The 144179-nt window shown below is 38.4% G+C and overlaps 1 protein-coding gene across 2 annotated transcripts; it reads right to left on the reverse strand.

Annotated features, from left to right (window-relative positions):
• Positions 1-12876: 12876 nt before the first annotated feature.
• HAPLN1 (hyaluronan and proteoglycan link protein 1) lies at positions 12877-86766 on the reverse strand. 2 transcript variants are annotated; one of them, XM_036310907.1, is made up of 5 exons: positions 86532-86766; positions 42329-42454; positions 25328-25699; positions 18470-18772; positions 12877-16475 (listed from the first exon to the last, which is right to left on the reverse strand). In XM_036310907.1, the coding sequence occupies exons 2-5, from the start codon at positions 42426-42428 to the stop codon at positions 16186-16188; spliced, it is 1065 nt and encodes a 354-aa protein (XP_036166800.1). In that variant the 5' UTR covers positions 42429-42454; positions 86532-86766; the 3' UTR covers positions 12877-16185. The 2 variants fall into 2 exon arrangements, with proteins under 2 accessions (XP_036166800.1, XP_036166801.1); XM_036310908.1 differs by lacking the exon at positions 86532-86766 and adding an exon at positions 53444-53615.
• Between the last annotated feature and the right edge of the window lie 57413 nt (positions 86767-144179).

Below are 144179 nucleotides of genomic sequence, written 5' to 3' on the forward strand. Positions count from 1 at the left end.
ACTATATTGGAATTAAATTTAGTGGGAAAAGTAACTACGGGAAGATTTTTGCTCTGAAAATGGCTTTTATTTCAACTCTTCTCCATGATACAAATATAAAATTTATAGGCTGGTGTTTCGTTTGCCTTGTTTTTGTTTTTCCCCACCCGGTGGTATCTTCTAGCAATCTCTCTGGAGCATTGCTACCCTCGATGGTTGTCTTTGAGCGTGTTGCTGATATTTATTTCTGTTTAAGTCAAGGAACTCCAGGGTCTTGCAGGTGGGAGGACAATAGTAATGCTTCACAGGCTATAGTCACAGGGCTTCTTAGAAGGGAGCGGAGGTTCTGAAGAAGCACTCACCTATAAGTTGCCCTCCTCTTACCAGTGCCTGCAGCCGTCTGTGGGCTGTGACTAGCGGGGCCTCAGAGAGAAACGCCCCTGCCAGAGCCCTCCTGGCCGTTCCCACAGGGAGCATTTGCAGGTGGGAATTAGCAGACCAGACCGGAACCTCGCAGGGTCTGGCCCTGTAGGGCTCCAGACATACTGAATACAGACTTCCCCCCCAAAAAACACCAAGCTGCATTAATAATGGCTGAAAGGTATTTCTCCACAGGTGGTATATGATGCCCAACCCAAAGATGTGACACATTCGGTGCTGGCCCATTTGGGACACCGAAGAGGAGAACCCGAGAATAGAGATCATGAGGTCAGGCCAGAAGCAGCCTTGAGCAGACCCCTCCTCCGAGCCTGTCTACTTGAGGATCAGGAAAATCTTCGATGCCCAGAGATCTGGACCTCAGTTAGGCAGATCTGTCTGCGGGCTGTAGATTTTTGCTTGGGGAGTGGATTGAAGGAGTGATCGTAACCACTGGCAGTAGGAATTTCTGCTAAAAAGAAAAGTGTTCTTATTAGGGAAGTCATTTGTGTAATAGATTGGGGTGGAATAGGAGAGCTTGGGTGCAGTAAAAATAAAGAGATGGTGCCGTGGTGGTGCACTCGGAAGAAACAGGGATTTGAGGGAAGGAGCCAAAAGACGAAGAGACAGAGGCATGGCTGAACACTATCGATGCCGAAAGATATTTAAGAGCAGGCTTTCCTAACGCTCGCTTTTAAGTTTCGTGTGGCACACTACACATATCCTTCTTGTTCACAAAGACAGTTACTGCAGTCGGCTGGGGTCCCCAAGGCTTTGCTCAACTCCAAGACAGCCCTTTCTCTGCCCACCAGAGCTGTATGCATATGTAAGAATAAAAATGTGTGTCTGACATCTGTTCTTAACCCCTGTAGGTATAGATTGAAGACAAGTCTGGGGCCTTTAGAGAACTAAAGAATATTTAGAAGTGGTTTATGATAGTGCTTTCCTAGTTTTTATTTTCATTTTTTAGTTATCCACTTGAAATCCTGTCTGAAATATTTTACATGGCGGTTTAAAGTATCTTTATGTTACTTTTTATATAGCAAGTTATGATCATTATTTCAAAAGCAGTTTTAGTTCAACCATTAACGTTGGATGCTGGCACTCAACCTTGATTTCTAAAATATTTTGGAAAATATCCTCTGCATATACATTGTTCCTTGAAAACACTTTGTCCAGAAGCTTCGCCAGTCAGCAAAGGAATTCTTTCCAAAGTTTTCTCTCATTTAAGTAAGAAATCCCAACTTACTTTTATCTAGGGACTACTTATCTAGAAACACAGTTATTTTAAATTGTGGAAAAACCTAGTCACATAAAATTATAGGATATGATATACTCCAAAACAGTACCACCTTCTCCTAACCAAACTTAGTGTCAGCAATGCCAGTGCCCTGTAACTGTACAGAAAAGCTTTTCTCTAAAGACAGAGCCGCTGTCAGTGCTGGTTCTAAAGGACCAGTTATGCAGTTGCTGTGTGGCGTTCAATGCCTAAATCCTTTTCTTATAAAGATGGTGGGAATCTAATAAATAAAAATTATCCATGTAGGCCTGTCTCTAAATGCAATGAAATCACTATATCTTGGTACATCAATTTTTTTCTTTAATTCTCTTTTCTTTCTTAAGCTAATCTTGAGTTACTTGAACATTTTTGGGGTTTTTTCATATCACTGACTGCCTGCTCATCTTTTTTATAATCTTTTTAAAAATATATTTTATTGATTTTTACAAAGAGGAAGGGAGAGGGATAGAGAGTTAGAAACATCGACGAGAGAGAAACATCCATCAGCTGCCTCCTGCACACTCCCTACTGGGTATGTGCCCGCAACCAAGGTACATGCCCTTGACTAGAATCGAACCTGGGACCCTTGAGTACGTGGGCTGATGCTCTATCCCAGGGGTGGGCAAACTTTTTGACTCGAGGGCCACAATGGGTTCTTAAACTGGACCGGAGGGCCGGAACAAAAGCATGGATGGAGTGTTTGTGTGAACTAATATAAATTCAAAGTAAACATCATTACATAAAAGGGTACGGTCTTTTTCCCCCAATAGTTTTATTCATTTCAAATGGGCCAGATCTGGCCCGCGGGCCGTAGTTTGCCCACGGTTGCAGTCTATCCACTGAGCCAAACCGGTTAGGGCACTACCTGCTCATCTTAATCCCATTCCTCCAGCATTCTGCTTAGCAGCAGTCCTCTATTATGCGGTTATTGCCAATACTTAAAGTTTAGGATTTACCTTGAAATGGCTGGAAGTTTCTCTGCTCTCAATACCTAAAAAATGCATATATGTGAAAAAAATTAATGCTTATAGGGAAATTGTTTACTTAAAATAATTATATCTTTAAGGTAATTATTGTTCTATGAAGCTCTTTGTAGATTTTTGTTTGAACAGAATGTGTGAAAAAGCTGTCAGAGCTTAGTATTTTATTGGCATGCTAATGTACATCAGAATCTTGAAAACCAGCCATTTGACCTAGAAGGTGAATTAAATAAACTCTGTGGAAGTTGCAAACATTGTCTTTTGGACATTGCATTCTGGTGAACGGTGATGGTGCAGACATGCTACTTTGATGTTAATGCAGTATTGGTCCAGCGTTCCTCCTAGCAGGAATGTTGACACCGGCTGGCTGCTTCTGAGTGCTCTGCAGGGCTGCAGCAAAACACACTTATAAAGTAGAATTTTTAAATTTTGGGCTCAAGGCATGGTCAGGATTATCTAAAAATAATTTTTATCTTTTATACCACAGGGCTGTCATGGCTAAAACAAGACCTCGGAGTTGCTGATGATTAGATGAGTTGAATGTATAGCATCAGGGGATCTATTTTGTGGTTGGGAGGGAGGAAGAGCATGAGGATTTGGAAAGGGAGCCGTTGTAACAGTTTGGATGATGCTCAGTATCCCAGTCCCCATAGGGCTTCGGTTTTTGTAGATGAAGCTGGTCCTGCCTTGCCTGGAAACCTGAAGCAACCTCACCTGAGATAGTTGTGCTGCAAAGGTGACTCTCTTCAGGACCCGCCCTTTCTATCTCATTTCTCAACCTATAACGACAGTTAGCTCCCAGCATGATGCACGGAGACAAGTACAAAGTGTGACTGGAGTGGAGAGAGCTGACAAAAAAGGTTTGCAAGACTTTGATAACTTATTTAATAAAATATCAAGGAATAAGCATGGGAATCAATGCTAAAGGCCCTCGGTCAGGGAAGAAAGAACCTGATTTTAGGAGGTACTTGTTCTCCCAGCTGCCAGGCATGTTGGCTGCTGAATACTCACATCTGAGTCCCTCAGTAAAAGTTGATCTCTGCTGAAGGGACTTCTTGGAGCAGCCCACATCCAAGGACTGGTCAGTCCAGGGACACAAAGACCTTGCCTCTTCCCTCAAGTCAGGATAATCTTAAACATCCATCCTTGTTCTGCATGCCTGAAGCCTCTGTTGCAATAGCTTTGCCATTCAGCTTCTCCTCTGCTCAGTTGTACCTCTCTTGCTCCCTCACAAGTGTTCCTCCTGAGCACACCAAGACTTCCTTCATCCAGTCTGCATCTCAGAGTAGATCTGTCAGCAAAAGGAGACCTAAGACAGTCGCTGCCAGGATGATCCACAGAAGCCAACTCTAAAGTGGGATATTGGAGCTGGAGCCTGCGCTGTGGCTGGCAGCGAGGACCGCATTCCAGCTCACAGAGAGTGTGGAGAGCTCCTGGCTACCAGGAGGTGTCCTTGAAGCAGCACCCCTTACCTTCTGAAGCTGTAAGGCAGAAAAAGCTAAGGCTTGGTGGCCTCACAGGGCATCAGTTCAGCACTGACTCACGCCCACACAACTCCTTTGTGTCAACAGGGGCAACGTGTAGAGACTTTCTGGTTCTCTTCACTTGCTCTTCTGTCCACATGGCAATCCCCCATTGTCTCCTGCTAGCCTACTGGGAAGCAGTAACCCTTCTCTGCAATGCATGCATCTGACTCAGTTTCCAGTTAGGCCAGTGCTGTTGAGGAGCTGAGTATCTTAGATTTCTTTCTTGGGCTCTGCAGAGGCGACTTGTGTCCAACAGGAGCACCTGGGGGGAGGAAGCCCTCAGGGTGTGACTGAACACATCTCGTATTTGGGAGGAAAGATGCAAACTGATACTTCAAAATACTATTGTGCCGCATCATGAGCCTCCATGTGTTTGTTGTGTGTGAGATGGCAGCAAATACTTTGAGAGTTGCTGAAATACACAGCATTGTCTGACTAGGTCAACCAGGAAACATTTCAGTCAAATCTGGAAGTTGGTTGCTTTTAAAATTCGTGGGCTCTCACAAGTTCCATTAGGACAAGTCACATGCATTCCCCCTCATTTATTTAGCAAGCTGAGGAGCGCCAGTGGATTAAGAAATTCATCTTATAACCCAATTTCTTCTCGTATTTACCAAGACTGCCTGTATTAAATCACCTGAAACACTTGAACAGCATCCATAGCACTTTCCTGTTGCATAGTTTGCTTTTTATTAAAGGCTGCAGGAAGAGGAGGAACTCAATTATTTTAAGATAAAATGTTAGATTAGGTGGAACTCTGCATATTTGCCACCATCTGGTTCACAAACTCCCTAGGGATCCTGAACATATTGCAACTAAAAAGAATTTGAACTTGAATGACTTTTAAATTGGGACACAAAATGTGGCAACCCAGACAATGCACAGATACTTAACAAGGACTGATGAATAGATCTATTTTGAACCATTTGCTCCATGAACTAAAAAGAACGCAAACACTCGTTAGTAATTGAATTAAAAACTCTTTCCCTAAAATTAAACCAAACCTGTAAAGTATGTTTTAAATTAATCCAAAAAGTCTTCTGCCCTGAGTGACCTTTCTCCTTTGCCAGCTGGCAGGGAAACACATTATCAGTAGTTGAGTTCTTATATAAAGGAAACTGCTATAAAGGAAAGTCAAGGTGTTTTATAGATAAGTCTGCAGACTAAAAAAGTAATAAGCGTCAGTTTTATCTTAGAATTATTTCCGTTTTTCACATCAGACTCACCTCTTCAGCTATCCCCCCTCCATCAAGCTGCACCTTTACTGAGACCCACAGTGAGCAGCCTCTGAGAGAGCATGCTGCTAGGACTATGCAGGAAGTGGAGAACTAGAAACAGACAGTATTGGATCTCAAGAAACTTTCAGTGTTCTATATCAGAGATGCCACAGATCAGAATACAGATGACCAATTCTTAGGTCATAACACAGCTGACTTTCAGTTTATAGTAATTTTTCTGGCAAACTCTAATTTTATGTTTTTTGAAAATGATTAATAAGAACCCCATCCCTAAGATCTGCTTCCCCACTAACTACCCAAACTGCATTTAGCTCACTCCATCAAGGGTCTGCAGTCTTTAGCAACACAGGCCCAGTCAACAGGTGTCCCAGGATTATTATTATTTTGTTGTTGTTAATCCTCATCGGAGAATATTTTCTCCATTGATTACTAGAGAGAGTGGAAGGGAGGGAGGGAGGGAGGGAGGGAGGGAGGGAGAGAGAGAGAGAGAGAAAAATTGGTGTGAGAGAGCCACATAGATTGGTTGCTTCCTGCACGCACCCCGAACAGGGCCCACTGCAACCACGGTATGAGCCCTTGACCAGAATTGAACTTGGTGCCTTTCACTCCACAATCCAACACTCTATCCATTTAGCCAAACTGGCTAGGGCCCAGGATTATTATTTAAAGACATATCAAACCTTCCATGGATGTGTAGAATTTTGAGACATTTGTCTCTAATTTTGAACCCTAGAAAGAAGATCTTCAATTAATGGAAAAAAGCTTCACTTGCCACAGAAAGATTTGCTAAGCCAGGAAAAAATTTCTCCAGTTCTAATGTCACCAGTCTTATATTTTAAGAAACTTTAACTGTTCAGCCCATGCAGAAAATTTCCAAAGGAACATGTATGACAAATTTTACATTGTGTTTGGTTTTACAACTCAATGAATGTTTTTTAAAAACATATATTGTGAATAATTTTGGTAATTTAAAAAAAAATACATGACCAAGGACTGAATCATTGTGTCTATTAGAAATATGGGTACAACTTTGATTGCTGAGCAAGAACTCTTTGCCTTAATTCATTTAATCAACAAATAATCTTAACCGATGGGATAAGTGCTGTGATGAGTTTCTCTCCCAATCTCAGGCACTCATAAAGGGCCTGCAGCAGATATTAGCATTGGGTAAAATTCCTGAAGAAGGTCAACCTTGACTGAACCCCAGACAGGTGCCTGTTTTAGGGAGGAGCACTTCCACCTAGCTCTGAGGGACATTATGGAAGGAGCTTGATTGTGGCCACCTTATAGAAGATGTAACAAAGCCCCAATGGGGAGCATTACCGTTTCTTTCCTTTCCCTTCGACTCGGAACATCCACCATGTAATACAAAAGGCAGGCATTTCTCACTAAAGTCACTATTGGAAGCCTGTGTAGTGTGTTTTGAGTGGTTACAACCATTAGAAGGGACTAATCATTGACAGCAAGTGGCCAGAAGAGTGAGGAATGTTAAGTGCTTGAAAGGTGAGTTGATCCAGTACAGTAAAAAATCGTTTTATTCAAAAAGCCCATGGCACTTCTTGAGAAAAACTAGAAGTGATTCAGATCCTCACCAAGAGTTTATAAGGCGGCTTTGCAGTGGCAGAACTGGAACAGAGTATGATGCAGTGGGGAGGAATTTATAGAATCAAATCTGAAATAGTTTTTCCATTTTGGGGGGAAATTTTTAGCCTCCAAGGAGAATCCTATATAATAAAAGGCGAATATGCAAATTGACCAAAGGGCAGAACAACCAGTCAGCTCAATGTAGGAGCTGCTCCCTGGTGGTCAGTGTGCTCCCACAGAGGGACCACGGCTCAGCCAGAAGCCAGGCTCACTGTTGCAAACAGGTGGTAAGGAGTGAGGGGTCCCGGACTGCGAGAGCCCTGGACTGCGAGAGGGATGTCTGACTGCCGGCTTAGGACAATCCCCTGGGGCAGGCCAAGCTGAGGAACTCCCCACCCCAATGCACAAATCTCATGCACCAAGCCTTTAGTGTATTAATATTGTGGCACATTAATTTGTTAAGTAATTTTTGTATAATATATCTTTGCTGTGGAAACTTTAGAAATAGAAAGAAAAAGGATAACCCCTATGAACATGTTAGTACATTGCCTTTCAGGATATAATAGGCATATTGATTGCTCACAGATATTTGAGAGCATAAAGGCAATACACATTATTGCTGGCATTTTTTATTATTTGCATAGAAGGAAGTGACTTTCATGGCCTCAGATCAATACTGTATGTTTGTAAATTTAATTTTTTAAAGGCTTCTATATGTGAAAAGTCACTTAATATTTATATTTCAAATGGGAGTAAACTTTAATTATGTTTTCAGTGTTTCACTTATCCTTGAATTATTTCCAACACTATTGGAAAGACTTTATTTATATTACATGTCAAAATGGACTTGTGAAGCAAGGCTTAGCGAATAAGATGAGACGTTCTACAGCCCAACTGCCACAGAGATAGGTTTCCTCCATGGGCTCTCTTGTATTAGGCACAGTGTCTAGACACCATTATGCTGTACTGGTTGTGTTTCTAAGTTTCCGAGGTTCATCCTGAGCAGTGTCTCCCACCAACCCTCCATACCTTGATGCTGAAATTCCCACCTCTGACCTTTAGTATGGAGCAAGTTCCCAATGAATTTGTCATATATCAACAGTTTTCTGTATCTTTTTGGTGTCAACTAACTGCTATATTGTTAGCACACCTTTCTAACTAATGTTTATTCTTTTTAATCCAGTTAGGTAATTAGTTAACTTTTTGCCTTTCCCTTTGGAATTTAGAATTTTTCTTCCCAGTGGAGGGAATACAAAATAGAATGTTATCCTCTTTTTTTTGGCAAAGAAGTACTCTGCTAGGAGGCCTCCATATCTTTAGCTGCTAGTCTTTCCTTTGTGTCGTCTAAAGCTAGGAAACGAAGGGGCAGGTCCTGTTCCCTCTGCCAATGCCAGGCCATTGGCCTCTGTGCCCCCTGCAGGAGACTCGGAACTAAAGAAGCTGGAGGACAGTAAAGAACATTTCTAGCTAATGTATTGTTGAATTGTATCGTTGGTGTTTTTCACTTGCATCAGGGTGAGTTGCCGCAGATTCAAATTGCTACACCAGACCTATAAGCCAATTAGGAAATTATTTATACTTTTATTATGACATAGTTTATACATTTTACATTTTTTAGAGTTGATTAATCAATTAATTAATTTAGCAAATATTTAAATAAAATCTATATTATTGATCTAATTTTTATTAAAAACTATGACTTATTCACATACTTCATGGAAAATACAATACTATTAAACAAAATAAACCTTTATTTTTCCCCTTGATATTTGGATTATAAATGATTTTCATTTTATCTCTACCTGTATTTTCCAGTATTTTTACTATAAATATGTGTTAATATATGATAAAAAAATATTATTAATTTTTAAACTACATCCATAACGCTATGCTAGCCTTTGAAGTGAGAGTGGAGAATTATTAAATTAATATTAGTAGTCTGTGCTTTTGTAAACTTATAATTTAGCTTAATAACCAAAAGTGTATGCAAATGAAAATTTTAATTATATATTAAAGAAATACACAGTCACAAAATGAACAATAATGATATTTCAAGGTAGTATTTAATGATGAGTTATAATGAACTTCAAATAATCTCATTTAATTATGAGCAAAAAAAGGTATAATGTTGGTACTCTGATCCCTGTTTTCAGATGAGGAAACTGAGCCTTCTTTGTTTATTTAACTTGTGAATCTATGTATAAACTATAATTTAATAAGAACTAATGTTTACAGAGTGTTTACTCTGTACCAAGAGCTGTTCCATCATTTCCCATGAGGTTAAATGTGGTGCACTGGTTAACATGGTGACTTCTTCAACCATCTCTTGATTTGCTACTTACAAGAAGCTATGTGACCTTGAGCAAATCATTTAAACTCTCTGGGCCTTTGTTTCCTCATTTAGAAAATATAGATGATAATATCTATATTACAGGGTTAAGGGAATTAAATAAATTATATATGTAAAATATTTAGCACAGTGTGGTACATTGTGTTAACTATTACCAAAATACATTAATTCATTCAAATTTTATAACCCTATGAGGCAGGCATTAATCAGATATCACTATCTCTATAGTTAGATGGGGAAACCAAGGTCAAGAAATATATGATTTCTCCAAAGACAGTACTTGGCAGAGCTGGATTTGAACCTCAGCACTCTGACTCTGTGCTCTTAACCACTGTATTGAATGCTGTCTTCAGATCATAAAACAACCCAATGTCTTTTATGTGATGAGTGAATTAGTGATAAGTAATAGGGAATGCTTGTTTCCATATGCATATGCCATAAAATAAATATGCTTTTGAAAAGCAGATGCATTTATGTATTTTAATGTGTATTCTTAGAGTTTTAAAAAGTTGTCTCTGGCACCTGGTAAATTGATTTCATCAAAACATATATCTTTACTCAGGACAAAGGTAGATTCTTTCTCCCTCCTCCCTTTCCTAAGTCTCTTCTGCTCTGTCTCCTGCACCCCCAATCCGCTTTTCTATTTCACCAGCATTGTGTTGGCTTTTTTCTGAAAGCCCCATGTTTGTAAGGTAGAGCTCACAGTGGGAATAGTTCTCTTATCTCGGAGATATAATTGAAAACTCAGAAGACATTGACTTTAATGTGGAATTTGATTCTTCTCCCCAAAATATTTTACACATTTACAGTTATAGCCCTCGGATATTAGTACTTTAGATGAGAAAGAGTTTGATCAGGAATGTGTATAAATGGTTTAAAGTCATCTTTGCAAAAGTGACAATAATAGGGCAGGCAGGCAGATAAGTAGGTTCTTAGGTACACATTTACTAATGGGAACTATAACCAGAAGAAAATAGTACATCAAATGGATGGAATATTTGTTTAAAGACTATTCTAAGTTCAATCAAATTTAAACCAATTATACTATTTTAAGTATGTTTAATTGTGAACTATTAATAACAATATAATTCTAACTATTAATAATAATATAATTCTATATTGTTATTAATTGAATAGCTTTAATTTTTTAAAGCTATTCAATTAATATATATCAATTGAATAGCTTTAATTTTTTCCTCCTAAACCTATTAAGATCAGTGATTCTCAATCTTGGCTGCATATTAGAATTAACTGAGGTTGAGGAGAGATTTAAAAATTCTTTATGTCTTGGTTGCACTCTTTTTATTATTTTTTAAAGGTTGTTTTTGTTTTTTATATATTTTTATTTATTTCAGAGTGGAAGGGAGAGAGAGAAAGAGAAACATCAATGACGAGAGAGAATCATTGATCAGCTGCCTCCTGCACATCCTGAACTGGGGATCAAGCCTGCAAACAGGGCAGGCTTGACTGGAATCAAACCTGAGACCCCTCAGGTTTGGCTATAAAGCAAGTAGTATTCCTGGGCTGAAGAAACTTCAAGGAGGCTAGTCACTAAGGAGAGGAAGCCAGGCATCATGATGTGACATCATTACGCAGACGGACACTTAGCATATTAGCCTTTTATATATATAGACTAGAGGCCCAATGCATGAAATTCATACAAGGGGCTCAGCCTTTGCAGCCCCGGCTGCCTCTGTTGGCCCTCACAGGCCCTCTCAGCCCCTCACAGCCCCAACTGGCCCTCGCAGCCCTGGCTTCTTCCGGAAGGACGTCCAGTCTAATTAGCATATTATACTTTTATTATTATAGATGAGTTTTGGAAGGCAGAGTTTACATTGATGAAAATCAATGGGAGAAACATATAAACAAAACAAAATGTATTTCAAACAGGATGGAGACTGGCGATTGAGACCTTCCTTAGAAAGAAAAATATGGGAATAAAATATTCTTAGAATTCTATCACCATCTTATATTTGTTGACAAAGCCAATAGTTTCATTGTTAGGTAATGGAGAATCTGTGCTTTCTCTCCATCTGGGGAGGGCTCCCCTAATAAACAGAGCTCAAGCTGCGGTCAGGTACCAACTGAATGAAAGAGCCACCTCTTAATAGCTGAGGCAGGTGATGCTGAACAGCCCCAATGGTCAGAGATAAGCTAAGAAGGAAATTGGTTGATTTCAAGAAAGGCCTGGAATCACTCTCTGGGCTGACCCAAGTTGTTTCAAATGATGAGTGGCTATGAAGGTGACAAGATTTTATTGGCCTGAAAGAAATACAGAGAAAATAAATAAGTTTTGTTTGCTTCTCTAAGGACAAAGAAAATGTGTGTAGTGAATTTCCTCCCTAAGAGTGGGGATGTAGTCTGCTGTCAATGTCCTGATATATCCTATCACCAGCTGAGAAGCAAAGACTACAGAGGCATTTTAAGTTGTGCCTCTAAATACTCCTAAGTGGACAGCCCAAGAAATCAAGACAGGAAAGGGAATATGCTTTTCTTACACTTTCAGTGTTAGTTTATCGTTAGTTCATCCACGTCTCCCTCATATGCTCCAATAATCTTTTGCTTTTATTATTTTCCTGGCATATCTGACTCTCCTGGACAGGGTCCTTTTTACTCAAGAATAATCTTAGGATTAAGCTTTGTCACTTGGTTGGAAACTAAGGACATTACATCTGAACAGTTTAACTTGTTTTTATTTAAGCATGATGAAACTCCATAGGACTCTTCAGTACTAGTACCCAGTGGGTTTTGTATATGATCAGGTTATAGCAATACATGAAATTTGCATGCAAAGTAAAAATTATATACTTCATCTGCGTTAGAATTTAAACACTAAAAGAAGTTTAATTTCATCTTCTTGAAATTTCTTCTCCAAGGTTTTTCAATGTATTCCAAATTAGAATGGGAAAAAATTTAAGTGCACTTTTTGTTTTAATATCAATGACTCAAACTGTTTTGGATGTGTTTGTGTTCAAGTCATTGTATCACCAATAGACTCTTGCACCCAATAATCTATTTCTACATACTAAGAAAATCCAAAAACAACTTTCCACACTGAAAATTCAGGAAAGGAATGGAAATATTAAAAAAAATATGCCCCTTGTTATTGGAGTGGAAGAATTTTATTATATAAACAGAGATCTTTTAACTCAGAACTAATAATTGAAGTCATAAAGTATCTCAAGTATTTTAATCTAATCACCAACACAACAGATTTATGGAATTGCTAACCAATGAGCAAAATAAATTATACTTCGCATCATATAAAAAGAGAGAAAAAAAAAAGCCATTAGATTCTGGGATAGTACTACTGTTGATTTAGCAACACCATAAATATACTCCTTTTTTTCCTTAACATTGCAAAATTCCCAGGAAATGGAAATTGCTATGTGTTTACAATTTGAACTCAAATGTATTACAAAAAAATGGGTAGATGTCTTCTTTAAAATAATGTATTTATAGTGTTTGACACAAAGAATAATAGCTAAGGTTATACAATTCAGAAGAATCAAAAGATACTGCATTAACACAAAATTGTCTTTTAATGTTTGTTTACCAGTTCATTGTATCTTACAGAAAATGAAAACATTATTTTTATAATACAGATTGGTTCCTTTCCTCCGATTTGTACTCAGGAGGTATTAAATGCCTTTAAATACTGATTTTCTTTAATCAGGTGCCTTACTGACTTTCTGTATTTTTTATTTCTCTTGTTGTACATCATTGCTGCTCTGGCAGTAGTGAGCTGTGATACAGTTAACTTCTCAAGAAAACTGTCAGTTATCCACTGATCATTCTTGATGCATTCTATGCTGAGAACTGATTGTAATTCCCTTTTAATCCTCCCCTCCTAGTGGTCAGCTACTCCATAAGACCACCATATTCTTTGGAGCACTGAATCCAGAAACCCAGTATGGCTGCCAGCAACCAAATTGGAATCTCCTTTGAGTCTACTTTTAATTGCCAAAATAATAAGCAACTACATTATTGCATAAAATAAAACTTTACCAGGTACCGGCCCCCTTCCTATGCAAAAAAGTTTAAACTTACAAATACCATATTTGACTAAAAATTACTGTGCTAAATCTGGCAGCAGTCATTAAGAGATGGCTTCCAGTGTTAACATGATTAACTTGCTTCCATTCCTATTGTCTTTTTATATGAATCCTTATTGTTTGGTTTTCAAATGTAGGTCTCCAGGTGAAACTTGCAGATAAACTTTGTTGCTTATATGGGCTACAAGTGTGAATCATGCACAAAATGATCCAAGCAAGATTTTCTAACCCTGAGTCCCATCTTATTTCTCTGATAGTCTTGGAACCGAAGTCTGAGGAGCAATTTCTGAATTAGTCAATGTTGTACTGATTTTCAGTTCAGAAAGGTATTAGGATAACCTTTCTTTTTTTCAATATTCTCAGTGATACATTGGGGAATGAAGTAGGAAAATAGACATTTGGTGGAAAAATGGAAAATGATAACATTAAAAAAACAAACCAAGAACTATTCAAGTAGAAGTCCAAAAGGGTAAGGAGATCCTCATCCTTTAGGGGAAATCAGAAGATAAAAATTCTGCCCGGCAGTATTTATTTTCTTTACAAGCTTAGAAAAATGGTGTGCTATCAGTTTCGATTTTAATCAGCTAAAAGTCAGTCCAGAGTTTTTGATCAGCACCAGTTCCTATACTAGTTAGTATTCAAAAGTTAAGAAATGGTAGCTACTATGCTTAACATTATAAAGATAGAGCTTTGCAGCAATTAACTGAACATTATATATCTTCTTCAATATAAACTTGTTCCTACTTGCATTTCCAATAAAAATCTTATAACATGGGTAATAATCATTCAAGTATGGGCTTCCTCCAGTGAGCTCACCCCCATAGTTGAGGTGTTAGAGTCACTCTTTTGGAGTTAGTCCCATCTTTAAATAACATATTCATCTTATTATAGACCATTCAGATATTTTTAATTTAAAAGTTCAAGTTCTATTTATATCAGCAATGTTTGAGTTAAACCTCACAATCTCTTTGGATTTATATTTGTAATTTTTGCACAATTTGCATATCCAACCTAATGTAAAAATGTGCATGCATACACTGTCATCTTTTAATATTAAAGCATCTGAAAATTTCCAGCTATGCTTTTGATAAAAGAAGTGATTTACTTTTATTTACAACATTTTATCTAGATAATGTAAGTATAGTTATGGTTTTATTGACTTCCAATTGTTCTGTATCTTCCACACATGTAACTCTACATTTAGAGAGTACATTTATTAGAATTATTACAGAGCTTTAAATGCAACCACAATCAATTCAGGAAACAGATTTATTAACTCATGTTCACGGGAAGAAAATCTACATAAAAACATTCATGAAAGCACACCAGCTATGTCATACTTGGGTTATGATACTAAATCCCATTTATTAGAACTCATTGTGAAACAATGGGAAACCATAAAATGTAATTTGAATACAAATATTGGTCCCTGTGGGGTCTCAACAGTCATAAAAATATAGGAAAACAGAGCTTTATTTAAGATTGGAGCTGCTAATGCAAAAGTTGTTTTTCTGAAGCTGGCCTTACCTTTCCCTTACAGCCTGATGAATTTAGTGTAAACTCTATGATGACAGGTTCAGTGTTTCATTTACACCTAATGATGACCAGCAGGGAAAGTGATATCATGGACCACATTTTCTTATGGAGGAAGGTTTAGAACTACTTGGTTGACATTTTCCCCCCAACCACAGGCACCAGTTGGGCTTTCTAATGTACATACAAATAATAATAAAAAAAGAATTTTGAAAGTTGGGTCCTTACTTCTTGGTTAGGAAAGTGTGCAGTTATTCATTCCTTTTATGATTTAAATGTTTTAATGTAATGTAAATAAGAAGGAAATATTAAATACTTTAAAGTTATTTTTATAGGACAATAACATTTCATAGCCTAACATAAAATCAAGCTGCTAAATTTTACAATTTTTCTGTCCAGCAGTTTATCTATATAACTGCCCTGAGTAGATGCTAAATGCTGCTTAGCCAACGACCCTTAGAATTTAAATGTAACTCAGTAAAGCTACTCAAAAGATAACACAATTCTTCTTAGGCGTGTGTAATTTTAATTAGAAGAAGGTAGAGTCTCTCATGGGTTAAATATTATCTGCTTATTTAAATTTCATACTTCATATAAACGGGGTTATTAAGGAATTTTAACTGTTCTTTTTACTATGCTTTGGAGTCCATATGAATTCTTCTTCTTCTTTTTTTTTTGGTCAAAAGGCAGGATGTTTGAAGAGTAAAATATTCTACTGGAGACTTGCAATAGGAACTTTTAGAAAAGTGTAGATTATTCCCCTGTGAGACTGAGTTTTGTGCCACCTCTCAGAATCTCAGTTTATGTAAAGAAGCCTTATGTCAAATCTGCTGCTCTAACTTGTTTCTTGTGCATTTCAAAATCGTACAAATGTGTAAAATTTGTGCTTGTGGAAGCTGCTGCTCCGGGTAACTTTCCTTCCCTTAACCCTAGCAATCCTCAAATTATTGCATGCCCCGCCCATGAAAGGATGCTTCCTTGGGATGATATAGCCTAAAGGGTTTGGCTCAAAAGCCTCCTTATGTAGGACTTTCCTTAAAATTATATTAATTTATAATATATATTGAATGATAGCTTTACAAAAACAAATTAATGAATTGGTCTTTATGAAAATGACTCTTTACAGTAAGTAAAAAAAGGGTTATCACAGTTTTGGTAACTTGCATGAGTTCATACGGAAAACAAAACAAAACACCTTTCACATGTTCTGAATGACTTTAAACCCGACGTGCTCCGGGGCACGCTCAGTTGTATGCTCTGAAGCAGTAGACACCGTACAGCTTATGCTTTTTATCTGGGAAGCCGGCGAAGCGCACCGCGGCCTCGGTAGGACTGCAGCGCCTTCGTGGCCGAGAGATAGGGTAGCGGACACTGCCGTCCTCCAACCAGCCCGCATCGCAGCGGTCGTATCCCAGAAGCTTCCAGGCAGCGAATATCTGGCCCACTTTCGCAATCCGAGCACCATCGTTGAGACAAGCTTGCACCGCTTCGTCGTAGGTCAGCTTGGTGGGGTGGATCAGGTAGTAGAAGCGGCCTGCGGAGAGGAGGAGAGGGGTCAACGGGCCTGTGTGCCACTGAGCCACGCAGGGAGGGAAGGAGCCCAACAGACGTGGGTTCCAGTGAAGTGGGGTATGGAGCAATGTCTGTAGAGGTTTTGGAACCTGGGATCTCAGTCAAATGTAGTGCCCCTGAGTCGCTCTCCATTAAATCAGTTGATTTTTCTTTGCCGCTTAATCCATGTTCAGACATGCCCTTTTATAGCTTTGAAAAGGAAAAGGGAAATGGCAGATGCAGTTTCTGTTCGCTAATTAGTGACTAAAAGGCCCTTCTGTGGCGCTAGGGAAGACAGAAGTCCATGCTCAAAGCAAGGGCTATTGAAATTCTGGCTGTGGCGGGACTGAACCCCAGCACAAGTTTCTGGAGAGGCAAAATTTGAATGTGAAAGGATCAAAAAACATTCTTGACATAAAAGTCTATTTAAAAAAAATCAAAGCCCTCAAGTCCTTTTCATTACAGGTATCAATAAGACATTCTTCTTCTTCAAAGACTACAGTATGAAAATGCAAAAAAAAAAAAAATACAGGAAGTCACTTGCCATAAATAATACTGGCTCAGACTGTGGACCTAGTCTGTTCACTCCCTAGCAGAGGATGCATTTATTTATCTTTTCCAACTTTATTCTGTGGGAGCCTGATACCTAAGTGTTTTTTGGTTTTTGTTTTTTAATTTCACAAGAAAGAGCAAGCTAGTCTCACCCACTTATTGAATAGTGTTAATTACTGAGATTCCTTCAATATGTATAAAATACATAAAATATGACATCAACTGACTGAAGTGACACATGCCAATTGAAGATTTTCTCAGACTTCATTTCAGGTAGAATATAATCTCTCTCTTATCTGATATACATTGGAATGTAGTATCTCCTTACCCCGCATTAAACATAGGTTATTGAAGTGTAAATCAATGCTTGCCAATTCTTTCTAGACTAAGATGCTGTGGTTCTGAGAAAGAGTGGAGGCCGCTGGAACATTAGCTACTAGCGTTAGTTCTATCATCTACACCAGAGGTCAGCAAGCTACAACAGGAGTCAAATGAGGTTTCATTTGAACATAACCACACCCCTCCATTTAATACTGCCTATGGCTGCTTTTGTGTTACTATACACAAAGCTACATTGATTGAGTAGTTGAAAAGGAGGCCATATGGCCCACAAAACAAAAAATATTTACTATCTGGCCCCATACAGAAAGTTTGTTGATCCCTGATTCCTTGCAATTTTTTCCAAAACATGTCACAGGGAACTTATATACCAATGAAGGGGGTCAGAATTTACTTCATGGGTGTGTGGCCTGTGCAGTGGCACATGGCCTCATGATTAGCTTACTGCCTTGCTGTCACCATCTTAAAATTCTCAATGATTTTTGATCAAGGAACCAACATTTTCACCCCCACATTATGTGGCTGGGTCTAGATGGAGCAAGGTAGGGCGGGGAGTGATGTTGAAGGCAAAGAATCAGTCATCAACATGGAAGCAACCTGGATCTCTTTTCTTCTGCTTTCACTGGCAATGTTATTTCTATTTATTCTTTTTGCAAACTTCTCTTCATCCTGAGCTTTGTTGATCATTTATGAATATACTGACATTGTAAGTTAGTGAAGGAGAACATGACACAGAAGCCACCCTTACTTCAACCTGGAGAGCTATATCCTAGGGAGGGCACATCGTAGCAGCAGCATCCTTGCAATAAGAAACAGACTCCAGACAACATCATAGCTTAAACTATTTTATAGTAACAATCAGATGCAATAAAACCCAAGAATAGTGAAAGTCTACACTTTTGCTTGACTTCTGTGGATTTAAAAAAAAATTTAGGACATCAAAGAACTTTTTTATATCTTTTCAAACTAGAGCAATACTTCAAAGCTTTTATCTTTTTAAGTAGATAAGATTGAAAGTCAAGTGTAGCATCATAGTACCTATTAGTCTATGGTATAGGGAAGAAGGCAGTTCAGTTAATATCTTACCATTGAAGTTGGATGTAAAGCAGAACACATCATATCTGCTTTTATCTTTATCCCAAAACCCATAGTTCCTGACACCAGGCACGGTGTTCTGGCCTCCGCAGGGCTCCCTGGGCTTGGTGATGGGGTATTGCACTGAGCCATCGCTGAGCCAGCCAGCGTTGCACCAGTCCAGCCCACCCCGCCAGGCATCATACAGCTGGTCGAAGGAGGCAATCACAGCATCCTGGTCCAGACAAGCCTGCTGTGCCTCATGAAAATTGAGATTATAGCGCCCCAGTCGTGGAAAGTAAGGGAATACCACACCTGTCCAAAGGAGAAAGCATGAGGTTATTAGTGGCACCAGAGTAACAGGTATAGGCAAATCACACTTTACTGGCAAAACAAAAACAAAAACAGAAACAAAAACAAAAGAAAACATAATAGAATCTCCATCAGATGAAGTAGCAGTTTTTGGACAACTTACAATGGTTTCTCATGGTCCCTCTCCCCTTCAAACAGCCTCTCAGCTCTAAGCATGTCCCAGTGTGCTATTTTATTTGATAACTTCAATGATTTATCTCTTTTGCTAAGAGTTCAACTCAAGCCTTGAAATTCTCCTTTCTGATATGATTCACCTGCAGATTATATTTTCCAAATAGCTCTCCTTGAGAATTTAACATCTGCTACTGGTTACTAAGCCTAAAAGTGTATTCCTGAGCTCCCTTTGTCTGGGAAAAAAAATCAATATTGAATACTAAGCATGGTAGGGGATGTAGAAATAGTGCTGAAAGAGAAGGTATATGTCAAAATTCACAATGTTTTTTTCTTAGTAATTATTCTTATATAATTACTAATTCATTTAATATTGTATTTTAAATGCAAAAACAAAGATCAATTATTCAAATGTAGATACTAATATATAATTTGTTTTACACATGCTCCTAAAAACTTGCAGATAAGTAACTTTCACTTAGAAGGCTTCTGATTTGGAGAAACCCGAAAGTGAAATCCTTTGCATATCTAACAAAAATCTAATTAAACGGTCTTATTTCATCTTAATAAAGCAGTTCTTTACTAGGAAAAACACCTCCATAAAAAACATCATAGCTCTCTTATTTGTTTCAATTTTTACTATAGCCCTTCATCTCCTCCCCCCACCCTCCTCCGCCCCCGTCCTATACAAGGTAGGTACAGAAGAGACATCTGTTGATTCAGTTAATGCCAAAGAATTAAATATTTTAAAGGGCAAAACCTTTAGCAAATGTAAATGGTGTGATTGGCACTTGGCTTTGCCTGGGAAGATACAATGGCTTTCCAAAAGCATGCTTTTCAGTCAAATAATCAAGAGATGATTGAGTTGTCTTACAGCCTGCTGCACAATTACTTCAAAAGACACGGATTACATAAGAAAGCTAAGTTATACCATTTGCTGGACTTTAAGGAGGACCACTGCATCAAAATGTCTCCCCCATAGTTGCGAAAAGATAATTCAGTGCGATTGTTCAAGTCCTTGCCTTGGCTTTTTAGAATGTAATTAGAAATAATTAATATTTTACCATGTGGAATATAAAACATTGTCCCACTGACAGTAATTTGGTGAATTATATCACATGAGCTATTTTTTATGAGACCGCAGACCCTATTGAAGATGAATGTACAATTCACTAAGAGTGTAACCAGTACAGAGGAAATGTTTTCTTTTATAAGTTGTCCTGGAAGACTCTACAGAGATTTCAATAGCCTGGATCAAGTCGCGTCAGCCGAAGGGTTCTGCAGGGCACGTTTGTCCCTCTGGGGCAGTCCCAGCTGGCACTGTCCACTGCAGGCAAAGATCCAGGAAGGCTTCCCGATCTCATCCTGCCTTCTCAGGTTCTTGGCTGAGGGATCTGTAAGCTGAGCCAGAGCCAAAATGAAGGAGGAAAAGGCTCTCCGGGTTGCCACTGCCCCCTGCAGTGATGATGGAAGGGAAGGCTGGAGGTGGCTCTACCTAAGAAGAGCCATGCTCAGGCATCTGGCTAAGAACCTAATTAGCGCCCTAAAGGAACGGCCACTGTGCTCCCTGTCCCCTGTGCCTTACCTCTTCTTTCCTCAGCAGCCCCAGGAATGCTGCTATAAAAATACCTAATTTATCCAGTAGAGATTTCTTTAGCAGCTGAACATCAAATGAGAGAAAATCTCAGTCTCTCAATGTGGAGAGAGGAAGAAATTATATGGTTTGAATTCCATTTCTCATATGGCTCAAGATGGTAACAGTGGAGAATGTAGAGTATTTTAATTTAAAATAATTTAAAAAAAAAAACCATGACAATATTTTGGGTTTAAATTTATTGTAGTATATTTAGGGACTTTCATGGGTGTTAGGAAAAAAATTTTCTTTAGTAATTAGTCCTTGATTAATCACTGAATGTTACTGATAAAATATTGATTCAGTTCTAAATCCAGTGTCACATATTTTTGAGTTTCTTTCAAATTTAACATAATTTCAAGCAAGCATTTCTTAAAGTAAAAATGAAACTCTATCTTAAAATTTTACTATTTTTCAATTATAAGAATAAATGATCAACTTACTGTTTTATTAACTTAAAAGATATACATACATTATAGTTAATGTCTGATGACGCTGGAGAGAACACATTTCTAGTACATCAAAGTTACTGTCTGTGTTTTACTCGGCCAAGGCTTTAAAAGCTTCAGTGTATTGTACACACTTACTGCATATGTTTAAACACTCAGATATTTCTTACAAGCAGGGGCATTTCTGAATACATGTTTGTTAGCATTTGTTTATTTACCTATTTTACTTCCAGCTTGTTAAGATTTCAGCATCTTAGACTATGATTACAAAAACCTTCCTGACTCTGGGAAAATGTGCAATTCCTACAGCTGACTTATGGAGCACACGGTGATTGTTTTTATCCAGCACTTATAAAAAGTTGAACTTTCATGGGTATGAAGAAGGGTGTGTACCTATTTTCCAAGTATAATGATTTGATACTTATATGTCAAGATATAATGAGAAGCTCTTTACTTTTCCATAGAGGTCTGGTATGCATCACTACGAAAGGGATTAATAAGAATGATACATCACATGGAAATGAATACTATCAAATGATGTGAGTAGTTTCATCAGTCCAAATATGTTTTGAAAACACATTCTTTAAGATTTACAATTGCACAGTTCAATTCATCCTAGCTGTTGGCAAATATCAATTCGTTAGACATATGAAAGTTTTCATACCATGGTACATGTAGAAACTAAAGTAAATTGCAATAACTCCATAAAGTAAATATATTTAGTAACAAAAAGGCAGAGGCCATGCCGCATAGTTTCACCTTCCTCGGTGCCTCTCATAGTGCCTGGCAGTGCTGTGTACATATGTAAAATTATTTTTCTATTTCTGGAAGTCCTCAGATTACATTTTTGTGTATTTGGGCTCAATTTCACCAATGTTCATGGATATTAATTTGAATTAATAAAAGCTGAAAGCACAAGGTGGCTTTTGATCAGGAGCCAAGAACTACAACTAAGAGAGACGAGAAGATCATAAAAATGCACTTTACTCCATTGTGTAATTTATTAGATAAGTAAAGCTAATAGTTCTCCATACATGTGATGGGGTCCTGAGGGCTTCAGAGGTTAGATTTTCCATGATGTGCTAGTGGACCAAACACATACTTTCCCAAAGGCACAGATCCATCCTAGGCTGTGAAAGGAGCTCCTAACAAGCACACACTTACAGTTTATGTGCACAGAAAGAGGTTATTCTATCAGTGCAGCCGAAATGTATCCTCCAGGGCAAAGAAACTTGAATTCATGAATATAAGAAGTTCTGAGATACGTGAGAAACCACACAGAAGAGTTTCCCTACTGGTGGGGCATTTAGAGTGTGTGTGGGCTTTGGGCAGAGGGGACACAGGAGGACAAAGACACTTTTTATTATTTAGCTTTATATACATTTTTGTTTTTGAATCTACTGAATGCAATATATATATATATATATATATATATATATATATATATACAAAATTTTACCTTATTATTAAATTAAGTTTTCACAGTTACTTTACAGAATGCAATTGCATGTACTTCAGTTAGTAGATGTCCTTCACAAAACTTGTCATTATTTTGAAACTAAGATAATTTTAGAAGTATAATAAAAAAATATCAAATCTGAGAAACTAAGATGGCGGCATAGGTAAACACCGGGAAATTGCTGCCTCCCACAACAACTTCAAAAATACAATGAAAAGACAAAACGGACATCATCCAGAACTACAGGAAGGCTAGCTGAGTGGAAATTCTACAACTGGAAGGAAAGAAAAGCACACTGAGAGCCAGAGGAGCTGCGGAAGTAAAGTGCAAAGGTACAGAGGCTAGAGCGCCCTCGCAGAAAGGGGCAGGCACCTGAGGACGCGGCTGTCTTTTTGAATCGGGAGGGAGTCACAAGCTCCCAACTGCTCTGAACTCCGGTTCTAGGAAGTCTCTGGGGACCCAGGATTCATACGGGGAGAAACTGGACTGTCTGGCAGCAGGCAGAACTCTGAACTTGAGGGCAGCTTTCCCTCAGAGGTGCTTGCAGCAATTATCGGGACACTGAGACTCTCAGACCCTTAGGGCAGGGCTGAGGATCCGCCATAGCTGCTTGCTCCGCCCTTTGATTCCCTGAGACCCCGCCCCACCCAGGCTGCGGCAGAGGCTTTTGCATATGAATGCCCCGGCCCTTTGCAACCTGAAAATTACCTAGCAAAGTGCAGCTGGGCCAGACAGACCCAGAACTTCCAAGAGAAGGCCCAAGAGAAGGCTCAAGGTCCCACAGCAGCTTGCATTGCTTCACAGCTGGGCCTCATCAGGGCACCGCCAAACTCCAAAAAAGGAAGGGGAATCTGCAGTTCTCTTCGTAGCTCCTGCCGGGTAACCTCAGGCAGAGGCTAAATTAGCACCTCCTTAGATCCAAGAGCCAGTGTACCCAGTTGTCAGAGGGGGACCATCTGGATTACAACTCCTCAGATCCATAAGGGACACACTCAGGGGGCAGACTCAGTGAGCACCAAAGCCCCACTGAAGCAAGTCTTGCCCCAGAAGGGTGTCTTCAGCACAGAAGTTCTCCCACTGCAGACACAGCTGATTCTCACTGCCAATTGGCCTGGAGGTCAATTCCTCCCAGTGATCCTACAACAATCAAGGCATAACTACAACAAGACTGTGCACAAAGCCCACAAGGGGGTGCACCAAGAGTGTCCACCTCAGGTAACTGGGGAGGCTGAGCCACTGGGCCCTACAGGACACCTAGCACATAAAACCACTCTACCAACACAGAAGCATAAAAAATGTGGAGACAAAGAAACAGGTCACAAATGACAGAAATGGAGGGGAGCAAATGACTGGATATAGAGTTCAAGGCCACGTTTATAAGGTTTTTCAAGAATTTTATGGAAACCACCGATAAATTTAGTGAGACCCTGGAGGATATGAAAAAAGACCAACTAGAAATTAAGCATACACTGACTGAAATAAAGAATAATATACAGAGATCCAACAGCAGACAAGAGGATCCCAAGAATCAAGTCAAAGATTTGAAGTACAAAGAAACAAAAAATACCCAACCGAAAAAGAAAAAAGAAAAAAGATTCCAAAAATATGAAGATAGTGTAAGGAGCCTCCAGGACAACTTCAAGCTTACCAACATCAGAATTATAGGGGTACCAGAAGAAGAGAGAGGGCAAGATATTGAAAACCTATTTGAAGAAATAATGACAGAAAACTTCCCCTACCTGGTGAAAGAAATAGACTTACAAGTCCAGGAAGCGCAGAGAACCCCAAACAAAAGGAACCCAAAGAGGACCACACCAAGACACATCATAATTAAAATGCCAAGAGCAAAAGACAAAGAGAGAATCTTAAAAGCAGCAAGAGAAAGACAGTCAGTTACCTACAAGGGAGTACCCATACGACTGTCAGCTGATTTCTCAACAGAAACCATGCAGGCCAGAAGAGAGTGGCAAGAAATATTCAAAGTGACGAATAGCAAGAACCTACAACCAAGATTACTTTATCCAGCAAAGCTATCATTCAGAATAGAAGCTCAGATAAAGAGCTTCACAGATAAGAAAAAGCTAAAGGACTTCATCACCACCAAACCAGCATTATATGAAATGCTGAAAGGTATTCTTTAAGAAGAGGAAGAAGAAAAAGGAACTCTTACCATTTGCCACAGCATGGATGGAACTGGAGAGTGGATAAATACCACATGATCTCACTCATTTGTGGAATATAATGAACAACATAAACTGATGAACAAGGACTGATCCAGAGATGGAGAGGCATTGATTGGACTGTTGGGCCTTGGAGGGAAGGTAGGGGAGGGTGGGGGTAAGGGGGAAAGATCTACCAAAGGACTTATATGCAAGCATATAGGCCTAACCAATGGACACGGACAACGGGGGGGGTGAGGGCATGAGCGGGGGGGGTGGGGTAGGGGGTAACGTGGGGATAAGGACACATATGTAATATCTTAATCAATAAAAAATATATTTAAAAAAAGTTGGAAAAAAATATCAAATCTGAATTTCTTAATAATTATGTAATGAGATTTAAATTTTGAATAGCATAAAGCAGTTTCTGAATATTATTAATTCAGTTACACTGCACATTTCTCCTATGTGCAAATGTCTTCAATTTTGCACATAACCACTGTGTGTACCCTTCAAATATGAAATTTGGAATCATAGAGAGACTACAAAATGCAAAAGAATTAAAAAATATGCTATGAATGGACTTTCGGTTTCTCACATCATCATTATGGTAGCCACTGGTCATGAAAAACAAAGAGTAATGATTAATTATAGTTTCTAAGTTTGACATGATTTATAGATACTTACCTTGTAAATCTAATGATACCACGGCAGTATCATCTTCTAATCCTTCAATCACCTCACACTTATATTTCCCATAATCCTCCAGGGTGAGGTCTGTGATCACCAGGGAAGCATCATTATCACTGCCTCCTTTCAGAAACACTCTCCCCTGGTAGCCTCCATAGGCTTTCTTGTGGTATCCCATGGAAACAAAAACGTCCACTTCCTTGAGGTAATCTGAAGTTAGCTTGGTCCACTTAATTCGGATTTTGTGGGTTCCTGAGCCAAATGCCGTAGGGTCTCGAAAAAATTTACATGGCAGTGTAACATTGCCACCTCTGTGTGAGAACACCTTGGCTTGTTCTGCTTCCACAAGTAGATGGGGGCCATTTTCTGCTGTAATTTAAAAAAGAAAGAAAAGAACAATTAAGATGCATTTAGACATTTTTATTAAATGAAATATGCTACCAATCCAGGGTATCCGATGAACAGCAACATTGGGTGATAAGCTTCTTTGCATTGTTGAGCAGTAGTCTCTTTGAGCCACCTAGAAAGGTACCTCTGATACTTAGAGGGCATAAAGTAGCTATGTCTTTTACTAGTAAACCATTGAAAAAAGGAAAAATGTGCACTGTAATCACTAAGAAATATTGGGTATAAAGCTCCATAGTCATCTGAAGTTTGGTGATTTCATAATAAATTTTATTTTTTACATTTAAATATAAAAATGTAGAAACAAGATGAAGAGAAATGACAAAGTACCATGGCTATTTCATTAATATAGACCAAAAATTTTGTAGGCAAACTTTTCTCTTCCTAGGTGAGCTTTCTAATACAATAAATCTGTATTGTACTTATGAAAAAAAGTATAAAACAACATGATTAACTTTTATTATACTTCTGGCCAAATAACTTAGAATAACCTCACACATGGCCTCTATTAAAATATATACCCGTGATTAAAATGTCATTCTGGAGTATTTTAAGCAGCATGTACATATTTTATTTTCACAAAAGGTATTTTTAGCAAAGGCTTTATAAAACCTGCAGATTTTGAAATATATTCCTCAAAACTTGAATGTTAAAAGTGTATCCAAAGTTATACTTATTTTCTGATTAACCAAATAATTACTTCTTTATTCCCTTAGAGCTCCTTCTACTCCCTCTCTCTTTGTTTCCTGCTATTTCTTATTTAACAGTTATCTTATCACATCCACCTTTCATTTCCTTGCCCTTTTGCTTTCCTCGTCCCTCCTCCAAGGACTTTATTGCCTTCCAGAGAGTACTGCAGTGCTCTAAGCTTGCCAAGTCAGCAGGGCTGCGGTTCGCTAGAGAACCTGCTGTTATTTTCAGATCTTGGCTTTCTCTGGGGTTTCCCCTGGTTAGCTCATTGTGCTTCTGACCTTGACAAGGTCTCTTGAGGATGTGCAAGATTTGAAAATGAGAAAGTGATATAAGAACTCCTGGAAACACAAAGCTTCTCATCTATGCACAGCCTTCAAAGGCTGCCAAGACTGCCTTTCATGTAGCCCTTCCTGCCTTAGGCAGGTAGGTACTGAGTAACTTTTGACCATGAATCATTTAAGATACACAAGATACCGTGAAGAGTGGCCACTCATCTCCAGGCAGATCTCAAAACGTATTCAATGGCATGCCTAGGATTCAGATTTTAAAATATAAAAGTGTACAAAAATGGATAGAATGGTTTTATTTTTATCATATAGCAAACAGAATTATGTAATATTGAAAAACAAACATAATTTCATGTATAAGTCAGCCCCAATCCTCAGAAACTGAAAAGTTTAACAAAGCCATTAATAATCCCACTTTGAATAGATTAAAAAAAAAGAGGAGAGAGGACAATTGCTTAATTAAAACGAATCCAGATCATTAAGCATTTCCTTTAGATTCTATTTTTTATCTTCTTATTTTAGGACCACGGAATTAGAGGAGATGAAAAGTAAATATCTCCCACTCTATCCTACATGTAATTTTCCCCTACAATATTCCCAATGACTGCATCCAAGTTCTACCTAAATCTCTCTAATGTCTTCTTTCTGGGAGGAGGAAAAAAGCTGTTGCCTAAGTTTGCTTAGTTATGTCTGAGGGCTACAAAGAACATCTCACCAGCCCCGTGGGAGGACACCTGGGGGTTGGGCCTTCTCCTGCAGGGACTTGAGTTTAGACGTGACACACAGCTACCAGAGGTTTCCGCCCTGGTGGGTGTGGCTCAGTTGATGGAACATCCTTCTGTGCACTGAGAGGTCACTGGTTCAATTCTGGACCAGAGCACATGCCTGGGTTGTGGGCTCCATGCCCAGGAGGGGGCATGCAGGAGAAAGCAGATCGATGTTTCTCTCATGGATGTTTTCTCTCTCTCCCTCTCCCTTCCTCAATAAAAATATATTTTTAAAAAGAGGTTGCAGTTTCATGATTCTTCTAAGCTTTGTAAAGTCAAAACTAATGCCCAAATGCACTGGAATAGGGGTATTACAGTAGTTAGGCACAGGGCTTTAATGTGATGAAGACTTTGGTGTAGCTTCATCTCCTTAATTTACTGGGTGTGTAGCCTTGAGCACGTTCTGCAACATCTAAATCCCAATTTTATTGTATGTGAATTAGGGTAGTAATATCTACTAGAGTAGACACATAAACCACTTAAAATAATGGCTCACCCAAAGTAAGTGTCTACTCACTGCTAACTGTTCCTACTGCATATACTTCCCACAATATTTCTCAAATATGACACTGCCTGATATTGAGAATAATTTTGGCATATATTAACCTATATTGTCATTTACTTATACATTTTTGATCCATATGGAGTAAAAAATATACAAAATACCACCTCCATTATGCAGGAAACTTGGAAATTATTGTGTGGTTTAGCATAATGATAAGGTGTTCCAGAATGAATACAAGATCTGAGTGTTTTATAAATTAAAGAGTTAAAGCAAAGATCAAAACTCTCGTGCAAAGGACTGAGACTTCTAATTTTTTTCTGTGGTTAACTGTAAATCATCTTGTAGTATTTTAGAAGTATAAGCTTCTGATTTTTTTTAGGCACTGTTTATTTTACTCCAGCATTGTGAGTAGATGGTGACTTTGTGCTATAATATTGAGAACTGAGCAGACACCAATAATCCACTGGCTTCCCACAAAACAATGTTTCTAATCAGCCAGAGTGTACAAATTTCTACCATTTTTATTTCTATCTTTTGGGGGGCTAGGTGCCAAAAGTAATAGATGCCAGAAATCTCTGACTGAAATTCAAAGAACCCTAAGAAAGATGTGTAAACTGTAACACATTGAGTGACTGAGAGCCATGTTCATTAACCTAAAGTCCTGACTTGACCTGTTGAGAATATCTTATTTTATTAGTTTGCTTGTTCTTAGAAGATCCACAGTGAAAATTATAGAGCATTGAAGGTGGAGGGGAAGTGGCCTGTTGCAGAACAGGTGAGATGTAGGCATGAGCACTGGCCAGTGAGTCAGGAGCTCCGGGTTCCACTGCAGGCTCCATCAGAATTTAGCTATTTGAGTGACAGATCTGTCATGAGGACATTGAGTTTAAGATTCTTTCAGACTTGCTATGGTAAGCTGTGGTGATAGTGATCAGCCAGGAAACACATTAAACTGGAGAGGAAGAGGGAAGGCACAAAAAGCAGGAAGGGGACTGAGTGCTGATGACAAACTGCGCTGTCTTGCCTAGAGGAAGTCTTGAATCTGATCATTGGATGCAAAAACCTGGACCCTTAAATTTATGTTTAAATCAAAACTGCTTGATCAACATGCAGTTGCAAAGCAAATATAATGTAAAAGATAAAAATAAACCTTGAGAACCAGAATGAATATTGCTTGTTTTCCTTTATATATATACAAACAAACAAGGAACTTATATGTGCTTATTTGGGGGGTTTCAACTTTTCTTAAGTTCAATTTGTAAATTACATAAGTTTCCTATTTCTATTAGTGAGTTTCAATGACACTGACTTGAAATTTTGATGCCCTTCAAAGACCACAGTTGTCTCCAGGGGAAACAGCAGGGCCTCGTTATTATTTTACAAATTTTGTGAAATGCAGGACACTGTTCAGTTTCACCAAATTATAAAAGCAGTGGCATGACCAAAGGACTGATCTTTGTATTGCTCTATAATTTAGGTGAAGTCTTTCAAACAGTAGAAAAAGTAAGTAGTTGCAGAAAAACAATTTAGAAATATGGTATTGGGCTATTTATTGTTCTTAGTTTTATTCAAGATATAATCTTTTTTTTTTTTGCCATTCCTTGCCAAAAAAATGCAAAGGTAACAGAAAGAGGAGAAGGTGCTACATATCAAAGTTTTCTTTTCAAAATACATTATGGATTTTCAAATAACCCATCTTGGTTGGTTACTTTCTCACTGGTGTATAGATGAAGTAGTCTACAGACTTTTGGACTTCCTAGACCAATAAAATGTAAAAAGGAAAAACAAAAAATTGGGGACTATAATATGGCTGAATAAGGTACTAAACTAGGACATTAAAAATACCCCCCTCTACCACCATCATCTGAATTTTTTTTTATTGTGGAAAAATATACATAGCATTTGCCATTCTAAGCATTCTAAAGAGTATATTTCAATGGCATTAATTACTTTTGCCATGTTGTGCAACTACCCCCACTACCTATTTCCAAAACGTTTCATCACCCCAAACGGAAAGCTAATTCCTCCCTGATATTCCAAACTGGGAGGCAGAGACTCAACTGTCAGCTCCATGATGAGTCATTTGAAAAAAACTGCACAGGTTTTAAAAATAGTTCCTTATTTTTGTGACATCTGTTCTCACTGTAGTGGGTTTGGATGTGTAAGACTAACACTTTGGAAGCTGTTACTTTCATTAGGGTAGCCAAAGCTGCCCGAGGATGAGCAGCCAGAACGGATTTGTATTCTAACTGGTGGGCCTGCCACAGTCTCCTGAAAACAATCCCTCTGCCTCCTCTCCACGCCTTGTTCAGATTGTTCCTTTCACAGCAACATAAGGCCTGGCACGCGCTGGTGTCCGTGACTGACATCGACCAGTGTGCCTAGAGCCTGTGCTTAGCTGTAGCAGTAGACGTGGGCACCTACTATTGCTTTATGCAATTAGATAGCTCTCAAAAATTAAATATACGTGTTAAAGACAATATTTAAGCAGAATGACTGATTTAGACATTGGTCTCTCATTGTACCTTACATAAGAAGAAAATGTGGAGTATCTTACTCATGAAACTTAAACTGTTTATAATTATGTTGTTTCCCTCAGATTGGAATGCATCTAATTTTTCCTAAAGTTGCTCACCTGGAGTGAGAAGCTCCCATCATTTCGCTGTAATTCCGATGTGCCTGCTCAGCTTTGCATTGGAAACTCTTTCTGGTCCTAGCTCTGCCCAACCCCTACCTCCATCCAGCCTTTACTGTCCTTTTGTATGTGTGTCTTTTTGTTTATGCTTTTCTAAAAAAAAATATATTTTTATTGATTTCAATGAGGAGGGGAGAGGGAGAGAGAGAGATAGAAACATCAGTAATGGGAGAGGCCACCTCCTACATGCCTCCAAATGGGGATCGAGCCCCCAAACTGGGCATGCGCCCTGGTTCATAGGTGGAGACTCAACCGCTGAGCAACATGGCTGGGCTTTACTGTCCTTTTGGGAGCTGATTACTTTTAATTTGTCAGAGACAGAGCTTTAGTTTCCTCCCCAGCTATTCCTGAATGCAAAGGACTCTGAGGCTCTCTAGGACTCAGTGCTTCAGGGAGGGCTGACCTGAAGGGGGCAGGAGAGGAGCTTTAATGAGGATCCAATTTGTCCTTTGCCCTCAACTACTTGACTTGAGTTTGAGACCTTCGTGGACTTGTCCTTCGCCTGTCTTTGTTTTCATCAGAAGTTCAAACTCTGCTCTAAGAATATGTGGTGCTCCCACCATTTGTATAAATAATAAAAAAAGGTATATCTGCATAAACTCTATCTGAAAGGATTTACCAGAAACTAATAACCTCAGTAGCCTATAGAAAAGTGAGGTAAATGTCTCCTTCGAGCAAGCATGTCAAACTCAAAGGCTAACATGGGCAAAATAAATGAGGCATGCACCCGTGGGCCAAGAATTTGACGTGCTTGCCTAAGAGGAATCTTGGGAGAGTTTCACAGTGTATACTTGCACATTTTTGAAATTTCGAACCATGTGAATGTATCACCTATGCACAAACTAAATGAAAATGGTATGAAAAGAAATTAAATAGTTGAGGGAATTTAACAAACAAACAAACCTTATCTGAGTATCTCTAGAAAAGATACTTAAGAAGCTGGTAACAAAATTGCTATATACAGTGGGGCCTTGACTTACGAGTGTCCCGACTAAGTCAAGAGATATGAGCCGTCTCTCGGCCGATTTTTTGCTTTGAGTTGCGAGCTAAAATTTGGGTTACGAGCCAGCTTCAGATACTCCACCGCTAGTTGGCACAGCGAACGTCACAATGAACGCCACAACATCAGCCCAGCATCACGTGTCTCACTCGTTCACTTTAAGATTTGACATACGAGTAATTTGAGTTACAAGCTCCATCACGGAACGAATTAAAGTCGTAAGTCAAGGCCCCACTGTATTGTCATTATTGAAGGAGTATATATTTGCAGAAGACCTATTGATCTGTTAATACAATGCTATCTTTAAATATGTCTTTAAAACATGAAAAATTTATCTCATATTCCATATTCCTTAAAGATGCTATTGCCAAAGGTCCTTGCTGTTGTCTAGTTTTGAACTATAAAGGAAAAGCCCAATGCTGAAAATGGGATAAGTGAAGGCTGCTCTTTGCTGGAAAGTGCTCACTGCTGTTTGTCACCATCTGTGATCTTGCCTTTGGTCTCACAGGCAATACGAATTTACTTCTCTCCTCCATCCCAACCCCTACCCCTACCTTCTCTCTAACCATGGTAGAGTCTTTGTGCCCTGCTGTTTCCCTTCAATCTACAGCTGAACCAAATTGTGTTTTTACAATGTCTTTAAGTGGCATATGTCCTTTCGGTCAAGACCTTCATCAGATGACCTGATGTGCCATAAAGCATCCTCTTAGGTATTGACCATATCTGTCTTCCTTCCTTGCCTTAAGCTAAATTGTTTCTCTAATGGGAAATTACCCAACACCTAGATATAGTATTGCCACCATGTTATTATTATATCCAAGTTTCAGAGTAAAAAATAAGGATAAATGCTATCACTATTTTAGAGCCTAGAGGTTGATCTATGGCAATATTTAAAAAATTTAGAAACAGTGAAACTTTTTCTCCCCAAAGGGTATTTTAGACAAACCTTTGTAATATAAATGCGACAAAAGGTGAGCTTCTCTGCTTGAAATGTGCATCAAGAGTTCCCCTCCCCCCAATAGCTCTAGGGGGTCAATTGAACACAGTTTAATAAAAACCACTGTGCTGAGATACAAACTTGAAACTCCATTAATATCCTGAAAAAACTGTTGTTTTTTTTTCCTTAATTCTCTTTTTGTACCAGAAGTAGGATAAGTGACTTAGGCTCTGTTCTGCTGATTAAGTTCTATGTGAGTTTTTATCTTTTCACATTCATTATTACTTCATCTGTTTTTTTTAACAGAGAGTGTTTATTGGTTAAGTAAATACTCCATGCCCCTTACATGTGACCCTTAACCTCTCTGTGCCTCAGTTTCCTCATCAGTAAAATAGAGTTAAGCCACCTTCTTCCCAGGATCCCGGTGAGCGTTAAATGAGGTCATGTGCTGAGAACTTCCTCCTGCCTGGCATACTGTGAGTGCCCAGAAAAGCTGGCTCTAACTAACCAAGAGTCACTGAGTGTCCGAAGTGTGGCAGGTATGCAGCAGCTTCCACCTTCCACACGGCTTCTTCACCTGTGCTCTTTCAGAGACAGTTCCTAGAGGCTACTGTTTCTGAGAAAGTCACATCTTACCAACTCTTGATGACTCTCTAAATACATTGGTTCTCACCGGGTCAAGAGTGCATTTCAGGACCACCAACTAGGAAGCCTTTAAACAGCGGTTCTCAACCTGTGAGTCGCGACCCCTTTGGCAGTCGAACGACCCTTTCACAGGGGTCGCCTAAGACCATCCTGCATATCAGATATTTACCTTACGATTCATAACAGTAGCAACGTTACAGTTATGAAGTAGCAACGAAAATAATTTTATGGTTGGGTCACAATATGAGGAACTGTATTTAAAAGGCCAGAAGGTTGAGAACCACTGCTTTAAAAGAAATCTATCTGAATCTATATAATCCAACTTCTTTCTGCCGCCTCTTGAGTTTCCTTGGGGGGTTCCAGACAGTCATCATTGGGGGGTGGGGGTGGAATGTGTTTACACAGCTGCCACCCCACCCCTGCCTCATTCCTCTAACTCAGTGGTTCTCACCTTGGCTGCACATTAGAATCACCTGGGAATCTTTTTAAAATCCTGATTTCTGGGCCTCATCCTCTGGAAATTCTGTTTCTTTGTTACTAATGTTGTGGCCCCACCCCATAACAAAGAAACAGAATTTCCGGAGGATGAGGCCCAGAAATCAGGATTTTAAAAAGATTCCCAGGTGATTCTAATGTGCAGCCACGGTTGAGAACCGCTGCTCTAATTCCTCTGAAGAATCACCACGGTGACCTGTAGGAAAAGTTTCTCCCAGGTCCAAGACCAAGATCTTTTTTTAATAGTGATTTGATTTCTTTTGGAACATAATTATATTAATTGAATGGAATAAAACGGTGGCCGATTTACCCACTGCTTCACTTAAAAGGTTCTAAGTAAAGGTATATGGAGGCTGTGTGGCTCCTGTATGAGAGGAGCACAAGAGCTGGCCTGCCTGAGCTTGAATCTCAGCTTCACTGCATAATAACCTTACGACCCGGAGGCAAGTGACTGAACCTGTCTCAACTTCAGTGAAGATAACCACCTTTCTCCAGTGTTGCGGGGAGGGCTGAATGAGATGACTCAGGTAATGTACTTTCCATTGTGCATTACACTGTAATGTAAGTATGTTAGTATTATTGCCACGGCTATGTCCAGCACAACTTGTCCCAGAAACTAGAGACAATCTTAGTGTTTTGTCAACCCAGAGTTGTCTGTTTTGGTTAATAATTTTCAGAATTTACATTGATCCATGTTATCAAAGGTTTGTGGATAAAGAAATAGATTTAATTCTTATATTTTAGACTTAGAATAAGCAAATTGGGCTATCATAGCTATAAAGAGATTAAGGAATGCATTACAGGAAAATAAATTGGAAAATAAAATTTGAACATTTCACTAACATGGTGAATGACATTCTTAATATAAACATACTTTGCAGGATTTTAACTATAATGGAGGCTTGTTTCCAGAGGTATGGGGAAACCAAAACATTAGCATGAGTCATTCTTCTTCATTAAGTTGTAATTAACCACACAGTCCTTAATTATTGGAAATGTCTTCATGTGGTCGAAGGGTAGATCTCAAATCTACTTGTCTCCACTCAGACCACTTCCACTTTGTGGTGAAGTATAAGGTCAAGCTATCTGTAATTTTCAGAAAGGACACTAAGTGAATGTCTTCACTTAGTATAAAATATACCAAATAATAGTGTCACGGAGTCAATCCTGGAGGCAAAAGGGATCCTGTGATTCTTTATTTAATAAGCAATCATGAAATGATGGCATTCAATGTGCCGAGTATTAAATTTAGTGCTCAAATAAAATGAAAGGTAAGTCAAACACAAATGCCCAGGTGGGCAAGGCTGAGGGAGCACCACTGTCCCAAGGACAGCAGGGAGTGGGAAGGACATACCCATTCTAATGCATGAACTGGCTCCCACTGATGTTGTCCAATGGGAATGCAGGCTGAAAGATGGCACATCTTTGAATTTTTCAACAGACAAAAGGTTTTAATGTTAAAAAAATCCCCCATCTTAAAATGTATGCAACTAAATTAAACTTTGGGAAAAAATTATATGAGAGAAAGTGGCCACATAGCAGTGAAAGGATTCAGACTTGGAGAACATTTGCATCTGGGAACTTACACATCCCCCTTGTGCCCACCTGTTGGTGCTGTGGGTCTCCAGATCTCAGACCAGGGTCATCTCCTTGCCTCTATCTGCATTTCCTTCTTTTCCAGGTGATCTCATCTAGTCTCATGGCTACAAATACCACTTATGTGCTAACAATTGCAAACTTTCTAGTAGTACATTTTTCCTGAATATCAAACTTAGTAAACCAACTACCTGCTGGTCATAAATTGCATGTCCAATAGATAACTTGAGTCCCCCCTCCTTTGTCCAAATCTGTTCTCCCAATCTTCCTCAGTGTAGTTTATGCCCAGCAGCAACTTACCGAAATTGTATATCAATCTATAATCATTTCATTCCTTGATTTTACTACTTATAATCATTGTGTATGTGTATATAGGTATAATTATATGTGTACATATCTAGTGTAGCAGCTATATAGTTGAAGAAAGATATTACCACATTTGACTTATATCCATAATTTAAAGATACTGCTTTTTTGAATGCTTCTGTTTAAGGTAATAATATGTAATGTTATCTTCTCTCTATAGAATTCCATAATTTTCCTTATAGCAGTTATCATAATCAATAGTTTTAAATCCACAGAAATGTCTGTCTCTCACTAGACTATAAGCTCAAAGAAGACAAAGCCATGTGTACTGTTTATCATTCCATCCCCACTGGCTATGTATAATAGGTGCTTGTTCTACACTGAATGTTTATTCCCCTCTCCCCAACACTAGCAAACTCATTTGTTGAAACCTGATCCCCTATTTGAAGACATTTGAAGGTAGGGCCTTTGGGAGATGGTTAGTTCATGAGGGTGAAACCCTTAGAAATGGGATTAGTACCCTATAGAAGAGACCTGGGAGAGATCCCTTGTCCCCCTCAGTGATTTGAGGACACAGAGAAAAAAATGACAATTTATGAACTAGAGAGGCAGCTTTCACCAGACACTGAATCTGTCAGCACCATATTTTTGGAGTTCCCAGCCTCCAAAACTGTGAAAAATAAATCTCTGTTGTTTATTAGCCACCCAGTATATGATACTTTGCTGTAACAGCATGAATAGGTGTGTAAATGTATGTGTGCAGTATGTGAGTATTTTTACATCCGGTATAATAAAAAGCTAATATGCAAATCGACCGAACGGCAGAATGACCGGTTGCAACGATGTACACTGACCACCAGGGGGCAGACACTCAATGCAGGAGCTGTCCCCTGGTGGTCACTATGCTCCCACAGGGGGAGCACTGCTTGGCTCACAGCTGGAGAGCCCAGCAGTGGTGGCGGGAGCCTCTCCCACCTCCGCGGCAGCACTAAGGATGTCCAACTGATGGCTTAGGCCTGTGGGGAGCAGGCATACACCATCAGTTGGACATCCCTCGAGGGATCCCGGACTGCGAGGGGACCCAGGCCTGGCCCAGGGACATACACACATACACACACACCATGCACGAATTTCGTGCGCTGGGCCACTAGTATGTACATATTTGCCTATATATATATATTTTCCTTCTGGATGCCTTTATTATATTTGTATGGTGATATTCTTAGTTTGACCAAATGATAAGCCTGTATTCAAGGTAGTAGGTTCTTCCGACATTTTTGGTTTCATGTCTTATAGTCAAAGAGATTTTAGAATTAGTTATCTAATACTCATGATATTGCTAATTCTTATGATTTCATGATGAAATTCTGATACTTTATAGCTAATATTTATTAGATAGAATTATTAACACTGTATATGTTTATTTAAATGCCATTTGGAAAATATACTTGATATTTGTGAATTTTTCATTTGTGGCTGTAAATAGCATACTCTGTCTTAAAAAGACAAAATGAATTAATTTAACTTTTCATAGTAGACTCATAGAATTCAAATGAATTTTCAGTGGAAGAGAGAAAATTAAGCTGGAAGAGCACTTATCTACTTTTCCCATTAAACTTTGGCTCAGTGGATGGCTTGTGATCATACATTTTTAAATTCACTCCACTTCTTTTGATCCACTCTGCACCACCAGATCCCGACTCTGCAGATATTACATAAGGAACAAGGTAGCATTGCAGTGACCAAATGTAAAATGACTGCTCTTCACAGCTGCATGCACACATTAGGAAGATTGCTGCGTCCTGCCTCTGATGGACCCTCATGGAGAGTAAGATGCTGTGTGCAGTGTGGGAGCCATGCATACGACCAATTACCCAATCTCATAATCCTCTTCTTCATCTGCTGCCTCTCTTCCTACGAACTGAAACTATTTCCCTGACATTTGGAAAGACTGACTAGAACTTGATTAGGAATAATACCGGGATCTTGGTCCTGGATTTATTCAATAAACATGTATTGACCACCTAATATGTGCCAGGTACTGATTTAGGTGACTTGGATACATCAGATGTCTCTGTCCTTGTGAAACGGACCTTGAGATGGACACAAATTATTATGCAAAATAGGTAAAGTCATTAGCCAGTGCTACAGAGAAAAGGAAAAGATATGAGAGAGATTGGGGTCCATAGGAGCAGAAGACTGCAATAGTCAGGGAAAATTCATTGAGAAGGTGAGACATGAGCCCATACTTGAAGAGGGGAAGGGATTAGCCAAGAGACACTGTTCCTCATTAGCCATGCTACCAGGGACAAGAAATATAAAATCTCTGGGTCTTGATTTCGTTATTTGTACAATGAGATATTAATCTAGATATCATATATTGAAGTCATCTTAAGTCCTTAAATTCTATAAACTATGGTTTAGCTTTTATCATCATTATAATGAAAGCAGTCATCTAGTTAATGTTCATTAAGCCTACACACTATGTCATTGCATTGCTAAATGCCCTGGATGCCACAGGATTTAAGAAATGCTCATTATGATAATGGTAATTTGGATGTATTCCATTATATTCATCCATTTATTCAACAAACATATACATATTAAGCGCATACTGTGTGCCAAGCAAAACTATACAGTTGTGGTGTTAAAAATCTGACCATCTGATGGGGAAATGGAGCTATTTTAACAAAAAAGTAACCCATGCTAAGCGGGGACAGAGGAGTTATTTGAGCCACACAGGATAAAGGAGCCAAACCCCTGGATGGGGGATGTCCACTTCTGCCAAGGATTCTAGATTTACATTATTTTTCTACCCAGAGAGATAAACTTCTGACAATTCTTCCCTTAACAACTATTACTGTTTTATCTTTTGAGAAAGTGACAGTACATTTTACTTATTAAATAGAGGGCAACAATTTTATTCTTGTTATTTTAAAACTATTTTTAAAATTATAAAAGAACAACATTTAGCTTATCTGCATTCACCTAATAAGTCTATTAAAGGAAAATTACTTAAGTTTGAAAAGCTTCTGTGTTTACAAGGAAAGTAAAAGGACTGGATAATATCTAATACTATTGGGGGAAATTTTCATTTGTGAAACTAAAGAGGACAAAGAAGGCAACTTATAGAATGTTTACTTCATTAGAACTAAGATTCTGTTACAAATAAGTTTGAAAAGCATGAGCTTTTCCACCAGTCTTTGTACCTCCTTTTCCATGTCAGTGAGGAAGTAACAAACATGATGATGATAATAACCGTCATCTATTGAGAGCTTATTGTGTGCCAGGCTCAGTAGTAAGCACTTATCCAAATATTATCCAAATATTACCTAACTTAATTCCTACAAAGCTCTAAGGAATAAATGGTGATTATGCCCGATTTTATAGGTGAGGGGAAGGAAACTTGAAGAAATTAAATGTCCAATATCTAAAGTCAGTAGTGGCATTGGGGGGAAAGTCTCGAACTTGTCGGAAGACTGCATTTGACCACCAGAGGAAGGACGCCATTGGCTCTCGGACCTGAATATGGTCAAGCAGTTTTGCATTCACTATTTTGCTTTTTACGTTGTTTAATGGGCAAATGGTCATATGACTTCTCTGGTGTCTATGTAAATGTCTCCTTAAAAACAGTTTTAAAAAAGTGTATTCCTTACCTTTAGTTGTCTACTGGTAATTAAAAATGTACAGAAAGAGTTTTTGGACCTCATCCACATATTTATTTAAAAGAGACTTTTGTGTGACTTGGTATTCCATATAAAACTCTTCCTAATGGTCTCAAGTTTCAAAGGAGTTAGAAGTTGTTTGACTAGGCATATCAGGAAACGAGGGATGTCATGTATTAGTGGAAAGTGTTGTAGAGACAGTATTAATAGCAGCTACCTCTTCCTGTAGCTATATTTTAAGAAATTACTGTCTTTTACATTGGGAGCTACATTAGCAGACTCCATGGACAAGTAAAGCTTGCTTTCAAACAGCTTCAATAAAAACGTTAAAAGGCATGAATGAGTATACGTGCATTTTTTATCAAAGGCTGTGTCTTTCTTCATGGGAAACTGGGAGAGTTTCCTTTTTCATAACCAGACACATGCTTTTCACCAGAAACACTGCACAGGCTTCTATACTTGCATTTTCTTTCCTGGTAATTCCACTTTTTTTTAAAAGAAAAAGCCAGATTAAATGTTTTTGTTCCCATGTATCTATAGACGCTCCCATAACAAATTTGGGAGGAAGTCTTCAAAAAATAATTAGGTAACTCTTATGCCTGAGACTCAAGAACATACTACCTAAGTGTTGAACATCTTCATCAAAGCAGCGTAGGGGAATTTGGGAATAATGCGCATATTGCCCTGGTGTCATTTGGGCCTGGGAATACAAACATGGAAATTTAATAAACGTGGGGAGATAGAAAAGGTGTGTTTGCAGTAATGCGAATTCTGAACAATTTTCTATCACTGAGAGGAGCCCATTGTGCTTATCAGTACAACTCAGGAATTTGAAAGCCAGATTTACTAACTTAGTCATCTGACTACAAAATTCTTATAAAATTTTATGAGGGTTTAAGCTCCTTTAAATTCCTTTTGGGCCATGTTTGACAAATAAAAGTTTAAATATAAGAAACTAATGTAGTTTGACAAATAAGAGTTTAAATATGAGAAACTAATAAGTTTGACAAATAAGAGTTTAAATATGAGAAACTAGTATTTCAAGTGAGGAATGCAGATTATCTGCTATAATGATTCTCTCGTGTGCTATACATGTTATTTTTTGCATTGTAAATGACAACCGAAATTATGTCAGGACACTTGGAGGTGTTTCTCTGGAGGACTGAAGATATGAATGTTCAACCTAAATGCTATCATAAAGGAAAAAGAAAACTTTTTATTAGATGAAAAACAACAAGAACAGGTATTTGGAGCAATTTTAAAATAAATTAAGATGTATGGACATAGCATCATAATCCTGATTCAAATTACATTTCAGTATAGGCTTCTACAAGCAAAAGGTAGGCTGTCTAGTTTTATTATTTGAAAGCTGTGAGTAACTTTCTAAGAATATGAATTTACAATTAAAAATGAACTATCAAGTTATTTTTTTTTAATTTGATAGTGTATGCAATACTGTGGATAATTCTGATACCTCGTGCCAGAAATTCCTTTGCACTAAATTCCAGCAGAGTATATGGGATGGAAAGGCTGGGGCCACAGAAGTTTTCCTTGCTGATGAAACTCAAGTCTAATTTAAAGGCTCCCCAGTAGTAACTTTTAAAATGTTAATACACTCCCAAAATAATATTTGCATACTCTGAGTGCACTTTAAACTAAATGGTTTGTACATAGTTCATAATATAACAGATATCTGTCTAGTAATAACTTGAAACCACAGCTAACGTTAATTTTACATCAGTTTTAAACCTGCTATTGTTAATCATGACTCAGTATTAACCTTTTGGCTGAACTATATTCTGTGACTAGATGTTAAAAAGATGTTGTTCCTCATCAGAAATCTCTCTGTGTAAATATAGTGTCTGGGAACAGCTTTGATTCCTCTACTGTATACATTAAAAAACAGCTGAGTCAGCAGCTTGCATAGTACGATTTATGATTATATAATTCCTTTTCACAGTCCAGCAAAAAACATAAAGCTGTTGGAAGCCAAAAGAAGTGAAAGAGATAGGTCTAAAACAGCAAGCTATTGTCAAATTCAGAACCCTATTTGTATAGTCACAATATGTACAGGAAAATACTTCTAGCCAGACTTACACTATCATTTGACCTTCACAACTCATACTTTGCAACAGTGGATGCAATTTTCTGGGACTACACTTTTGACCTTGAGGATATAACTTGATGTTTTATGTCTCTTAGCGAACTTATAATGCTTCTGGTCCCCAAACTGAGTTCATCTAAAATTAATGTCATCATATGTTTAAACTGTTAAATCCTGTCATTCTTCTTTTAATTATTCAGCACACCAGGGCAAAGAGAGAAGCGGCAGCTCCTTTAGAACGATCTTTTCCTTATTGCATAAGTCTCTTAGCTTTCTGAGTGCAGGATGCCCCTCGTCTGAAGCTGGGACTGAGGAAATAGCTGCATTGCACTGCAGCCCCAAACCTCGTTACAGCTCTAAGGCTGAGGGTTCAGCTGAGCTGAACAGAAACATGCAGAGGCAACATACTGGTCAATCGGAGCTAAATATTCACCAAAGGAGATTATAATGCGGTGAGTTACTTTCTCCTGAAGCTCAGCTTGTCTGACTTTCATTTTCACATAGTTTTTCCTAATGCTTACTCTAGCTAGCAGCATGACCTTACATCGTAAGTTTTACTTCCTATTTCTCCCCACCCCCTTTGCCTTGCACTGAAATAAACTTTATGTCCTCTGTTCTACTTACAAGAAAGGTAGCAACTGTGCTAAAAAGCCTGGAACAATTACATCAATTCCCTGCAGTCGGACATTCATAAGCCATTCCACTTTAATTGTCCCCAATTCCTAACTCTACTGTCATGCTATCGCATTCAAAAGCCAGGGAGCATGTTCACCAATTAGCAGAAAGGGAAGGGAAAAGTCAGTGCAGCAGAACTAATGAAGAAACACAAACCCAGCATCTCAACTCTAAGGAACTTGAAATTCCTTTGACGTTCATAAGAGAACCTGTGTTTTCTTACCTTGGATGTGAATAACTCTGCCATGATCTAGAGTGTAGTTGTCTGAAGGATGATCAGCCCAGCAGATGGAGATCAGCACCAGAAGAAGTAGGCTCTTCATCTTTATAGCCCCAAGAATCTTCTTCACTGTGAGAGCATCACATACAAAGAGGCGTGTGAGATTTGGAGCCCTTCGGAGTGTTGCACTGCACAACTTATTGCCGCCTTATCATCACAGAATGGGTCTGTAAAAATGTTTAACCCAATCTGTTCAGAAAGTTTCTGTAGCTGTCTTTGGGAGCCGAAGACTGCAGCTTTGAACAATTTCACTTTCCCTCATGTAGCCAGAGTCCAAATAGTGTTTAACTCTATCTTTGCAGAATTGTAAAATTTAAGACAGTGTAATTTTGATAACAGAGTGCTATAGCAAGTTACAAAGATATGTGGCAAGGATATAACAGACCTTTTTTTTTTTTTTTTGTTAAAAAAAAAAAAAGCTGTTTGAACCTCTGAATTTGAATGTAAGTTAATAAAACAATTTTATACATATCTTGAAATTTATCACTGAATGTTAAACCAGGGCAAATAGAGAATATTTGCATGAAACTAGACAATATCATTCATTTTCCATGTGGCTCCCTAAGCAGGTTAGATTTGCTTGTTCTAAATGGAAAAGAGGACAAAAAAAAAAGCCTGATTAAGCAGAAGCAGCACTTTTGTTACAGATTCAGTTACCATCTTAAACACTGCTTGGGTCTATGGTGACTAGGTGAAAGTTATGGACAAACTAGGTTAGAGTTGTGCGGGCTACCACTGCAGTCATCCTGATTGATTTTTCATTCATTTCTACCTAAAATGCTGACGCACCAACTTCGAGTGCCAGGTAGGGTCTCTGCAATCAGCTGAGCTACAGCTTCAGGGAAGGTCGCTGCCAGGCTCCCAGGGCAATTAGGCAAATGAAGAGCTGAAACAGACATCAAGGAGCAGCTCTGGTCCTGAAAGAGGCAGAGCCATCACCTGGCTGTCCTCTATGGCAAGACTGATGGATACAAAAGGACACAATCCACCCCCCAAACTTTGTCATGGGAAGGACCAAAAAGTCATTCCAAGTGATACAAATCTTCTGACCTTTGCAGTTTCGGCAGGGCAAAAATGTCAGTGTAGCTGCTCTGTTTTAGTGTGGAAGCAGAGGCAAATATTAACAAGGGCTTTCTTTTTCTCTCACGCACACAATGCCTGGCTATTTTTAAAACTGCAATTGCACAGTACCGGCTTCTCCCACTAATTTGTTTTTTCCAGGAAAGCCTGACTCCCTGGAATACTTATTAAAGAGCCCTGAGCCTGTTCCTGGAGGTCCTCGCAGGACAGCCTCTGCTCCGGAGCCCAAGGCACTGTCTGCAAAGTTCCCCGAGTCTCTCTTGGGACCACAACCCCTCTGCTGTCTCCCCTCTAAAAACTGGCATTGTTGTGATGCTTAGGGCTTCAGTTTTTCATGTTTGCTTTAACCCTTTTCTTCTTCCTCATTGTGCTGCAGAAAGAAGATTGTGGGCGAGCAAACTCAGAAAGTTACTTTTCCAGGAAACAAAGTGTCACCTTCAAAATTCTACCTGATTTACTCATATTGTCAGAAGTTCACTATACTGGCTTGTGCTTCTGAGGATTTTTTGCAGAAATGATTATTTTTTGATGCTACTGACTTTTGTCCATGGAATACCATTATTAAATACTAGAGGCCCGGTGCACAAAAATTTGTGCACTGGGCGGGGGGGAGGGGGGGCCCTGAGCCCAGCCTGTGCCCTCTCGCAGTCTGGGATTCCTTGGGGGATGTCCATCTGCTGTCTTAGGCCCGCTCCCTGGGAGATTGGGCCTAAGCTGGCAGTCAGACATCCCTCTGGCAGCCCAGGAGCCCTCGGGGGATGTCCACTTGCCAGTGGGGACCAGGCCTGAGCTGCAGTCAGACATCCTTAGCGCAGCTGAGGAGGCGGGAGAGGCTCCCGCCATCATTGCTGTGCTGGCAGCCATCAGCCTGGCTTGTGGCTGAACAGAGCTCCCCCGTGTGGGAGCGTACTGACCACCAGGGGGCAGCTCCTGCATTGAGCGTCTGCCACTGGTGGTCAGTGTGTGTCATAGTGACCAGTCATTATCAGTCATTCTGCTGTTAGGGTCAATTTACATATTACCCTTTTATTATATAGGATAGAGGCCTGGTGCATGGGTGGGCGCTGGCTGGTTTGCCCTGAAGGGTGTCTCGGATCAGGGTGGGGGTCCCACTGGGGTGCCTGGCCAGCCTGGGTGAGGGGCTGAGGGCTCTTTGCAGGCTGGCCACAGCCCCTTCAGGGTGGGGGTCCCCTGGGTGCCTGGCCAGCCTGGGTGAGGGGCTGATGGCTGTTGGCAGTCTGGCCACAGCCCCTTCGGGGTGGGGGTCCCCTGGGGTGCCTGGCCAGACTGGGTGAGGGGCTGATGGCTGTTTGCAGGCTGGCCATGGCCCCCAGCCACCCAAGTTCCCAGTGGAGGCTGGCTGGAAGCAGGTATCTGGGATTTGTTTATCTTCTATAATTGAAACTTTGTTGCCTTTAACGGAGGCCACAGCTGGCTCAGGGTTGGCAGGAAGCTTGGCTTCCTCCATCACCTGGGCAGCCAAGTCTCCTGCTTGCTCCAGCTCTGTGGCTGCCGGCCGCCATCTTGGTTGGGTTAATTGGCATATAGTCACACTGATTAGCTGGTGGGCGGGGCTTAGGGGGCAGTGAAGGTATGGTCAATTAGCATCTTTGTCTTTTATTAGTGCAGATTATCTGCTTTCAGCCCAGAACATGCTTTGAGTGAACAAATATAATAAAAGTGACTCTTTGGGAATTTGGAATATAATTGGGACAATTATACATACAAACAAAAAATAATGAGCAAACCAGCACAAATTTATATATCCCCTTTAATTCCATACCGAAGTATTAAAAAGTATGCCACTAAGTGCTCATTTCATTGAGTTAAGGTATTAACTGTCCAAGAGTCTAATTAAATATGCAAGCATGGGGGGTATAAATAATAATAGTAACTACTTTTAACTGAATATCTACTATTTGCCAAGTGCAATCTATGCTAAGCGTTGTGCATACAATGGCTCATGCAATCTTTGTAATAATACCATGAGACAGATATTTCCATTTTCCCTGACACACTTTCTTGCTGGAGGTCATACATTTAGTAAGCAGCAGCGTTTATATTTGCTTTCAAGCAAAAGCAATACCCACATTGAGTTGTACTTATTTTCCAAAAAAATAAATAAATAAATAAATAAATAAATAAATAAATAAATAAATAAAAACTTATTTGTTTTGTTGCCTTTTTAAATTTAGGCTCTTTAACTTGAACCTACTATGATCTTAAAACTTTAACTTGTGTTACAGTGAATATAAGCTTTTTTTTTAGACTTACATGTAAGAAGTCAGATGGCACTTTGCTTAGCATGCTTGTGCCCTGCCTTGCTTATGATACCACCTTGGTGCCATGAGCACTTCCTTGGTGGCTCATTGTGTGCACACACATGTGCATTCACACACACACACCAGCCTCGATTTTAAAAAGCTGAGGATATTGCACATCTTCAGTGTTCTGTGATTAGAATAGAGGCATATATCAGTGAGCACTACCAAGTACCTCACTGCCATTAATACACGCCAGGTAGGAGAGAGTGTAAATTATCTTTGCCATCCTGGCCACATAACAACCGTCTCACCAAAAGATATGACACTAGAAAACTGAACTTTAAGAACACCATCTTCAGCCCTGGATGGTGTGGCTTCAGTTGGTTGGACACCATCCTGTGCACCATAAAGGTTGCCAGTCTGATTCCAGGTCAGGGCACATGCCTGGGTTGCAGGTTAAATCAATGTTTTGCTCTCACAACAATGTTTCCCTCTCTCTCTCCCTCTCCCTTCCTCTCTCTCTAAAAATCAATAAAAATATATTTTTTTAATTTTCCAAAGAGAATTTAAAATGGGTTATTTAAAGGGCTAGAAATTTTGAAATCTGATATATATATATATATATATATATATATATATATATACACACACACACACACACACATATATATATATATATATATATATATATATATATATATAATGTTTTCAAGTTATTTTATTCTACATTGCTTATGTGGTATGTGCTAAGATGTCACACAGAACAAAAAATAAGGTTACTAGTTTACTTTTAAAAGAGGTTATACAAACAACGGGTGGCCAAATATGAGGCTTTGCATCTATTATTTAACATAATTGTGTTAGATAGTGGATAAATTAGCCTAAGTGGGAGGCATGCATACTTTTTTCTGTGACTGGAGAGCTAATGTCGCATATTTCCTTACATGCTAGGCACTGTCTCACACATTCAACTGTTACTTCTTAGAACAACTCAGTTGAAGTAAGTGTATTAGCACACACCTTTCACAGTTCTGGAAACCTCAGAGCAGTAAAGTCCCCAGCATGTAAAGCGAGGAGCTTGGAGTCTGGGCAGTGTTCCCCAGAGCCTGCACTCCGCACCCCCTTTGTCTTGTGTACCCTGAGGAATGTCACCAGTTTTCATGGCCAGCTCTCATGTGTTTTTCAAAACTTCACTCACACAAGCTCGAATGCCCCCTCATCCCTCTTTACCAGCTGTGGGTGTGTAGCACTGATCACAACCCTGTTTGCACAAGACACCAGTGAGTTTAAGTCCCACTGCTTTCCTCACTGCACGCCCCGCACCCAGCACTGTCCTGTGGGCTGAGAAGAAGGATGAATGGGAGAACCAGTTACTAGGACTGAAGGAGCCAAAACTGAGGGAGATTTTGCTCCATTTAAAGATTTTATGTCTTATTATGTGGAGGACTGAGAAGAGCTACTTTTTCTTCCATCAAGGGTATGATGACATGAACCTGTTTCAATTTAGTGCTTGAAATTTAGTTTTAAAATTATGAGAATCAATGTAAGGTTTTCTAGAAATCGAAGGAACAAAGAAACCACAAAATATTAAACAGAAGAATCTTATTACAGAATTATTTTAAAGTAGATGAAATCTCCTCCTTGATACCTTTTAATAAAGTCTGATCTACTTACGGGCAGAAGAGGGTTGGCCAGTTTTTCCTAAAAGCTGGTCAGTGGTGCAGGGAAATGAACAAAACAACAACAAAAAACTGCAAAATGTACTTTTCCATTGGGTTAAATTAACTCAATTTAAACAAGTGTTCTTTTTTCCTGAAGTTACTTTTCTTGCTGTTGTGCTGTTATAAAGACTTTCATAGAACTATAAATTTTACACTGTTCAAATTATAGATTATTTTATCCTTAATTTTTTCTTTAATGACAACCTTATGCTGGGCCATTGATTGTTTTGTTGCTGTTGGTTGGTTTGTTTTCTGTTTTAACTCTACAGGTATGTACAATCCAGAAGTCAGGCTGCTGACCCAAATGATAGCTAAAGACCTCAGACTAATGATGCATTTGAATTGCTCAGCGTGTGCAGGACAACTGGATCTTTACTTAAGCCCCAGGATTTGCTCACACAATGGCGAAGAATGCAGAACTGCTTGGACTATAACCAATGCTCGAGAGAGAAGCCATGATTGGAAAAAATCTTTGTCCAACTATACAACAATAGCTCCGCTCAGGGAGTTAGTCTATATAACTCCAAGCGAAGGGAGCCCTCTCCCAGTCACCTTGCCTTGTTCTAACGAAGTGCAAACTGCTGAAGCAACTAAAGAGCATTTATGAGGCCCTGAATAGGATGTCCAGCCATAGTCCTCATGGTGACCTCCTAATCTGGCCCGGTCAGTCTACTGCTTCCTTGCCCTTGGCATGATCCTCTGGCTACCTGAGAAGCTGGGAAAATGTCCTAGATCAGGAAGAAGAAAACACAGGTTCTACTCCGGGTCTCATATCCATTACATCAGGTCTCAATGTCGTCACCTACGAAATAGTAATAGTAATAATAATAAATTCTCCCCAGGGTGAAAAGTATTTTTGAAAAAGTATAAAAACTGAATAAACTATTGTTTTCGAGATGGCATGACCCACCTCAAACCTGACTAATTTTTATGGATAAACATAAGAAAAATAACAACCTAAAGATAACTTCATCTTAGAGGCAGGTGAGTTCTAAAAGTTCACTATTTGGAGTGAGTGTAGGTGTCAAAGCAAAGTATGGGTCTGGGAGCAGAAGAAATGCCAGGAAACTTGCTGAAAAAGCAAATTATTGGGCCATACCCAGGATCTCTTGAATCAGAAAGTAGGGGTGGGGCCTATTGATCAGTATTTCACAAGCCCCACCCTCGCTTAGGGGAGTCTGACAGGCTCAAATTTGAGAACCACTGGTCAAACCCTTTAAGAATGGTGGTAGGGCCCTAGCCAGTTTGGCTCAGTGGATAGAGCGTGGGCCTGCAGACCAAAGGGTCCCGGTTTCAATTCTGGTCAAGGGCAAGTACCTTGGTTGCAGGCTCCTCTGTCTTTCCCGCTCTCTTCTATTCTCTCTAAAAATCAATGGGAAATGTCCTTGGGTCAGGATTAAAAAAAAAAAAAAAAGAATGGTGGCAGAGACTTGACGTGGGGTAGTGAACACCCGATACAGTATACAGATGCTGTGCTGTAGAATTGTGCACCTGAAACGGGTATAATTTTGTTGACCAGTGTCATCCAAAAAAAATTTAATAAAATGAAAAAAGTTTTACCAGGTGTTTTTCATCTGAAATGGAGCTTCAGAGAGTCCATAAGTCCCTGGAAATAATGTTGGCCTATGTTCATTTTTCTTCCCTAATTTTCCTTATTTTTTTTCCTACAGTGCACATGTGTTTATTTTTTAAACTGTTACATTAAAACACTGGAAAGAAATGCACACAACGTGCTAATTATTTTCTTAAAATATCAGACAGATGGATACTGTCCTCTTATTTTATAAACTTTTCATAATGTTGCTATGTTTATAAAATTAAAAATGCAGAAAACTAGGCGATTCAATTTGGAACAATTTCCATCCAAAAATGGCTAATGATTTGAAAAATATATTTGGCATTACAAAAGGTTATTTGCCATGATTTATATTCTCTAAGTTTGGCATGACTGTCACGTTACTGAAACAGTCTTAGACACTTTCTGAGTCTCTCTGGACTTCTGACAATTCAGTACATCTGATGTTGAGGTTCCCTCAAGTGCTTCAGTTCTGGGCCCATTGCTGCTCTCTAAAAACAATGTGGTGGAAAGTGGATAGGAATGGAGTGAAAAGAGAAGGATTTATAGAGGAGATATTAAGAGAGTAAATAAAGGGGAAGAAAAGGCCACTCAAAAATAAGAAGAAGGGCAATAAAAAAAGTAGCAAAGGAATAATAAAGGGAATATCTGGCACAATGTCTCTGAGTTTGAGGAAATAAAAATGCCACAAGAAAATGAGTACCGTATTATAATTCCCAGAACCAAGAATGTCCTAAGATGGCTTCTCTAAGAAAGATTACAATCTCTAAGATTTGTAATATAGCCTACAATCACCGCTGAAGTACACGTTAGCCACCTGTATAGAAACTGCTTAGGTCATTTCAAAATGACCACTTTTTTAGTATCACTTTATTGTAGATATTTCTACTATTTATATGGTTTCTTTCCTACTTGAAAGTCTCAGAAGTCTCAACAAGTCATATTTGTGCCATTGAGGTAAAACTTGAGAGGTTGAATCTAGGACCCTCATGATTCTCAGAATAAAGTGCATTTTAAAATGTATGAGTCATTTCTTTCTCTCTTCCTCCTCTGCATTTTGTAATTAGCCCATTTTCCTTTCATCTCCCTCCTCAAATTTTCCATACTTTTATTTTTTCTCTTGTTTTTTTTTTTTATATTTCTATTTCTGCATTCATTGCCTACAAATCTGACTCATCGACTCTTCATTTTTTTCTCTTCTCTCTTCCCTATGTATTGTTATATTTATTACATTATTTTGATATTTGACATGATCACATGATTCACCATCTGAACCAGAGCACAGAGTGATTAGGAGAATATTTATAATTAGATGGGAAAACAGTAACATGTAAATTGAGTCTGTCCAAGGGAGGTCGGGAGCTATGCAGTGGGTGTAATGGAGGAAAGGCAGAATTCAGTTTTATTTTTTTGCTCTGCCACTTTCTAGTTGTAGACTGTGAGAGAAGCCACCCAACTGCTTCAAGTTCAAGTTTTTCATCCATCAACTGGAATATTTGATGACAAATGTCAAAGCCTTACACATATTAGTTCTTCTTCTTCTTCTTCTTCTTCTTATTATTATTATTATTATTTTATTGGCGATATCAGGCCCTCCCTTCTATTCCTATTGTGTTTTAGGACTGTACTCTTCAGCAAAACTTTCCTGGATTTTTAAAAGGATAATGACAATAATGTTTGTTCAGTAGCATTTTTATTCACTTTGCTCCTGGCTGGTTATTCTTCACTAGCTCTCTCTTACAGAATATTGATATAGTTTAGGACAAACTCTGCAACCCTTCACTTCTTAAAGCACATTTAAGGTCTCCTTAGTGGTGGTGTTTGAATATCTAAGGTCTAGGGGGAAAACAGAGCATATACATACTAAGTGCAGGACTTACTTGGACTGTTCTTTGTTTTGTTTTGTTTTGTTTCTGGGTAACTAATAGTCTGGTACAGCTGAACAAATAAACAAATGAAACATATATAGCAGGATTCTGACATCATAGGTTACAAATTAAATGAAAATCTATCCTAAAGGTGATGCTTAAGAGTTGAAAACATTTCATTCAACGTTTATTTGCACACAATACCTTCAGTTGGAATTGTATTCTCCAACCCAGGTCACACTGAGTTTGGAAATGAAATTTATAGATAGAATAAGTGTAGTATTGCATATTTATTTTTCATTATTTGACTTATTTTCCCACTATTAAGAGAGTTGGCAGAGTAAATATGCCTCTCCAATCTTGTATGTCTTCTTTAATCAGGAATCTCTTCAAAGGGGTAATAGTAGTGGGCAGGTAGTTGTCAAAATCCACTCATATGACAGGAAAGAAAGAATATGAGTTGTAACTATAGTAAAAATCAACTTTCTTGTCATGGTGTGTTCTTAGTGCCTTTTGCATGTGTAGCCATATCAAACAGGTAAGATGGGGTGTATCCACAGAAACACCAATTTGTTGTGTCATGGCTACTCAAAAACGTTTTTTCCCCCTATGCATTTATATGGGCAGTCATTAAGACTCTTTTCAAGTCATGCTGAAGAAATTCTAGATTTGCTCTCAATATATTCCAATATTCTAGTTCTAACTCTAGCAGATAATTAATTCACAATATGTTAGAGAAAAAATATGGTATAACAGCTGGACAAGGAGACTTATGGTCACAAAGTCCTAGAGTGTAGAAGTTGGTGCCGTAGTTTTGGTATGTTTCTGTGAGTTCTGTCTGTATACTATCTATAGGTGTTCTCACTGTCTACTCAAATGTTTTCCAGCTATATGAGATTTCTAAGTCTCCAGGGTCAGGAGGGAGCCTTTCTCTTAAAATTAATAATCTGGTTCTTAAACAGATAGTTGTTAGTGGAGTAAGTCAAGAAATATATGGTAAGCAATACATTTTGATAATAATAGTGGTTGATATTAAAAGAAAATAAACATCTTTCCTTCTATTTATCTTTGAGGAACTTATCCTACTTCTAATGACTTAAAGTCATAATATTACTATAGAACATTAAAAATTAGACTATAGCCAATGTAAATATTACATTGCTCTATTCTTTAAAATGCATCCTTCATGGAATGCAGGATAAAGCATTCATTTTCTGCCATTACACATCAAATATTGTAAAAAATCAAAGCATCTCATGAACTAGTCTTAAAAGATGATTAAATCTATCAGAATATAAATTAGTTATGCTGCAATTTCTCAGACTACCTCAGAATGTCTTTTAGTTTAATGTGAAAAATGTTGTCATGGTGTATCGACTTTATAATAATGATTAAAATATGGGAGCAATAAGCCCGCATGCTAGATATAATTTTGACTAAAATGAAAATTTCAAAATTTTTTTTGTTTGTTTCTGGCTTAAAGTAATCTCCACAAACAACCTACCAAAACACTCGAAGAGTATGCTTTCTAGGCGTGCTTGTATAGGAAGGACTTCATCTTAGAGATTCATTCTTTCTTGATTCCATAATCAAAAATCTCAGTAGCATCAACCACAAAGCATTCTATTGAATAATACAAAATTGCACTTTACAAATATTTCTTAATGTATGAAATCAAATAACTCTTGTCATTATCAGTAATAGTAAATGATTTCTGAACACTGACAAGGAATTTGGCACTAAATTAAGAACTCTACCAAGGTAGACATATTTCCTAGTGAATTACAATTCAAATAGAACTTAAACATGGTCACTTTAAAGAGAATGAAATACCCCTTTTAGCCAACAATGTGTAGTAAACAGTTTTTTCCCTGAAATATTATAAAAGAATGCATATATATGTATATATGTATAGATATACATAATAAGAACTTAGATTGCTATCTCAACGGTTTCTAACAAATAAAAAACCCCCAAAGCAGACAAAAGCAAATAAAACTAAACAAGTTCCATTTTTTTTTATTACCCTTTTACATCATGTAAAGCCATGGACAATAAGTCTCTCTCTGTTTTAAAGTCCAAATACAAATAAATGGGCAATTGTTAGGGCTGCTTTAAATGACGGTTATATAGAAATGAGGGCGGAATCTAGCTCAGACACTCACTACTAAGTGACTGCAAACCTTCATTTTAGGCTTTATAATTGGAGACAAAAGTTTTTAAAATAAAATATTTAGAAATAAAGGTTATAAAGCTAGAAAACTGATCATAACATCAACTTCAATTAAATCAGAAATATCAATATTTTAAGACTCAATTTCCTTTAAAATTTTAGCATTTCTTATAAAGTTCAAAATTTCAACAGCTGTCAGTTAAACATTATATTCATACTGGATCTAAAAATGCAGCTACAAATCATCTTACAAGACACTTTGGTGGCAATGCAAATAACACGTTTTCCACATATGCAAATCCATCTCTAAGCTCATCACTGCACCCCACATGTAATTCTAAACTAGTCGACAAACAACAAGAATCAGGCAACTCACATATACTTTAAACGGTGATCATACTCTGAAAAGGTGTAGAAAGATTTTAAGTATTTGTCAATTCTGATTCTTTACTAAATACAAAGAAGAATTTTATGATCAGTGATTTACTGAGGTATCAGATTGTATTGTCATGATAAAAACAAAAATAAATCCATTCGTGATCTTTAGCAGCAGAAACTTCTCTCTCCTCTCCACTTGATGCAGTCCCCGCCCCCCTTGGCTGTCACTTTTAAGATATCTTCCAAGGCCCTGAAGGAGGTTTACCATTGGTCCACATCCTACGTCATCAGAATTCAGTTCTTTGGCTTATGAGGAACAAAGCCTGTTCCAGCCCCAGTGTCTACACAGCACAAAAAGGGAGACCACAGTATTCTCCAATTAACTTGGCAAACATTGACAGCTAAGCTCATTAAGTTGAGTTTCCAAACTGGTTTTGTGATGCAAGACACAAACCCAGAATTTATTTTAATAGGCTTTTAAGTTATAGTAATCTTTGAGAGTGTTTTTTAAAGCTTTTAAAACTTAATAATCTCATTTACACCTTCTTTAGCTGATAAATTTGTTCATTCTGCCAACTAAGATCATTGGACCCACCTTCTTTACAGGCACTGAAAGCTCAGCCAGTCAGTTAGAACTAACTCAGGACTAAATAATCATTTATGAGTATAACACAAAAACATGGGCTGTATTTTCACAAGAAAAAGCAGGGACAGCAGGTATACCTAAATCTCAAAGGTTTCTCAGTGTCCCAAATACCATAAAATTACTATCCCACGCTTCCCACAGACTCTCTCTTTCAAGCTGGCTCCAAAATCCCAGCATTAGAGTTACCAAGACGAAGTTCCTCACGGTCTTTTTTTATTTCAAACTTGACCATGGTTTTGTAGCATATTATGGAGAGCCTCAAGTCCATGATCGTGAGAGTGACAGAGCTCCTGGCTGGGTCCTGTCAATGTCAAGAGAGCAGAAGCAACCATAAAATCAAAGTTTCTCTCTCCTATGATTTCCATAAAAAGAAATGGTCGTTCTATGAACAATTACATTAAAGACCCCAATTCTCATCAATGCTAGGCAAATGACAGTTGAAGGTTACTTGTGTACTAATGATTATTAAATAAACTCTTCCACCTGTTAACCTTAGCAGATACATAGATGGATTTATATATATGTGTTGAAGTGAAATCCCGAAAATATAGGACCTAGAAAGCAAGGGAAATGGTAGCATTGTACAACTCTTCAAAAAAGGAACTGCTAGTTCAAGGTTGTAGAAAAACCTCACATACACTGCACACACCGCTGTCAGTCATCACCCTCAGATTCAGGTAATAGCTGCATACCCCAAAATAATGTTTAATGCACACAATACAGCAAATACTGAGAGAACTAAGGAAGACATAAATGGCTGGTTCAGAGACTGGCTTCTAAAAATGGATGCTTTTGTAGGCAAGTATTTGAAAGGTGCAAACTCCTACCATGAGAAGCAAGTAGAAGAGAGCATGAAAGAGGAGGGGGAGAAGCAGGAGTGGGACAGGGAACTGAGGGAGAGGGGGTGGGGAAGGAAGAGAGTAGAAAAAGAAGACAGACAAGGAGGGCAAGGGGGAGGGATGGAGGAAGAAAACTCAGCATCTGGGAAGAGGAGAAGCAGTGTCCCTTAGTGCCAATGGGCCCCTAAAAAGTCAGCCAGCAGCACAGCCACCGGAAATGAGAGAAAGTCAGATACCATAAGAGAGAAAAAAACAGCCAGAGAGGCTAAGTGAACCATCTGAACAGATCCAGGGAGAGAAAACCTAGCTTAAATATCTCAGGAGCTCCTAAATCATGTACTGTGCCAAAGGAAGCCACAATCCAAGTAATCATCCATCCACAGGCACCAGTTTATGCCGGGCACGTGGAAAAAGGCTCAGCTTCAGATCCCAAAGCAGTTACCCTTCAGGGAGCCCTCCAAGCAGTAGAACAGAGCAGGATGCCAAGTGCACACAGGCATACCCAGGATACGTCCGTAGAAAGAGAAGGGTCTCTCCACTAGGCACAGAGAACAGCACCCCCTGGAGCTGTGCAGAGCAGTAGCCTTGGCAGGCACCTCACCCAGCCTGAGAGTGGACGGAACGGTTTTGCAAAGATGATTGCTCAGCTGGATCTGCAAGAGGAGAGCTAGCTAGAGAGGAGGGGGCAGACACTGCTGTCTGCTAGAGTAGCACCCGCAGGGGAAGTGAGCTGTGAGAGGGCTTGGGCTGCTTGTATGACTGCATGGAGCTCAGTGGGGCTAGAGAGGAGGGTAATCAGAGGGACTGGCTGGAGACCAGGCTGGTGCTGGCAGTTCTTCTAGACCAGAGGTTCTCAACCTGTGGGTCACGACCCCTTTGGCGGTCGAACGACCCTTTCACAGGGGTCGCCTAAGACCATTCTGCATATCAGATATTTACATTACGATTCATAACAGTAGCAACATTACAGTTATGAAGTAGCAACGAAAATAAGTTTATGGTTGGGTCACAACATGAGGAACTGTATTTTAAGGGCCAGAAGGTTGAGAACCATTGTAAATGCCACATCCACCACACATTACCCACCTTATCTTTACATATCTCATAGTAATGCCCTAAAATTACATCTGTGTTAGAGCACATGACAAAGAGGATTGTCCTAATCATGTCATGTATATGCTGCTTACAAAGGAAGATGAATGCAAAACTTACCTAATAAACAAATCATCACAATTCATACAAATGTAGAAAACCATCACATAATTTTCAAATGAATGATGAAGCACCTGAAAGTGTTACAAAAGTTGAAACTGCCTGAGGACAAAAACCATATTTGAGTAGTCGTTATAGTCCTGGCATCTAGTGAGTTTCCAGTGAGTGTTCAGTGAATGACAAAAGAGATTGGCATTTCTGCGTCCAGAACACAGCTGATGGGGAGGGTGCAGGAGGGTTAACTTCATGTTGTGTTGATCGCTGTGACCCTTTCTGGCCTGCCTCAACCTCAACCTGTCATGGGCCAATCTTGCAAGTTTGCTGCTCATATGAAAAGTATAATCTACTCTGACATAAAAGCACCACTTTTGGTCAACAGCAGGCGATTCCTATACCTGTCTACCAGTATTTCCATACACGTTCTTGAAGTCCATTTGTAGGGGAACATACAGTAGAAGAGCTGTTAAGGCATTTACATGGGCTCTCCTTGGTAACTGTCCACCTCCTCCACCTCCACTGCTATTGCCCAGCCCACTTTATTGATGGAGCACGCTCACGCTGATGGATAACAAGCACAGGGCTAGCCACTGAAGGCTCGGTGAGAGTGGGATTGATTTGCATCAGCATTTCCTGTTTCGTTTCTTCTGGTACTCTGGAGAAGGTTTGAAACGGTGCTACCACCAATGGCAGACTCAAAACAAATATAGTCAAGTAGGGGAACAAGAAAAGAACAAGACTCCAGGCCAAGTTGTCTATCTCGTTTCCTCCTGCTTCCTAATTTAAAATTTGCTTAAGGATCATGTCCTTTGATGCAGCCCTTGCAGGCTTATTTGCCCGCTGTCTTAGGGAAAGGTATGACTGGTACTAGTGGCTGTTACTAGTGGTCAAACAGTGGAAGGGACAACAAGACCAGAGTCAAATATAATCTCCTTAGAGAGACTTTCGAACTCTGCTTGTCCTTTGCTGCCAAGCTTATGGAAATCTCTCTCGGCTTGTATGAGAGAAAAATATAGTGAAATCCACATACTTTATCTGAATTGGTCATAGTAATAGCAGCAATGAAGTAAGAAGGCTCAGTGTCATTGGATTTTAGAGAGTAATTTATAGCAATGAATAAATTCACAGGCATCTATGTCGCCTCTTCATTCTGCTTATGCTGACTGAAAATGCAATGCCTCAAATCCAATGAAACACACTCATATGTCCTATCGCTCACCCCACATCTGCCACTGGAGACAGTTCAGCAAGTGAACTTAGGAAAGCGTCCTGGTTTACTGCTGGGCCAAAGGGTCGGAAAGTAAAGCGTTGGAGGAGATAGTAAAGCAGGTGGGATGCAGTGACACAAAACAAAAGAAGGTCGTTTAAATTATGGGAAGTTCAAGGGCAGGGTAAGTTTATTTTCTCCACATCTGGAAGGGTGTGCTGGTTTTTTTTTCATTCCTGAATTTCAAGGGAAGACTTTCATTCTGTAAAAATGCCATTGATAACAACAACAACAACAAAATTAAAAGGATGCTTAAGTTGGCTGTTTTAAAGTTAAAGTAGGTAAGGTGACAAGTATTTTGGCATCTATCTATCTATATATCTCTATATTAAAATAATATATTTTTATTGATTTCAGAGAGGAAGGGAGAGGGAGAGAGAGATAGAAACATCAATATTTAGAAAGAATCATTGATCAGCTGCTCTTGCATGCCCCACACTGTGGATTGGCCTACAACCTGGGCATGTGCCCTGACTGGGAATCAAACCCTGACCTCCTGGTTCAGGAGGTCACTCAACCACTGAGCAACACCAGCCAGGCTATTTTGGCATATAAACAAAAGAGGAAATGTACTTAAAATAATGTAAAACATAACTGTTATATAAAAGGACAACTGGTTGTTTAAAAAAAATAAAGAGGAAAAGACAATAATCTTATTGAACCATTGACTTCAGCGATCTGATCTAGTCAAAATCAATTTTTAAAAACTGCACAATTGGCAAATATTCTGTCTGTATGTGGTGAATGGCCCAAGGATGCATCTGCTTGCGGTTTCTCCCATTGAGGAGAAAAGCATGGCCCTCAGTTAGAGACCTCTTGAGCACAATTTGCATTTTTAGTAATAGTTTATGAAGGTCCTTGCAAAATAGCCATTAGAGCCAAAGCATACATTTCTGTTTAGCCATATGCATAGGCAGAATAGCTACTTACTGACATTTTATTTAAAGCATGTATTCAACAATATTTTAAAGGCAAGTATATAAAATGCAACCCATAGCCCCAAATATCTCTCACCATTATGGAATGACCAGGAATGACCTCTTTAAATCCCATTGGATGGCATTGGTGTCATCCTAATGTGATTAGACACTTAATGTCCCCAATTAAGTACAACTGCTTTGGTCAGAGCAAAGCCCACGTTGTATATTTTCAGTCCTTGAATCTCCAGCAAATAGGGTGGAAAACATCCAAACATCCTCATGACTATTTTGCAAGTTATTTCTGTCAATGTTAATGTTTGGAACATCCTATTCTTTAGTTCACATAATGAAAAAAAGAGAAATACATCAGGAGATTGACTAATTTTTGTGTTAAAATACCTAGTCTCAAATGCATTTACATATAACATTCCTAATTACTGCTTTTCAACGGAAACATTTAAAGGCTCCTTTTACCCCCTTGATTTCCTTCAGGTGCAAATATTAGATAGATAAGAAATTCTAGGTCACAAAATAAGCCAGATAAGACCAAGTAAATTTGCTCTAATATCCCTTCCTTCCTTCCTTTGTTTTCAATCTTTATTTTTTCTCTCTTTAGAACACGCTGGTGTCTGGAACATTCTAGCTACTGACAGATCTACCTTTCTAGGCTCTCCCACCTGTTAGCTCCTTTCTGATTCTCTTCCTTTGAAAACAACACTTTCTTTCTTTTCTTTTCTTTTTTTAGTTTGTTAATGATCTCTTGCTTCTCTAATAATGCTTCTGATTCAAAGGTTCATCTTCCAGAGTGAACATTTTAGGCAACAGGAGAAATATTTTGTCCGAGAAGTCATCCCAATGACCACTGAATCACACCATCCTCCTTGGCTGCTTGTTATGAAACACAACCTATATTTATCTTTATGCAGCAGCATGGTTCCTGTCATTCTTTATTTGGTTCTCTTCATAAGTTGAACTTTTGGTGCCCACAATGGATCTGGCATGAGCTCACTGGCACAGTCCCCACTTTAAGAGCTCCTTATTCCCAATTGTAAAATTGAGCTGCTTCAAAAATACTAGCATAATTGGCAAATCAAATTCTCTCCAATAATTAAATGCACATGAAAAGCAAATGGTTGTTGACCTTCTTTGTGGGCACCCACAATTTTGGCTAATTTCCTGGAATAGTATTTGCCAAATGCAGCTTTCAGCATTTTTTTCTTTAAATTTTGGATAATGGGTATTTGAGGAAAGCTTATTAGATGGGAATTATCAATACAGACTGGGGAGACAATAACACTAAAAAAATGGTGTATTCGGGGCAATGGTGAACAGAGCAGGAAACTTCTCTTTCTCCTTAAGCACAGTGAAGAATAGTTACTAATAATTCCACTAGTAAAGCCATAAGCCAAGAAAACTAAACTGAAGGCCCTGACAGTATTCATTTGCCGGCTAATGCCCATTTGGTCAAGAGCTGAGGAAACTCACCAGCACCATGGGGAATTTTACTCCATGTTCTGCATTCAGGCGTAAGTCTGATTCTTTGTACAGACATTGCATTTACACAGCCAAAAGTGCCATTTAGAATGAGCCTGCCTGGAGGATTTGCAGTCTACAATGAGCGTACAGTCTGTCTTATTTAAATTTGCTCAGTCCACTAACCAGTCATCCCAATTATTAGGCCCCTATTTGTAGAAGATTTTCTTTTTGTGTAACAGATTTCACTACCCTTTCTATTTGGGGTGGTTGGATGGGGAGGGTTTGGGGTCACTGGATTTAGCCAAGGTCAAAATTAAACATTCTGAACACCTAAAGGGTGACTGTTTTCACCGCCAAACTGTTCCATGGACACAGCCAGTGTAGTGATGAAAATCCCAGTTATGGGGGTCTGTGTAGTAAAGATTACACATACTGTCAGCCTGTCCTACGTTTCTCTGGAGGGCACCGCTGCCTAAATGGATATTTTAAAGGTCAGTGAATGCTCTCACAACTGAAATACACTTTTTTTAACTGACCAGCCGAAAAGAGGGAAAAGGAAAAAGGAGTGTTTGGAAGAAAATGGCATGCCCACAAAAGCAACTTCAATGACTTTAGTATTTTGCCAAAGGCAAACTGTAATGGGAGGATAATATCAAGAGAACACACAGGGGTGATTTCAGAGCTGAAAGAATCAAATGTGTGAAGTAAGGCCAAAAATGGCCAATTTTCTCAGAAATAAAAGACATTTTTTATGTATTATATATCCCAGATCTTTTAAATTTATCATACACTGACTTTAGTACAGAATGTAGCATGTGTGTATGCACATCTATTTACATATAAAAAGAAGCAAACCAAGTAGTTTACACACACAATTAGTTAAACTTGGCTAATTCTAAGCCCAGTTGCATACACATATTTTTTAAATAAAAATGTCTTTTACTGGATTTATGTAGAAATTTTCCCTCTTAAAAGTCAGAGATAGGAAATTTTATATGAATAAACAAGAACACTAAATTGCTTTTCATTCTTTCTTAGCTTCAAAGTTAAAGGACTAATGTTATTTTACATTTACAGTATTATTAGTTCACTACTTTCTTCAAAGAAGTATTTTTGAAAAGACCACCCAGAAGTTTCAACTAATTGAGGAAGCACTCTTTACCTTATTTAAAAAGAAAGGCTGCATGGGACACATTCCTGGCATCAGTACTCTGTCCTATCTGTTTGGGCTGGGTACAATGGAAAAGACATTTTAAATTATGGAAATACCTTGGTCTTCTCTGTTTGCTCCTAAAACACCCAAAGCAAGAAAATAGTTAGAAATCTCTGAGACCTTTTTCAGAGACATTGTTTCATAATTTGAGGGTTAGAAATGCCAGGGGAAAAAATGAGCCACCCAAGGAGATCATAAAAGCCAAAGTCACAGATGTAGAAACAGGTTTTAGGAGTGTGATGAGTTTCTGAGTTTGGGGAAAGCATAAGATGTTATTCAAAGTGGAGCATTTAGGCCATGGAATTCTCATTAGCTGCTTGGTCATGGAGGAAACATCTGTAATGGGGACTAAAAGGTTTTATAAAAAAATATTTGAGGAGTACACTGGAACCTAGAATAAGGAAAATATTGGGTAATTTATACTTACAACCAAGTAAATGCTATTCTAATAGGTACCATTGTAACATTTTAGTGTTAATCGATATGGGTTTTATATCTTTCTTTTCAAAACAGGTCTTGCATTTTCTTCTCCTAAATTATTATATTTGTGTGCCTTGATTTTATCCTTAGGGCAGCGGTTCTCAACCTGTGGGTAGTGACCCCTTTGGCGGTCAAACACCCTTTCCCAGGGGTCGCCTAAGACCATCCTGCATATCAGATATTTACATTACGATTCATAACAGTAGCAAAATTACAGTTATGAAGTAGCAACGAAAATAATTTTATGGTTGGGTCACAACATGAGGAACTGTATTTAAAGGGCCAGAAGGTTGAGAACCACTGCCTTAGGGGGAAATATCTCATATAATCTGGATATTGGTAAAGAAGTTGAAAGCTATTTATGTAGTTACATATTAGCTATCAGACATGTTAATGTGATTAATTACCAAATAAATCTTTTAATACTACACTGCTTATTTTATTTTAAAAAGTCACATATTTTATATTCCACAAATGAGTGAGATCATGTGATATTTATCTTTCTCTGACTGGCTTATTTTGTTTAGCATAATGCTCTCCAGTTCCATCCATGCTGTTGCAAATGGTAAGAATTCCTTCTTTTTTCCCTGCAGAGTAATATAATGAACAACATAAACTGATGAACAAAAACAGATCCAGAGACAGAGAAGTATCAATCAGACAGTCAAACCTCAGAGGGAAGATAGGGGAGGGTGGGGGTAAGGGGGAGAGAGCCAAAGGACTTGTATATAAGCCTAACCAATGGACACAGACACCGGGGGGGGGGGGGGGGGTTGAGGGCAAGAGTGAGGGGGGGGGGGCAATGGGAGGTGAAGGACACATATGTAATACCTTAATCAATAAAGAAAAAATAAATAAAAAATAAAAAGTCACATATTTTTAATGTCACAATTTTTATAGGTATGTGTGTACTATTTTAAAGAAACTAGAAAAGTAAAAAGAAGCAAAATATGAAAATAAAACCATTTACAACTTCAGTTTCCAATGCAGATGGAGTAAGAGGGGCCGTATTTACCCTCTTGTCTAAAACAACTAAAAGAAATGGACAAAATATAGACATAAACAGCACTCATGATACTGGACATTAGGCAGAGAAAAACAGTAACTTCTGATTAACGGGAAACAGATGAAGTGAGCTGTGTGATTATCTGAGCTTATTGCCTAAAGGTCGTTTGCAGTGCAGGAAGATGGAACGTATGCAGAGCCCATTGGACAACTTGAGCTGAGGGGATGGAGCCCAGAGTTCTGGAAATCTAAGGAAGCTAGAGATCATAGAGGTCATAGGATAATGGAGAGGAAGGGAGGGGAAGGGAGGGAGGGGAGAGAGTGGCAGAAAGAGAAAACTCTTGAGATTTATAGAAACTGTCCCTGAAATATTCAATTGAGGACTTATTAGTACATGTGGGTAAGGAATCTGTCCAAGTCCAGGGAATAATCATTCCAAAAGATTAGCATTCACACAGCACTGGCAATAGCACTAGTTTCCAGCAGCCAAAATAGAAAACCTCATAATTCACGTGGCATTGGTTTAGAGTCCTAACAAGCATCTTTACTCAGCAGTGGGAGAAAATTAACACTAAAATAATGCCACTCTGGTACCACCTAACAAAGCTTAAAAGAATGATCTGAAAGAATCAAACTGTTTCTAAGTACCCTAATCACATTACCAAGCAAAGTATAATAATGATTGAAGGAATAAAAAAATAGTCAGCACAAAATAAGGCAAATTTCATATTTTATGGCACTCAATAAAAAGCTACCAGGCATGAAAAGAAACAGAAAAATATCCCAAAAAAATAATGAAGAGAAAAGGCAATCAATGGACTGACTCAGAAATGATACTGATGATAGAATCAGTGATAGATATAGTAGATAAAATAATTTAAATGCTATATTATAACTGTATTCCAAATGTTCAAGAAGCTATAAGAATTATTGAACATGTTAAATAGAGGCATGGAAAAGACATTTCCAAAAGACACATGGAAAACATTTAGAGATAAAGACAATGTCCAAGATGAAAAATTTACTGAATGAAATTAATGGCAAGTTAGACAATACAGAAGAAAAGATTAATGGAATTGATGTTAAAATAGAAGCTATCTAAAATAAAGCACAGGGAAAACAGACTGAAAAACAAAAAAGAAAATCACATAACTACAGTTTAAGTGTTCAAATAAATATGTAATTAGAGGTTTGAAAGGAGAGGAGGGGGGTTAGGAAAAATTGAAGAAATAAAAACTGAAAATTTTCAAATTTGATGAAAACTGTAAACCCACAGATCCAAGAATCTCTACAAAACTCAAGCACCAGAAACATGAAGAAAATTAAAGCAAGGCACATATTTATATTTCATAAAGCCAGTGGCAAAGAGAAAATCTGAATAAAAAAGGCCAAAGGAAAAAAAAATGCACCATATGAGCAGAATAAAGGTAAGGATCAAGGCAGATTGCTTGTCTGAGACAAAAGTGGAGCAAGATCTTTAAAGTATCGTCAACCTGGCATTCCAGGCACTACAGATGTCCTGTCTCTGAATGACCCTCTTCCTCCCATTAGTTTGAGGGGACAGTTACCGACTATAGCAAATCTACTGCCATTCAGAATCTAGAAGCATTATCATTATTCAGGGGGTCTCAGATTGTTCACCTCTCATTCTTTTTTAAAAATATATTTTATTGAGAGGAAGGGAGAGGAATAGAGAGTTAGAAACATCGATGAGAGAGAAACATCGATCAGCTGCCTCCTGCACACCCCCTACTGGGTATATGCCCGCAACCAAGGTACATGCCCTTGACCGGAATCGAACCTGGGACACTTCAGTCCACAGGCCGAAGCTTTATCCACTGAACCAAACCAGTTAGGGCCACCTCTCATTCTTATTATGGATATTGTCATGCTGGTTTAGGCAAGATATGATGAGGGTGGGGTAGAATGGGGTGCATTTTTTCCAAGGATGCACATAAATGTAAGTTAAGATCTCATTTTGCTTTATAAGTGAGTTGGCATTTTCCTTTACTATTTAGATCTCAAACTCATCAAACTATTTCATTTTACCTTGGAGCAATTAATGCGTTACCATTAAAATAGCTATCAGACTAAGCTAGGTTTCAATTTTTGATATGACTTGTTTAAGAAATCAGATATTTAATGATGGTACAATGCTCCTCTCATTCTGCTGCCTGAAGATTAATTTGAAGTAGTAACAATACATAATGAAATAAAGTCACAGTGAGAGTGCAGATGATCTATGCCTTCTGATTTCAAAATAAAGGTTTTCAACTCTGCATTGACATTTACTTTCCATTTCTCTGCTGCACCAGCTATTTGTTTAATGAAAGGAGACCTTTCCAGTGACAAAGACGTTATCTTATTCATATCTATAATTCTCTGAGCATGATCAATTCAAGAGGTTTGCTTTCAAGTCATGTTATTATAAATGAGTTTTTCCCCTTTTAGTCTTAGAATTTCAAGACTCAAAACCTATACTTGGGTGATAATGATAATACTAAGAGTAATTGCAATGTGACTTGGGAGCTAGAAGAAATAAAATGATCTGCAAAGTGGAAATCTGTGTGCCTGAAATAATAAAAATTTACAGAACAAAACATAATGTTTAGCATTTAGAAAAAAATTGCCCAGATATGAACCAGGGAAGATATTAAAGTTATTCAATGTAGCTTCACAGGGCAAACCTAGAAAAATGAATGGAAGTTAAGGAAACTGATTTTGCTCAATGTGAGGAAGAACTTTCTGGTAAGTCCTGAAAAGTGAAATGAATTGCCTGTGAAATACATAGCGCTTTCTGCCACTGCAGGTGTTGAAGCAGATCGACAAACATCTGTCAATTACATTACACAAGGGATTCTGCTAGTGGGTGGAAAGTTGGAACAGATTAGTCCTTTGAACTCAGATTCCAAGTCTAACCTTTGAGGTCAGAACTCTGAAGGACATGAAATGGATAAAACAATTGGCTAACAAGGAGGCTATAAATTAGGGAAAGAAAGACATTTCAACAGTTACAGTAAAAATATATAGAAAAGAATACTAACTGAAGTAATGGTACATACAGAATATTAAAGAGAATTCAAAAATAAGTGACTAATTCCAAGCAGTAGTTCAGTGTAAGGTTGCCTGGAGGAAATGTTATGTTGATAATGCTAGTGTGAGCCCTATTTTTGGTGGGAAGGATAGAAGGTAAGGGAGTCCTGTCCAAGAGAAGGGCTCAGCAAAGACTTAGAGGAATTGAACTTCTTGAGTGTTTGGGAAGAGAAGACAGATATTCTGGAAATGATCAGAATCTTTGTGATAACTTTGCTTTCACTCTCAAGGCCTGCCTTCCGGTGCATTAAATATAATAGTTATAATATTGTAAAATAAACTGTATAGATCATAAACTTTTCAATCTTCGTATTAATTTCCTCTTTGCAATTTAGAATAACATCAGATAGTGATAAAGTTACAAAGTTCGGAAGCATCTTCCTTTCCAAAGGAAAAAAAAGAAATAAAAATGTAAACCATATACCTAGTTTGAATCTGCTCACAAGATCCATTGGGTCCCTGCTTCAGTTCAAATAACACACTGTAAAATGCATGTGGCATCTTATGTTTTAACATGATTTATTGAGTTCCATCTTTGAATTATTCTTTTAAAAGTTTCTTTTTTTCTGAGTAATTGGTATTTGCACTCTCTCCAGTTCTTGAAATACAAGGTATTCCAGATTAAAACAAATAATCACATTAGTGATAAAGAGGGATATAAACCTTCCAGACAGCTTCCGTAATTTTCCTAGGTAGCTAGCAATAGGATGGTACAGCATCTAAAAACAAGTTGTAGAAATGGGTTGACACTAAAATATGTCTCCATCCAGCTTCTCTGGGGCACCAGGTGCACCTACTTCCCTCTATGCAGGAAGACTTTGCTCTTTCAGAGAAAGCAGACCACGCAGATAATATCTACCCAGAATGCAGTCAAACCAACCCACTGATTTTTGGCATTTCCTAAAGTGGAAAGAAAAGCATTATTTCCAACTGGCTAATTTTGCTACTTGTTAGTTGATCTGAAGTCCTTTGTTTCTGGAAGCTTTTAAGAGTCTGACATGTCAGCAGTTTCTCTATGCCATGTCTGGGCATGGGTTTTTTACTTTTTATTTTTGATTAGTTATTATTTATCCTATTGGGGCTGTTGTGCTATTATTTCTAAGAGACTGTTTCTGTCCCATTGCTGTTTCTCCTTCTGGGATGCCAATGTCTACATCCCACATAATATGTTCACTTCTTCCCTCCACCTCTCACCCAGTAATTTTCTTCCTTTTTTCTCTCAGGTTTCAGTCTGGTTATTTTTTTTCAAACCTACTTTCCAGTGTGCTAACCATCTCCTCAATGTGCCTAAACTTTTTGAGAAACTCATGCATGAACTATTTAATTTTAGCTATTATGTTTCTCTGTTCTAGAATTTCCATTTGACTCCTTTTCCTGTCATTTCCAGTTCTTTGGTAAAAATTCTCTTACAATCTAATTTTTTAAACATATTACTCATACAAAATCTGCATTTGCTAACTCTAATATTTATATCTCATATTAATCTGTTTCTATTTTTTTGTCTTGATTTTTTGGTTATTTGGTCCTGTTAGCAGGTATGCTAGGTTATTTTAGATAAGGGAGCTTAGTCTGGAAAAGTTAGCTAAACTTGATTACTGAGAACCTTGCAAATTATCTATATGTATAAAATGCCAATGTCCATGACAACATTGATGACCAAATGACCAGTCACCATGAGGATGGGTGGGTGGAGCTGCGAGCAGCGGTGGGCTACCGCACGCAATTTCACACGCTGGGCCTCTAGAATTAAATAATTTGCATTAAATTTTCACTAAAAGAAAAGGCATTTAAGGGCTTAAGTAGGCAAATATTTACAGATTTACAATTTAGAAAGACTACTCTAACTTCAGGGGGCACTGGGTGGTTGGGGCTGGGGGGATGCATGAGAAAGCAACATGACTGGAGACACAGACCAATGGATAGATTTTCTAGAATTCAGGCAAAGAGGATGTTAACAAAGGATAAGTATTCTACTGATGGAGATAGAAAAGGGTGTGTATATTCAAGAGATACTTATGAAATAGAATAAAAACATGATGACTCCCATGTTTTTATTTTTGGAAACAGAGTAGAGAGAAAATGGAGCCAAATACAGGAGAAAAAAAAAGTTGTTCATTTGGGACCTATGGAGTGTGAGGTGCTTATGAGACCTCCTAGTCGTAAGATGCTTGTGGTTTGGACACTCAGGAGAAAATTCTGGACAGATGCAGTGATCTGGGAGTCATGGGCCCATAGGTGATGGTGGTGTGATGCAGGGAAGCAGATGCAAGTGCACATGGAGAATAGGTAGGCAGAGTGAGGGCCAGGCGCCCTGGGCTATTAGAACGCAGGCTGCCAAGGAGCAGGTAGGCTTCTCCTTAGACACCTGAAATGGAGAGGGAGACTGAGTCATCAAAGAAGTCCAGGGAAAGTCAGGAAAGTGCGATGTCACAGAAGCCCAGGGGTTTGGGAGGGGCGGCTGACAGTTAGAGAGGGTCAATGGGAAAAAAACAGAGGGGCATCTGCAATACTATCAACAATGAAGATAAATTTTTAAAAAAGAAGCCAAGAGGTTGCTGTGAAGGAAACTTGGCCACCAGCATTAAATGCCACGAAGAAAACATTGAAAACAGTCGCTGGTGAGTCTCCTGAGGAGCCTTTCAGTGGAGCAGGTGAGGGAGAGAGCACGTTGCAGTGAGTTCAGGGGTGGAGGGGGTGACGGGGTAGAGAGTGAGCAGAGGTGATTCATGAGGTGTGGCTTTGGTAGGAGTAAGATTGGTAGATAGAATGTATGTGAGAGTAGGGAAATTCATATATTTCAAGACAAAAAGATTTGACCATGATTAAATGCCATGAGGAAGAAATAGCCAGAGTGGGAAAGATGAAGATACAAGAGGGAAAGAGGCTAATTGATAATGGATGTTTTTGAGATGATGAAGGATAAGGGACCTAGAGCTCAGGGGGCAATGTCTGCCTTAGACTCTAGAGCAGTGGTTCTCAACCTTGGCTGCACATTAGAATCACTGGGAATCTTTTTAAAATCCTGATTTATGGGCCTCATCCTCCGGAAATTCTGTTTCTTTCTTATGGGGTGGGGCCACAACATTAGTAACAAAGAAACAGAATTTCCAGAGGATGAGGCCCAGAAATCAGGATTTTAAAAAGATTCCCAGGTGATTCTAATGTGCAGCCAAGGTTGAGAACCACTGCTCTAGAGGTAAAGGAGACCATTTTTTTTCTCCTAATAGAAGAGTAAAAGAACATGTGGGGCTGCGAGAAATCAGGGACTAGTTCGGGTGGCAGGACGGTGAGAAGGCAGTTCTTTATAGCTGGCTTCTATTTTCAGGATAAAGTAGGGAGGCTTGGACATCTGCTACAGAGAGATCAAGAAGCAAAACACTTTGAAGAAATATGGTAGGACAGCCACACAGCATTAAGGACCAGCTGAAGTCAGAAACAAGAAGGTGTATGGTGCTCCTATTCTTCAGGGTGATACAAGTTTTTCCTAGCAGTTTACAGTAGTTTGGATCAAGCAGAGAGAGTGAATAGTTCAATTTTTCCTAAAAAGGAATTTTTGACTGGCAGATCCCTCTGCAGACAACAGGACAAGGACATTGAGAATGTCGGCCAGTATGATGGACAATGGAGAAGAAAGTGAAGACAGAAGGGAGAAAATAGGTAGAAGGAATATAGGAAGTCTGGGATGGAGGCTCCCACTCAGTTAGATGAACCAGTAGTCCGTAACTCCAAATTTTCTAGTTTGGTGACTAGAATTACTTATATTTAATGAGACCAGTTTGCTTGAGCTAGTATTGGCTTATACCTATTTAGCTGAAATAATTAGTAAAGCATATCATCTATTTCCAAAAGTGTTCTGGTTTGGATAATAAATTATATGGTATTGGCATCCATTTAGAGATTACATGTTGTGGTAGAAGAAAGATAATGAGTTCCATTTTGGACACACCGAGTTACAGTTTATTGGAAATTCAAGATGAAAGGTCAAGTGAACTGAACACACATGCAGATGCAAACTAAATTCATGCATAAAAGAGAAATTAATGTAGTACTAAATGACACAATTTAGTAACTATCTAAAGAATGACATACTGATTTGCAGATAATATATTAAACTCCTAGAAAATAATTGCATTAAGTACTTGAGAGCTCTTCTTTGGTATTAAACCATATTAAAATTTTGGGTAAAATGAAAAAAAATATTAAGCACTTGAAGGATGATTTTAGAATTAATCAAATTATCTATCTGGTGTAACATGTGAATGTACTGAGTTAAGTTGCCATACCTCAAAACATCACAAGGTGGCAGCACATTTACAATATAACATTACAAGGGAAAAGATCCCTTTTAGATATTCTGTAGTTAGAATATTTGAGAATTTATATCCATTTTACAGTATATATATATATATATATATATATATATATATTTAATGTATGCTCTTTCATTTAAAATTGTTTTGTCATCATTGCCAACTTGAAAAGGTGAAAATTTAAAAGTTTAATTTTTTAACTCGCACATTATTTAAAAAATATTTTAGAGTAAAACATGATCACTAATGTACATTTCTGGCATTCTTAAGATAGCTATTATTATATAGGGTATAAAACACCATAGTTATAAATGTTTTATAAATTTGCATCTGGTTGGTATATTGTAGTTAGATAATTTTATTTTATCTCTTTAATACAGTTATCTCACTAATGAAAGTAAATTCAATATCTTATTTGTTGACATTTTGAAGGAGAGTTTAGAAGTTTCATGGAGAGATTCTTTTTTCGCCATATTCTAGTTATAGTAACTTCAAGTGGATAAGTAGGGTTATCAAATTTAGTCATTGCAAAATACAAGGCACCCAGTGAAATATGAACTTAAGATAAACAACAAATAATTTCTTGTATTTGTATATAACATTCAATATTTGACACATGCTTATATTAAAATTATTCAATTATTTGTTGTATTTTATATGGCCAACCTAGTGGGGTGGTGGGTGCAGTGGAAAGGAAAGTTAGACCAAAAAAAGCACGTTTTTGAGAAATTTAGGATTTTGGCCTTTAAATCTAATCTAAGATTTAGAGGTCTTCAGGATCAAGGAACCAGGAAAATAATTAAAAATGGACTTTAATTCAGTTGCATTCTGTGGCAAACTCATTTATATGTTAAACTAAACAACATGGGCTAAGGTTAATCAAGTGCTCTGGTGAATTACCACTTACACCACACATTGATTACTGATTTTTAAACAACAAGAAAAAAATGCACCAACATATGTTTAAAGCCGTCTCAGTATTGGGCAAAATTGAATAAATAACTACAATTCAGACATGTTGGGGTCTTACTGAGGCTCAGGGTTATCATTATGAAAATCTTTCATTAGAGCATCAAGGCTGGGAAATGGCATTTTAATTTCATTTAATTCAACAAACATGTCTGATACCTTCTATCTGCAGAGGACTAAGACTGTGAATTAATAAAACATTGATGCTACCCAGCTCAGTGCACATTTACAGTTGATAATATAAAGGTTAAAATAATGGCAAATGCATTCTTACCAATTTTTCCCCCCAGAGTTTCAGTTCTTGGTCCACCACCTGCCATTGTTCTTCCCTGAGATGATTTTCTTCTTCTCTCTTGAACTGAGGGTCCTTATGACTTTGATTAAATTTAGTTTTAAATCCTAGCTGTAGAAATCATATCTATCTATCTATCTATCTATCTATCTATCTATCTATCTATCTATCTATCTATCTATTCTCCTCAGAAACCTAGCCTTTTCCCCAGATAATCAGCAACTCCCGTAGCAAAAGACAGTACCGGTCCTGAGTAATGGTCCCAGAGTCCCAGCCTCTGGTAGACTAAAGGCAACCTCTTGATCTAAGTGGTGTTCCAGTTCCTGAGCCTAAGGTGGAGCAATCCCCTGGCTACTTTCCCATGAGATCAGACAGGGATGCTGGGGGAAAATCTCCAGATCTGTCCTCAAGACCCAAAGAAATGATTTATTATTCCTACCTCCCCTCCAACAAGCCAACTCTCAGCATGACCTTGAACCCCCAGCCCACGATTTGTTGTAATTTTGCCCCATGTACTATGTAACCTGCAGGCCATTGGGGAGTTTCAGCTTTGCGCAGTAGCTTCCTGTTCTCCTGGGTGGCGCCATTCATGAGAAAATAGCCCATCTTTCCCCACTGTAAAGCTCAGTGTCTAGTTTGGCTCTGCCAGCACTGGGTGGGCAAATTCTTTCTGTTCTGAAACACAAATGGCAACTAGGGAGGGACTCGGCCCTGAGCGGGCTTTCAGCCCCCTCTTCAGAAACCCCTGGCTGGTAGCAATCTCCCAGGATCTGTCCGAGCAGCTGCCTGGACTCGTTGTTTCGGGGCTGGACCTGCAGGGCTCGCCCCTGACTGGCCGCGCCTGACCGTCAGTGCTTTCATTTCTCAGTGAGAGAAACTGGGTACTTGGTTTAGATGTTTACTGGTGAGTAGCCTCAAGGTGGGTGATCTCAGGGACACACCCCTATTTCTTTTGGTTGGGCCCTTGAGGCACTCATTGACTTGGTTTGGGGATCACCCTCATGGCTGTATTAGGGAAAGGGCGCTAAGATGTTACAATGAGCAACTAGGATCGACTACTGGAACTGTATCTGTTATTTGTGGAGTCTGTGTTGCATCTCATGGGTTGGGGGGCCAACTCTGGCCACTTTTCCACATTTCAGCAGATCTTGAAGGAGTGGGCAGCAGAAGCTTGACCCAGCCATGGAATTTTGTTTTTAACTTGAAGCCAATTTTGAGTTTGGTTTAAAGCTGGCAAATTAAATCTGAAAGTATTGTATGTGTGTGTGTGTCGGGGGCGGGGGCGTTGGGTCAGGGGTGGGCAAACTTTTTGACTCGAGGGCCACAATGGGTTCTTAAACTGGACGGGAGGGCTGGAACAAAAGCATGGATGGAGTGTTTGTGTGAACTAATATAAATTCAAAGTAAACATCATTACATAAAAGGGTATGGTCTTTTTTTTTTTTAGTTTTATTCATTTCAAACGGGCCGGATCCGGCCCGTTGGCCGTAGTTTGCCCACGGCTGGTAGATATAGGAATGTGAGTGAGTGAGATATGTTGCTTGTTCATATTATTTGTTTTACTGTATGCAAAGCTTTGGTCATCTGAACAAAATAATAAATTATTCCATCTGCTGGAAATATACTTTGGATCCAATTGTTTCTCTAAGTTTTGAATTGTACTTGGGATAAAAAGCTAGTGATTAAAATTAAAGCTGCGAGATCTCTGTTTATGTTTATTTGTATGTTTATGTACATCTATGTATGTGTGTTGTAGATATAACATACTTCTACTGCTGAATGGTATTGCTTATTTCTAATATTAAATTGGTTTAAACAAATGGTTATATAGTAATATTTAAAAATAAAACAAACTAACCCAAATGCTTTTCAGAATCACATGATTTGGAAAAATATTTGATATTAAAGCTGGTTCTGTGTTTGGTTTGGTTAGGTTATATAGGCACATCTTTAAAATTACCAGCATTAAATGATATTTTTATTCCACCTGAGTTTATTAGTCAAATAAACTCATGTTATCTGTGTTGTAAACTTTATCAGCAAGAAAAATAATTTGGTATGGTAAATTTTTCATAAGTAATCTAAACTGGTTAGAAGCAAGTAAATTAAATGAATGTAAATTGGGTTAAAACGTTTCTTTTAGGTTACCTCTTTAGCAATAATTATAATTTATGTGTACTTAAATCATTTTCTAAATCTCTTTGGTAACTTGAAACTTTAGAATTTTACTGAGTTTGGGATAAAAATTACTAAATATCTAGATATTTCCAATCTTCAAATGTTAAACTAAACAACATGGGCTAACATGAAATAACAACATGTTTTAGTAAAAACATTAATTGCTGGAGATGTCTAAGTTTACTTACTTTAAAAATATATATATTTTTGTTGATTTCAGAGAGGGAGAGAGAGATAGAAACATCAATGATGAGAGAATCATTGATCGGCTGCCTCCTGCATGCCCCCTACTGGGGATCAAGTTGACAACCTGGGCATGTGCCCTGACCAGGAATTGAACCCTGGTTTATAGGTCGACCACTCAACCACTGAGCCAGGCCAGCCAGGCTGTTTGCTTACTATTGACCTCTTATAACAGAGAAACTAAAAGATAAATTTACATGTTAATTAAAATGTTTGCTGCTTTGCCAGTAAAAGAACACATGTTTCTAAAGGTTATGATTTATAAATTTGCCAATCTAAAGAATACTGATTACTTATATTAAAGTTGCCAGTAAAAATTAAGGTTATAAGGGTTTTGCATTCACATTAGTATGGAAAGAAATGGTGTATGTTTTCAGTGAAGGAAGGTATAAGGTATGGAAATACATTTTTTAAGGAATTGAAAGAAAGTTGTTTGTTCTAAAATACAGTTGGTTATTTCTGAATAAGTAAGAAGAGTAAGAGGGACTAGGAAAGTTGTAGAGGTTTGTGGAAAAGGAATCCTAAGAAAGGAAAATCTATGAATGGTCAAGCTGAAAAATATATACTAATAAAAGGGTAATATGCTGATTAGACTGGACATCTTCCAGATTTCCTTCCCGACAAAGCCAGGCCTGGGCAAAGCCGCCCACAGTCCCGGGCACCTGCAGCTGCGGCTTCCCGGGAGAAGCCGCCCGTGGTCCTGGGTTCCTGTGGCCGGCCCGGGCCGAGCCGGCCCAGGTCCTGGGTGTCTGCCGCTGGCCAAAGGGAGGGAAGCCCGGGTCCCAGGTGCCTGTGGCCAGCCAGAGGGAGGGAAGCCTGGGTCTCAGGTGTGGGGCTGAGGCAGAGGTGGTTAGGAGCAATCAAGCAGGCAGGGGAGCAGTTAGGGGTGATCAGGCCAGCAGGGGAGCAGTTAGGGGTGATTAGGCTGGCAGACAGAGTGGTTAGGGGTGATCAGGCAGGCAGGCAGGCAAGCAGGGATCAGGCCTAAACTGGCAGTCAGACATCCCTCAAGGGGTCCCAGATTGGAGAGGGTGCAGGCCAGGCTGAGGGACCACCCCCCCCCCCCAGCACAAATTTCATGCACTGGGCCTCTAGTATTAAAATAAAAGTAGTAGATTAAGTTAATTTAAATATCTAAAGTAAGCTAATACAGAATTGAAGTTTGGTTCTTTCACATTGTCACAAGGACAAAGTTTTCCTATATTGTTCTGCACCAGATATTATGAAAAGTTTTCTGCTTAGAAAGCAAGGACTGGATATTTTATTTAAATACATTTCTGTGCTTTTTGTTTTCTTAATCAGGTACTAGATCCCTCAAGAAAACAGTCTTCTCAATCCTAAGAACTGAGGCTTTGATGATAATAGGTCACCTACATTTATCTTTGACATCTTTTACTTTCACTCAGAGCAAATGGATGATTTAATATTGTTTCATAATGATATGTGATCTTTTTGGTCAAGCATGTTTGACAAACTTCCCTGGGTTCAGGAGGTAAAAGGAGATTATTATTATTTATTTTAACCTCGATATGGATTTGGGTAATTCCAGTGGGTGCCTGGTATGCCTCCAGAGATTTGTTCTCTCTCTCTTTACAAAAGATAAAATTTAAACAAATTAGGCCTATTTGATATGCTAAAGTACATGGAAAGCTTTGTCAAATAAAGAAATGATAATTATATGGTATTTGTATTCATTACTAAAAATGAATTTTCAGGAGATTATATTCTCCACGAGTCTGTAAAGTCCGGATATAATATTTTTATTTGTAATTCTAGTTGGTATCTTAAAATGTTATGTTGCAGAAAAAAGCAAATTTCTTTGTCAATTGAATTATAATCAGATCTGTTAATTTTTTGTCATTATTTTACTCTGATACTTTTGCAAATATGTTTCATCTTCAGAAAGATAAAGAGGATTCTTTATTCCCAATACAGGTCTCTGAGAACAAACTTTAATATTATGCCTTTAAAATGGATAAAGATTTATAGAACTCTAAGGAATAATTGTAATCATGAAATGATTAAGACAAATAAAAATTTATTATTTGCATAAGTTCAATAAGAATCTGTTCTCTTTATAAGAATCTGTTCTTTTGTAGATATTAGACTCTAGTTATTTTCATTGGCTTTTGGTGTATTTTTCCCCTGCTTATAAAATGGAATGGATCCTGAATTCTTTTAGTTTCCTCCAATATCTGCTATGATTCGCCAAACATGTTTCATTTTTCTCCAATCCTTTGTCTAGGAATCATTGAGAACTAAAACTGTCTTTCTCCAAAGCCATGAAAACTAAAGATGGACAGCTTGATATACAATTGCCACAACTCACATTTAAACAATCTATGACTGAAGCCATGAAGTTTTCCTGGACACCTGATGATGTCATCAGAGACATTTTAAACTACTAAAGATGCCTGTAGCCTTACATCTGGAAATCTCCACTGACAGCTTTAAAAACTCAGAAGTTGGTTTATTTATTTATTTATTTTTAAATATATCTTTTTTATTTCAGGGAGGAAGGGAGAGGGAGAGCCAGAAACATCAGTAATGACAGAGAATCACCGATCGGCTGCCTCCTGCACTCCCCACACCACAGATCTAGCCCACAGTCCTGGTGTGTGCCCCAATCAGGAATCTAACTGTGACCTCTTGGTTCATAGGTCAACACTCAACCACTGAGCTACATTGGCCAGGCCAGAAGCTGGTTTATAATTTGCTCTACTTAGCCTTTGTTTTTACTTTGTTTTCATAGACACATCTCTTATTAAATACCTGATATTATGGAATCGAACAGTCTGCCATTTACCTGTTCTACTGCTCAACTCTAACACTCCAGCAGATCTCCGAGAGTCCTCAGCACCTGTGGATGCTTCGACAACAGGGCTGCTCTAGATTACTTGCAGGCAAAACGAAAAGTCATCTATACAGCAGCTAACACAATATGCTATACCTACATTCACACCTCTGGGGAAGTTCAGACTCAGAAAAAAATAGAATCACACAGAAGGCTACTTAGTTACAAGATGTGAGAAAGGAAGACCCACTGTGATCTCTTTTCCTGGCTACCTTCTGGGGGAAGTCTCTTTCCTGGTTGTTATTATATTGATAACCCTTAGCATATTGTTTTTTAATTGTTAAAGGTCATATGTCTTTGAGGAAATATTTCATCTTTAGGACCAAAGACAGTGCTCTCATCGAAAAAGCAAACATTATGAAGGTACAGAGTATTCATGATAGATCAGAAACTAAAAAATATTTTTAATTACTAGTAAATATAAGACAGTTTCATTCCTCTAATCCCAAACTCTGCCCCTGAATTTTCAGTAGGAAGCAGCTAGAGGGGTCTTTACCCTTTCTCCCTCAAGACTGAAGAATGATCAAAAGAAAGAGAAGAATTATGACTTTTATTAAAGTTAGTTTTAGCCTAGCCCAAAGAGCCCAGCCTAGTCCTTAAAAGCCGAGCCTAGCTCAAAGAACCAAGCTTAACTCCAAACATTTGAGCCCTGTCCAGAGGGTCGGAGCCTAGCCCCTAAGTGCCTAGCATAGCCCCAAGGAGTCGAGTCTAGGCCTGAAGAGGTAAAGACAGTCCCCAGTGGATGACCCTAGCACCGAAGAGCCAAACCTAGCCCGGAAGAGTTGAGCCAAGACTCTCAGAGGTGAACCTAGTCCCTAAGGGCCAAGGCCAGTCCCGAAGGGCAGAGCCTAGGTCTGTTAAGGAATGTTTTACTTCATTTGATTACTTATAGGAGAAGAGACCTAGGCTGAAAGAAAAAAAAGTTAGTTTTAAATCCAGCTCTAAAAATAGTTCTCTCTCTCTCTCTCTCTCTCTCTCTCTCTCTCTCTCTCTCATCGTCCTCCTCCTCAGGACCTCTCCTCTCCCCTGGATAATCAACAGAACACCTGCCTAATGGTCACATGATCTGCACCTCTGGTAGGCTGACAATAACATCTTGATTTAAGTAATGTATCAGTTCCTGAGCCCTAAGGTGGAACAAACCTTAGGGCTACTTTCCCATAAGATCAGACGGGGGGGGGGGGGGGAACGACACTCAGAGCTGTCTTCAAGAACTGATTCATCACCCTTACCTCACCTTCAAACAATCAGCTCCCAACACGCTGTCTAACCACTAACCAAGGGTTTCTTGTAATTTTGCCCTATATAACCTGTATCCTGCAGGCCATTGGGGAGTTTCAGTCTTGAGAATTAGCTTGCTGTCCTCTTAGATGGCGCTATTCATAATAAAATAGCCAATCTTTCTGTTAGGTTTGATCACACACTTGAATTGATTCCCCTCCCCTGGGAAATGACCTTTAGGCCACTTCACAAAGGACATTACCTTTTGCTTAGACCACATTCCACTTGCTAAGACCATTATCCTCCCCTCCAGAAGTTACACACCCCCTGCTGGCCCCAATCTTCAGGCAAGGTAGAAAAGGTGAATTTCTTAATTCTCAACTAACTAAATTAACTCTTGAAACTAAAGAACCTTGGACTACTCTTCTACTTCTAGCCCTTATGTGCATCAGGGCAATGCCCTGTGCACCCTCTTTCTTAGTGCCTTTGAAATCATGTATGGAAGACCCTTCTTATCAGGAAACTTCCCTTCCACAGAGACTCCTCTAGGAGACTATGTCCCTGTTTTAAATCTTTTCCATCAATTACTGAGAGATGTTGCTGATCAGGTCCTCCCTCAACCTTTTATGAGAGACATCCCTCCCCGCCCCCACTCCTCTACAGCCAGGGTACTGGGTCCTTCTAAAGAAAATCCATTTATCAAATAATTTACAGCCCTGATGGCAAAGCCATTATCGGGTACTACCTCAACTGCAGCTAAACTATTGGGGCATACCCTATGGTTCTGCTTTCCAAATTAAAACTCGCCCCCAGAACACCACCATTCTATGGGATGAGATTTCCTTCTTTTTAGATCCCAAATGTACCCTTTCCACCACTTAGGACAATCCCAACCCTGGAAGTGGGGATTAGCTCTCCTTCTCATCCTACTTCAACCCTCATCTCCTATACCCATAAGGAACTTTCTCACCTCCACTCATCTTGAACGAACACTTAACCTTGCCCATTCCCTCCTAAACCAGACCAATCCACCCTTAGCCAGAAATTGCTGGCTCTGCTTTTCCCTCTCCTCTTCAGTGTATCCTACCATCCCTATACCAATCAAGAAATTGAATCAGGTAAAAATCACGCTAGCTTATAAAGAGGAAAAGGAAACCATATTTCTCAAAAAGACAGATACCCTTCCAGGTAATTATCCTATAGTCCAGGCAAATCAAGCCTCCCTTCTTTTCCATACTTATATTAAATTTCTTACTAAAGTTGCTCCTTCCTCATCCGGGCACAGGTCTTATCACTCTACACACCCCACTAATTGCTCAAGCCCCTTTATGCTTTACAAGGTCACAGGGCAATATAAAAATAGGCCATTTCCCATCATCAGCTGGCAACACCACAGTTAACCTAGAACTACTGAATGGCCATTGGTCCCAATGGGTTGACTACCAGGTTTGCCCAGAAGCCAATGGTTATTTCCTACAGCTGGTCCATTTTACTTCTTATCCAACCATCCATGCCTGAGGCTTCAACTCCTTTCCTTCTCTTTCACTTTTCCCTTGGATAACAGCCCATTCTAGGGTTCCTGCCCACTTTCACTGCAATAAAATCTCAACCACTCATCTGTCACCCCTTATTGGTAGCGCTATGGCGACTATCCTCTCAGCTTGTAACATGGAACTGGAAAAGGAACCTCACACCCTATAGTCTACCTCTTCTCCCTACACCTTTCAGCTTGCTTCCATGATCTGGGATTTTTCTTCCTCTTCGGGGAAAACACATACGTCTGCCTCCCAACCAGGAACCTGTACTCTCGTCTATCTCTCACCCAATGTAGATGTAGTCCTCAATAATCAGTCTTTACCTGTCCCTGTGACCCATTATATCTGACACAAAAGGGCAGTCCAGATAATCCCTCTCCTCATAACCCTCAGCATCACAGCAGGGCTTAGAACTGCCATAGGGGGCTTAACCACTCCTCTAGCATATTCTGCAAATTCATGGGGCTACTGACTAAAAAATATAAATTGGTATACCTGGCTACTTCCTTTCATGTTCCTATTCCTCATCCTCATTTTTGGCCCATGTATTCTGTGCCATTTTTTCTCTTCCTTCAGGACCACTTTGAGCCTTCATCAAGCGGTCTCTCAGGGAAAGCATGCTGCTATGACCCCGCGCTACAGCCATGAGGAATCTATGCAGTTTTCCAACTGACTACTATCGAAGTCCACCCCCCCTATGTTCTCCACGTTCTCCGTCAGCAGGAAGTAACACTGAAGATATGACCTTCATTCCTATTCCATAAAACAAAAAGGCTGGAATGTTAGTTTTGATCAAATAATTGAATTGATATTCCTCCCCTGGGAACTGACCTTAAGGAAACTTCACAATGGATATTCCCTTTTGCTTAGACCACATTCCACTTGCTAAGACCATTATCCTTCCCCTCCGGACCTGCCCAGAGAATTTTCCACCCAGAGAAAGCCCATCTAGGGTCTTTTGCAATTTCTGTCTCCCCATCCCTGGGTGCTGGCACCATTTTTGGGCTCAGCCCATCTGGTATCCAGATGACCTAATAAATGTATAATTCCTTACCACTTTTGGCCTGGGACATTCCTCCTTCAGCAACCCTAACCCTTTCTCCACTGCAATTCTCGGTGTCTAGTGCTTGGCTCTGGCAACACAGGGTGGATGACTCTTGCTGCTCTATAGAGCTCTTCCATATGATTTTAACTCCCGTTTTAATACCAAAGACTTCCAAATATCTATTTCCAGTTATGACTTCTCCCCTGTGCTTAAGATATGTACAACTTAGATGGGTTTTTGGCTGTCCCATTTCCTAAATTAGACTCACCTGCGTCTCCAGAAACTTTTATTCATTTATTCCCAATCTTAGTCAATTGCATCCCTCTTCATGTTATCTTCTGCCTTTGAAACATTCACACTATCCTTGACTTCTCTCCTCCATCAGTCAACGCAGCCTTATTAAATTGTGCCCATAGTGTTCCAAGACCGTCTAAATTTATTTTCCACCTCCCGTCTCACTTTCCTTAAATTTTGTTAAAATTATTGATTAATTTGAATTACATTATAATATTTATACCAATCGGCATTATTTAAATCTGAGAAGAGTTTGTGAATTTAACACCATTGTAAGATAGGAAGGCAACTGATAAGGAAATAAAGACAGAATCAGGGAATGGCCTGGGCTTTGGAGGTGTTCAGACATTTGAAATATAAGCACTTGGGATAGAAGACAAGGAGACCCCTGGTGCCTCATGTCCAGCACTGTGCTGGGCACTTGTAGCAACAATAAGTATTTATAGAGTGCCTACAGAATGTCCAGCATTTATATCACACCGCGTGCTGAGTAATGCAGGCCAATGATCCCTCTCCTACAGGCTACAGAGTAGAAAGGGAAGGAAGTCAACTCTCTCAATCCGGTCCATTAGTCCTAGCAATTTAAGAAGTTGGAAGCACACCTTTATGTTATAAGACCAGATCAGTATCTTATAGGGGCACCAAACATAATCAAAGAAGCAGAATCAAAGAGAACATAAATCTGAAACAGTTAATAAAACATGACTGTCATGCCATATGTTAAATATAAAATGGAATTTAAACAAATGACTCTGATTACAGCAAATTTTTACTATTCCTTTTTCTGCAGTTAGTTTTCCAGAATCTATAATCAGCATAAATGTCAAAATGCCTCTGAAACCAAGTGCAGTTAAGTACCTGTCCACATATTTCTAAAAGATGTGGGCTTTGAGCAGTATTTTCAATGTGACGGTTAGTTCTTGTGCTTGCCTTGTGTATATTCCTGTCTTCCTCTTTTAGCTCCTTGACTTAGCGGAATTCTTGGACCAAATGTGTGAATTCTCATTGTCTCCTTCCTCTAGACCCAGATACTTGGGGTGGCAAACTAGTAAGGGCTCAATCAGTAGAATATAACAAGCCATAGGTGGTCTACTTATTCAGGGGCAGCAGCCCAATCATGGTAATTAGTGCTGTGAGAACTTGAAAGTAGATTATGGCAAGGTGAAAAGGAAGGGTTCAAAAGAATGGGTTTGGATGCCCCTGGGGATGGGGGCAGGGTGGGAGGACAGGTTGATCAGCCTCAGCTAGAAGGAGCCAGTAGTTAACAGGACCCAAGGTCCTTCACGTTTTTTATAAACAGGCCTTGAGGGAATCCCTCTGGAGTGGAGTCCCTGAGAGATTGAAGACCATGGAGAAGTAAATCAACTTAATTATACCCTTTGGTGTAAAGACGGCTAGGCCTCCAGATGTTTGAATTTTTGTTTTTACAGAAAACAAAACATTTACTTTAAAGAGATAAAAAGCTTGGAATGTAAAGGCATGAGTGGAACTCATTCACATGTGTGTAATCAGTCAAGAAATCAATAAACCAGAGAAGTATCAGATCCTCTGGCTTGAAGGGTGGAAAGCAGGAGTCTCAGGTTATGAGGTAGAGGGGGGTGGAAAGTTTGGATAAGTTCAAAGGAAGAAGTCCCAGGAGATTAAGAAGGCAAACTGCACCTACTTGGCAAATTTTACTAGTGATTCATGATGTGTGTCCATCTGTCTTCTTCACTAGCTTGTGAAGTCCTTGAGCCAATTACTTTGCAACACCTAGCATGGTGCCTGGTGCAAACGGTGAGCACTAACTCACTCTGTGCTCAGTCTGAATTTTAGTTGCAAACTGGAGGACAGCGACTGTGTGTAAGTGAATTTTTTTGCTTTTCCTGTCCGTCCAACTAGACATATTGTTGGAAGCATAGCCCTCCTGGAGCCCTGGAGTGTCAGAGCTGCCCTCCCAGGCCCATCTGTGCCCACACAACCAAGAAAGAAAGCTCTTACCCACTCAGCTAAGAGAGAGCAAACAAGTTAAAATGACTTTCAAGATGCTTGCTCAAAATTCTCTGAAAACAAAACTATGAGCCTAGAACTTTGTTGTTGTTTCTGTTACTCAGGCTCTTGAATATTTTAGATTTGTTTTCATCAATTTTGACTTTCTGATTTTGTTAGAATTAATTTTCCATGTATAAAGTGAGAGCTATAGCACATAGTACTATTGTGACTTGATGAGCAGCTTCCTTCTTTCTCACTGCCACACACAAAACCAAAGTTCCCTAAATAGGAAACTTCCGTTCCACCCGGGCAGGCCGATTTATGGATTATACCTCTAGACTCAGCAAGGAACAAATTAATCATTTTTTTCCAACTGAGGCATTTTACTTCCCATCTGAATTTCAGAGCTGGTCTTGATTAATGCTGATGTGCTGAACACCATTACCATTAAGCCATAGATCTTGCTGAGAGCCAATTGGAGTAATAATTCATATATCTCCTAGAGAAAAGTTTTTCAAAACTCTCAGTTTAATATTCTGATGGATTAATCTTCTATGATATCCTGGAGCTTCTTTCAAACACTGGCTTTCCTGGTAATTGTTCCTGTGTAGGATTTTTTCCCCATTATGACAATTTAATGAAAGCAATGTTCCTGCTTCAAAAACTACCTATGAATAAACAGGTATAGAGGAAGTTGTTCTATATGCTAATTTTTAGAGTTTGAGAGCAATATTTCGGAAAAATAAAAAGCAAACCTCACTACGCAAAAGCAATTTTCACTATTATCTTTTTATATATAATGAAAAAAAGCTGAATATGTATATAGCAATATGTGATACTGTGTGCTAAACTTGTAAGCTAGTATTTACCCTTTTAAACTTGAAAACAATACATTTTACAGAAATTTATTTCCACTTGAAAAAAAAGGTGATTGGTGATTCAGCCTCTCCCACTCTTTTTGAACTAGGTCATGACCACTCTGAACAACACAAATCCTATATTAGAAGCAAATTTCAGTTATTAAACTGTATCCTCATAGAGGCGGAAAGTTGATGGTAAATTACCCAACAAAGAGTAAACTGATTTTAAATGCAACCACCGGGAACTTAATCAAGTGTTAAGTGGTGCCTCAGTTTTTAAATTATATAAAAGTCCCTTGCTGTAGTTTTACTCTGAGCAACTACCCCAATGTCTGCATGTAGTTTGCATGCAGTGTCTACAGAATGGAAGTCTCAGATTTTTTTTAGAAGGTTGCTGTGAACGCCTTCTTTGACTCATCCACTAGGTGGCACCCCGGGACCGTGCTTCACACACTGAACCGTCACAGACCTCATTCATGGTGTAAATAAAGAGCTGCATTATTAATTTATACCATCACGTCCACTCTACACCTAATATTTATTTAACCAGCTGCTTCCTCTAATCCTCCTTAAACACTATTGATTAAAATCCTAAGTATAGTCAGGTTTCCATCCCTCCCTATTTCCCCCAACAACACTTTGTTTCCTTTAAATAACAGACTAAGTACATTTAATAACATAGACCAGGTACTATGGTTACTAATAGTAAATCCAGGCTGTTGGAAAACTAACTAGAGGCAACAGAAGACTATAATGTGAAAGTGTTTTTGTTTTTTTTTCCCAAATTTGTTTTGTATTTTATTGGACTTTTAATTGGTAGACTATCATTATCTTAAAAATATAATCTGGAAGATAAAACGTGCATGAAAAGAAAAGAAAATTAGTACTTTCTGGCAAGGGGAGTTATTTTCTGAATATGACTCTTGTTCATCTTTACAAAGGTGAAGTGCAGTGCAACCGAAGATTTCGAAGACTTCTTTGACTACTCAGTAAAATACCGGTATTTCACACCCAGGACGCTAAAAAGCAGGACGACCATCTCCTCAAACTATGCTTACTCTGAATGTATTTATCCTGGATGTGTTACTCGCTCCCAAAGGGATGAAAAGGAGGTGAAACCACTATCAGTGATGGCGAACCTATGACACGCGTGTCAGAGGTGACACGCGAACTCATTTTTTTGGTTGATTTTTCTTTGTTAAATGGCATTTAAATATATAAAATAAATATAAAAAATATGTCTTTGTTTTACTATGGTTGCAAATATCAAAAAATTTCTATATTTGACACGGCACCAGAGTTAAATTAGGGTTTTTCAAAATGCTGGCACACCGAGCTCAAAAGGTTCGCCATCACTGCACTAGGTGTATAATGAATTGATTCATCTGTGAAAGTCTCTTCAGTACTTCTAAATTACAGTGTCAGTCATTCCTTTGAGAGACAGGCTCTTGCTGACATAAATGGCTCTCTTTATAAGAACACGATGTTCCCTTCTTTCTTGTTTCTCATAGAAAGTCCAGGCTCACGGGTCTCCTATTTGGAATACTGGACTCTGGGTTCATTCTTCCTGGAGACCACTGATCTCTGGAGACTGTTTGTTTTCTCTTGATCATTTAATTAAAAGGAAGCAAAATCACTTCTCCTTATCTAGTTTTTCCATTTTAAGCTGTCTTCAATTTTATGAAGAGACTACCAAAAATGTAGTCATTCTCTCTTAGCTTAAACAATTAAATTAATAACAGATAGCCCCCAAGTAACTGAAGACTAAAGCTTAAATGCTCACCAAACCTTTGTCATACATTCCATTTTACAGAATGGAAGGAAAAACTTCTTTATGGGTAGGAATAAATGGAAATAAAGTTAAAACTTGATGTAAAGATTAAGAAACATTACATTAAAAGTTATCCAAGGAGAATTACTATGCTATATTTTTGGTAGAACAAAATTCTCATTTTATGATTCCATTAAAATATTGAAGTCACTGAAGTGTGTATAAAATTACTTCAAAGTTAGTACACCGAAATAATCAAATAAAAATGGTTACCAGAAACTACATTCATAATGAATAAATATTACATTCACTTAGAAATTAATTCACAGGTTTTATTTCTTAAGAACCGTTAGCTTCCAAGAAGCCAGCCAGTATGTTTGATTTTATGACATCACGCTGGAACATGTACAGGAACACTTTCCACCCTAAAAATTCCCAAATGTACTGGCCACTTTGTGTATTTTTCCAGTGATAAATGAGAATAAAATAATCTATTTTCAAAATAATAAACTATCTTATTTTCAACACAACAGTTATATTCAATGGAAGAAAACAACTTCATTTAAGCCCCCAAAAGTTCAGATTTGCTTAGGGTTGTGAACAGTCTCAACACTTACATAATTCATTTAATCAAGTTTTAAAAGTAAGCTTAACAGCTATAACACAAATTGTTGTACATTAACATTACCCATCAATATGATTCAATATATTAAATGCATCATAATTCTATGACCTTAAGTTCACAGTTAACTGGCAAGGCCTGGACCAAAATTGGTAACATCTCAAAGATGATCTACCTAACTGCCATTATCTATGATTGTAATAACTTTCATTTCCACACACACCTATATATAGGATACCCAAAAAAATATACCCACACACGTTGAATAATTATAAAGGCAGTATTTATTAAAATATATTTCATTTTCAAAATTGAGCTATCAGCTCTTAATGTGTGCATACATTTTGGGGGGATTCCCTAAAACATAACTCAAAAGTCTGGAATGGACAGTCCCCTTCCTCAGCATTTCCTTCAGCCTATACTATTCTTTTTTTTTTTTTTTTCCATCTCAGGTGCTATAAAAATGCCTGTTGAAATACAGATGAAAAAGCCACTACTTGGAAACCAGACGTCTACCAGATTTATAGTAGCACCGGCAAATGCCAGGACACTAGAGTTAATCCTCACCCCAATTCAACTGAGCTTGTTTATTGCAATACAGTATTTTACGTGACAGGAATCCTAAAAAAAATTGAGGTGTCACATTAAATTCAAAAGAAAATAATAAGAAAATTTACTTTAATGTATACATATATCGTGATATGTATTGCTTTCTGAAATCTTAAAGGCACCAAGGTTTGGACGAAAGAGTAAAAAAATTGTGGAAGTTTTACCTTGTCCCGAAATCCAGAAGTTCAGATGCTCCCAAGTCCTGCTGAAGTTGGAGCCTGGAGATCCAGTGGAGCTAAAGCTCTTTCCCCTCACCTTAAGTTTGTCTCTGGGCAAGGGTGTGTGCGCGCGCGCGCATGAGTGTGTTTGTATGTGTGTGTGTCTGTGTGTAGAATGTGTCTTTGTGGCGCTGGATGGCAGAGGTCCTGCTCCAGAGAAGAAGGAGGCACTTTCTCACTAAGAGCAGAAGAAAAGCAAAGCGTCACCAGGAAAGTTTTCCTCCCAGATCCCCTAATTACAGCCTAACGTGCACTTCATGCAAACTTCAGGGAGGAAGGGAGGGGCAGCTCTGTGCCCAGACCTTGTGAAACAGCAGCTCTTAGATGACTTTCCCCTCTGCTCGGATCCCCAAGTACAGGGAAAGCAACAGCTACAACCACAAGCCCCCACCCACACCACACCTCCTGCAGCCTCACCGCTCTGAGGTGTGTCCAGAGGGGATGGGGCCGGGGGCTCTGGGAAATGGTGTGTGGGCCCGCGGGGTGAGGCAGACGCCCCGGGACACGGAACTTTCGCTTTGTTGTTTAGCCTCTGCTTAACAAGGGAAATTCAAGGGTAGGAGAGAGGTCGTGGCTTTCTAGCCTCCGTTTCCCCAAAGTAGATCCAGGGTAGGCAGGTAGGGAGGCAGTTCTGACCACAGCAGATAACGCTTCCTAAACTGGAGGTGCCCTTCCGCTGCAATTGTCAGAGGGATATTTTCTTGTTTTCTGGACTCAGTATCGCTATTGGGTTGGAATCTCCTTTAACAGACAAACAACTGCTATTGTACCCCTGGATGACAGAGCTCAGAAACCTGGATTTATTTATAGAGCGTGGAATGCGAGGGGCAGACGAGATGGGTGGAGTTGGCTTATGGATCCATACCCAGGATTAGACCAGATGGGGGCACAGGGCGCTCACGGACACACACACACACACACACACACACACACACACACACACACACACACCACACACACTCGCCCCTAAAATAAGCGCTGGAAGATGCTGGGACACGCGGGAAAACGCCTCCTGAACAAACAGACATTTATTTATAACTCCTGGGAGAGTATATAGGTCCATTGATTCCCGCCTTGAGTAACCAAGGGTTTTGGAGAGGAAATGGCTTCATATTTCAATAACAGAGCCACCTTTGATGGAGCCTAGGAGGGGAAAAAAGAAACACACGGCAGGAAGCAAAGGCTGTTGAGGCAGCCGGGAGGAGGGCGCGGGGCTGGCCCGGGGACCAGGACAAGCAAACAAGCCCGAGGGGCGCTCGCCAGGCGAGGCGCGGGCTGGCGGGCAGGAGAGGCGGGTGCAGGGCGCGGTGGGCGCGGTGGGCGCGGTGGGCGCGGTGGGCGCGGTGGGCGCCGGAGGTCTCTAGGGGCTCGCGGCCACGCTCCAGGCTCGCGTCCACCCGCCTGGGTGAGGAGCGGGGCGGACTTCGGGCTCATCACAACCGCTGCTGCTGGGGCGCCGGCCGGACCCGGGGCCATTGGGGTAGCGGGTCTCCCGGGCCAGAGGATGAGGGAGCAGAGGGTTGGTGCGGGAGGGGTGCTTAATGGAGCGGGGGTTCTCGCGGGCAGACGAGCTAGTAGGGAGGGTCGTTAATGGGACGGGGAGCAGGTGGGGCAGGGCGATCGGTGGGGCAGGTGACCCCTAGGGCGACGGAGCTGGAGCGGCCGCGGGTCGGGAGGGGCGCGCGGAGAGGGGGCGCGCAGTCGGAGCTGTGCGGAGGCGGCTAGCGGCGCTATTGTCTTAAAGATAAATCCTAAGCCACCGAGGCAGCTTCCTCTTTGGAGAGAGGCGGGAAAGAGGTCTAAAAAAACACAGTAAGAAATCTTCCTGCTTTTCCTTGACGTGTTTCACCAGTTCTCCAGCTCTTGTGCCCCGGCTCGCCCTGGCCTCCCATTTGGATTTTTGGAAATTTTACACGTGCCTCTTGGAAAGCTTTCATTCCAAAGACAAACCCTCACTAAACGAAGACAGTTATTTTCGAAATGAAATAATTAAAAATGAATCCTCCAACAGGCTATTCTTGCAATTTCAAAACCCAGTGGGCAAGGCGCCTCTTTTCATTGATTTTTTTGTTTTATTGTTTTTTTCCCTCCACAGGCCCCTAAAAGATTTGCAATTTTATGTCGTTAATTTTGTGGCTATTTCAAGGGCTGTTACAATACATTAACTGCCAATACGAATATGATACACCTCTGCTTGTTACGGATGAAAAGAGTGTTTATGCAGTTTCTTGTAAATGTCCAGAATGTTATGTGCTTTAAGGAACATAAAGGACTTAGACTTAAAAACAGATATCCTTTATATTAAAGCTCCATAAAGACGGTAAGGCTGGTGGTGTGTGGCTATGCGTTCATATAAGGATAGTTTAAATACTGATCGTGTTCCCTCAGCTTAAAAAACGAATTTCTGGGAATTGCCTTGAGGATAAATCAAATCAGCTGGCCCATGGATGGCCCTTGTCCCCTTATCTCGAGTCTGCTTCCTATATTTATTTCATCAGAACATTAAGAGCACACAGTGCATTCTCTTCAGAAATGGTTAGCCACACAAAAACATCTGTTTTGCAACTTAGACCACAATGAGTTACATTAGAATTTTTTTTTTTTTCAATTTCAGGTATAACCTCAGTTGAGATAAGCTTCAAGAAATAATGGCGGCTCCTCACCTCTGTTGTTCCTTTTCTTCCTTCCTCACCGGTTTCCTACCTCCCCTTTCAAATTGCCTGGTTGCTGGTCTTTGTTAAAAGATCTCCAGTATTTTTAATCATAAGTACTTAGCCTGTCAATATGTGTGTTTTTTAAAAATATATTTTATTGATTTTTTTACAGAGAGGGAGAGGGATAGAGAGTTAGAAACATCAATGAGAGAGAAACATCAATCAGCTGCCTCCTGCACACCTCCTACTGGGGATGTGCCCGCAACCTCGGTACATGGTGTTGGCCGGAATCGAACCTGGGACCTTTCAGTCCGCAGGCTGACGCTCTATCCACTGAGCCAAACTGGTTAGGGCAATATATGTGTTTTAAGTGTTATTCAGGCTTAATTTAATTGGTAATGTACATTTTCATTCTTTTGGGGCTCATTTTTACTCATTATTGAAAATTTACATTGGAATTACTTTTATGTCTTTAAAATTTTGTGTGTGTTTTGTTAATGAACGTTCCACTAAATAGTGCTTTACAGAGAGGAACACATTACTTTGACCAGTCAGTATTATTATGTATCAAGCAAAGTCCTAATAAGCTTTGGATAAACAAATTGAGTAAATACATAAAATACAAATCGTTTCCATGACCAACTATTTTACAGAGGTGTAAGTTAAAAATATATTAAAGACCCAAATATCTTTTCAAAGGAAAACCATATCAAAAGGGTGTCCTGTAAATAAAGATCCCCTCTAGTTATTAACATTATTAATTCATGTGGAAACCCATATTTTCCATTGCACGTTGAGGTATTTTTGTTTTTACTTTGGAGAAGGCAGGATGACCAGCTTTTTTTAGTTTCAAGAAAAAAACACACCAAATATTTTAAAAATGACTTATGTACCTAAACTTTATGTCACATTTTCTTATAAATTACCTGGCTATTGTAGAGATATAAAGCTCAAAAATCAAAGTTGAAAATCAAGGACAGTTCTGAAAAAGCAAACACAAAGTTAGAGATAATGGATATATGAATCTGCACATTTTGAAAAGATTGTGTACAAAAGCATTTTTTAAGAATGAAAATTAAATCAGAATGGTGTCATACAATGTAACTTTGTATTCTTTTGCTAATTGTTAGACAATTTGAGTAACCAGACTGAACCCAATAAAATGGAATATCCAACTATTTTTGACCAATCCAAAAAGGCAATTTTATCTGGCTTAACCTAATACAAACTTAAATGTGTGCATACTATAAACATAGCAGGAACATTTTCACCATTTAAAGAATATCTATCTAAAATACCATGAATATGTAATAAATTCACCAGCAGAATGGCATTCCTTCCAGCATATAACACTTAGAATGAAATATACATTTATATTTAAAATCACCTCCTCTTCTAACTCTAAAAGAGGCTGCTCTATTATCCACTGAATTCAAGAGAACTACAACCATGTGAGTTTCAGTCCCCTGGAATTTCCACCTCAGGCTAGTATTGTACCTGCTTGACCATCTGCTGGCATAAAGGTGAAGCTATGTGCACTTTGGGGTAGTGGGGAGGGAAGCCATTTGACCTTTCCTGTCTGCGGGCTCCGCACTTCATTAAAGCGTCCCTGGAGATCACCAGCCTAACCATGAGAAAGACATCATTTGTAATTAGGTCCTTCCCACTGGCTATATTCCTGTTGAACTCCACGATGAAAACACAAATTCAATATTCTAAACAGTCACAAAGCATTTGATAAAAGGTTATTTTGCTTTTAATGCAGTGTGGAGGGGTGACATTCCAGGGGCCCACTTTTTGTTCGCTCACTCTGGGAAAGTGTCCTGCAGAGAGGCTCCTCCAAAGGGCAAACGAAATAATTAGGCAGTAAATTGTTCAACTGTTAAGAGCAGAGCCTTTTCAGAAGCTAGTGAGGCCATAGGAATATCCTACCATGTGATAAATATCCTCAACTCCTGAGAAGTAAGGGCCTGCTTTCCCCTTCTCGTCTGTTGTTTGGTCTGGGTTCACAGCACCTTCTTGTAATCTATTGTTCTCTCACGTGTTTCTTTATCCAGAATGCCAAAAGCCTTTCTTCATTTTTTTTCAATAAAGTGATGTCTATTTCATTAGTACAAATTCTACTAATTTTAGACTAAGCTCCAGCTTTGAGTCCTTTGTCATGCTCTTTTTGTCTTAATATTAGGAAAGCTCTTCCTTTCTCAGAATCCCATATTACCGCTAACAACATGCATTTGTCACTTTTATATTGCCTTGTATTTTATATGTACTTTCATGTATTTAGGTGCTTTTTTAATCCCAGTGTACTGTAAACTCCCTGAGGGACGATATTTATATCTTTGCATCTTTACTTTTTAGCAAACAGCCTTGCTGTTAGAAGCTTACCAAAAAATGTTTATTGCTATTGTTGAAGATGACGATAAGATTTTTTATATTCAGTAGAGAAAATAAAAACGAATAAGGAAAGCTAGTTATTGAAAAAGCTGGTTAAAAACAAAACACCTCATAGACACAGATAACAGTATGATGATTACCAGAGGGAGAAGGGGGAGGGGGCAGGTAGAAGAAGGTATCAGGGTGGCGACTTGGGGTAGTAAACACACAATAAAATATACAGATAATGTATTATTGAAACCTATTTAATTTTATTAACCACTGTCACCCCAATAAATTCAATTAAAAAATAAAACAGCAGGTGATACCACCAAAAAAAAACCTAGTTTAGAGTATTTTGCATCTAATAGCCAATGGCATAAATAATAAATCATCAAAGGTTGATTAATAATTCGTGTCATTGTTATTGATCTCATAGAATTAAAAGAAACATAACACATATTTTTCTTCCATGCTTGGCTGATGAGTGATGGTATAAATCATAATCAATGAAGGTAAATATTTTATTCCTTTAAGAAAATAGGTTGAGGCTAGTGAAAAATAAGGCTTTATCTTAGAATTACATTATCAGCCACTAGAATATTGATTTTTCACTTGCATTTATATAGTTATTTTTAATTTAAACCAATTATAACTATCAGTAAATGTGGTCCTTATCGTATTTTCTTCTTACTATTTCTTCTTACAACCTTCAGAGAAAAGGATGCCAAGTTTAATTGGGCTGGAATGATTTATATATAGTCCTTCTTAGGATAAAATGAGTTTGAATTAGCTAATGCATCAAGGTTGGCATAGGGCAAGACTACTTAGGAGAGACCAAAGTATAGGGCTTTGATTATTTGGAAGGGAAGAAAAATAGTCTAGAGTTGTGAGAAAGATGGAGAGAAAGACAGGATTGTGTTGTATCAGAAGCCTATTAAGAAGAATTTCAAAAAGGAGAGATTAGTCAAATGCCAACTTTAGGAACAGTTCTACCAGAAGACTAGAGAGAATATTAACACCTAACTAAATTTTAATTTAAATGGTCTTGAGTAAACATCTGTATGTTTTTTAAATTTTATATACAAGTCTATGCTAAACTTGATAGATAAAATCAAATTTTTTTCTCATCTCACCAGAAATACAAAATTAATTTTCTCCTTACATCCAAATATTAGGCAAACACTAGGTAGTATTTAAAATAATTGCTAAAGTGCATATCTATATCTATATATACAACATATACATAAATCATATATTTTGCACTGAGGTCATTAGAAAGCTCACTGTGGTTTATTTTAAGCATTGAGGAAGTAAAAGGATTTTGGAAGAAGCCTTTGAACAGTGCATGTGGAAATAACCCTACATACATTTATCTTGAATACTTCCTTTCACAGACTAGCCCAGCCAATTGATTCTACTATAAATAGGAAATCTGTCCTCCTTTGTTAACCACAATCAAGTTGTTCCAACATATGGCTAAATTAAGGCACAAAAGTTTAAACTGGAATGAAGACTCTATGAGTAAGTGAAGAAATGAAAAAGAAGAAGTATTTCTCTATGTGTCTAGCTGCTATTAGCCTTTTTGCTAAATGCACAATAATTCTTTAGTAATCCTGCCCTAAATGCCAACTAGATAATTCTTGCTGGTGCAAGCACCTGGCATTGGATCTCTTTTGAGCTTAAACGCAGATAATTTGGGAACATGAAAAGTTTTGAAAATTTGCAAAGTTCAGATGACTATCTCTCAGTTTGTAATGGAAAGAATTGTCAGTACCTTTAGAATCTAACAATCTCTAGGAAGTCTTTCCCTGTTAATGTTCTCTATTCTAAACTCTCTGTATCCCCTTCAATAACAGTTAAATAGAAGTAGAAAGTTGTTAGAATTAAAGGTAAGCTAAAATGAGCTAACACAATCCTTGACTTTCTGAATAAGTAAATTGAGAATTCACACGAGTTTAAGAAATTGTCCCAATGTCATCCTGGTATCCTGGTATAAGTCTATAAGTTTGCCAACTATTTCTGCAAATCAAAGTATTTAGAATGCAGCTGTAATTAATGTGTTTTTCTAAAACATGGCTAAGAATTAATTTTCCTCTCACTGTTTATTACCTTATATCTCTATTATGGAACTTAGTACAATTAAATTCACTAGTTAAGCACATATTTATCTCTCTTATATACTATGAGCAAATAGATTATTTATGTCTAATTCATTCTTCAGTCTTCCAGTGCTGCTTCCCATGCCATCTTGAGCACAATTCCTTGTACATTTAGGGATAGAGAAAAGTTTGTTGAATTTAATTGCATCAAACCATAGAGGAAGTATGTATCAGGAAAAAATTGGAAAGTGATTTCTAGTTCAACTTTTTAGGTTTATCTCCTCTTAAAAAATAGCAATGTGTTTTGATTTGTGGACCTGACTTAACTCATTTTTATGGCCTTTGGTCCTTCGCTCTTCCCTGTTAGTTCTGCTCGCAATGCCTAGCACTACAAATGTTTGATCTTTCCTACAAGTTGGAAATTATCGTGTCAAGATTCTGTTGACTCTATAAAAACGCTGGAAATGTTTCTCACACCTGTCACCTTCTTCTCATTTTGAATAACGCTTTCTTATTTGAACCCTACTCTTATTGGTAGCATCTTAGTTGCCCTCCCTGACTCTTAGCTCTCCTTTGTAGGGGTCCAGTTCTCCATGCTTATAATGCTATTTCATTCTGTCATAACTGTACGTAGCACTCCCTTCACCAAAAACATTTTTCCAAGGCTGGTTGGAGAGTTGAACTCTAAAAAACCAAGATGTGTACAGGCATCCCTCAATTCACTTTACTTTTAATGAAAGAACTTGCGGGAGACCGCCTATTGTCTTCACTAGCAGAGAGGTGTGGACAGAGAACCCGGAAGGCTGGCGACCTTTGAAGCCCTAGCAAAGGTCAGAGCTGTGCACCACCTCTGTTAGTCCAGACAATGGTAGCTGAAGCAACTTCCCCATTTATTATTATGTAAATCCTTGCTGATGGGCTAGTCTGCCTGTTACTGGAAATTGCCTGCCTAAGGGCTATGGGTGTATCCCGAACCAATAAAAGGTTGGCATGGCCTGAGCACCAGGGGAAGTCCTTCTCCTTGAGTTGGACTTGCCCTCCTGGTCCCCCAATATTTCCAAATTATCTCTTGTCTTTTCTCTTTAATTGTGTGCGGCTCCTCTTCCAGATCCTGAACCCTGAACCACGCTGGACGTGGAGGGAAAATTTACCACAGAACTATGTTAGCACCTGTTTTCAATACCTGAAAGAAATCTGAAGAGGATTTATGCTTTTAAAAAATGAAGAAAAGTGAAGATAACTTCCAGCATTTCTTTGTTTTGCACTGAGCCTTACAGAGGCAGCAGGCAGCCCAAGCATTGAGAGTAGCCCTGCCCAGCTCCTTCCTGGGAACAACACCCAGCATCTCAGTCTCATGCTGCCATAGCTTTGAACGGGAACATCTGTGCTGTATCTTGATTTCTGTTGTGAGGCCCTTGGCAAAGATGTGCCCTAAGGTATCTATCAGTGTTACCCTTAGCATAAAACTGGACAAGATGAAGTGTATTTGATATGATTTGGTAGGTTATTTTTGGGGTCTGTGTATGCTCAAACATGTTTCCATATGAATTAACTAGAGGCCCCGTGCACGAATTCATGCACGAGTGGGGTCCCTCAGCCTGGCTGACAATTGGGCCATTGGGGCCATCTCATCCAGTCTCAATCGGGCCAATTGGAGCTGGCTGGCAGGGGGGAGGGAAGGGGTGAGACCGCGGGAGGTTGGCCAGCCAAGGGGAGAGACCATGGGAGGTTGGCCGGCCATGGGAGGTTGCCTGTGGGAGTGCAATGACCACCAGAGGGCATCTCCTGCTTTGAGTGTCTGACCCCTGGTGGTCAGAGCGTGTCAGCAACCAGCTAGTCGTCTGGTCATCAGGTCCTAAAGGTCACTTAGGCTTTTATATACATAGGTGGTAATTGTTTCTTTGCTGTATACCATTCTGGTTTACAAAAGGTTTCATAGAAACACTATATTTTTAGATAGCGGGAGAACTTGTATTTGGTTTTGTGACCTAGACTTTAAAAATCTACACTGATTTACTATACTTGTCCTGAGAGTGGCATTCTTTACTATTTGAATTAATTAACTCGTTTGGAGTCAGTAGAAACTACCTTTGGATCAAGTTGAGTAAATATACTTATCAGACTTGGGCTACTCCTAATATATGTGTGTGTGTGGGGGGGGGATGTGTATTATTTGGGTATTACTTATTCATTGAGTACTTAGAATAGTGTGTAGAAAGTTCAGAAGGCCCTTCCCATAACTGAAATATCAGTTTAAAAAAACTGTGTACTTTGCTGAGTTGAATTTCTATTTTTAAAAAATACTTAACTTTTTCACAGTAGTTTTAGGTTCACAGTAAAATTGAGGTGAAGGTATAGAGATTTCCCCAAACTCCTCCTGTCCTCATACATGCATAGTGTCTTGCATTATCAACATTTCTCCCTAGAGTGATGCATTTATTACAAATGATGAACCTATGTTGACACATCCTTATCACCCAGAGTCCATAGTTTACATCTGGATCCACTTTTGGTGTTGTGCATTGTAAGGATTTAGACAAATATGTAATGACATATGTCTACCATTATAATATCATATAGAATATTATCACTGCTCAACAAATTCTCTGTGCTTCACCTATTTATCCCTCCTTCCACCTAACTCCTGGCAACCACTGAGTTTCCATTTTTAAGATATTTTAAGAAGCTAACAGTGAGCTTCTATGAGATCCCATCCTGAATGAAAATATACAGTCCTAGCAACCACTTAGAAAACATAACAGAGCACTGATTTGTGAGCTTTTAAAATGCCTGTGATTTTTTTTTAAATATGTCCTAATATTTTCTAGCTTCTCTGTAGAAGGGGATAAATTAAAAGTTTTGAGGTAAAGTAACTCAATGCACTAGAGGTATATTCTTGGCCTTTTACTAAGAGTAGTGCCTCATTTCTGTCTCATGGACTATTATGCAGGCTGCTTCACTACTACTGATGTGCAATAGTTAGCCTTCTTTCAATCTTTATTAATGGTGGTGTTATTTTCTACTTAGTAATATTGCTATGAAACGTAATTAATTATTTTTATTCAACTGCATAATTTCATGTGAAATTAAGGTTCATAGCATTATTTTTATCTCAATGTGAAATATTTATGTCACTTTGTGACTACCCTTTTAAAGTTAACTCTGAAAATGACTTTCTAGCACCATTTAAAAAATAATTGAACTTGAAGCATATTTTGCCTCACTGATTCTTTAAAGTTCTGGCTGTCAAAAGCTATCTTTTTTTCCCTTGGAGTTTAGGGAAAAAAAGACTTTTATAAAATAAAATACATAATTTTATGTCTAAAATCTTTCTGTATGCTGCTATTACCAAAGAATGAGAAAAGTAATAGACCCATGGCTGTCATTTCCATTCTTTCTTTACTTGGCCTTTAGGAAGGGAGGGTTTGAATAATCCATGTTTGTTGTTTTGACAGGATGAACATTCTTGTTAAGGTTTTCGTCGTTTCACTCCAAAATAGAAGCAGATTTTACCTCAAGTCATAGGTTAGGCAATAACAATTAATTGATGAATTAATCAATAACATAAAATAATAATGTCTTCTTAATGTTTTGAATCATCTAGCTTGTGTTATTTCATCAAAATATTCATCAGCAGTTACTGAAGCTATTTTGACTTATTCACTTGTCATGCAGACAATGGAAATAATAAAAAATAGAATATATGCATATATATACATAGACATATGTATATATATATATATATATATATATACATATATATACATACACATAGACATAGTTTAGGTGGGCTTCTCCTTTACATATTGGTCAAACCATACTCTACAGAGGTCTTTGAGGCCTCCTGTTCAACAGAGCACGTGTTCTGTGAAGGAAAGGTTTATACCTGGGAATCTTTGGTGCTTGGAAAGTTACAGAAGAACCCTAATTGCCTTGTCAGATACATTTTCTTTCTTTTTTTCCCCCTCAGAGTCATCATATGATTCTCTCTTCCTAAGATGTGTTTACCAGCATATTGGTAAAAAGGAGATGTAATCACTTCTGGTCTTATTTTTACTTGAGAAATAGTTTTTGGAAAGAAAACATCCACTTAATCTGCCAAAATGCTGAAAGACTTCTGCTTATGACGTTTTTGAATTTCAATCACTATACAGTTATATTTTAAATTGGCTTTAGCTGTTGTAGTTATAATACATGTTTACTACCTACCAAGTTGTAACCATTTTTAGAAATTAAGAGTAGAGTTACATGCAAACAAGAATCAGAAAAGGGCCTCGATTAATTTCTCTTTTCTCAAATGTATTTCCTCATGGTAGTTTTTATGGGAGGAATGATAAACTATGGAAACTGTAATATAAGTAGAAGGAAATGATATCTAATTTTTTTTCTTAAGAATTATAGCTTCAGCTTCCCTGTCGTATACTCACTTGGTGTCCTGAATTTCCATACATGGTATTTTTGTGACATGTTTGATATCGGGTCTTCCTTGGTAGAGTATAAGCTACCCTAGGACACATATTAAGTCCATTACGTTCACTGTTGTATCTTTAGGGCCTAGCATGTTGTAAGTTATTGACGAATATTTGTCAAAAGTTTCAAAAATTGTTTTATTTTAAAAGTAAATTAAAAAAAAACAACACTTCATAACAAAAATTGGATTTCATGTCCAAGGTGTCCTTAATTGACTCTGCATGGCACTGACACTAGAGAGAAAATTTTTTCCTACCCTAATTTACACATTCCTCCTCACAAATCTTCCTTACAGATCTATTAATAAGAAATGGTATTGGAGTCTTTTGAGCTGGGATGAGCCCACTTATAAAAAGAGTAACACCAGTGGTATAATTTGAGGCACTGAGAGCGGCCTGTCAGTTCAAAAATAGCTCCCATCTGGTTGCCACAGTATTTGGAGTTCCCATCACTAGAGCTGTTTTGTTGTTGTTCTTGGTGTTGTTAAAGTGTCCCTGGGAGAACCATTTTAAACTTATTTATTCTGGTTGTTGTAAAAACAAAATGATATACTAACTCCTTTATAGGGCAGGACTTTTAATTAAGGGTTGTTATATGAAAGATTACCCTTTGACCTGGAAAATGACATATGACATTTGTTACATAGGCACAGATGAGCCATATGAAAATTTGAGAAAGAATGAAAAAAACTTTAAAAAGATATGTTAAGCATTAGGAAAGGACTAGAAGTTACTCCTTAAAGGAAGGTAAGCAGGTAAGAGGTTAAAACAATATCAACTACAAGATTGTTTCTGCAAAGTTTAAGAAAAAAGGAGAGCAAAATGAAATATTCTTAAAGCACGAAAGAACCTGTGGAATGTGGAAATTCCATGAATTACTTTGTGCTTTTATTATGGAGTATGTGGGATGACCTGGCCAGCGTTTGAAGAGCACTGATGAGTGGGACAGACATGGGGGCGAGAAAAGGGAGTTGTTTAGCAACCCAAAGGTCATCAAAGCAATGAGACCTTGTCAGAAGAGGTGGTTTATGTGGATACCATCTGCCCAGTCACCTAAGCCTGGAAACAAAGGAGAGGTGAGTCTGAGGTTGTTTTACTTAAAGGTGATTGTGATATTGTGAAGATAGTGATAATAAGAAATATACACAGTAATCCTCCCTTATCTGCAGTTTCACTTTCTTTAGTTTCAGTTACCTGTAATCAACTGTGGTTTGAAAATATTAAATGGAAAATTCCAGAAATAGACAATTTACAAGTTTTAAATTGTGCACTGTTCTGAGCATTGTGATGAAGTCTCATGTGTTCTGCTCTGTCCTGCCTGGGATGTAAATCATCTCTTTGTCCAGCGTCTCTACACTGAGCATGTTAGTCACTTGGCAGCTGGCTCGGTTATCAGATGGCCTGTTGCTGTGTCGCAGCGCTGGTGTTTGTTACCCTTCTTTTACTTAATAATGACCCCAAAGCACAAGAGTAGTGATGCTGGCAATGCAGATAATGCCAAAGAGATGCCATGAAGTGATTCCTTTAAATGAAAAATTGAATACCATACAATGAGACATTTTGAGAGAGACCATAGTCATATAGCTTTTATTATAGTATAGTGTTGTAATTGTCCTAAATTATTATTAGTTTTTGTTGTCAATTTCTTTCTATGCCTTATTTATAAATTGTTATCATAGCTATTTATGTATAGAAAAAAATATAGTCTATATCAGTGATGGCGAACCTTTTGAGCTCGGCGTGTCAGCATTTTGAAAAACCCTAACTTAACTCTGGTGCTGTGTCACATATAGAAATTTTTTGATATTTGCAACCATACTAAAACAAAGCCATATTTTTGATATTTATTTTATATATTTAACTGCCATTTAACAAAGAAAAATCAACCAAAAAAATGAGTTCGTGTGTCACCTCTGACACGCGTGTCATAGGTTCGCCATCACTGGTCTATATATAGAGGTTCAGTAACTTCTGTGGTTTTAGGCATCCACTGAGGGGCTTGGAATATGGCCCCCACAGGTAACGGGGGAATGCTGTATTTGGTCTTTACCCCAATTTTTGGCACAGCGCTCCTAAAACCTTTGGCAGTTCTTAAGTGATAAGAGGGACAGGTATCTCTTGTAGGTAAATGAGGTGACTTTTGGACCTCATCTAAGGATGGGGGCAGAGCGGAGCTGCGGGGAGAGTGTCTTGCTGGGGGAAGGCATGGAAGCTCCTGTCCTTTCCCCAGCCTTCGCCCGCTGCATCTCTTCCATCTGGCTGTCCCTGAGTTATATGGTTTATAATAAACCAGTGATCTAGTAAGTAACATGTTCCTCTGAGATCTGTGAACTGCTCTAGCAAATTAATTGAACCCAAAGGGAGCTGTGGGAATCTCTGTTTCTTGGCCAGTCAAGTGAAAGTAACCATCTGGGTGTGTGACTGACATTCCAAGTTGGAGGAAGTCACTGTAACCTCCAGTGTGAAGCCATTACTTCAGAAGCACAGGTAACAACTTGGACTTGGGACTGGCATCTGAAGTGGGTGGGAGCAGTCTTGTAGGGCTGAGCCTTAACCTGTGGAATATGATGCTATCACCTGGTATATGGTGCCAGAAGCAAGTTAAATTCTAGGACACCCAGTTCATGTCCCAAGCATTGCTCGGTGCTAGGGGGGAATGCCCCCACTCCACTGTAATTGGGTGCTGCTTCTTGGTGTGGGGAAAACCTCCACACATGTGGTGACTAGGAGTGAATGTTCGGTGTGAGTGTAGTAGTGTGAGAGTAAAAGGGAAACACAGGAGGAAGGACTGGTTATTCCCTCCATAGGTAGACTGAACTGAGATTTTCCAATTTTACTGACTGTCTTGTTTTATGTTTGCCTTTCTATTTTCTGCTTTCTCCTTGGTAAAGGTGATAATGTATTCTGCTGTAGCATTAAAATGTGGCTAATTATGCAAAAACAAAACCCCCTGAAGGCTCCAAATTGCATCAGGAGGTACTAATATCTGCCTCGCTAGCTCAAGTATGGGGGAAAAGGAAACCTTTGATTTCTGATAAAAGCAATAGTTTATCAAGTGTGTTTTCCTCCTAGAAAATTTGTATCTCAAGTGGTTTATGTTTCACATGAGGTAATGTTAACTAGTAACAAAGTCATTAGAGAAATGCTATGAACTGTAATCACAGAGAATTTTAACTACTATATGCTAAATAATTTACTTAACAAACAAGCTCTCTTGGGGAATCTTATTAAATACCCACCTTTTGAATTTCCAGCTTGGACCTTTTCTTTATTTCTTTTTCTCTTTCTTTCTTTTTCTTTCTTTCTCTCTCTCTCTTTCTTTCTTTCTTTCTTTCTTTCTTTCTTTCTTTCTTTCTTTCTTTCTTTCTTCTTCTTTCTTCTTTCTTCTCCTCCTCCTCCTCCTCCTCCTCCTCCTCCTCCTCCTCCTCCTCCTCCTCCTCCTCCTCTGGTTACAAATATTGTCCATTCATTTTATAGTTGACACTATAGATGGCATTAGTCCTTAGTGAGAACAGTCAAGTGAATGAGGCAAAAGCCAGATTTATGGTAGTTGAGCAGCAAAAGGGAAGGAAAAAAGCTACTGTCAGAAGAGTCTCAACTTTTTCTTATTTTTTTTCAGGAATATTACCATTTTTAACATTTTCAAGAGTTATAGTATACATATTCTTAAACTGACCTTTTAAACTGAGCAACAAACTATCTACATCCCTTTAAGATGTAGATATAATTGTGCAACATTTGCTCTATGGATGCATGGTATAGTCCATTGCATGGCTCTACCATAATTTATATAACCAATGTCCTCTTATATGTGTGATATTTTCCATTTTTCCTATATAAGCAATATCCTGTTGATTATTCTTATAACTATATTTTGTTCACATACTTTATTTTTTCATCCTTTCTTCCCTATTTACAAAGTAAAAGCAAAGTAAGTTTCAAAATTTAAGTCTGGGAAATCATTGGATATCATGTTGACTACACACACAGGAATTTCAATTAATGTAAAGTAAACCTACTGTAGCTCACCCATAAAATTAAAATGTAATATCTTTTCCCCCAGGGTTTTGAAAGTGCATGTAGATACCATCTGAAAGAGAAATGCTATCAAACAGTGAGGTATATTACTAATTTTATTGTCGAGGCAGTTTTATGAAATCACTGCCACCCCAGCATAGCTTTTATGCTTTGTTACCTTTTGACATAAATGACTACTTACAAAAACTAGAAGATATCAGAACACCCCGGGTTGTACACGTGGCTGCCTTTAAAACTCGAGCAGATTGTGAGGTTTCAAGGTGTGCTGTCATTAGGAATTCCTAACACATATCTTTTTGGAAAAATACCTGATAACAACTTCTTCAAATATTTCATTTACTGATTATTGTATTCTAAATTATAAATCTAAACATTTACTATGCATATTATTGTGCCCCTAATTATAGTACAATCCCATCAGTTACAGTGATGACATTTTTGTGGACTTAAGAAAAATATTGGTCAGAGGCTATAGATGTTAAAATAACCACTGCTAGAGCTTGTTAGTTCTTTTTTTAATGTTTCCAAATGATATGCTGAAACACATGACTTTACAAAATAGGTTAAGGTTGGAGGAGTTTATTTTTAAGCATCTACCTGAATATGTGTTTACGTGAAAGGCAAGGGGAGTGCATTAATAATTCAAAATGCTGCCGTTTAAACTTGCCTAATTAAAGAAAAGGCTCTTCACTGAATCTGTCGAGTGGCGTGTGTGTGTGTGTGTGTGTGTGTGTGTGTGTGTGTGTGTGTGTGTGTGTGAAGTCTCCGCACCATTGGCTTTCCTTTTCTAGCTAGAAGTGTTTAACAGAGAGGCAAATGCTGTTGTAAGCATGCCATGGCGTTGCAAGGGATCGACAGTTGACCATTATTAAGATCCTACTATAGAGTGGGCACTGTGCTAGGTACTAGAGGCACCCAACTCAATGCTTCGTGGTTTCTGTCTTTGATGAGTTTACAGATTAGAGGGAGACACAGACACACGATGAGGGCATCTCAATGCAAGAGTTTTAAATTAGTATTCAGGAAGAAGCACTCAAGGTATATTAGGGAACAGATATGGACCCAGTCTGGTAAGGTAGAGCCAGCCATGTGCTAAAGAGAAGCCCATGCTGCTCCAATTTGCACTCCTAAGCCTTTTTATAATTCATCTGTCCAGATGAGGCAACTTTTTCTCTGTTAAGGGTGGTGCCTTTTTATCTTTGCTCACTCAGAAGGGGCACTTTTCTGCAACGTTGACAAGGCACTGTGCTTTTAGCCTTGCCCTGTTGGACAGAGGGCGAGGGTCCTCTTCATATCCTCTCTAACTCCCAAGCATCTTTTCTAAGCATCTATAGCACCTTCTTACCTCTCTTCTGGAAGCTTTCACATATCCTGAGCTTTCTATTGTCAATAGCAGGAAGATTGAGCAGTGAGTGGAGAGGGTTGTGTGTACTCTGTGCTGTCTCTCTGTGGTATCGATCAAAGTCAATACAAACCAAAGGAACATGGAAAACTGGCTGGCCACTCAAAGGAGTGAATCTCAAATGGGAAAAACTGCACACTGAGTTAGTGTAGAAACGCTAGCTTCCAGGGGCTGGTGGTTTTTCCACTGTCTTCTTTCTACCTGTGCCTCCTCATCGTTTTCACTGGTAGCTTCTATAGATCCTGCCTTGGAAAATTGCCTCTGCTCTAAGCCTCTCTCTCTCTCTCTCTCTCTCTCTCTCTCTCTCTCTCTCTCTCTCTCTCTCCACTCAGGCCTGGTTTATGTTTTTGCAGGAGGTGATTCACATCTGTCTATTTCTGTGCAGGCTTGGGAGAGGGAAGAGGTCCCTGAGAGAAATAACGGAAAGAAATCACTAAATTCAGGTGTATGGACAGGGAAAAACGGTGATTAAAATTTAGACATATTCTACTACCCTGTGTGTATTGCTAAAAGTCACTTTCAAAAGAGCAATTTGGGAATACCTCAGAAAGCAGATAATGGCCAGCACGTGTAGTCATGTAGTCTAACTGAATGGAGGATTCATATAGACAAGTCTCTGAGGAATGGATCAGGTGCTGGCAATGAACACGGTTCGAGTCAGATACAGAACTCCAATAAGCAAAGGGATTAACTTGGTCTCTGAAGTTGTTAGGCAAATATTAACCCCATAGATAATAAAGCACTGATAGCAAGTAGTTTAAATTCCCTTTTCATTCCCCAGGGAGACATAAGGAGGCCGCTAAGCATATTAAAAAGCCTTTATGCTTCTGGTTGGGCATTTCTAAGGAGCTCCAAGGAAAAGGTTGCACACTGGGAAGCATGTCTTGGAAGAGAAGTTGTGTGATCTTCAGGGAAGTCCCAACCCAGCAAAGTCCTGCTTTTACTTAGAAGTTGGACGTGGCAATATAATCGTTAGCCAAGAAAATCAGCAGTAGTTATTCAGCAACAATCAACTGGCAAGTAAAATATCCCTTTCCAAGAGGAAAAGTGCTGAGATGGGATTAGCTGGACAAATCCGAAGGTGAGTTCATTGGATCAGGGCTCCTGGAAGAGGAGAATGGGATATCGAGAGGTAAACCTGACCTAGAGAGATAGGGCAAATACTGATCTTTAGAATAGGCAGGTTCAAAATAATTTCAAAGCCCGCAGACACTCTGCCATGACCCTGTGCACCACCTTAGGGCAGTGCTTCATAGGCGGAGGTGGAGCATTTCTTGCTGCAGTCACCTGGGGCACCTTCAAATGTCAGTTTCCTGGATCCCAGCCTGGATTTACAGCCTCACTGTCTCTGAAAGGGAAACTCAAGGATCTGATTTCATAATGATTTTGACTAATTTTCAGGTCCATTACCATCTAGGAATTATTAACTGATAGAATACTATGCACTCAACATACTACTGATAGGCAAACATAGGGGTCTGTTTACACAAAGAAGCTATAGAAGTAGATATAGAAATTCTTTGGTATGCATATTTCTCTTCATGCCAGGACTATGATATATTACTACTTCAAAATAAGAGCTTAGCTACCAAGCCAATGTGGTTTTCATATGAGTTTTTTCTCTTTGTTCTAAACAACATTTTTTTTACAAAAAGAGAGAGTTTTATATAGATGAACTGGAATGAACTTGGGGTGGAAAGATGAGGAAGAAGGAAAAAAAGTCATGTTCATATAATAGTCTGTTTAAAATTAAGGCCATAAACATGGGTAAGTAAATTGAACTGACTATTATGGTGGTATGCTGGTAAATGTTTAACTACTTGGTCTTTGGGAAAAAGTCCTGATTTGTAGAATTTCCTGTTTGTTTGTTTTTGTGGTGTTAATATTTCTATATTAGTCATTTTCAAGCTACCAATGATTTAACAACTGGCTAGCAAAGTTCCTAAAATTTTTTAATAAATCAGTTCTTGTGAACCAATACTAGCTATCTCCATTGATTTTATATATGAAATATATTTTACCTATTTTCTCAAAGTTAATTATATAACTTATTTATTACATTGAACAGTACATAGTTTTTTCTCCATGTCACCATCAACATTCAAATGTTCATGTATTTTTTCCCCTTTTTGCTGCTCTTTGGGCATTATTATGATTTTGATATGCTAACATGGGCATTATACTTTTCACTCAATTTTTTTTCTAGAATTATGCATTTTTAGTGTGCTTTGAAAAATAAAAAAGAGACCTTGTAATGGTAATGGAAAAGTAACAGCAACCTTTAGAGGAAGTAAAAGTTATTTTTTAAAAGTATTTACAAAACTAAGTGGCATCAGTATATTAGATACTGTCTGGTTCATTCAATTTTTTTCTCTTTTGCAAAATAACTTGGTTTATAGACTTGGAGGATAAAGAGGTATCTGGCTCAATTGCTAGAAAACTTAAACTGCTTGCTATTCACTGGGAAGTGAAGTTGACGTACTCTGGCAGCCAATGGGTTTGGCAGGGAAATATTTGTTGTATAATTTTCTGAAAAGAGAGGAAAGGCATGGGAGAAATCCAGGGAGATATTTTAACAGCACCCAAAGATAGCCACATACAACTTTTTAGAGTTGGAGAGATCAGTGAGAAAGGCAGGTATGTTTTGAGGCAGCTCCCCATGATAATGCTGATTTAATTATCATGTAATTATTACTTAATTATCTACAGTTGTGCTTCTTGTCTCTGCTTGACTCACCCTTCCTTAAGAAGCCTTCGGGTAAGATATAGGCAAAATATTGGATTACAGTTATGATTAATTCAGTTTGACTTAAAAATACTATTTTTAGCGGAAGTTAGGAAGTAAGAATTTAATTTCTCAAAGTGCCATTAAAATTGTTCTTCCAGTGAATAATTCAGCTAAACTTATATGGGTTTATTAGTAGGAAGGAATATAGTGGTGTTTTGTTTAAAGGTGCCTACCATCTGGATTATATGTTATTATGGACTGAATAGTGTCCCCCCCCAAAGTTCATAGGTTGAATATGTAACCCCCAATGTATTTGGAGATAGGGCTTTTAAGGAGGCTATTAAGGTTAGGTAAGGCCATACATAACATAGGGCCCTAATCCAATAGGACTATTGTCCTTATAACAAGCGGAAGAGATATCAGAGATATCTCTCTCCTCTTTCTCCAAAGCACTCCCCACCCGCCTCTCTGGTTTGTACATAAAGGAAAGGCCATGTGAAGACATAGGGAAAAGGCTGCCATCTGCGAGCCAAGAAGTAAGACTTCACTAGACTTGGAGTATAAGGAGGTATCTGGCTCAATTGATCCTGTACTTCCTTTCTCTAAAACTATGAGAAAATACATTTCTGTAGTTTAGCTTATTTATTTATTTTTACCATTTTTTAAATCGAACTTATTGTGGTGATACGAGTTAACAAAATTATACAGGTTTTAGGTGCACAATTCTACAACACGTCATCTGTGTACTGTACTGTGTGTTCATCATCCTGAGTCAAATCTCCATCCAACACCATTTTCCCCACTAAACCCTCCTCCACCTCCCTCCCAACCTACCCCCTGGCAATCACTACACTGAATTTTTTCTCCCCTTTTTTGCTTAATCCTTTCACCCTCCCACTAAGCCCCACCCATGATGTCAGCCTACTATCTATGTGTCTTGTCATTATTTTGCTTGTTAGTTCAGTTTTTTTCATTAGATTCTACATATGACTGAAATCATATCATACTTGTCTTTCTCTGACTGGTTTATTTCAGCATAAATTTCTGTTATGGAAGCCTGAGAGTGTGTGTGTGTGTGTGTGTGTGTGTGTGTGTGTGTGCATGTGTGTATTATTACCTTCAAACATATAAAATTATTAAAAACAGTTCAAGTATTCTTTTAACAACCACTACAATGACAATATCATTAGATTTTAAAATCAATAATGTGGGACCTGAATGAAGTTTGAGCCCATAAGTCCTGCCTACTTGAGGACACTTACAGTGCTTATGCAGAAACATTATCTATCACCTGAACAACAAGAATGTTTTTGAACATGCAGCATTACCAGGTGGTATGAGTAAATTAGAAAAGTAAATCAAAAGTTGTTTTCATCAAGTTTCTATTATAGTTAGTCAGAAGATTATGATAAACTTTGGGAAAAAATTGTAATATAAAGAAAATATATCTCAAGATAGAGATGGAAATAATTCAAGGCAGGCTCTATTGTTCAATTATTTGTATTATTTTGTTTTAAATATAAATTTTACCCTTCCAAACAATTTAAAGTGGATTTTAAAACAGACATGTAGAAAGTATAATAGGTTCTCATTTACATTCCTATGTATTGGAGCATCAAGGACAAAAAATGAAGTTAGAAGTCACATGGTAAAAGGAAAAGTAGTTATCCTGCCCAGCAGGGATAAGATAATCTGTAGAAACACACATAAATTGACTACGAGAGTCTTAGTATTTCAAGGAAACAATAATATAATAGCTTGCATAGGTCTCATGTTAGCATCATTCACTTTATAAATTTGTAGTACATTTTGCTGTCCAAATTCACTTACATTCTGCTGTAGAAAGGAAATAGTTGATTACTAAGGATGAGTAATGATGGATCTGTAGGGTTACATCGATTTACTCTGGCGCAGTTTTCCTTATGGGCCTTATCTTGCCCCTATAGCTGAGTGATTACAGTATTCCATATGTTCTAACTTGATAAAAAAGAAGAGAATGATGGCTATTGACCTATTTTTTCCCCCGGGTTAAAACAAAGAGTGACTTTGGTGGTTATCGAGATCTTTTCCTGTTTTTGCTATATTTGGTCTCTTCCTGCATTCTTCCCGCTGGCTCCTTAGCGCCTCCAGATCCCCTCTTGCCCATTTGCTTGAACTTTGGACCTTCCATCCAGCAGCCTCTTACAGTCGTCATGCTCTTGTCTCTGAGAGTGTAAGATCTTTGGTATCTTTGAAGAGTCTTCCTTTCTTCCTTTTTTCATAAACTATCCAGAGGCTTATTTTTGAGCCTAATAACTCAAATTCAATTTATAAAGTCACAATTTAAAAACTGAGTTCTTCCTTAAGAGTAAATTTTTATTTTAAGCTTACAAATCTTACTATTGTAATTTTTAAGTCTCTAACAACTTTTAACCATCATTTTTAAATACTTTGGAATAATATTTGATACCACTCAAAAATTCACAAACACCTTCAAATACACAATTTATAAATTTCTATGTTCAATACTCTTGTTAAATATTTCAATTGTCTGAAAGGAAAGATATTCCATATAAAGATCATTTTTCTGCATAATAAATATTTCTAGTATGACAAACTTATACTTTCAATTTTCATAATATTTACATAAAATGGTATAACTTTAATTGAACTCTGTCTTGTGATACCTTATCCCCAAAGACTGCGGCTTTCTGCTTGGGTTCTATCTGTGTCACCTGCTGCTGAGAATTTCCTTTATGGGAATAGCCATCTAAATATGAAGATCTTTCAGTGCAGTTCCTTTCCTCAGTTTCTGCCTGTTTTTTGGTTTCTCTCTAATGCTTTCAAGTGGCTGTCTGGTTTTTAAAAAATAATTTGTCCAAGGTTTGAGTTGTTTTCTGTGGAAGAGTTAGTCTGATATAACTGCTTTGTCATTGCCTAAACTGGACCACTTCAACCAGAGGCGCTTGATTTGTTAACCAGTGAATTAATATAAGGTAAAGGCTGGGGAAATAAGATACCATAGATAATTACCCAACAATGCCGGGAGCCAGTCCATCCTTGCTGTTTCAAAGGACCTGGCATATATGGCATACTGTTCTTAAAATGTTTTCTCACCTTCTTGGCACTATGTGTTTTAACCAAGGTCTCCTCTCTGAGAAAGGTTGTTTCCCCAGGTAGGGATTTTTTCCCTGAAGTCAGGGAGGGGATAAAACTCCTTAACTAAGTGCCAGGTGGGTAGTTAATCACTTTAACTACAAACAATCATACTTAAGCTACATAATCTTTACTCCCTGGAATGGAGATAAGAAACGCCCTAACCTTTGTAATAGAGATTGATAGGATTGGAATCAACTGGTATAAATACAGATGTAACAAGACAGCAAGACACAGAACTTAGAACACAGAACCAAGAGAGACGGAACCTAGGCACAGAACCTACACAGAACGTTCTCTAAGAGACAGAAGAACTTCGCTGGAGAGAACATGGCAAAAGATCCTGGACAGAAACTGGCCTCAGAACCTAGAGACAGAACCTAGCGAGAGAACATGGCAAAAGATCCTGGACTGAACCTGACTACAGAAATTGGCAAGAGAACCTGACTAGAACCTGGTGACTGAACCTGGCTGGAGAACCTAGCAAGAGAACATGGACACAGACCCTGGCAGGAGATCCTAAGCAGAACTTCGCTGGAGATCCAGACCAGAACTTGGCTGGAGATCCTGGCTAGGCTGCTGATCAACTGAACACTGTCTCTGTGTCCTTCCTTCTTCGCCGACGCCGTCCACACCTTTGGGGACCCCTGGACCTGCTGGGGCTGGACCCCGGCATCTGGTGCCCGAACAGGGACCCCTAGGTAAGCACCCCGCACTCGGGACGGATAGGACTCCACCGTAGGAAGAGGGTGGATAGTCTTCACCGACTCCGTCCACACCTTTGGGAACCCCTGGAACAGGATTCCCATAGGTAAGCCCCCCCCCCATTGAGAACCCCCACATTCAGGACGGATAGGACTCCACCAGGGTGCTACAGACCCCCCTATAAAGAATAAGTAGGGTAAGAAGGTGGATAGTACAGAACTTAGATTGAGAAGATGTGCCATACTGAGTCCAAAGAAGACTCTGTATTGATCTTTAGATTAAGAAGATGTGCCATACTGAGTCTAAAGAAAAAAGACTCTGTATTGATATTTTAACACATATGCTTGCTAGCAGAGGAATTAAGGTTACTCCCAGTCAGACAGAACGTTTTATACAAGAAGCATGTCCATGCTTTTCTGAGGAAGGAAAGGTAAATGTAAAGGCATGGGAGAAGGTAGGCCCAAGGAGCCTTATCCTTAACCCCACTGCAGCCTTTCCACCCCGGGAAAGTGCAGGATTGGCAAGCTTTCCCTGGGGTGATAGATCAGGACTCAGGTAATAGTGGAAAGCGCCAATCCTACTCTTAAAATGGATACAAGAGAACATTTCAGGTTTTTCTTTTTAATGCCTGCTTTTTAAAAAATAAAAAAGGGGGAATTTGCCGGGAGCCAGTCCATCCTTGCTGTTTCAAAGGACCTGGCATATATGGCATACTGTTCTTAAAATGTTTTCTCACCTTCTTGGCACTATGTGTTTTAACCAAGGTCTCCTCTCTGAGAAAGGTTGTTTCCCCAGGTAGGGATTTTTTCCCTGAAGTCAGGGAGGGGATAAAACTCCTTAACTAAGTGCCAGGTGGGTAGTTAATCACTTTAACTACAAACAATCATACTTAAGCTACATAATCTTTACTCCCTGGAATGGAGATAAGAAACGCCCTAACCTTTGTAATAGAGATTGATAGGATTGGAATCAACTGGTATAAATACAGATGTAACAAGACAGCAAGACACAGAACTTAGAACACAGAACCAAGAGAGACGGAACCTAGGCACAGAACCTACACAGAACGTTCTCTAAGAGACAGAAGAACTTCGCTGGAGAGAACATGGCAAAAGATCCTGGACAGAAACTGGCCTCAGAACCTAGAGACAGAACCTAGCGAGAGAACATGGCAAAAGATCCTGGACTGAACCTGACTACAGAAATTGGCAAGAGAACCTGACTAGAACCTGGTGACTGAACCTGGCTGGAGAACCTAGCAAGAGAACATGGACACAGACCCTGGCAGGAGATCCTAAGCAGAACTTCGCTGGAGATCCAGACCAGAACTTGGCTGGAGATCCTGGCTGGAGATCCTGGCTAGGCTGCTGATCAACTGAACGCTGTCTCCGTGTCCTTCCTTCTTCGCCGACTCCATCCACACCTTTGGGGACCCCTGGACCTGCTGGGGTTGGACCCCGGCACAACAACAAATAATGTTGTTTTTCATAAACAAAGCTGGAAATTTTAATTGTACAATTGATACGTGCCTTTTCATTTGTGTGAGCAGCATTGCTTTGGAGTTGGCATTGGTCCAAAGTTGGTATTTCAACACTGTAATTCATGTTGTGCTTTATTCATCCTTTAAGTGGCTCAAATACCAGACAAAGAGCAGATTGTTGACTTTTTAGCCTGTAAAAATGAATGGATATGCCTTTTGCATATTGAGATACTTATGCAGCCTGTAAATTCTGAGTTTAAACCTATGGGAAAATTTGTCAAACTTATATTCTATTTAAATGCCTCATTAAATGCAATAGATAAAAAAATGTTGTAAGGAACAAGTACAGAGAAGGATGGTGGAGGAGAAGATAATTTTTAACCAAGCATTACACATAAAAAGTATCTGAGAAAAATAGAAAGGTGAGATAATCATCTTGAATAAAAGAGTAACCCTGTTTGTGAACTAATCTAAGCCAATTTGACTGGCAAACAATGTCACCCTAAATGAATAGAGATATATGGAAAGCTACATGTTCTTTTCCCATCTTCATTTTCCCTGGTGATATTTTATGATGAAAGCAAGTCTTAGCCTAGACTCCTATTCTGCCTCATAGACAAACACTTATTAGCAAACAGGAGCAAATAAAGGTATATGCTTGGCTTTTTTTTTAATCTCTCTCTGGGACATCTGTCTCTCTGTCCTCAGCCCCTCTGATAGGTATCTTGCATGAAAGATTCAGTCTGAGGCCAGTGCAACAATATTTTGATGGCAGGGTCAGCCAACATTTGTGGGGGTCAAATAACAGAGTTTTCCTTGAAATGGAGCCATTCAAGGCCTTTCGAATGCTGAATCTCAAGTGAGTCCCAATTTGGGTTGTTGAATTTTTATGCCTTCTTCATTTAGTTTCACATATTCTGTGAGACCAAATATATGGTAGTCAACCATATATTTCTGAAACCATTCATTTTAGCAATGAAAACTTCTTGCTAAGATTTCTTAGAGATTAACAAAGTTTATTGTAAAGACTTTGATGAAATATTTGAAGTGATTAGGTGTACTTCCTTTGTGATCTATTTCATACGCTAACTTAATGCCCTGCCTTGAGGATTACAGTTAACCTACTGCTGTGTACCTTGCACTGCTTAATGAGAGATTTTAAAAACCATCTATTATGCAGTTAATATAATATTCTCAATGGCAATCAGATATGTCTAGAATCCCTTCAGCCCGAATAGATTTGAATCACTACCCTTGCAATGAGGGTAGACATTGCTAATGAATATTTAACTGTTTTTCTGATAGACTTAAATATAGATTTGCAATCTTTAGCAGCAAAGACAGCCCCTACTATTCAGAATTTTCAGTTGAGATATGACATCAGTTTAGCGTTACTCCTTCCTCAGTTTACTATCAAACAGTTATTTTATTTAAACATCTAGTTTTCCATTTTACACATTAAATAGCAGCCGCTTCAGGAAATACACATTTGACATTTGTAGTCTAAGCATTTTTTCCCTAAGAGAGACAAATTGGGAGGTAGTTCAGTCCTGACTATCACAGCATTAAGAGAAGTCAACATTGCAGATGATTGCTTAGAAGTTGAAGCAGGGAAGGACCACCTATGAGGAAAACAGTGATAATTGCAAACAACAATCACAGCTGTTAACGCGGCACTCATAACACATCCTCAGCATGAAAAGATTGGCACTAATGCATCAGATGTAGCCACATGCAGTCAGTGTGATGGACTCAGAGCAGAGACAATCTATAGAGAAGCCAACTCTAATAGCAGGAAAGGTCAGAATTAAAGTCCACAGCTTATCTTGCATGAGAAATTTTTAATCATTTCAGAATTAAGGTCCAAAGGCTTACATTATTTTACATAAGAAATATATTCTGTAAAGGTTACTTATCAATCAATTCTGCAAGGTTTCTTACTATACTTGAACATTTCCTATAGATGGCACTTGAATCATTATGCTTGTTTTTCCCAGCTGCCAAAAGAATCACATCGTGCTCTGCATTCTTCTATGGGTCCAAAGACTTTTCGGAAAATTCCATTGCTCCTAAACAGGTCCATATAATTTTCAGTAGCCAATGACTAAATTATGTTGGACTCTTTTCCAAAAAAATATTAATTATAATTTATTTGAGAATATTATTTTCTGGAAGCATTCATTTCATTTCTTGTATAGCATATTTAATATTGGGATTGTTTAGTATTGGGAGGTATTTTTTCTTCTAATTTCTTTTGCATTAATATCTTACTGAGCTCACAAAATAACCAGCAACTACAAGTCAAGTAATACCAAAAAAAAAATTAACCATGCAAAAAAAAAATAATAGCATAAGTCCGATACATTATTCAAATTCTGATAAAATCACATATAATTTAAATCTACTTCATTGTACTTTCAAGCAGCATAATTAAAATATATTAAAATTTATAAATAAGGTAGAACAAAATAGAATTGCCATGATTACTTTTCTTTGTGTCCCAAATCTGCATATCCTGTTAACATGAATTATATGCATTTAAATGTTTATTGCCACACACAGAAAAGATATTATGTTTTTTGCAAAGTGTCAGTATATAATGTGTTTGCTTAAGACAATGAAATGCAGAAAATATTAATGGATTCAGTTTTTGTTTGAAGTGAATGCCAAGTTAGCTGGTCTGTAGTGCGATTTAGCTAGAAATATTGATTTGAGAGACAAAAAGCATACAGATTTGTTGCAGCCTTGGCCTGTGATGAACTTGCATGGCATTCTATAGAGAAGCATTTCCTACCCTAACTACCCAGGAAAACAAAACATGTTGTGTGTATATTTAGATAACTTAAAGCGAGGAAGGGATATTAAGAGGATTTCTGCAACATAGCTTCTATTTTCTCTTAGAAGAAATGTGAGGTCAGTTTCAAAATCCAGTGACAATTTCTTTTTAGAAGTCTAGAAAGCAGCTCCATTTTTTTTCAAACCTCCCCTCTCCCCCAAATCTGTTTTCCCTCTTGCTAATGAGGATTTTGAAGGGAACTTAGTAGAAAACTTACTTTTGCCATATATTTGGACTTATATAAGTGTGGAGATCTGGCATGAGTAAAGTTATGCCAGAGGGAAACACTGATTTCATAGGTCCTTTCCCCCATCTTCCATCTGTATGAATTTAGCAACTTTTGAGTATATTCAAATGCATTCTACACATAAAATATATTAAGTTTTCTAAGCATTGTCACATAATATTTTACTTGATCTGAAGAGTAATCCGAAAAGTAGACAGGGAAGACATTCTAATTACTAATAAGACACTAATGGCATCTCATGTTTATAGAGCACCTTATAATATGCAAAGAGTTTTCATATAATTTTCCATTTCCAGCCTCAAATTATCAGAGTATCAGGTCAATTTGCAAGAGAATAAATATGAGTAGTTAGTATTCACAGAAGTTGGTCAAGGCCATTTATGACCAATGGATTATAAATTAAAATGACCAGAAAACATTTCCACCTGCCAAATAATTGAAGGAATGATATAGACAGTTTTTGTCAAGGGCATGTCTTGGCAAAAAGGTACTGCTGTATGCTGTTGGTGAAGTTATTTGTTACACCCTTTTCAATCATGTTTTGGCAGTAGAAATTTATTATGAGGAAGAATGGGAGGTATAAACAAGGGTTACATGTAACTGAATTCATTAGAGAAGTTATTTATAATATAGAATATTAGAAACCACATTTATTTGGGCAAATGTAGTTTGAAGCAGTCATCTTAGAACAAGAGGAAATCTTGCATGGAGACCTTATAAAATGAAATAAAAGTTGGAAGAAGCTGCCCTAATTATCCTCACTGCACGTTCCTAGAGTTTTATATGAGAAAAATAAAATGCACTATTCTTTTGGGATTCATTTGTTAACAACTCAACCCAGTTTTAACTGGCATAGGTATACTTGCTGGTTTATATGTGAATGCATTTCTTTTATATCTAAAAATGTGTTTTAGGAAGTCTCTTGGTCCCTTTATTGTAAACAAAGAAACTGTGCTATTAGAGAAATAATAGGAATGAGCCTACATGGGAATAACTAAGTTGGTAACCCATTGCAAAGCCAATAGATATTAAAAACCTAAAGTTATTTTAAAAACTATTGAAATGTGTCTCTGATTACAATGGCTTAGGTAATATCCTTTATTCTGATTCAAAGACTTGATGATCCTGAGATGTATTTTAACTTTATGAGTCTATGGTTGATTTAGCAGTCACATTTATTATTTGAAGAAAAGCGAGAAAGATGGTGTTAAATGTTCCTTAAAGTGGAATTGAAGTTTTAATTATTAAAGGACATATGGGGGAAAGAAACTGAATAGCTCAATTCCAAGCCAGAGAATTTTTCAATGAATATTTAAAAATATAACAGTACGCCTATTCAATTAGGAAGCTACTGGTGTTTTGTTTATTTGCTTTAACTGGAAAAAATATGGCACGTCAAGTCATTACAGCACTTCCAAATAAATAAAGAGAAAACTTTTTATAAAGCACTAATTAATACATTCTTAATTTTCATTTACACAAAATTAATGCTACAAAAACTTCATTTTTGCCTAATCTATTGTGGATGTATTTTTAAATTAAATTACATTAAAGGACATCATAACAATTAATGAATCTGCAAAGTTCAATTGAGCTATAGGATATTTTTAAATTTCTTTTTTTTTCTGACTTATTATAGTGAAGATGGAAGACTTAACTGCTAAAACAACTGCTAAAGAATACAGCATTTCTCATCTTCCTCAGATGCCCTCTCAGAAGCCTGACTTGGCTGTTGTTGTTTTTGCAAGGGACATGCTCACATTGTTTAAATTTTCTGTAGGATCTTACATCATTTAATATGTTCTCCTTTTCCCCTCCTTCCTCCCTTTCTTCCTTTTTTCCTGCCAGTTATTGAGATAAAAAAGTTGCTACTACCATAGATGAGGACAATGGATAATTGTGGCTTTGTGTGGGCAGCCAAATGTATCTGAAATATTCCCCTGAATGAAGTTATCCACCTGGACACTGGCATAGTTGAGCCTGAGGGGCAGAGCCTGTACCTGCAAGCTTCCCACAGAGCAGAGAACACCTAAGTCTCAAGGACACGTGGCTCTAGCGCAGAGCTCTGCCCTTTAGAAAACACCCTTGGCCCTGGGTTTCTGTCACAGCTCACTGTCCTGTTCCTCTCTTTCTTCTCTACAGCTCTTGTCCATCTAGCTTCTTTCTCCATTGCTGCCTCCTCTTCTCCTGCTTGTTATACTGAGACTTGGATATTCATACAGTTCAGTATCTTCCTTATACCCATTCCCTTCTGGGTCTTTTTTTTTTTTGCATGTGTTTTTACCTATAACACTGTGAAGGCAGACATCAAACGTATTACTCCAGCGCTAGCCGCTGGGCGGCTCTCTGGACATCATGTTTTCAGAATCAAATTCTTTCTCGTTCCCTCTATGCACAGCATTCCTTTGATGTCCACATTTTGCTACTGTATCACACGTTTTCAGTCCCCTAGGCGCAGAAGGCTGATATCCTTTCCTCTAATCAGACATTCCTTTGCCATATCTCCCGCATTCATCCTTTCTTTTCCATTCCCACTGACACATGCTGGCTCTGTTCCTGGCAGATCAATTGCACCGAATAGGAAAGGGCCACACAAAGATTAGTGTTATGTTCCTCGTGTTTTCAGCCTCTCCCTCATCCAGTTCCCCCTGCATACATCAATCTTTAAGGTTAGTCTCCCTCACCTTTGGGATTTAATCTCTTTATACTGCATTGGAGGGGTCCCACACAATTTACCTTTTATATACCTTCTGAGCTGGTCTACTTTTCTCACACAAACCTTCCATTCTAATCCAGCTTAATGAATCACTACTCCTTCATGTCTTTGCTCACTTATTTCTTCCCGCCCAGAGGATGTCAACATTTCTCTATTAAAATCTTACACTTTTTTTAAGGTCCAGTTAAATTAAAATTTCCCCTTTTCATGAGCTGCTTTCAATATTGTTGTATATACTGTCTTTTAAACCCAACAATTAGTTTTTTATAAAGTTTTTAACTCTTTATCAATTTTATGATGCTTTGTTGTTTTATATCTTTTAATATGTTTTATCTCTAGTTAGACTATAAGGTATTTGAGGGCAAGGAGTATATTTGCATTTTCCACACTTAATAGGAGGACCTAATATATCAGTTTACTGATTGCTATCTGAAGATTGTCATATATTATAAAAACTTTTCATTTCCCTTCTTTCCCTGAGTGATTCTGAAAGTTAATATTCACAATAGCTACATAACAGAGACTGAATTTTTTCTTGATGACATATGCACTTCGCTATTTTCTCCACTTGGCACGCCAATGTGGGTTTCAGTCTATTATTAATTTTATCCACTCTTGGGGATTTTGGGGATGTTTAGTGTACTAGGGATCTATTTATCTTTAGTAAATAATATTATGCTCAAAAAATCATTCTCAGGAAATTAGCAAAACAAATGTTCTCACTGTATAACCAGATGCAAAATTGCCAGATTTAAATATTAGAGGACAGGGTCTGTCCCATAAAATGGTTTTTCTGTTACAACTCTTAAAGCTCTGAAGACATTTCCAAGGCTAACAATAACACATAGAAGTTCCCAAGGTCCAAAAAACTAATGAAACAGCTTTTCCACGAAAGACAGTATGGTCATCCTCGTCCTGGGAAAGGATCTCCCTCAAAAATGATGTGTTCTGACAACTCATAGCAGATTCCTTTTTGGCTTTTGGGAGCTGGCAGTAAGAAAAGCAGTCCAATGAAAGCAACTGCTTAATAAACAAGCCACATTGCTTAAATTTTAGCATGAAATTAAAATATGTTAACTGCATGGAATTCATCTTCTAAAAAGCAGCTCTCATAATACTATTCTTTTGAAAAAGAAAAATAAAAGTGTATGAGAGCATGACCAGACAATAATGCAGTTGATGACAGAGAAAGCCCTTTGTTCTCACATGTGAAGTAATTTTGACTTTTTTACATATTGAAAGCAGTATTGAGTTATAGCTACCCTGGAGTTGTAAAGATCTATATAACCCTCTCTTTAAAAATAATTTCTTACTGATTCATTTATAAACAGAAATATTAGAATCTGGTTTTCTGTAAACTGCTTTCATCAGCTATTTATTACAATAGTCCATGCATACTTTCCATAGTTTCTTTTTTGCTTTCTCTTTTCCAGGTGAACTTAACTACTAAGTGTTCATTTAGTTTAATTCCTCACTTCTAAGTCTCTGCTTTCATTGTCTTTCCATCAGAAATCCCAGGGATTGTAATATATAGGCAATCCAATCTTATGTCAGTTAAGACATAATTGACAACACCCTACCTTATAGCAGATAAATATGGATTCAAGTTCACCCTTAAAGTATATCACAATCATTTAGTATATACTCAGTTCCAGCTCCTTGATAAACATTATCTTATAACTAGAAAAATGAAGACCTCCAAAGTAGATGTATCTGGGTTAAAATAGTGTGTGCACAAACCACTCTTGTAGTTCTATTAGCAACTTTAGGGAAAATATCACTAATTGTCTCTAATTTTGGATCTTAAAACATTTTCTGAAAGAGCAAGGACATAGAGTTTTTATTTTTTATTTTTGTTAATCCTCACCTGAGGATATTTTTCCACTGATATTTAGAGAGAGAGTGGAAGGGAGTGAGGAGAGACAGAGAGAGAGAAACATTGATGTGAGAGAGACACATTGATTGGTTGCCTCCCACTGGAGCCCTCACCAAGGTCAGAGATCACGCCTGCAACCAAGGTATGTGCCCTTGACAGGAATTGAACCCAGGACCCTTCAGTCCACAGGCCAACAAGGGCCAACATATAGTTTTTAATACCTAAGTTTCATTTTCAGGATTTCATACAGCATTTCTATAACACACCAAGTCTGAAATCATTTCTATGGCCCCTGTCTGAGCCAGTTCAATGGAGGTTAAAGGTGACTGTATTTTGAAGTGGGGCGATTTTCTGTTTATTGGCAGTGCGAGTTTTAGCACTTCAGTGCATTGCTTGCAATCTGTATTTTGATTGCTCAGGTTTTCAGACTTTCTTTTTGAAAAAGGACTTGGAATTATTTATTTGAAAGTCCTAGCTTTATCTGACCACGTTTATCATGTGCGTGTAAATGAAATAGCATCTGATTAGATGTTCAAGAGATTGCTGAGCAAAATGCAAAAATCTAACTTCTAAGTAAATAGGCGAAATATCAGGATTGAAATGGCTTTTTTATGTAAGCAAGCTTCTTAAAAAAATCATTACTATAGGTATTGTTTCAAGTACTTTGCTGAAGTTATCTCACGTATTTATCACGGTGACAATAAAATAAGGAAGGGTAGACCATTTCATGTTTATCTGCTACTTTGTAAATTGCCTTCATCTTTTTCTTTCTGAAACAAACCCTCCATGTAATTCTGGTCGTGCGGAAACTAATTGTGCCTTCACTTCCATGTGACATAGCTCAAAACTGCCGGTCTGTGCTTAATTGCGGTAGTCAGAGTTACTGTTACTGTACCAAGGGTAATAACACAACTCAACAAAAGCCATCAAGAATCCACATTGGAGATTCGTGTGGCTCTTGGGGGAGCTATTTTATCTGGCTTTTCTAATATCAAGGGTAAGTATGCTTGCAATAGCAAGGGTCCATCATGCTACTCCATGAGAAGGATCTTCCTGCAAACAAAGTCAACCAGGAGAAAATCAGAGCCAATATATGTATTAGTCAGTATTTTATTATTAATTATTATTATTGTTATTATTATTATTATTGTTATTATTATTAGCTTAAGCCACTTTGAGTAAGGTTTCTGGCATTTACGATAAAAAATACTAACTATTATTCCTCCTCAATTTTACACACAAGCAATTAACTGACTTCCCTAAATACCCACAACTAGTAGGTGGCAGGCCCAGAATTTGAACTCAAACTCTCTGCTTCTAGAATCACGGGGATAACAGGCCACAGAGAGTAATGTGGGGAATCTTGCAACTAGTCAGTGACCTAAATATCAAGGTGGCTTTGAACTCTGATTCCAAATTGTGCAAATCATTTCCTTCCCAGGAGGTTTTTGTGGGCCGCCAAGTGATAAGGGGAATCGTTTTTTGAAGGGCTGATATGATTGTAACACATATTATCTGTGTGTTTTTTTAAGACAATCTGGAAGAACATTTGCTTATCTTAACTTTGGCAAGTGAGAATGTCTTATGGAAATTGTGTTTTTACCTTTATCAGTGTTGGCTTACATTGTTACAAATCCCGATGTTTACTGTGGTACAAATAGTCAATATAATCCAGTACCAATTGGTTAGAGCTGCTAACCAATTGGGAAACGTCTGTATTTTGTAAGAGGTCTCTGCTTGGAGGGTGTGGGCAACTGCCACAGGGGAACGTTGCTTCTCTGATGTCTGAGACATTCTGTGAAATCTTACAGCCTGGTAAATATTCATGACACTAAGTATATCCCCTTTGGTTGAGATAAAAACAATTATAGAAATTCTTTTCAAACAAGAAGATTCTAAAACTTGTTTTAAAATTTCCTTAAATTAATATGGTGAAAAAATAAATTAAAACGTTGAGATAGATGGCATAGTTCTTACTTAGTTGTAAGAAGAATTGCCTTCATTTCTTTCTAAAAGTTCAATCTCCTCAAAATTTATGGGGAGAGGATTGCAAGTATTCAATAACTGAAGTGTTTCTCACCCACTGAATACAATGAGAACTTGTGAATGGTAGAAGTTTTTGTCTCTCAGATGTTCAAGTTTTTGTTTTCTCTTTTGGAATCATTTTGTTCATTCCAAAGCAGAAATAAAATCTTCAGTACACTGATTCAAAAAGTTGGTATTCAAATATTTAATATTTATCAGAACACAGCTTCTAAACTCAGTGTACCTAAGTTCCAGGAGTTAAATCTTGTCAAAATTACTTTAAAGTAGATTTGTACTGCCTGATATTCATTTGTATTTGGTTAAAAAAGACTCTAATTCTGTTGGTAGAAAATCTCATGTTTGGGATTACAATAAATAAGGAGACATGGTTAACTTAGCCTTAATTTTTAAAGTCTCTAAAAATAAAAGTATATTATAAAATGCAAATTGGAAAGTTCAACACAGTGCATTCACCTCTGCTTTCTCCTGAAAAACTGCAATAGCCAGATAGTAAAGGTATTTTGAAGGTTATAAATAAACAAGGACAGAGAGAATAGAAGAGAAAATTTCAGGAACTCAATGTTGGAAGCTGAAGAGCAAATGGAAGCGTGATAACTGACTTAGCAGATCCCAGAAGGCTGAGTCCTAACCACACACCGTGGGGCCTCCAAAAGGTTGGAGAGCTGCTTATTGGATAGTTCTGGAAGTGGGGATTGAAGCGGGCTGAAAGCAAGTTTTGGTAGAAACCTTTTTAATGTGGGGAATCTTTAATGTGGGGAATATATATATATATATATATATATATATATATATATATATATATATTGTCTTCAGAGAGGAAAGGAGAGGGAGAGGGAGACAGAAACATCAATGATGAGAAAGACTCATCAATTGGCTATCCCCTAAACGCCTCCCATTGGGGATCGACCTCGAAACCTTTTTAAAAAATTAGTCCCGGGTTCCCTACTCTGTGCAGCTCATCGCTGTTTCTCCCCGTGCTGCCAGGTTTGTTCTCTAAAGAAGGTCTCCAACCTATTTCTGTTCTAAGACACAGAATAGAATTCCCTACTGTGCACAGGAGAATGAAGTGAAGATTTATGTACCCTGTATTGACTCTCAAACCTGGCTGTTAGGATTCTATCCTCAAACAGGAATTGAAGAAACTGTCTCTGAGAAATCTGATAGGTCCCCCAAGTAAAAACACTGAGTACCCTCAGTGGGTTAATTAGTGGGTTAATTTAGGCAGACATTACTGAAAAAACCCCACACTTGACACCCATCTGCCTCCACCACCTTGCAGACCTCCTAATCAGGAGTGTGTGGCCGAGCCACAAATTTGAGCAGACAGTCAAGGATCACCAAGTATTTGAGAAAAGTCTCCACTGTGAAAGACAGTAACCAAAATAAAGAACAAAATAAATGAAATAAAAGAAAAACAAAGTAACTTGGAAGAAAATGTTACTATGGAACAAGGAGAAAAACAAAAATGACCAAAACCCAACCACTTTCAAAACAATAAAAGATTAAAACAAATATTTTTGTCCATAAAAATAAAACCAGAATGCCAATAAAACAAAAGCTTTTATAGGATATAAAAGAGCTTTTGGAAATTATTTCATAAAAGAACACAAAATAAATAAAATAGGTTGAAAATTCCTTCCAGAAAATATAGCAAAAAGAAAGAAAAAGAAGCAAAAAAGGAATACAAAATAGAATTAGAGGACCAATATCTAAGAAGTTTAGGGGCAAGAGGGAGTGAGAGATGATAATAAAAGAAATAATGCAATCAAATTCTTAGCATAGAAAGTTATGAGTTTCTAGGTTGGAAAATGTATATGGTATCTGATACAATGAATAGGAAAAAAAGCCTCCTGCCTGGGCATACTATTTTGAAATTTCACAATATTGGGCACAAAAATGAAAAGTTAAAAACTACTTTCATAAAATACTAATGAAAAATGGTTTCTAATCTAGAAATCTGCTGTCCAGCCAAAATATCATTAAAATTTGGAAATAGATTAAAACCATTTTCAGAAATGTAAGGGCTTAAGATTTTTAGCATCAATGTTTTCTTTCTAGAAGCATCAGGGAAGTATATGCCTAAAATAAGGGAATAAAGCTCGAATCAGAAAATATGATATCCAGAATAGACATCTAATATAAGAAAGAAACAAAAGAAATCTCCTGGGAAAAGTTCAAGAGAATACTTGGTCTTTATTGAAGCATATCAGCAGACTCTAGAAGAAACTTTTTCTAGAATATATATTTGAATATCTAACATGTTTGAATTAATTTACAGATTTAAGTAATGGTGGGGGAACAGTTTAGGAATTGATTAACAATGTTATCAGGAAACAAAGCATACAAAAATAAGATGTTTACAACAGGAATAATAAAATGTTCTGCAGAGGAGGAAAAATAGTCATGTTACGCTAAATAGTATACAATAACAGAAAAATAAACATTGATATAATAAAAATTATGTTGTTATTTTCTTATAAGATTGAGAGATAGCAAATATGAAGAGGTGATGGGGCCATCTTCACAGTGGGAAGTGAATAGTGTCTAAAATTCAAAGGTGAAGAAAAAGCAATTGAAGTAAAATACTCAGAATATTAGAAATTAATAAATTGTTAAAAGAATCAAAAGTGGTTGCCTCTGAAAATCAGGAAGTAGTGGCATGTGGGAAGTCAGAGGCATGCTGTTTTTATTAAAACAAGAGCTATTAACTCTAAACTGTGATCATGTATAAAGTTTACAAAATTAAAAAACAAAATAAAAATATACTACACACTGCAAAAATGTTTCAAAGAATACAAGAGTATTTGGAATATAATAATCACAGATACCTCACTGTTTTATGTCATAACATGGAGTCATTCATTATATATATGTCCACATTTATTTTTTTTTAAGGAAAATGAAGTTTCCATGAACAACTTTAATCATCTAACTTAATTAATATTTTTTTACATATACATATACACACTCACAAACTGATACATATATCTAAAGACTTATCTTGTGACTTAGAAAAAAAGATCTTCAGAAGGAAAAACAAGAGAGAAAAATTCTAAAATTGCACCAGAGCATTCTGTGTCACACGGAAAGCATGCGTGCTCAGTGCTTCCCATGAGCTAAGGCCCGGCTGACATGGCACCTCCCTGACAAGCCTCTCTGACCCGTCCATCTGAAAGTGAAGTGGACACCCTTAGCTCTTTCCTACCTTTTGCCTTTTGTCACAAATGATTGTCTTTCTGTTCCTTGCCTCCAATCTTCTATTGCCACTGATAGCTCCCTAGCTTTATGTCTCGCAAATTCAGTGTCTTGGAGATACTGCTTGATTATTTCTTTGGTTCCAAGTCCAAGACCAGCTTGGTCAGGTACTTGCTTCTGTGGCTAGGGTTTAGGGAGGATTTTGTTCAACATAGTGGCTCCTCAGATTTCTGTTTTATGTGGAGGAGAGAGGCTCTTTGCATAAGAAGGTGAAGGTATTGGACAGATGCTCCCTCAGGTGTTGTCCCCACCAGTATTTATTATTATCGCTTTGGGAAAAAAAGAATGAGTAATTATTAATACAATGTATTGGGTCAAAACTGCTAGAGTAAGAAGAGAAACGTATCTCAAGATTTGGTAAAGAAGTTGACCCCTTACATCCTAGGCCAGTGATGGCGAACTTATGACACACGTGTCAGAGGTGACACGCGAACTCATCTTTTTGGTTGATTTTTATTTGTTAAATGGCAGTTAAATATATAAAATAAATATCAAAAATATAAATCTTTGTTTTACTGTGGTTGCAAATATCATTCTATATGTGACAAGGCACCAGAGTTAAGTTAAGGTTTTTCAAAATGCTGACACGCCGAGCTCAAAAGGTTCGCCATCACTGTCCTAGGCCAAAGCTGCTCTCTTTATTGATTAACTTATTCCTTTGCTGGGTTTAATTAATATTCCATATCATTATTTTTAAAAAAATATATTTTATTGATTTTTCACAGAGAGGAGGGGAGAGGGAGAGTTAGAAACATCAATGAGAGAGAAACATCGATCAGCTGCCTCTTGCACGCCCCCTACTGGGGATGTGACTGCAACCAAGGTACATGCCCTTGACTGGAATCGAACCTGGGACCCTTGAGTCCGCAGGCCAACGCTCCATCCACTGAGCCAAACCAGTCAGGGCTCCATATCATTATTTTTAACAATTATTTTCCATGTTGTCACATGTAAATATGGTAATAACTTGATGAACTATTAATTCTCTTTACTAATAAAGTTTAGCCAGCCCTGCAATCTTCAGATTCATGTTCTAAAGTGCTTAATTCTTAATTTCTGTAGAAATTCCAGTGGAAGGTTCAGAAGAATAATTTTTGAAGAATTAGATTAAACCAGAATCTACTTAACAGAGAAAAAATGTGACTGTAGAAAACAGAAAACATCAGGGGAAATTTACTTCCTACCAGTTTAATGTAGCAATAAAATTGTCCAGCACATCTCATTGATTCAGGTATTGTCATTGCACATTCTGTAACTGAGCAATGAAGTATGACAAGAAAGCTTTTAGAAAACCTATGTGGGGTTTAGATTATAAGTTGAAATATTGACTTATACATATCAACTCATTTGAGGGCTACTCATCTCACTAAGAAATGATTCATGTGAGTAACCATGTTCAGACTTGTTGGCATTTCATGATTCAGTTTTTCAAACTGAAAATACACTGTCCTTTCATCTAAACAAATGTCTGTTTATTTACACTTAGTTCTGAGTAGAAAAAATATAACACAGGAAATACTATGACTTAAATATCATAATTTTCTTTAAAGAAAGTTTTATTCTCTGGCCAACGTTGCATTTTATGCTGGATTCCTTTATAACTAATGCATTAATCTTTAGCTCCTCTTACTTCTGCATAAATGGGTATCTGATTGCTGATATATTCAGAGTACATATTCTTAATTTAAAATAGGGAACCTAATCATCCTATTTCCCCTGCTTTGGGAGACTTGCTCTCCTAGCTAACCATTCATCATCGGCCTTTAAATTTCTGGAGGCAAGCAGAAAAGGATTTCTTTTCCTTACATTTTCTTAGTATATTTTAACAGAAAAGAAAATGAATAGAAGTTTAAAAGACTCCCTGAGAACTTTTGCGGCCACTGCAATTTAGCACTGTTACTGAATTGGTAAAAAAAATATGAAATAAAAGAAACAAACGATTAAGCTAAAGAAATCTGCAGTTTTGCTTTTTAAAATATTTCTGTGATTAACAGGGAACAACTAAAGTTCAGGCTGCCAACCATGGAGCTTCAAAATCTATAGCTAAGAGCTTCATTCTCATACATCATCTCACTAACAAAATTGTTAGAAGATGGTGGCAAGTGCAGACACACCCAATCTCATGCTTAATTAATGCCAAGTCAATTACAACTGAAATGAAATACTGTTTCCAGCAATCAGACTGGCAAGATAAAAAGGTTTGCTGATGTGTACATGTGTGAGGAGAACAGCTTTCTACCTTTACACACTATTAGTGGGAATGGAAGTTGGTATGACCTTTATAGAGGGCATTTTGGCAATATTTCCCAAATTTAAAAGTATTCTTAGCCTGTATTTTCACCCCTAAAAATTTACTCTTCAGAAAATATATCTATATGTACAAGGATATTCATTGGGACTTTTCTTTTTGTAAATAAAATAATAAACACCCATCAATAGATTGCTGATTAAATAAATTATGGTAAATTTATAAGGAACAGTCTGTACCATATGCAAGAGCTATTATTTAGTGCAGGTCAATTTGTAAAGGTGGAGCATTACTGTTAGGGTCTCCTAAGAAGGAACTCCGGAGGCCAAAGTGGTGAGGGATCATGAGTTTATTAGGTCAATCTGGATACCAGATGGGCTGAGCCCTGAAATGAGGCCAGCACCCAGGGACAGGGAATCAGAGATTTTAAAGGATTCTAGGTGGACTTTTTCTGGGTGGAGAATTCTCTGGGTGGGTCTGGTTCCTGGGAAGTTCAGGAGGGGAAGGATAATGGTCTTAGCAAGCGGAATGTGGTCTTAGCATGTGGGATGTGGTCTAAGTGAAAGGGAATATCCACTGTGAAGTGACCTAAAGGTCAGTTCCCAGGGGAGGGGGTATATATTTAATTATTTGGTCAGACCTAACAACTACAATTTATGGATTTTTTTCCTTGATTTTTTTTTCGTATTTTAAGGTTTTATAGAAAGCTGGTCACAGAATTTTCTTGGGAAGGGGGGCTTCAGGAGAACTGGGTGGTCTGTTTCTATATATCTTTTATATTGTGAAAAAAAATTATGTGTACACAACATTTTCTGCTGAGTTTAAAACTTAAAAACAAAATGGCAAGGACAGTTTCATGGACTCATGTTCCTACTGACTTGTGCAGCTCTAACCTGTCACAGATACCCCTAAATGTCCACCAGCAGGCTCTGGAGCTGAAGGAAAAGTGGGAAACAGTTGGATGGAGCACATATTGTGACAGAGTAACATTAGGAATGATGACATGACCTCACATTTTTTGAGTACTTACCAAGTACCAGGCTCTGGTGTAAGCATTTTTTATGCAATAACCTGTTGAGTCTCACATCTGTCCTAGAAAGTATGCATCATCACCTTCATTTTACAGATGAGGTAGATCTGAGAAGCTGAGAGGTAGAGGACCCTGCCCAAGAGCACATAATTAAAGAAATGCCTACAATTTCAATGGCCACCTGTACTACACTCAGAAAAACAGAGAGCTCCCTGAATTTCCACCAGAGCTACTTTGCTCTTTATGACCAACAAGAGGCTTGGTGCATGGAAATTTGTGCACTTGTGGGGGGGCAGTCCCTCAGCCTGGCCTGTCCCCTCTCACAGTCTAGGAGCCCTCAGGGGATGTCCTACTGATGGCTTAGGCCCACTCCCTGTGGGGAGCAAGCCTAAATTGTAGTCTGGCCTCCCTCTGCGGGAGGTGACCAGGATGATCAGAAGAAGGCACCACCCCCATCACCCCACTGCTGCTGCCACTACCGGCTGCCGTGGTTGCGAGGCCTGAGCCCCGGGCCTCACAGCCGCCAGGGCTCACGCTGCCTAAGCCCACAGCTGCCTGAGCCCTGGGCCTTGCAGCTGCTGCCATGGCTGCCTGCCCTCCGCCCTTGCAGCCACTGCGGCTTTGTTCAGAAGGATGTCTGGAAGATGGCCACTCTAATTAACATATTACCCTTTTATTAGTATAGTTTGGATCCTTAGGCCAATAAAAGAGGTGTTTTTCTTTGCTCATTCTTAAAAAGGGAGACCAGTTTTGGTTCACTATTTGAATTTGCAAATATTTACAAAGACTGTGTGGACATTATTAAAACCATTTAGTTCCTTGGAAATTGGAAAGCTAAACAAAAAAAAGAATGAGTGGAAGCTATTTCAGGCAAAATGCCAAAAGGATAGTAGGTTGTCGACATTACTATCAGAAGTCACCATGCAAAAGTCATAATATGGGAGGAAGATTAAAAAAAATATTGACAAACATTAAATCTCCATAATAAAATATCACAGCCATGAATATTGAATCGTTAAATAAAACATATGAAATATGTACAAGCAAATATATTGAAAATTCAAGAAGAAATGGACAAAACCATAGTCATGGTGGCAAATTTTTTAATATATATATTTTACTGATTTTTTTACAGAGAGGAAGGGAGAAGGATAGAGAGTTAGAAACATCGATGAGAATCCATCAGCTGTTTCCCGCACACTCCCCACTGGGGATGTGCCCGCAACCAAGGTACATGCCCTTGACCAGAATCGAACCTGGGGCCCTTGAGTCCTCAGGCCAATGCTCCATCCACTGAGCCAAACCAGTCAGGGCAATGGTGGCAGATTTTAACACACACCTCCATCTGTCTCTATCACATCAAATGAATCAATACAGCTGCAAAAGGGTTGATTCACGTCCCAGTGGGACAGAGAGGGATGTTGTGATATTTCATCATGCTACTCAGAACAGCTGAATTTAAAACTTATGAATTGATTATTTCTGAAATTTTCTATTTGGTGACTATAGTTGATTTTGGGTAACTGAAACCACAGAAAGCAAAAACCTAGGCTAAGCTGGAACTACTATAATGTAACGATGATAATGAAAATAAAATAAATGGCCAAAACTGGTTTGGCTCAGTGGATAGAGCGTCAGCCTGCGGACTCAAAAGTCCCAGGTTCGATTCCGGTCAAAGGCATGTACCTGGGTTGCGGGCACATCCCCAGTAGGAGATGTGCAGGAGGCAGCTGATCGATGTTTCTCTCTCATCGATGTTTCTAACTCTCTACCTCTCTCCCTTCCTCTCTGTAAAAAATCAATAAAATATATATATATTTTTTAAAAAGAAATAAAATAAAATAAATGTACTGGCTTAAAATGATTTACAACTCTGTATTTGATAAAGTGAGAAAATTTATTTATCGGAGCTTTTACTAATAGAGGGATTTTGATATTAATGTAACAGGGTGGAATTCCTTCCTTTAAACACTTTCTTAATGATAGAATAGGTTATTTTATAAGGTAAGAAAAATATATGAGCATATCCTAGGGATTGTGCTCAGATGCAAGCAACAGTAGTATTCTGGGTAAGGCAGAGAAAAGAGACTGTGCTAAGAAAGTAACTGGAGTCATGCCATCAGACACTCAGTCATTGATGTAGAAAGATATGCTTGTAGTTCTTTCATTCTGATGATGGAGCCGGAAGAGTAGAATTTCTTTAATATCCTCCTCCTACAAGCAGGGCCTAATGACATCATCAGGGGAGATCGAATGACTGCCAACCAGGGCAGAGCCCACCCCAAAGAAGCAGCGGGATGCTGACAGGAGGACAGAGGGACCACGGAGGAAAGGACACATTTCTTATGATGGCTGAGCGGCAGGTTTTCCTCTTCTGTGAATTGTCTGGTTCTAGTCTTAAACCGATTTTGAAATTAGGTTATTTCTCTTTTTCTTATTGGTTTACAGAAGCTCTTTATTGATTTATGTTAAAGCTCTGGGCAAGTAGGCCAGCTCCTCTAGGCTGCATTTTTCTCAGTTTTAATATTAAAATGCTGGTGTGCTAAAGGACTCCAGGCGAGGAGAACCAGAGGGCAAGGTGGGCGGCCCTGGCAGCACGGGAGGGGGGACCACTTGGCAGAGGGACTGTGTGTCAGTTTGTGGGCTTTTGTTAGCCACTGACATTCTGGGAGATTAACTTGTGTGGAGAATGCCTTTTCAACTAGCCATGCGTCTGAAGAGGCATCTTGTAGGGCTCACGCGCTTGTTGACTGGGTTGTATGAGTTCTAATATTCTCTCATATAGGTTGAAATCTGATTGATTTAAGTCTCTCTAAAGGACTTAGTTTAGTGCTGTATCCATGATGTACATGGTGTATTGAAAAACATTGAGACTATATTAAATAGCCTCAAACTCTTATTTGATATTTTTCTCCATGTTCTGGGGAGAGATGTAATTAACTCATGAAGAAATACAGAATTTCTCCTCTCCTGTTACTGTAGAATTGAGGGAAGACTAAGAAATGAATCCTTGTTTTCATTTCTCTCCAGTTCCCATCTGTGTGTGTGTCTCTGTCTACCTGTCTATTTCTCTATTTCACACACATACATTCACATGTGCACACACACAGAATTTAGCTTCTCTTTTACCTCCCAAAGACATTCCTGACTCTTAAAGTTAGTCTTGACCTGTCTTGCCTCTTTGAGACCCATGAGAGGAACACTGTGGTACAGTATAAAGAGTCCAGGTTTTGACAGTAAACATAGTTTTGAACCCTGGCTCTGCCACTCAGCTATATGACATGCAAGTTACACAAACATTTTTGAACTTTGGTTCTCTGCAATTCCAGTGTTTGCTACTCCCAATAGTGAGAGAGGACCCGTCCCTTCCCACGGCACATGGCCCACGGTGCATCTCCCATGCGAATTGCTTTAACCAATACAATGCAAACAGAAGCTTTAGGAGCCACTTGCGGTGCCACAATTGATCTTTTCCTCTGTCATAAGATTGGCATGTCCCAGAGAGGAGTTGTTTCTTCAGCTTTGGTCCAGAAAAACGGAGGACATGGAGCCCAGACGTCGTGAATCCACAAGGGAGACCTGTAATGTGAGCAGGAAATAAACCTTATTGCTGTAAACCACGGATCACATGCAGTAACTTAGCCTAAAGTGATTTATACATTTCCTCATGTGTAGAAGGGATATAATGTCAGCTATTCTGCAAAGCTAATGTAACACACAGTGAGCTAATGTATCTGAGAGCTCAGCAATTGGCAGTCAACACAAGCCTTGGAGATGGCAGGTTGAAACTTTTGAGGGCTGAAAAGGAGGGATTTCTGGAGCCCCTGCTTCACTGTTTTTGAATGTGCTTCTAATCAAATAATGGCACTTATTTCCCAAATAACTGCTTTCTTCCCTTCCAGGAAAGTATCTACACGTAATTCAAGTCACAGTTCTAATTTCACATCCTCTCTAAAGTTGTACCCAACCCTCTGTTCCTGTGCAAAATCAATGACATCTCTATAGCCATAACGACATGTTATAAATGTTTACATGCTGAATTTCCCACTAGGCTGTGCAGGCCTTGTGGGTAGAAATTGATTTTTATATTCAAACATCCAAAGGCAATAGGATAGGTGGAAATTATAGTGCTGCTTCATTATGGAAACAATTTTAATTTATGCCAACAAACACAACAAAATTTGGTATGATTCTATTATCTTGTACCATAATAAACCATCCAGTAATACATATTCAAATGATCAGGCTTATGTTATAACAGAATGGAGCAAACACTGCAATAAAAGGATGCCTTAGAATTTTTTACTCTCCTTTTCCCTTCATCACTGGAATTAGGAGCAGAATGGTTTGAATGTTATAATATCTGTATGCACACTTTCCTTTGGTCCTTTTTCGGTCTATTGTAGGGGTTCTCACAGTGTATTCTGTATAAGAATGTCTGTACTGTGCCTGTAATACATGTACATTTATTACAATGTAGGGGCATGTTCATGGGCTTTCAAAGAAAAATTTTAAACAACTTCATTGAGCTAAAATGGACATGCAATAAACTGCACAGACTTAAAATGTATAATTTGAAGAGTTCTGATATCTGGATACGTTCATGAGACCATTACCATAATCAAGATAGTGAAATATTTATTATATCCAGAAGTGTTTTTTCTTTCTGTTCTGTGATAATCTCACCCCAATTCCTCCTCACTGGCCCTTTCATCCCCAGAGAACCACGAACCTGCTTTCTGTTCTATAAATTAGTTTGCTTTTTCTAGAGCTTTATATAAATGGAATCAGACACTGTGTACTCTTATTCTATTTATTTTTATTTTTTGGCTTCTTTCGCTCAGTATAATTATTTTTTTGAGATGAACATTTGGGTTATTCCTACTTTGGGGCTATAGCAAAAAAAGCTTTGAACGTTCATGTACATGTCTTTGTGTAGGCATATGTTTTTATTTATCTTGGGAAAACCACCAAGGAGTGGAAGGGTTAGATCATATTATAAGTTTATATTTAACTTTTTAAGAATCTGCCAAAGCATTTCCAAAGTGACTGATTATTATATATTCTACCAGCAGTGTACAAAAGTGCCAGGTGGTCTACATCCTTGTCAACACTTATATGTATGATCAGTCTTTTAAAGTCTAGCCATTGATTGAAGTATGAATCCCACTGTAGTTATAATTTGCCTTTCTCTAATAAATAACAATGTTGAACATCTTTTCATATGCTTATTTGTTATATATATTTTTTATTTGGGGAAGTGTCTGTTCAAATATTTTTCACATGTTTGTTGTGTTATTTGTTATTTGCCTCTCCAGTCATTTAGATCTACTCTATTTTCTCTCAGAAAATGTTTTGCAATTTTTGGTGCATAGCTTTAAAGTTTTTGCTATTATAAACAATATTATTATTTTTTTAAATTTCAATATCCAATGCCTATTGATAATATATACAGAAATAAAATTATCTCTGGAATATTGATCTTATATTTTGCCACCTGGCTTATCTTATTTATTCATTCTAGTAGCTTTGGGACAGATTTAATTATATTTTCTACATAGAGTGTCATCTATTCTAATAAAAGAGAAACATGCAAATTGACCTCACCTCCGCTACGCCCCAAGCCTCACCCACCAGAGTCCTAAAGTCCATTGTTTCAAATTTTTTATCTGGTTTTGGGATTATTTCACTCAAGAGGGTAAATTTTATCTTGGAAGTCCCTTTTCCAAGATGGCAGAAGTCCTTATAAGCTAATTTTTACTATGTGATTTTCTTTTTTTAGCTCATTATATTAAATCTAGAAATGTTAATTGATTTGACTTAGATTGTGCTGCCAGTCAATAAAACCTAGCTAGGAAAATCTGAGCCTAGAAATCACAACTCAGTCATTTGTCCATGCAGTCAATCTCCAACAAACTTTAGTTTACAAAATTTGCATGTAATCATATGTATGTTTTGGCACATATGCAAAATATACCAATTTCTGATACATGGTAACTTAATCCCCTTATATGCCATTAGAAAATAGTGAGTACAATAGTCAGATTATTGGCAAAGAAGATCTATTCCTGTCTGCATGCCTACTGGTACTTTAGTGCAGATTTACCATTACCTAGTGTGTTAGGAAGCTAACAGATCTAATTTTATGGAGCTTTTCCAACTCAAATCATACAAAGCTGTCAGCTGTCAGCTGTAAACTGTATGTTTATGTTGTATCAGATATATCCTAGAAGGTGAAAACGTATACCCATATACCATGATTTTTATACAGTGATAATGCTTAAATTAACACATAGGGAGATTTCATTTCACTTACATATTTTAACATTATGAGGAATTATGTCTGGCAGATTTTGTGGTGAAAACGATGTTGTAGATTAATCATTCTAAAAGTAAAGTTGGCTTATTTTTGCCTGTTATTGAAAAATACATAATATTAATTGCTTTCATTCTGTGAAAACCTTTAGTGCTGAATGAAATGCACAGGGAAAGGCAAAACTAGGTTTGCAGTTGTTTGTATGGAAAATAGTATAATAATCCTATATAAGAAAAGGCTAATATGCAAAATGACTGAATGGCGAACGACCGGTCACTATGATACACACTGACCACCAGGGAGCAGACACTCAATGCAGGAGCTGCCCTCTGGTGGTCAGTGTGCTCCCACAGGGGGAGTGCCACTCAGCCAGAAGGTGGGCTCATGGCTGGTAAGCGCAGCGGCAGTGGGAGGAGTCTCTCCTGCCTCTGTGGCAGCTAAGGACCCTTGGGGGATATCTGCCTGCTGGCTTAGGTCTGCTCCTGAAACGGGCCTAAGCCAGCAGGCAAACATCCCCAAGGGCTCCTGGACTGCAAGAGGGCACAGGCTGGGCTGAGGAACCCACCCCTAATGCATAAATGTCCTGCACTGGGCCTCTAGTCTACACTAGAAAAGAGAAACATGCAAATTGGTGTCACTCTGCTACGCCCACCAGCCAATCAGAGCAACTATGCAAATTAAACCAACAAATATGGTGGTTAATTTGCATATGCAGGCACCGAGCGAAGAGTGAAGGCTCAGGCCCGAGTGAAGACTGAAGAGTGAAGACTGAAGACTAAAGAGGCTTGGCTTCTCTGCTGCAGCCGGACCAAAGGCCTGGGTCCCGGGTGCCAGAGGAAAATCGATGCCGGCAGCCAAGGGAAGGAAGGCCTATTGTGCGAATCTTTGTGCAACAGGCTTCTAGTCTATATATATATAAAAGGTTAATATGCTAAGTGTCCCTCCTACCTTCCAACTGGTAGCTATGACACACACTGACACCAGGAGGCAGATGTTCAACTCAGGAGCTGCCATGATGCACACTGGCCTGCGGCAGGGACCTGGCGCCCATAAACCAACACTCGGTTTCCCCCAAGTGGGACACAGGCCCCACCACCACCTCAGAGTGACCCCCCACCAAATTGCAGCCAACGCTGCCAAGACCCCATGGCACAAAATACCCACAGCCCAACCCAGCCTTGAAACGGTCGCTGTGGGTACAAGGTAATGATGTCAAGTTTCCTCTCCCTAGCAACTAGCCTCCTTGGAGTTTCTTCAGCCCAGAACACAGGTGGAAACATTTTACACTTTAACCATATGTTTGTGAAGCATTTTCCCATGCCTCATCTCATTTGATCCTCACAAAAGTCCTGGAGTAGGTAGATAGGAGACTCGGTGGAATCTTATTTTCTTTTCATTAGCTGGAAAACGGAGATTTAGAAAGCTTAGAAACTTGACCCAACTGAAAAGAATTAAGAAATGGTGGACCTTGAAAATGACTTTAGATTTTCTCACTGTGCAGAATATAGTCAAACACTGCTGCAGTTAAATATGTTACCCTTTGTTCTCCCTGCATGATCTACAACACTAATCTGCTTCGTGTTGATAGTTACTGCTGTGTTGCTGACAATTACCTGAAAGAGAAGTTGGGGTGCTTCACTGGGCTGAAGAAAGTTTAGTTAAATCAGAAAGCAGGTCTAATTAAGGAAGTTTATTCTATATCTATACAAGGCTAAGTTGGATACATATGAAGCTCTCTCTGGCACCAATCACACATGTGTTTTCCATCTGTCATTGTTGATCATGAATTTGGTTGACACTTATATTATAGAGAAAGGGTGAATAGCAATATTAAAAAATTTCTTCTAATTAATTTCCTTTCAATGTGTACAAATTTGTGCACCGGGCCACTAATTAATAAATAATAATACAAGAATAAAGTCTGTGTTTTGCATATGAACAGCCTACTTTTACCACACCCTATATTGTTGGAGAGTTTTGGACAACTGATATATATATATATATATATATATATATATATATATATATATATATATATATATATATTTATATATATGTTCAAAAAATATTTACTAAAGGAATGAATACTTAAATGCTTCTTCAAGCCCCTGACTATACTTTTTATTCTTTCATTTTGAATTTTACAAATATTCACTAAGCTATTTTTAAGTACCAGACACTGAAGAAGACACAGCATTTCAGTTGCTATATTTTAGGAATGGATGACATTAGCCACAGGCATATACTATGGAGTGTAAGGTGGTTTGTGTAGGGTTAATGCATAAAAGTAAAAATAAAAATTCCAAAGGGACTGGTCACCTCAAAATTGGGGAGAAATTGTGAAAATAAATAAGACTTTGAAGATGGATTTGGAAATATAGATTATGGGTTTTTTTTTTCTATTTCTTTATTGATTTCAGAGAGGAAGGAAGAGGGAGAGAGAGATAGAAACATCAATGATGAGAGGGAATCATTGATTGGCTGCCTCCAGCACGCCCCTACTGGGGATCGAGCCAGCAACCCAGGCATGTGACCTTGGCTGGAATCAAACCTGGGACTCTTCAGTCCGCAGTCCGACACTCTATCCACTGAGCCAAACTGGCTAGGGCTAGATTATGTTATTATAGGTAGAAATAGGCATCAAGGAATTCCAAGTAGGAGAATAACATGTGCAAAGATAGGTCTGCTTAGCTAATCACAGTGTTCCATTTATCTGGCGACTTGGGAAACTGCAGAAAGAGTTGAAGGAAAAGCTGGAGTGGCAGGGGGGATAAAGTGGCGGTTTTATTGTTCGCAGCCATGAAAACCAGCAGGATGAGTTTGTACTTAATGCCATTAGACAGTTGGAAGCCATTCACTTATTTTAGTAGGGATTTAGTGTGTGACTGAAGCTGCAAATCAGTGTAAACCGACACTGAACATAGGAAAGAAGTGGGCAGTGAGAAGAGGTGTGGAAGCCCAATTAGGGCGTAAGCGAAATAATTCTGGGAATAAGTAGTTGACGTACAAGATGGGGACAGTTGTAAAGACATTTCAGAGGTAAAAATCTAAAATATTTGGCAGCCAGTTAAACACCGGTTATTAAACTGAAAGGGAATGAAGGGTTTTTTTCTACAGAGAAGGAATTTTACAAATGTACTCAATTTGTTTTTAGCTAACGTTTCCAAATAAGAAACCACAGGATACTGAACGTGAAGAAGTGTGTGTGAGCACATGGTAGTCTGAATGCAAGCTGTGTTCTTCAAATCTGTACACAGAAACTGAGGCCAGACAGGTTAAGCTAACACAACAGAGTAAATAAAGTTTTGAAAATTACTCCCTTTAGTAGTTCCTATCTACCTATTTATCTCACAGTAATGATTTTGAACTGGATTAGGCACACTAGTGATGGCTAGTGGAGTAGGCACACTGTTAATGGAATAGTGGAGTAGGCATACTATTAATGGCATCTGGGAATGCAGGGAGAAAGTTAATAAATTGATTACTATCAAGAAAATCCCCGTTGACTCTGATTGCATTTAAACCAACAAAACAAAACAAAGAAAGGTCTTTCTTTTTTAAATTCTCCAAGAATAACGTTGTATTCAACTTGTTGGGCCAAAGACATGATAGGGAGTTGCAGATATTTGTAGCAAAACTAACAAGAAATAGTTTAAAGAACAATTTATGTTTCAAAGGTCACATTTAAGTCTATTTAGTGCAAGATCCAAATAAAACTATGCAAACACCTAGACCTTTGCTGAATTGACATTGAGCCAACAGACATCTGATACTGATGTTCAAACATTTTTTAATCCCCATCATTGCTTTTGAAGATTGCTTTCTTCTTACATATTTGTGAAGATTGCATAGGCGTATGCCTTTCTCATGCTGAATGTGAACCCAACTTTGTCTCTTAGAATTGTTCCTGATTTCAAATGTGTTATCCCATACCCAGGCCTCCTATCACCTGGGTAGATACTGGAATTGGGCCTTTCTTTTTTTGTCGGTCAGCCATGACCTTGTAAATTTAAGGACCTCAAGACTTTTTTTGTTGTTGTTCAGAGAAGAGGCAGGCTCAGTATGATGAATACTTAATTAATGTTTGAACAATATTTGAATTCCCCTATCTGAGAAAAATCACAAGAAACATTCAGGAAAGGATTCTTACTAGGGAACGTCTCAGTGAGAAAATGCATACAGCTCACAGCTCACCAGCTTCTCTTGTGGTATTTTATTCAAGGAGATCCCAGGATTCGGGGCTTTTGCCAGGCACCGGCAGGTGCCATGTGAAATGGGGTGGGGACTGGCTTCTTATCTCACCAAGTCTGTGCCGGGGACAGACCTATGCTGCCAGGACACTTCCTACCCAGGGAAAGAATCAGGTATCTCAATATCCTCCTTGATTTGTCTTCCTCTTTGTGAACTCCTTTTATCCACCCCCTCCCCCCCACTACTTAAGCTTGACTTTTATTTAAATTGCACTGGTTCTTGATGTGCAAAGGAAAGGAGAGTTTAGAGGGAACTTCTGGGTCTTAAAAGGCATCGATTGGAATCCTAGAAATTAAATGACAACAACAAAAAAAAGGCAAATTGTGAAGCTGGAAATTAAACTTAAAATAAATAAGAGATTAGTCTGAATGCAATGGAGTATTGATTAATTGTCCTTTGTTCTTGCAAGCAAAATTTTACAAAGTTAGTTTCATATTTGGATCAATGGATGTTGCATTGTCCAAGTCTAGTATAATTGATGGTTTCAGAGAATTGGGTGAGACTGAAGATTTAATCAGATTTTATTTTCCCTATTAAGCTAAATAAAACTTGAGAAAATGTTTCTTTTATAAAAACTCAGATAGTTAATACACAAAAAGGGCACTAGGAAGATCTATGTAAAACATTGGCCCTAGCCAGTTTGGCTCAGTGGATAGAGCATTGGCCTGCAGACTGAAGGGTCCTGATTCAATTCTGGTCAAGGGCATATGCCTGGGTTTTGGGCTCATTCCCCAGCAGGGGGCATGCAAGAGGCAGCCGATCAATGATTCTCTCCCATTATTGATGTTTCTATCTCTCCCTCTCCCTTCCTCTCTGAAATCAATAGAATTATATTTAAAAACATAAAAAATTATCTAGATAAAAATCCATTTCCTAAATCATATCTAATGGGTAAAATTTGGACAACAGGTAACATATTGATAATGGCTAACATCTGCAAGCCAAACAATTATGTGTTGCTGTGGCACTGTTTTGGTTAATACCTGTATTTTTTATTTTTAGAGTTACTAGTAAGTGACTAGTAAACATATGTTCAGGATTTTGTAAAACTGCCTGGATTTGAAACATGAATTCTCAACAGAGGATGATTTTGACCTCCCCTGCTCCCTGCAAGAAACAATATGTTGAAACATTTTTGGTTGTCACAATTGGTGGGTGGAGGTGGTGGTGATGGTGATTGCTACTGGCATCTTGTGGGTAAAGGCAAGAGATTCTTGGAAATGCACTACTGTGCACAGGGCAGCCCCCCACAACAAATAATTATATGGCCCCGAATGTTAGTTAAATTTTTTTTAACTCTCATCTCATTGTCCTTCAGCATGCTTACCAGCTCATGTACTCTGGTATTCTTAATCTGGAGTTCAGTAAGTATTATCCAGTAATTTTATTCTATGTTAGGCTACTTTTGCAGTAAAAGTGTAAAAGTACTTTTAAAAAGTTCATCCCTTACATCTAAAATTATTGCCTACTATGTCATAAATGTATCTTTTGTTTTATTTCAGCTCTGCGTTAACATTTTAGTACAATTCGTGTAAGCTGAATAGGCCAGTTATCCATAAAAAATACATTCTAAATTGACAACAGAATGCTTCTGCCAAGCATAAGTTAGAATATCAAGTTAATACCTTTTATAAGAAGGAAATCTCAAATATTTAAATGAAGATTCCGAGCTCTTAAACGTGACTTTCTTTCAACAACAGCTCATTTGCTCTGGCTTTCACAACTGTATAGAACAGGTATTAACATCCTTAAACATGGACTAAAGCTGAACTTTTACCCAGTGGTTGCATAATGACTGAACATACTGTTCCTCCTTTCCAGGCCCTCCTGTCTCACAAAGGGGCCATTTTAGGTGTTTCATACCTGGTGGTGGGAGTGCAGCTGGGGCCTATGAGTGGGTGTGAATAATCTTTCTGTGGGTTGAGTTGCACCCAAGAACAAAGTAAGACCTGAGCCTCAGAATGCGGCCTCTGTGCTCTTTTTAAAAGAGTTTTATTTATCTTTAGGTTAAATAACATTCTAGAAATGTAAGCCAAGTCCCGAGGTACATGGTGTAGTAGTCAGAACAGACTGCACAAAAGCAAAGCTTGTGTTAGGCATGTTGTATGCCTGGTAGTCTATGGACATTCCAGTATCATGTGGATTTAAAAAAAAAATTGGTGTTCCAGAAATACTGTAACTTTTTGAGGGATCATAAATGTTATGTATCTAGAAGTATAAATGTAAATTCATATCAAACATTGCTGGTCTGTTAAAAGGTCAACAGAATTACTACCCCCAACTCTGCCACCTCCTTGTCCTCATGATCAAAGATCACTACTGTGTATTGACATTTAAAAAATGAATGCGATAAGAATTTCTTTCTTTACTGTCCTCTGAGTTTCTATTCTATAGGGAAAACTAGTTGTCTAGGTTGCTATCTTTTGATTCATGATGCAGCATTCACACTGCAATTGTATCCCTTTTTGTTCTATTTATTCAGTCAATGAGGAGATCAAAACATATAACCTCAGAGATATCAGATTCACTATACAATGCACTTAAGGCTAAAACATTCCATTGTTATTTGTGGAGAAATAAGGCACATACAATCAAATTTCAAAATATGTGTATAAAATTGAAAATATAATGCAGAAATTGCTTTTCAATTATAGGTCATAGTATTTTTGAAAATCATTCAAGGTATGTTAAGGGCTTTCATAAAACCAAGCCTGACTTATTTGCCTGGTGTAAGCATAGATTTAGTCTTAGATATGATTAGTTAGTTTTTTTATTGTCCTCCTTAAGAACAATAGGTTTAAAATCAAGCTCATTGTCTTTATGAGGTGAAAGAAAGAATCATAAGGAGAGAGGGAGGTACTGAGGAAATAAAGGGCTATGATAGTAACAGAACTTACGATTTCCCGTGGTCCAATATTTTTCTGTTTTTTATTGCCAGTACTTTACACAGTTCCTCTCTCTTTTCCTTTTGTCCTCATTTGGGCTTACACATTTCTTTCTAGTTTGACAAATTATAAAACACACACCTGAAATAAGCTTTTCCACAGTTCTTTCTTATGTACTTCATTCCAAGCATTTAAATATTCAGTGTAAGAATGTGTATAAGGCCTCCTGAGGATAGAGATATGTGGTTATGATACTTGTTCCAAAGAGAATTTACATATCTGCAATATTGGCTGACTAGAAATTAGGAAAGTACTATAAGAAAGATTTCCCCTAAAATCTCAGCCTCACTTGCACGCTGCCTTCCCTCCCTAGCCTGACTTTAATTTTCCACCTTAAGAGCCTCACTATTACTCAGGATTGCAAATTTCCCTAAGTCAATTTAGCTGTTTAGTAAATGTCAGGTTGTTTTGGTAAATGTCAGAGTTAGGAGTGGTACTGATTTTCTGCCACCATCTCTAGGAACTAATGACCAGATGGTTAGTTACAATATAAGCAAGCCTGAGACCAAAGTCTGCCAGAGACCCACACTTATCTGTGAGCTGTTGAAAACTATCAGAGACCCTGTTCTGGTGATTTGGGGAAACAGCATTTCCATCTTTAAACCCTCTGATGAGTACCATGCATGAAAATTTATTTGAGGAGGATGCAATGATATTCTGCCATAGTTTATATTATGTTAAACTAGAGGCCCGATGCACAAAATTCGTGAAAGGGGCTTGGCCTCCGCCGCTGCGGCGGCCTCCTCTGCCTTGGCCCCCACCCACCACAGCTTTGTTGGGAAGGAAGGATGTCTGGAAGGACATCTGGTTTAATTAGCATATTGCCCTTTTATTATTATAGATATGTAATTAAAATATAATAAGTCTTAGTTTGTTGAATTTTGATCATTTTATATACCCATGTAACCACTGTCCCAAATAAGATATAGAACATTTCCATCCTGTGCCTTTCCAATCAATTCCCCTCCAACAACTGTTGATTTTTCATCCTCATAAATGCCTGTATTTACATTTCATATAAGCAATTGTATTCTAAAGCAGGTTTGTAGTTGATCAGGACAGAATTCCCATGAAGGGGAGGGATGTGCTGCTGGATGGGCTGGATTCTTACTCTTCGATCACATCAGGGAGGTGGGTCTGCGAAGTCTTTCTAACCAACCACATATCTTAAATCACTTATTTCATGGATGAAGAATTGTTTCTTACACTCCTTATGCCTCTGGCATAGATTTCAATAACAAATGTGAAACAGCTATTTGGAGGAGTGTACTAAATTTTTCCCGCCCATATCACATATTCAGAGACTAGGCATCAAGAGAGATAAAGGTCTTCTGAAGATCTTAGTCCTGCCTTTACCTCCTTTTCTGAATAAATCCTATTCATCCTAAATGTGCAGTTCAAGAGCCCCTTGTCCACCACCATGGCAAGGTTTATTGCTGCTTTTATTTCACATGGTTCTTTGTATGAGCTGTTATTACAGCATGCATAAACAGCAATTTTACCACAGAATGTGCTGTGTCTTTCTTGGCATATTGATTTTCTCTTCAGAGATCATATCTTAGATATTTCTGTACTTTCCATGTAAATCATAGTCTCCTCTAGCACAGAGTGCTAAACAAATATTTGTTGCAATGATACATGGATGGATGGATGGATGGATGGATGGATGGATGGATGGATGGATGGATGGAAATAGTTAAAATACTCATGTATTATCTCAGTCTTTTTCAAAGAGCAGTTTATCAAGAACTCATGACATTGACTAGTTTTTGGAGATAGAATATTTTCATTGGGGACATTTTGACCACAAATGCTGTTTCAGTGGGTGGGCCAGAGTGATGCTACAGAATCAGGAAATATACCTCCCTGGGCACTCAAAAGAGATGGAAGATGATGAAGTCCATAAAAATAGATTTCTTTTATTTTAAATTTTACTTAGGGCTTGCATTACTTCCTTGCCAAGACAATTCTTCTTTCCTTCCATACTTAGTTTTTATATAAGGTTTATTGTGTTATAGGAGGATATAAGAGCATAATAATGTTAGTGAATCAGTTAAATTCTTTGCAAGATTTTTAATATTTTATCTCCAAAGATTGAGATGACTGGCTTAGAAAGAAAATGTTACTGGAAAATGATTAGGATATCCATGACCATCTTTTTTCTAACCAGGACTTTTGCTTTCTGCAATGATAAGAACAGCCTTTCTCTGAATAGAAGGGCTTTTGTACTAACATATCTTACTGGAAAGAAACTCAGTCTAAATTTACTTTGCCTCATGATCATCAGAAAACATCAAAATTCTCAATTTCTATTGTTAAGTTATTGATTTTAACTTGGCATAATCAAAATTAATTTTTTCATTTTTTAAAAAAATTTATTTTTATTGATTTCAGAGAGGAAGGGAGGAGAGATAGAAAAGATGAGAATCACCCATTTGCTGCCTTCTGCACCCTCCCCCACCACTGGGGATAGAGTCCGCATCCTTGGCATGTGCCCTGAATGGGAACTGAACCAGGACCTCCTAGTTCATAGGTTGATACTCAACCACTGAGAAGCACTGGCCAGACTGTCCTCTTTATCTAGTCATATGAAAAGTCATGAAATCTGCTTTTTTCAACATCTCTCTCTCTCTCTCTTTTATCATGGACAAATGCAATGTTTTGTTTTATTTTGATCCTCAGCAGAGGACATGTTTCCATGGGGGAGAGAGAGAGAGAGAGAGAGAGAGAGAGAGAGAGAGA

Source organism: Myotis myotis, unplaced genomic scaffold (genome assembly GCF_014108235.1).
Source record: "Myotis myotis isolate mMyoMyo1 unplaced genomic scaffold, mMyoMyo1.p scaffold_m19_p_5, whole genome shotgun sequence".
In the NCBI taxonomy this organism is placed as follows: domain Eukaryota; kingdom Metazoa; phylum Chordata; class Mammalia; order Chiroptera; family Vespertilionidae; genus Myotis; species Myotis myotis.

Excerpts from the sequence above, each read along its gene's own strand:
- HAPLN1 (XM_036310907.1), bottom strand. The coding sequence starts at position 42,428 with ATGAAGAGCCTACTTCTTCTGGTGCTGATCTCCATCTGCTGGGCTGAT. Across the intron at positions 18,773-25,327 it reads GGTATCATTAGATTTACAAG|GTGTGGTATTCCCTTACTTT; the intron begins GTAAGTATCTAT and ends TCCTTTGGACAG. Across the intron at positions 16,476-18,469 it reads CTTTACATCCAACTTCAATG|GCCGCTTCTACTACCTGATC; the intron begins GTAAGATATTAA and ends TCCTCTCCGCAG.